The sequence below is a fragment of the Triticum dicoccoides genome, chromosome 4B, assembly GCF_002162155.2.
Source record: "Triticum dicoccoides isolate Atlit2015 ecotype Zavitan chromosome 4B, WEW_v2.0, whole genome shotgun sequence".
NCBI classification, from domain to species: Eukaryota; Viridiplantae; Streptophyta; class Magnoliopsida; order Poales; family Poaceae; genus Triticum; species Triticum dicoccoides.
Genome location: NC_041387.1, coordinates 254868771 through 255012949, shown reverse-complemented (window position 1 = coordinate 255012949; position 144179 = coordinate 254868771).

Below are 144179 nucleotides of genomic sequence, written 5' to 3'. Positions count from 1 at the left end.
ATGAACTCCTGAGTGCATGGCGCCTCGCACCTTGCGCCTCGCTCACGGAAGCGCTCATTGAAGCACACCTCCATGAGGTGCCCGAACACCTCCCTCGTGATGCTGGCTAGGTCAGAGGCCTTTCAAACGAGAGCCCCCGAGCTCGTCCGAAGAGGGACGCTGGGCATGCCTTCCTATGCGAGAGAGGAAGGAACGCCAGGAGTGGGCGCATGGCCTGAGGCATGATCGTCGGACACCCCAGCCTCCTGACGGCCCTTGAGGAGAGCTGCTTCTTCTTCCTCGGAATGACCTCATGAGGGTGGATGGCACCCTCGTCATTTGAGTTCTCCACTACTGCGGCCTGGTAGGCGCGCTCGAGGGAGCACACCGCATCCTTCTAGTTGCAGGCGGCCGTGATGATGTTGCCCCTTCCTGGCTTCTTGAGGACATTGTATCTATGGTGAGTTGCTTCCATGAACTTGGCAAGGGCTGGATACCCGAGGATGGCATTGTACGGGAGGCGAATATGGGTGACGTCAAAGTGGATGAGCTTGGTGTGGTAGTTGTCGTGCTTGCTGAAGGTGATGGGAAGGAGAATCTGCCCTATGGGGATGGTGGAGCCATCGGCCACTCCTGAGAAAGGCTTGGTAGGCAGAAGCTGGTCATATGGCACCTGGAGCGTGTCAAACGTGTCGGCGAAGAGGATGTTAATCCCTTCGCCACCATTGATGAGTGTCTTGGTGTCGAGGACTTTGCTGATGGTCGGCAAGCCGAGCATCGGGAGCACACTAGTGGTAGCTGAACAGTTGAGCTGGTCTGTAGAGCCAAAAGTGATCGCGTACTTGGACCACCTGCAGGGACGCGATGCCTCGAGCTTGGGGAGTTCTGCATTCACCTCATGAGCGAACTTCTTGAAGATGCGATGAGAGGTGGGAGCCTGAGCACCACCGAGGATGCAGGCAATGGCGCGAGGCTCTTGGAAGCCCCCTGCCCCATCGTCTTGGCGGTTGTTATCGTTCCTCCTTGGCGGCGACAGCGGAGGGAGGCCGGCCTTGCCCTGAGGACGGTCCTCATGAGGCTGGTCTCTCCGAGGGCCATCGCGAGGTGGGCCCTGCCAGCGGTCCTCATGAGGCTGATCGCGCCAATCCTGCCAAGGATCGTGGTTGTCCCAGCGGCCACCACTGCGGCCTCCTCCGCGGCCATAGCCATGGTCGTTATGCTCGGTATGGTGGCCGAAGCGCCCATCACGGATCGCCCTAAGCTCTTGGCAGTCGTCGGTGTTGTGGCTGTGGACGTTGTGGAAGACGCAGAATGGGAGGCTGCCCCCGGAGGACTCGGGGTGGCATTGTTGTGCTTCATCTCAGGTTCAGCCACGAGCACAGCTGGATCCTTACGCTTTAAGTCCTTAGGTTTGGCCTTCTTGTCTTCAGGATTGACCTCCAGAAGATCCAGGAGGGAGAGGCGACCTTCCTCTGCCCTCGCGTATCTGGTGCCCATGTTAAACATCTCCAGAGTTGAGCACAAGTCCTCGTGCATCATGAGCTCTTCCTTCATCTTGACATCCTGGACGCCCTCAGAGAATGCCGTAATGATGGCCTCTTCTGAGACCTCCGGGATTTTGAGGCAAACGTTGGTGAAGCGTTGTATGTACTTGTGGAAGGTTTCTCCTTGCTGCTGCTTGATGCGTCACAAATCACCTGCCCCAGGAGCGCGGTCGCGAGTGCCCTAGAAGTTGACGATGAAGCACTCGCGGAGCTCATCCCAAGAGGAGATCGACCCCACCGGAAGGTTCAGGAGCCAGGAGTGTGTGCCGTCCTTAAAGGCCATGGGGAACTAGTTCGCCATGACTTTGTCATTTCCGTTCACCACCTCGATACTCAGCTCTTAGAGCTGCAGAAACTCAGCGGGGCCGGGGGTGCCGTCGTGGCGCTGGGCCAGGTCCGTCTTGAACTTGCTGGGCTAGACGACGCTGCGCAGCTCCGGGGTGAAAGCACGGCAACCTGCCGCACTCATTGGAGCCAGCCGCAGGGGAGGAGCCTGATCTTGACGCACGCGCGCCGCCACCTCCAGCACCAAGTGATCTTGATGCACGTGCATCGCTGCCTCCGGTGACACATGATCTTGACGCGGAGGTGCTGGAAGTGCACGCGCTTCTCCTTGGAGTCGCTGCACCGCGTGGCAGCTTGCTTCATCACGCGCTGGTGCCCTGCACGGTGGGTCGCGCTGGGGTGCTTCATGTTGGGGCTCGCGGATGATGTCACGCCGAGGAGGCAGAGGAGGCGCGTCGTGGGCCACCTCGCCCGCCTAGGATGGGTTAGGCAGTGAGCGATAGGATGCCAGGGCCTCTCTAGCGGCGATAACGAGCTCAACACTGCGGTCGAGCCAATCCTTGTAGAGGTCGTCGGCTGGGCGATAGTGCAGAAGATCACGCACCATGTGCAACGCAGCCTGCGCGTTCGCCGGTTTGCGGTGAGCATGAGAAGACGATGCAACGGCTAGGGTGAGTGACGGGGTTGCGGTGCAACCATCACGCTGCACGGAAGGTGGCATGGACGATTCCTACTGCTCATGGGCCACGGGACCGGTGGCGGCGTTGGCCGTAGGAGAAGGGGAGCGGCGAGGGGCGCCATTGCCCGCGGGCGCCGACTGAGCGATGCGAGCGGCAAGAGCTACCCGGTGCTCGTCACGAACACCGCGAGCATTGGCCATCGGGATGACGAACCAGGAGCGGAGCAAATGGTGGAGAAGAGGCTTCGACACGCCCCTACCTGGCACGCCAAATGTCGGATTCAGGACTCCGCAGACCCAAGAAAGGTTTGACCTCTAGGGCGTGTGAGAAGAACTCAACCTCCCCAGCCAACCGTTTCGTCCTCCGACGGCCTATCTCGGTGAACGAACAAGAAGATGGACACGACAATTTACCCAGGTTTGGGCCACCTTGCGGTCTAAAACCCTACTCCTGCTTTGTGGTGGATTAGCCTCGCCAGGGGCTGAGGATGAACTAGTACAAGGGAAGAACAACCTCAGGAGGTCTGCTCTAGTGTGGTTGTGAGCTGAGGGGATTCGATTGGTCGTCCCCTACTAAGGTGATGGCTAGACTCTATTTATAGTGGCCTTGGTCCTCTTCCTCCAAAATTTAGGTAGGAAGGGATCCCACAGTGGCTAAAGACAAGTAGTACATCCTATCCTGACAAAAGATGATCTTCTCCTGCAAAGCCTCTGGTTGTGACACTATGGTGGGCTCAGCGATGACATCCATCCTGCTGCCCTTGAGATCTTGGTCTTGTTGCACGGGAACGGAAACCTTTGGGTGATTCACCGGGACCCCGCTCCTGTGCTTGCCTCCTTAGCACCAAAGAGGAAACCAGCTACTTTACGTCTGCTGGTGCCCGCCTGGCGTTGGTCGTCATGGCTTGCGTCATCGCAACCTATTGAGGTCGAGCATCTACATAGAAATCTCCGCTCCTCAGGAGGCAGCCTGGGAATCCGATCCCTCCGGAGGTCTTGATGTCGCCCGCCTTGTGAGGCTTGGGCCCTCGCGAGGGTCTTGTCTTGCTGGTGTTGTAGATGGGTCATACCAGGCCATTGATGGAGCCACGCCGTGGGCTGCAGGTAGGCAAGTCTGGGTACCTTGATTCCTAGAACGCCCACACTTCCACCGGAGGAAGTGTCGTCGCTGCTGGAGGCACCATCACCGTCGCCAAGGGCAAGTTCACCATCAAAGATGTCACCGCTGCTGCAGCGGCTATCGTCATCGGAGGAGGGGTGATCACTGCCACTGCTATCGCTCTCTGGGCAGCATCGCAGGAGACCGCCGGCCTCCCCTTGAGACTGCGGGCGCGGGTAAACGACTTCTATCCCCGAGTCAGGTAAATGTAGCTGGAAGGTGTGACCTCGACTTCCGCCCATGAGGACCTGTTGTAGTAGTCGTTAGGCTGCAGCCACAGCCCAATGAGTCCATCTGCCGTCAGCTCCTCCACAAAGGTGTTCGGGACCTGGAGCCATGTGCGGGGTGGACTCTCCATCCACACTACGAACTCGCGGGCCGAGTCGGTAGAATGGGCCAGCGATCGAGGTGGCCGAGTGGCCACCACATGCCTCCCTCCTTGGCCACGACCGCCTTGGCCCCCGCGGACACTTCTGTTAGTGTTCTTCCCACGGCTTGCCAGTGCGAAAAACCAACGGAGGGCGCCCACATCCCCGAGGAAGTGCCTGAGGCGTAGCGGTGGACATTTGGGGGCGGCTGCACCTCCTCTTGGGTTGTGGCAGCTCCGGCCCCTCCTGTTGTGCCTTGCCCTTCTTGGCAGCGGTGAACCTCCTCATGGGCGTTATGGCTGCTGTGATAATGGTTTGACACGAAGACAGAGTTGGTCCAAGGGCTTCGCCCCTTCGCCCTCTTATAAGCAGTCTGATAAAACCAACCAGCATCCCTTCACCTTTGGAGCCAGGCTTTATGTTAGCCTGGGCAGTTGCCGAGGCGTCGTGGGGAAGTGGAGGCTTCCGTTCCCCGTCTTGCGCCATGCATCAAGCCTGGCCCGCAGGATGTTGGGGCCCACATAGGTTCTCCCTCCCCTCTTCGCCTTGGCTCAAAAGCAAGGCCGAGCGCATTGTGGGCCCAGGGGCTACTGTCGGGGTTCTGGGATCGGGGGTACCTAGACCCATCTGCCTACTGCCCAACGCATGGCTCCACCGACGGCCCGGTGTGGTCCACCACCAAGACTTCGCGAGCAAGACCCTCGCGAGCGCCACCGCCTCGCCAGGCGAATGACATCCAGGCCTCTCGATGAGTGGCCCCCTGAGGCTGCCTCCTGAGGAGCGGGTATCTCTAGGCTTGCACCCACCTCGCAAAGCGCGCGATGACGTGACCCATGACGACCAGGACTAGGAGGGCGCCAGCGGGCGCAGGCAAGGACAGTATCCTTTGTGGTGCTAGAAGGACAAAGCTTACCTCTTTAGTGCAACAAGACCAAGACCGATGGCTCGACAGGATGAAGGTCATCACCGAGCCCACCAGCGCGTCACGACCAGATGCTTTGCACGTGCAGACCACCTTTAGTCAAGATAGGGTCCTCTTGTTCCCCTTTGAATTTGGCTGCTACGGTATCGCTTCCCGCCTAAAGCATGAGGCAATAGGACCAGGGCCAGTATATATATGGTCTAGACTCCACCATAGAGAGGGATCAAATCCATTTACCCTCCAGAGCCCTTTCGTGGCAGCTCACCCCTTGTAGTAGTTCATCTTCATCCTCCTCGCGAGGCAATCCAGTAGAAAGCAGGAGTTGGGTTTTACAGCGCAAAGTGGCCCGGAGCAGCATAAATCTCTGTGTCCCATTCCTCTCCCTTCTCGCATGAGCACGACAAAGCATCGCCGTGAGATAGTGAGCAGCAAGCAACAGTGTAGCAAGGTTCTTTGTATGCAGCCCAGAGTTCGAACCTTTCTTCGGTCCGTGGAGCCCAGATTCCAACAGTACCATTATTGTTCGACTTCCCAAAGAGGCGAAGAGCGAAGCACAAAGTTTACTAGTACTCCGAGTATATTGCATACTAGTAGTACTACTATACAGGTACTACTAGGAACCGCATGGTGGAGCGTCTGTACTCTTATTTTATTGTAATCTGTGTTAAAGCAATCTTCAACACATTTGCTTATCTTCTTGGGTTCTGGCATGTGATAATGGAAGTTTATTGCATGGAACACTCATCATAATTCTCACTTAATTCTGTCTCCTGTCCTATTATAAATAGGAGGGCTTAGTAATAATTTCTCTTTTTTGTTATTCAGCATGTAAACAGGTCAGCAAAATTTTCGGCGCATCTTTGTGCGAAGCGTGGTTGTTGCACTTTGAATGTGACCGAGAGCTGGCTTCATGAAACACCTCGCTTCCTTTTCTTGTGGGGTACCGCACTTCGTACTGACCAGTTTCTTGGCCGATGTCCTAAGAATGCTTATATATGAATAAAGCTCTCTCATTTACCGGCAAAACAAATTAAGCCATATTAACTAGAAAGGAGGAAGTAATGACTAGCACTACTTTCGTGTGTCCCATCAACTCACTGAACGAGGTGAAGCTTGCAGGACAAGGTGAAGCTTGCATACGCCCTCTCTAACTACCTCAAGCGCGGTGGCTCAGGACGAGGAGTATCTTTTAACCATTGCAGCCTATCCTCTCCCAGACGATGGACGTGCAACAGTTCATTCAGTGTCAGATTGCCAGAAGCATACACTATAGTACCATCATTGTTCGACTTCCCAAAATGGCGAAGAGCCAAGCGCAAGGTTTAGTAGTACGAGTAGAACTACTAGTATACAGGTACTAGGAACCACATGGTGGAGCGTCTGCACTCGTATTTTGTTTTAATATGATAAATTACACATTTATTTGGGAGCAATGCGGAAAAAGGCAGCCCAATAGTACTACTAAAAAATCAAACATGTAATGATGACATCTATCAACCATGCTCTAATATTTCCTGGCATCCGTGCGACACCTATCCCGTTTGTGTTCTCGCTCCTTGTCTCTCTCAAGGAGTGGGGGGTTGGCCATTTTGCCATCAATTGAGATCGGTTTGCTCACATTCTGGTCCCACATGTCAACGATATGCCAAGAGGAAGCATGTTGACCGACAGGCCATACACACACTTGGTTTTGCACCTTCATAGTGTACTAGTATGAGAGGATTCAAATAAGAATGTATTGATGATTGCTTCATCCGAGCAACTTACAGTGGGAAAGGTGGGGCTTATGATTTGACTACTCATTCCTCACTATTAGTGCGACATAACAACCGGACTGAGTCTCCCATGTGGTTGTGCACTCTAATTTGGTGCATGGCACATGGACCCAGATGCTAAATGGCTTCTCGAAATGCTATCATGCTTCCAGCATTTGTTAACATAATTGACATACAAATAATGTTCCAGTGACATGAAATTGTACAATGCTCTGAAGGTTTCAACTTTTGTTTCGTGTGTTGTGCCAGCTGGAAGGTTGTATCGTTACAACATCAATCAAATACTAGAAAGGAAACTAACATCCATGCTCTTTCTGAAAAATAAAAAACTAACTTCCTTGCTAATGCATCTCAATGATTAGCATATTAGAGCTAATATTTACATCACAACCTAAGACATAGTTGTAAGAAGGTGTTAAATTAAAATTGATCCATGCTTTCATTGGCAGCAACTCCCCCCCAGCTTTGTCTAAATCAACAAGGCATGTTGGGAAAAAGTAGATGTCAAGAGCATGCAACATTCCGATCATTTTATGTTGTTCCACTAAAATAGAGTTGATCGTTACTGTTCCAAAGATATTGAGTAAGTGTTACAATAATAGAGTACTGCTGATGAAACAATAAACAAATAAATAGAAGCCGGTCATCTTTGTAGTCTCTCTTAAGACTATCTAGTTGTAGAAGGTTAAGCAAATTGTTGGAGAAGATTAGGCTCGGAGTTGGATGAGGAGGATAGAACAAACCCAATATCACTTTGTGCAGTCCCAGTGAGATGTAGAAACATTGCCCATGTGACATTTCAGCAAAACTGGACAAAACACTCTTAAGAAAAAAGTGATTTGTGCAGTTCACCAAAAACTCGCAATAGCGACGAGGTGAAATGGATAGCTCTATGTGCAAAAAGAGGTAGAAAGGAAACAATTACTGGCCAATAATAGTTTATGACACATACGCCGACAAAAAAGAAGCATATTCCTTGTCCTAAGGGAAGATATCAGCATGGTTGTTCATCTAAAATGGTGTGAGGACGAGATTGCAACAAGGAAAGTATGTCGGCCAAGCTATGTTTTGGGGAAAGAACTAGGGAAGATCCCCATGTAGGATTTCATGCAGAAACGTGGCAAGACGGGCAGTTGAGCAAGGCCGGAAGAAGCTGTACCTAAGGGTCGTCAGGATGTAACTAGGAGGGCGCCGGCAGCAAGGATCTGCCCATACTGCACCAGCAAGCAAGTGGAGAAGGCCCTACCATGCCGGAGCTAGGTCAAAGAGAATGGCGGGTACCGCAGATCGGGACATATTGCCTCGACACCGTCAAACCGAGAAACGATGCACATCCTCCCTTTCCGCTGGCGGACGGGATGCTGCCGGATCAGTGACCAACAGTGAGAGAGAGAGAGGCCACCGCCACCTTGTGTGAGATAGTGTGACAAGAGGCAAACCCCGGTAGGCAGGATCCATTGTATATAGTGGAGCGGATTTCTTTTTTCTCGATAACAATCGTTTTATATTATGTACGTGCCATTGAGGAATATAACTTTATTTAAAACTAACGCCTCAAGTTGAACTTTCTTCTGTGGACGCGTGGTACACGACCCTCCTTCAAGTAAACAATCGCTACATGCGTCAAATTATCACGTGGGCTTCCTTTTCATACAGAAATGAGATCCATCATGTACCCGTGCGGGTGTGCCCGGGAACGAGACGTGAGTATGCGCATCATGCGTGCACCTCTTCTCTACGTGCAGGTACGTATGTGGGCGTGTGTGTGTGAGAGAGATGGTTTGTGCAAAACACAGGGAATGTGTCGATGATATCTCAAACAAAAAATGTAACATATGTAATGTGTGTGAAATAGAATCCTGGATATATCATATATAGAGGGAGCGATCCACAAGAAGAGAGTGGAGGGATCATCGGCATGAGATATCGATAGAATCCAAGAGAGGGGTGAAGTGTGTGGGTGGGCGATCGATAAAGAGTGCCATCGAATTTGTGTTTGCCCATGTCAAAGATGCAAGGCGGTTGGCCTACTGGAATGTGAGAGGGGAGAGGTGTAGTTTGTCTCTGTGGCATGGATACCTAGCTACAACATTCAACTATCGGTTTGTTGGGGGCAGAGACCTAACTATAGAGAGGTGGATCAACTGGTATATGTGTGGAGAAGGAGAGAGACCTAGCTATGTATTGAAGGAGATCGATCGTCATCCATGCATATGTGTAGCAGAGGAATAAGGTTGGGAGAGAGACAAAGCTAGAGTGCCAGAGGGTTGGTGGTGGAGTTGCTCCTCACAAATGGTGGGAGAGGCCTGCTTGACAAACGGAGTGTACGACTGCAATATCAATAAGAGTGGGGATGCCTGAGAGACGGGTCCGGAGGCATGCAAGGATGATGAGGGGGACAATATGGTTGTGGTAGGTAGACGTAACTACATAGGATGATCAATCATCGTGTGTTGGAGATAGGGAGAGACATAGCTAATGAGGTACGTCGATCGGTGCATGGGGGAAAACACTTATCGTTGACCCAGCTATATGTAGGGAGATCGGTAGGTACACATGCATGCATGTGTTAGAAGCCAATAAGGTCTCAAGAGACGGATAGGGAGAGAGGGATGCAGCTAGGATGCAGTGCGAGAGGCCTACTATATTGAGGGGGAAGGGGTGTGCGAGTATGAGATAGATGAAAAGAGGGGCGGGAGTGTGCACGTGCGTGGAACCGTATTAGATAGATGGGGGCATGGATGGTGAAGAGAGAAGAGGGAAAGCATGTGTTTGTGTTAGGCACACTTGGCTGGCAAGCTATATCGACCGGTGGGTGCCGAAAAAAAGGAGTCAGGGATGACCTCAATAGAAATAAAGAATGTGAGCGATGGAGGAGACGCTGAGGGAGGGTGAGAGGGGGCGGGCATGTGCATGTATGAGAGAAAGTTAGCGTTAGCTACAAAGATAAGAGGATTGCGTAGGTGTAAAACATGAACATAGATCATAATTAATTATAAAAAAAAGTGGATTCAAATATTTGAAGAAGAGATCATAGTGTTTTAAACCAACGCATGCATGAATATAATGGTGATACACATGGTGTGCTTATGAACATGTTATACTACATATAATATATATAACATTTTATTTGAATTTGTGATAATGTATGGCTTTTGCAGCTCAGGGCTAAATACTTGTCATAATGTAGGGGCGGAGTGATAACCCACAAGCGTAGGGGATCGCAACAGTTTTCGATAAGTAAGAGTGTCGAACCCAACGAGGAGCTAAAGGTAGAATAAATATTCCCTCAAGTTCTATCAACCACCGATACAACTCTACGCACGCTTGACGTTCGCTTTACCTAGAACAAGTATGAAACTAGAAGTACTTTGTAGGTGTTGTTGGATAGCTTTGCAAGATAATAAAGAACATGTAAATAAAAAGTAGGGGCTATTTATATAAAGATGCAATAAGGTAAATATAGAGAGTGTGGAAAAGTGGTGGTAGGAGTTGCGGAATTGTCCCAAAGCAATTGACTACTTTACTAGACTGATAGCAAGTTTTATGTGGGAGAGGCCACTGCTAGCATGTCATCCCTGACTTGGAATTCTATGCACTTATGATTGAAACTATTAGCAAGCATCCGCAACTACTAACGTTCATGAAAGTAAAACCCAACCATAGCATTAAGATATATTGGTCCCCCTTCAATCCCGTATGCATCAATTTCTATTCTAGGTTGAAGCTTCTGTCACTCTAGCCCTCCAATACATAGACCTATCAACATACAACTAACCCTAAGGTGTGATCCACGCGCGCGCTCAGATAATGGGCACCAAAGGACAGCAACATAACCACAAGCAAATTAAATCAATCATAGCAATTCATCAACCACCAATAGGACAACAAAAATCTACTCAGACATCATAGGATGGCAACACATCATTGGATAATAATATGAAGCATAAAGCACCATGTTCAAGTAGAGGGTACAGCGGGTTGCGGGAGAGTGGACTGCTGTAGATAGAGGGGGGAAGGTGATGGAGATTTTCGTGAAGATGGCGTAGGTGTTGGTGAAGATCGCGGTGATGATGATGGCCCCCGGCGGCATTCCGACGCCACCGGATGCAAGGGGGAGAGAGCCCCCCTTCTTCTTCTTCTTCCTTGACCTTCTCCCTAGATGGGAGAAGGGTTTCCCCTCTGGTCCTTGGCTCCCATTGCTTGGGAGGGGCGAGAGACCCTCCGAGATTGGATCTATCTCTCTGTTTCTGCGTTCCCAGATCCTTCCCCTTCACTGTTTCCTTTATATTCGGAGATCCATAACTCCGATTGGGGCGAATCTTACGCCCAGATTTTTCTCATAAAATTAGCTTTCTTGCGGCAAAAGAAGAGTGTCAACCGAATTATGGGTGGCCCAGGAGAGTGCTAGGCGCGTCCAGGGGGGAGGGCGCACCCCCCTATCTCCTGGCCACCTCGGGCACTGTTTCACGTTGACTCTTCCTCCAGAAAATCCCAAATATTCCAAAATAATTCTCCATCCGTTTTTATCTTGTTTGGATTCCGTTTGATATTGGGTTTCTGCGAAACATAAAACATGCAACAAACAAGAACATGCACTGGGCACTGGATCAATGTGTTAGTCCCAAAAATAATATAAAAAGTTGCCAAAAGTATATGAAAGTTGAAGAATATTGGCATGGAACAATCAAAAATTATAGATACGACGGAGACGTATCAGCATCCCTAAGCTTAATTGCTGCTCGTCCTCGAGTAGGTAAATGATAAAAAAGATAATTCCTGCTCATCCCCAAGCTTAATACCTAGCATAATCTTGATCATATGTCTAATCATGGCATGAATATTAAGATACGAGTGATTCAAGGCAATAGTCTATCATTTGACATAAAAAACGATAATACTTCGAGCGTACTAATAAAGCAATCATGTCTTTTCAAAACAACAAGGCCAAAGCAAGCTTATCCCTACAAAATCATACTTTGGCCATGCTTCATTTTCGTCACACAAAATGCTCCCATCATGCACAACCCCGATGACAAGCCAAGCAATTGGTTCATAATTTTTAACGCGCTTCAGCTTTTTCAACCCTCACGCTATACATGAGTGCAAGCCATGGATATAGCACTATTGGTGGAATAGAATATGATGGTGGAGGTTATGTGGAGAAGAGAAAAAGGGAGAAAGTCTCACATTGACGCGGCTGATCAACGGGCTATGGAGATACCCATCAATTGATGTCAATGCGAGGAGTAGGGATTTCCATGTAATGGATGCACTAAGAGCTATAAGTGTATGAAAGCTCAACAAAATAAACTAAGTGGGTGTGCATCCAACTTGCTTGCTCATGAAGACCTAGGGCATTTCAGGAAGCCCATCGTTGGAATATACAAGCCAAGTTCTATAATGAAAATTCCCACTAGTATATGAAAGTGATAACATAGGAGACTCTCTATATGAAGAACATGGTGCTACTCTGAAGCACAAGTCTGGTAAAAGGATAGTAACATTGCCCCTTTTCTTTTTCTCTTTTTCTCTTTCTTTTTTCTTTTTCTTGGGTGGGCTTCTTTGGCCCCCTTTTTTTACTTAGGCTTCTTTGGCCTTTCCTTTTTTTTCTTTTTTTTTCTTTTCCTTTTTTTCATGGGGCAATGCTCTATAATGATGATCATCACACTTTTATTTACTTACAACTCAATATTACAATATTATAATAATGATGCTCTATATGAATGCTTCCGGCGGTGTACCGGGATGTGCAATGATCTAGCATAGCAATGACATCAAAAAACGGACAAGCCATAAAAACAACATGATAGCTATCTTACGATCATGCAAAGCAATATGATAATAAATGCTCAAGTCATGTATATGATGATGATGGAAGTTGCATTGCAATACATCTCAAAATGGCTATGGAAATGCCATGATAGGTAGGTATGGTGGCTGTTTTGAGGAAGATATAAGGAGGCTTATGTGTGATAGAGCATATCGTATCATGGGGTTTGGATGCACCAGCGAAGTTTGCACCAACTCTCAAGGTGAGAAAGGGCAATGCGCGGTACCGAAGAGGCTAGCAATGATGGAAAGGTAAAAGTGCGTATAATCCATGGACTCACATTTGTCATAAGGAACTCATATACTTATTGCAAAAATTTATTAGCCCTCGAAGCAAAGTACTACTACGCATGCCCCTAGGGGGATAGATTGGTAGGAAAAGACCACCGCTCGTCCCCGACCGCCAATCATAAGGAAGACAATCAAATAAACACCCCATGCTTCAAATTTGTCACACAACGGTTACCATACGTGCATTCTACAGGACTTGCAAACCTCAACACAAGTGTCTCTACAATCCACAACCACCCACTAGCATGACTCTAATATCACCATCTTTATATCGCAAAACTATTGCAAGGAATCAAACATATCATATTCAGCGATCTTACAAATTTATGTAGGATTTTATGACTAACCATGTGAATGACCAATTCCTGTCATCTCTCTAAATTGATATAAGTGAAGCAAGAGAGTTTAATTCTTTCTACAAAAGATATGCCCACACTCTAATAAATATAAGTAAAGCAAAAGAGCATTCTATAAATGGCGGTTTTCTATGTGAAGAGAAACAGACAATCCAAACTTCAAATGATATAAGTGAAGCACATGAAGCATTCTATAAAGCCATACTCAAAAGATTTAAGTGAAGTGCAATGAGCATTCTATAAATCAACCAAGGACTATCTCATACCAGCGCGGTGCATAAAAGAAAAGTGAAAACTAAATGCAAAAGACGCTCCAAGACTTGCACATATCGCATGAACGAAACGAATTCGAAAACATATTGATACTTGTTGAAGAAAGAGGGGATGCCTTCCAGGGCATCCCCAAGCTTACACGCTTGAGTCTCCTTGAATATTTACTTGGGGTGCCTCGGGCATCCCCAAGCTTGAGCTCTTGCCTCTCTTCCTTTTCCTCATATCGAGACATCCTCGATTAGACACTTCATCCACACAAAACTTTAGCAGAAAACTCGGTAAGATCCGTTAGTATAATAAAGCAAATCACTACTCTAAGTACTGTTTCAAACCAATTCATATTTTGTTTTTGCATTGTGTCTACTGTAATATAGCTTTTACATGGCTTAATCCACTGATATAAATTGATAGATTCATCAAAACAAGCAAACTATGCATTAAAAACAGAATCTGTCAAAAACAGAACAGTCACCATACTTCTGTTACTCCAGAAATTCTACCAAAATTAGTAAAAATAAACAAGTTGTACAGAAAGACATTTAAGGAGGAATCAGAACCGTTTGACTTTCCAATTAAAAATGTAAAATCGCGCACTACAGTGAAAGTTTTTGTCCTGCACCGTACAAACCATATTGTTAACATCCTAAAGGCAAACCTTGGCACACTATTTTTGTAATACAATGGAATTGTACAAGGGGATAATTATTTTTGATGAAAAGTTTCTGTAATTAAGATTCACAAAGTTTCCGTGAGCATGAACAAAGTTCAAGGAGCTCTCCCACTTCAACAATGCTTGTCTTTCTCACTTTCACTTTCCTTTTTGAAAAGTTTTAGGTTCCCCTCTTTATTTTTTTTTGTTTTTAAACTATGTAAAACCACTCAACAGAAATAAATGACTCTCTAAAACTTCTGGGTTGTCTCCCTGGCAGCGCTTTCTTTAAAGCCATTAAGCTAGGCATATAGTACTCAAGTAATGAATCCACCCCGATCCCAAGGTATATCAAAGCCAATTTTAATTAACAATGATTTGTAATTTAGTAGTGAGCATAAAGTAACATATATCATGCAACAATGAAGTCTAACTCTCTTCCTATGCATAGGCATGTCATAAAAGAACAATTCATCCACACAAAGTAAAGGCCAATGCATAGTATAAACAGTTTCTTGCAATTTTATCATATTGGAAACATAGAGAGGTGGAGATATAGTTCCTCTCTCATAATAATTGCAAGTAGGAGAAGCAAGCACATGCATATTATATCTATCAAAATCATCACGTGCAATGGTAAAAGGCAACCCATCAATATAATCCTTAATAAGCACAAACTTCTTTGACATAGTGTAGTCGGGAGAATTCAGAAAGATAGTAGGACTATCATGCGTGGGTGCAATAGCAACAATTTCATGTTTAACATAAGGAACTATAGAAAGTTCATCTCCATAAGCATAATTCATATTGGCATCTTGGCCACAAGCATAGCAAGCATCATCAAAAACGGATATTTCAAGAGAATCAACGGGATCATAGGAAACATCATAGCAATCATCCTTCGGTAAGCACAAAGGGGAATTAAACAATGTATGAGTTGAAGAGTTACTCTCATTAGAAGGTGGGAACGGGTAGCTAATCCGCTCTTCCTCCTTTTGTTCTTCGCTCTCCTCATCATCTTTTTCATCCAATGAGCTCACAGTTTCATCAATTTCTTCTTCCATAGCTTCCTGCAAAATATTAGTCTCTTCTTGGACAGGGGAGACTTTCTCAATAAATGCATTAATATTGTAATTGTATTCATAATTTTCATAGCAATATCTAAGTATAGCAAAATTTTCTGGTCTATAAACCGAATAATCAAAATCGTCAAATGCTTTAAACATAGATTCAATCTCATAAGCACACATAAAAGCAACAAATTCTTCTATTTGTTCCACATCATAGTAATCATAGATACCATTAGCATAAGAAGCTAAGGTTTCATTATCATTAAATTTGCATGAAAAGGGAAGGTGTGGAGCCTTCATCCTAGAGTAGCAAGTATAATCATGCATCAAGCATAGTTGCCTAGCATACCACTTCAACATTTGAATTTGATCCCATAATAGTTTCCCTTTTTGTGTCAAGCGATAATCCCTAAAGTATTCACGTTGATCCAACGTTACTCCCATAACATAATTGAATGGGGTTTTCTCTGGATTATTAAAGTAGTATGTAATTTCTTTCACATAACGAGCATCGAGGGTATTAGGAGGTTCCCCATCTCCATGAGTAGCAAGTACACCTAATTTTTTTAGTATTTCGTGTTCCATATCCATAGCTAAAGATAGAGAACAACTAAGAACAGCAAATAAAAATTACTTAGTGATAATGCAAACAAGCACACACAAGAATATTCACCCCACGCTATGACTCCCCGGCAACGGCGCTAGAAAAAGGTCTTGATAACCCACAAGTGTAGGGGATCGCAACAGTTTTCGATAAGTAAGAGTGTCGAACCCAACAAGGATCTAAAGGTAGAATAAATATTCCCTCGAGTTCTATCGACCACCGATACAACTCTACGCATGCTTGACGTTCGCTTTACCTAGAACAAGTATGAAACTAGAAGTACTTTGTAGGTGTTGTTGGATAGCTTTGGAAGATAATAAAGAACACGTAAATAAAAAGTAGGGGCTGTTTAGATAAAGATGCAATAAAGTAAATATAGCGAGTGTGCAAAAGTGGTGGTAGGAGTTGCGGAATTATCCCTAAGCAATTGACTACTTTACTAGATCGATAGCAAGTTTTATGTGGGAAAGGCCATTGCTAGCATGTCATCCCTGACTTGGAATTCTATGCACTTATGATTGGAACTATTAGCAAGCATCCGCAACTACTAACGTTCATTAAGGTAAAACCCAACCATAGCATTAAGATATATTGATCCCCCTTCAATCCCGTATGCATCAATTTCTATGCTAGGTTGAAGCTTCTGTCACTCTAGCCCTCCAATACATAATCCTATCAACATACAACTAACCCCAATGTGTGATCCACGCGCGCTCATATGATGGGCACCAAAGGACAACAACATAACCACAAGCAAATTAAATCAATCATAGCAATTCATCAACCACCAATAGGACAACGAAAATCTACTCAGACATCATAGGATGGCAACACATCATGGGATAATAATATGAAGCATAAAGCACCATGTTCAAGTAGACGGTACAGCAGGTTGCGGGAGAGTGGACTGCTGTAGATAGAGGGGGGAAGGTGATGGAGATGTTGGTGAAGATGGCGGAGGTGTTGGTGAAGATCGCGGTGATGATGATGGCCCCCGGCGGCGTTCCGACGCCACCGGAAGCAAGGGGGAGAGAGCCCCCCTTCTTCTTCTTCTTCCTTGACCTTCTCCCTAGATGGGAGAAGGGTTTCCCCTCTGGTCCTTGGCTCCCATTGCTTGGGAGGGGCGAGAGACCTTCCGAGATTGTTTCTATCTCTCTGTTTCTGCGTTCCCAGATCCTTCCCCTTCACTGTTTCCTTTATATCCGGAGATCCATAACTCCGATTGGGGCGAATCTTACGCCCAGATTTTTCTCATAAAATTAGCTTTCTTGCGGCAAAAGAAGAGCGTCAACCGCATTATGGGTGGCCCAGGAGAGTGCTAGGCGCGTCCAGGGGGGAGGGCGCACCCCCCTATCTCCTGGCCACCTCGGGCACTGTTTCACGTTGACTCTTCCTCTAGAAAATCCCAAATATTCCAAAATAATTCTCCATCCGTTTTTATCTCGTTTGGATCCCGTTTGATATTGGGTTTCAGCGAAACATAAAACATGCAACAAACAGGAACTGGCACTGGGCACTGGATCAATATGTTAGTCCTAAAAATAGTATAAAAAGTTGCCAAAAGTATATGAAAGTTGAAGAATATTGGCATGGAACAATGAAAAATTATAGATACGACGGAGACGTATCACGGAGTACTATACTTTGTGTGATAAACACAATGTACATATGAAACATGGTTTAGATTATGAAGATCTAGCTAGTACTTCATATGTACTGTCACTACTGCAGGTTGCTGCTAACGCGACACTACGATCAGAGACCCTTGACGAAATTGTGTGCGATGCATTAATCACAAACGATGATGTAAAATAACCGTCAAAAAAGGTGTAAAATGTTTGCGATGGCAGGTACATCAAACACGGTTTATATTTTACTTGCGTGTGCGGTGATGGGCATACAGTTGATCCAGACGAACTTCTTGCAATTAGATAGAAGAACAGAAATGAGCAGACAGATCAATGTGTGTGCGATATATGTCATACAGTTTGCTCCAATGAACTATTTGCTATTAGGGAAAGCAACAGAAATGGTTAGCCAAATCAACGTGTGAGTGATATACGGCACACAGTTCACTCGAATGAACTGTTTGGATTAGGGAAGACAACATCAATGGTTCAACTTAACAAGATATGTGTGATATGCGGCAAACAGGCCTGGAGGTTAATTTGAGAACAAGTACACAGAGGTTAATTTGACAAACATGACTTATAAGTTTCACAACAATCATATCACTTTTTTGAAAAACATTTAATTGCGTTGAATGTATATAGTGCTCCATTCTATTAGTTGAATTAACCACGACATCCATGTTTTGGAAACATGTTGTAAAGTAACGAGATAGACCATCATTCAAGCCAATCAACATGTGTTCAAAAAACAAAAAATATCAAAAAGTAACAAGACAGACCTTCTTCAAGTCAATCAACATGTGTTCAAAAAACAAAAAATGTCAAAAATTACAAAACAAAGACCTCGATATTAACTAGAAGGATGGGTCACGACAAAGGTTTATAATAAATCTTTGAAGTGACCCATACATATATAACTGAAATAAACATCCAATTACATAAGTGACTATATAGATCATTCACACACAACTCAATAAACAATTGCATGCATTCTAAAGTAGGAGAAACGATCATCAAGTCATCTACTTCTTGTGACGCTCCTGCCACTACTCTGTGGCTCGATCCCTCGTCTGGGGCATGAAGAAGACACTTCCTCATGTCAACAATCTTCCTGTACATCTCGTACCTTGTGTACACGTCCTTGGCCGCGTATTTGACGTGTTGTTTATCCAGTCTCTCATGCCAAACACTTGCCAAGCGTTCTTGTCCTTCTTGCTCTCATCCTTCACCTTCGTGTAGTAGGGGTCGATGATGGCCCAGGCAAGGTCAGCCAGGGAGTTCAGTAAAATTGAGCAACATCAAGGTTGGTTGTGAAGTTCATGGAATGTACAACTATAATTTGGATATCATTTGTGCAGTTCACCTAAGATCAAGCGTGAAATGTATATCTCTGTTTGCACAAAAAGGTGGAAAGGAGGGTGACTAACAAGTGGTGAAACATACATCAAATAAAAAAAAGCATGTCCCTTATCTGAATGGCGATCCTACAAGGACAGTAGAAATTTCTAAAGCAGCAGCATTGCTAGATATTAGTGTGGGCATTAGGATTAACTATGACAACCGTTAAATACGACATTACTTTAATGGTGCCATTGCTTCATTTTACCAGCAACATTACATTAACAGCTGCTAAAGAGTTGGTATTTGTGCACGGGAGAGTTGGTGGACCAGGATAGTTACATTTCTAACGAAAAGAAGCAACTTATCTTAATGGGAATTTAGCAGGACATGAAAAACAATGCCATTGATTCATATTACTTGAGGCATTACATTTAAAACAACATTTTTTTAACGTGTCCTTACTTTTAACAGTGCGAATGCTACATTTTACCAGTGGCATTACATAAGAGGGGCTTGACATACTCTGTTGACTTGACCCCCAGTCCCACTTTCTTTCCCTTTTCAACCAATAGATTGGTTTATATTGAGTTTGTACAATGTTTCTCTTTATTTCCCTATTAGACCGGCAGACCAGTTGGATAGCCAGTCTCTGCTACTTTTTGCCTCTATTATTTCCTCTTTCGACCAAGTCCTAGATTTAGGTAACAAATCTTCCCCCACCCCCACCCCCTTTCTTCCCTGTTTGAACCAACTAGTATTAGATTCGACTGCATGAACTAGTTTTACCTCTTAACAGTAAAAATTTAGGTGGCTTTCGAGAAGGTGATCGATCCTATCTACGAGGGGGCCTGAGAAATAGTAAAAGATACAAATGCAGCGTCGTCAGGAGCTGGGAAAGTAGAGCAAGGACGGTATTGAAGGAAGTTATACCTGAGGGTCACCGGGATGTCACTAGGTGGGCGGCGCGAGGCCGTATCTGGAAACGCTACGACAACAAGGAAGAAGGGGTCGGAGGCTCTCCCTAGCCGGCGCTGTGTGGGAGAGAACGACAAGGCATGCTGATTGGGACGCATCGGCAGTGGGTAAGAGCCATCGCCAAGGAAGACCGCGTGAACATTGCACCTTCTCACCTTCCCTGTCAGAGAGGATCCGGCTACATCTGTGACCAGCGGTGAGGAGAGAGAGAGTGTGGCCACTGTTGTCATGCTTAGATCTGGAGAGGGCGAGACGGTGTGAAGAGAGCAACACTAGCAAGCAAGCGTGAGGCTCCTTCCTAGATAGTCGAGTAGTTTTCTTTTATCTACCGGAGCCGACCTTACCTCGTGAATGACTGTCAAGAAGTATTCATGCATGTGCCCCAGAGGCGCAATTGTCGTCACTTTGATCTGAAGCACCAGATTAACATATAACACGAAAAAATGTTACATGACAAGAAACCATAATCTCACTGCCCCAAGGAGACAACATGAATCCCGACGGACAAACTAGACAAGGATCAAAGCTCAAATTAAAGATAAACTCATAGAAAAGGGGTCCATAGATAGATGTCCTAATTAACATAGCCGGCTTGACCTAGATGGCAGCCGAGTAGTATTCGTGCATGTTCCCCCAATGACCAGTGCCTTGGAGGAACTCAGTTGTTGTTGTTTAACCCTCGCAGTGATCCGAAGAACATGACACCTAATATTGTGAGATGACAAGAAACCTGTTTTTAAATTTCTCATCGGAACTACAGCCCTGTACAAACATAGCCTGCATGATATGTAGACGATAGACAATCCAACTATCTGCTGGAGTCTGGTCTGCATGGACGAACTGATCTTCAGTGTCATGCAGGGATCGTCCAGGCAGTGATGTCTGTACAACACTGCTCCAGTGCTATCGTTCGTTTCTCTCTTCTATTAACTCAGCCAAGTTGTGGGGTCGGGGAGTGTGCCTATGGTCGGTTCACAATTGCGGTCCCACATGTGTGTGCAAATGCAATATGACGCGCATTCCATTCTAAGAGCAGCGTGCCAGACCGACCAACCGTATAGGGTGCAACGCGAACGCGACGGGCATGTTTTATACATGTGTACCGCTGTTTTCTTGAGGCTTTGCTCCATGGAGCAATCCATGGATACAAAATTATATTATAAGTCGAGAGCGGAGCTTTTCCCGCACGGTAGGCGAAGCAGTTCCGCCTAGTCGGTTCGACACAGTGGCGAGAAGATGAGGGAGTAGGTTGCTGCAAACGTAGGGTTGTGTGATTTGACGACAAGTTACTACTGGACAGGTGGGGCCCTGTGATTTCACTTGTCATTATCATTTTAACTGCGGCGTTACGACCGGCGTGAGTCTCCCGATTCCTCACCACCTCCATGGTATACAGGTGCCAAGTAATGTAATCCTTACTCCTTTTGGCAAATGCAATAAATACTACTACGAAGAAAGAGATAGAGAGAAGTAAAAAAAAATTACTCTTATAGCCAACCTTACAGCTAACCTTGTTGTATGAGTGACTAAGTGATGACTATGTATGACATGCCAACATCAGATAGCCTAACACACCTGGACGGAGGAAGTAGTTTCATACATTCATGCATGCAAAGTAGGCAAAAAAAGCTCAATTATAGTCATCTGAAATCTCCAAGGGCGCGACCGCGCGAGCGAGGCGACGGTCGTTGTAGGCGTGACCATGATACGGGTTGCTGACAGGCCATGGATCTGAGACTGAACGGTCGCATGCTAAGTTGCTGAATTTTTTTAGAATAACCCTCCAAGTTAGGATATTCACCTATAGGTCTAGAATCACGCCATGCAACCGTTCGATCTCAGATCCAGGGCTCTCGGAAGCCCGTATCATGGGAACATGGAAAGCTTCGTATCACCTGTAATTTTCCTGATGCTTGACGTGCAGACACGCAGATGCATGAAGCCATTTAATTAGGCATCTAGTAGACATGACATCTAATTGGGCCCCCATAGTACTGTGTGATGAATCCATTTTTATCCACTGGGCAAGCCACTGCCCTACCGTTCGTACGCCCCACTCAACATTTTTTAAGTGAAACCACTCAACATTTCTACAATCAGAAAACCACTAGCAGTTCGCTCCTGCTCGTCCTCGTCCTTACTTTAACATTACGGCAGTTCGCTCCTAGTCGTCCCGTCCTTTCACATTGCAGCAACTCCACTAATCCTAACCCTCCTCCCAAATCCATGGCGTCCCAAATCTCCATGATCGTTGGTGAGAACAAGGTTAGAACCATCACCGGCGATGAGTTCGACACCATCTACACCCGTTCTTCTGCGACAGTGAGAGGATGCCTTGATTGCTTCAGACACATGTTTGAAAAGTCAAATGATGAGTGGGTCGCTGGGTTAGATGTTGAGTACACCACAGTCCTATACAAAGATAAGAATCTAAAGGAGGAAGAGAAGATGAAGCCCGCCGTGATCCAGGTTTGCGTACATAACTTGTGCTTGCTCTACCACATATTCTATGCCGACGTTGAGTGCAAGAAATTTAAGAACTTCCTCGCGGATGGCATAGTCAAATTCTTTATTGTATACTTTACGAACGACAGAACAGTCCTGGGTCAGATAGGCCTCATTGTAGGCAAGCCCTTCGACATCTAGAGGAATATGCTGATGTCCTCCCGTCAGCTTTCAATGCTGACCCTGGCAGGAGCCATGGTCCATCCTTCATATGGTAAACTGAAGAAACCTCCGCCCAAGTTTCATCGTCATGGATGGCAGTGGAATGTACTACATATAGACCACATCCACTATGCTGCAATGGATGCCTACCTTTGTTTCAATATCTACAAGGGTTGGATGAAGAGCGAGAGCGAAGTGTGCGGTTCAAGCAAAGAAGTATCGGCCAAGAGGAAGAGGGACAAGGAAGAAGTCGAGCACGTGGACAAGGAGTCCGAGTAAGGTGGCAGTGTCGTTGATCATGGTAGTTGTAATGCAGTGTCTACCGGATAAGTTGCTTAGATTAATTTCAAGGTGCTTCGTTTTATTTCAGGGGTGTGTTGTGTTGAGCCCCCAGCAAAACTATGGTATGTTCCTTCTCGTTACTTTAACTCTTCAGTACGTACATACTAGTATTTCTTATAGTTCATCTTGTAGTTGGTAGTACTACCACTCGTTTCTTCACATTTTGTACAATATATATGGCCAACATCATATAGCCAGTAGTTTAGTTGTCAAAGAGTTTCAGGGTGCTTAGTTTTATTTGAGGGGTGTGTTGTGCTGGACACCATTATTGTGACTCAAATCTCTCTTGCCATGTTATAATGACATAAATACATCTGAACCAACATGCCAACTCTCCCTCTATCTCACTACAGTACAATAAAGTGTGGGGCCTACTTGATCCCAATAGCGTTCTTATTTTCCTGTAAAACTATTAGCTTGGTTACTCCCAACAAGTGGGGCCACACTTATCATTGTGAGACAGAGAGAATCGACATGTGGGTCTAGGCTTATTTTTGTCATATAACCTAGTCAACGGGTTTGACATGAAAATAACAATGTCTAGTGGCATTTTTTAGCAATAAAGGAACGATGGAATTTTTGAGATATCTAATTGCATTTTTTGAGAAAGCATCTCATGGGTCGATGGCATTTTTGAGTAGTTGTAACTTCTACTGGCAAAACTGAGTAGTGAGACACTACTAGTGGCATAAATAATAAAAACCAAGAATTAAATAGGTATGCTAATTTCTTTAATGGAATTTAGCACCCCATCTAAGCACGTACTAGCTTTTTTAATAGTACTATATGCATAATTTGGTGACGAGCGCTCTCTATATGAACCACCCTTTTTGTTTAATTTCATCTTGTTAGTTTTGCTCCATGGCGCAATCCATCAATACTACTACTATACAAAAGTATACATTTAAAAGGCTAGAGGGCAGGGCAGCCTCACTTGGTCAGTTTCACAAGAGGCGAGGGCCTTTCTGATTTGACGTCTGTCGGCATTCTGGATACGGGAATACCCTGACTTGCCTGCCTGCGGCCCACTGCATGGCTCCATCAATGGTCTGGTATGGCCCAGCTTCAGCATCAACAGCTCAAAACCCTCGCGAGGGGCCAAGCCTCGCGAGGTGGGTGACGCCAAGACCTCCAAGGGGATCAGCCTCCATTCCACCCTCTCCACCACATCAGCTCATCCGAGATCAAGAACATACCTCCTGAGGCTGTTCACCACTGTACTAGTTCTTCCTCAGCCCCTCGAGGCAAATCCACCACAAAGCAGGAGTAGGGTTTTACACCGCAAGGTGGCCCGAACCTGGGTAAACTATCGTGTCTCTCTTTCCCTTCGAGCTCGTCGCGCTAGGCTGTGAAGTTTGCAAGTAGGTAGGCTGGGTAGGTTGAGATCTCCGCACGTACCATAGAGTTCGAACCTCTCAAGGGTTTGCGGAACCCGAAATCCAACATTTGGCGCGCAAGGTAGGGGTGCGTCGGAACATCTCTTCCGTCGATCACCGCTACTTCAACACTTCCATGGCTGACGCACGTCTGGCTCCAGCTGAGCGCCGGGCCACGGTCGCAGCCCGCATTGCTCAGACGGCACCGGCAGGCAACGGCTGTCCTCGCCGTCCCTCGTCACCAGTGGCAAACGCCCCCATGGGTCCTGCTAGCCATGAGCAGCAAGCTTCATCGCTGCATCCCTTCGTGCACCGCGATGGGCGCACCGCCACTCCATCGCTGACTCCGGGCGCTTCATCCTCCCACGTGTGTCGTGGCCCGGCGAACACGCAAGCTGCTCTGCTCATGGCATGGGAGCTCCTGTGCTACCGCCCTGTCCACAACTTGTACAAGGAATGGCTCGAACGCATCGCTGAGCTTGTCAGTGCCGCGGGAGACTCTGCTATGGCGGCCCACTCACTGCCTCAGCAGCTACCTGCTGCGAACGATGTGGCTCATGGGGCAGCTCCTCCGCCTCCAGTGCAGGGCGCCATCTTCGAGCGAGAGGCAGGCAGCACCGCGGCATGACCTGCAGTGTCAGGCACCACGCATGAAGAAGCAAGCTGTCAAGTGGTGCAGCGGCCCCAAGAAGATGCACGTGCGCTTCCAGCACCTCCATGTCAAGACCGTGCGCCGCCTATGGTGGTGGCGTGCGAGCACCAAGACCAGGCTCCACCACCTCGACGAGCTTCGATGACCACAGTAGGGTGTCGTGCGTTCACCCCAGAGCTGCGCGACATCATCTGGCCAGACAAGTTCAAGCCTGACCTGCCCCCACGCTAAGACGGCACCGCCGACCCCGTCGAGTTCCTACAGCTCTACGAACTGAGCATCGAGGCAGCCAGCGGTGATGAGAAGATCATGGTGAACTGGTTCCCCGTGGCCCTCAAGGACGGCGCACACTCTTGGCTCCGGAACCTCCCTGTGGGATCGGTCTCCTCCTAGGACGAGATGCACGACCGCTTCAAAGCCAACTTGTAGGGTACATGCGACCGCCCGCCGGCCGTGGGTGACCTACGACGCATCAAGAAGCAGCCAGGAGAGACACTGTAAAAGTACATCCAATGCTTCAACAATGTTCGCCTCAAGATCCCCAAGGTGTCGGATGAGGCCATCATCTCAGCATTCACTAATGGCGTCCGCGATGTCAAGATGAAGGAGGAGCTCACCATACATGAAGACCTTTGCACAACCCTGGAGATGTTCAACATGGCGAACAAGTGCGTGAGGGCTGAGGAGGGACACCTATCCCTCCTTGAGCTCCCTGATGCAGACCCAGAAGACAAGAAGGTCAAGGCCAAGGACGTGAAGCGCAAGGGACTGACTGTACTCACAACTGAACCAGAGATGAAGCATGGCCGCGATCACCTAGGGATATCCAAGGACAGTCATCCGTACTGAGTCTTCCACGGTGTGCACAACCTCAACACCAACGACTGTCAGGAGCTCAGGGCCCTCCATGACGGGCACCTCAGTCGTCGCCCTGAGCACAATGATCGAGGCTACGTCCGTGGAGGTGGCCGACGTTGAGGACTCTAGGACGGGCGGGACCATCGCCAGGCGTGGCGCGACCAACCTCGGGAGGACCGCTGGCAAGGCCAGCCTCGCGAGGGCGCCTGGAGGGACTAGCCTCACAAAGATCGGCCTCAGGGCAATGCTGGTCTTCCTCCATTGCCTCCGCCGCCAAGAAGGAACGAAAACCACCATCGGGACGAGGGGGTTGGGGGCTTCCAAGAGCCTCCTGCCATCGCCTGCATCTTGGGCGGCTCCCAGGCCACAGACCATCATCACACCTCCAAGCAGTTTGCGCGTGAGGTCAACGCAGTCCTGCCCAAGCTCAAGGCGACACGCCCACTCAGGTGGTCCAAGTACGCCATCACCTTCAGCTCCTTCGAGCAGCCCAAGTGCGTGGCTACAGCTGGCGCGCTCCCAATGCTCTACTCACCCATCATCAGCAATGTGCTCGTCACCAAGGCGCTCATCGACGACGGGGGAGAGGTCAACAGGCTCCAGGTTCCATACAACTAGCTCCAGCCTACCAAGCCCTTCTCAGAAGTGACCGATGGCTCCACGCATCCAATTGGGCAAGTCCGCCTCCTTGTCACCTTCGGCAAGCGCGACAACTACCACACCGAGCTCATTGACTTCGACATTTGCCTGCCGTACAACACCATCCTCGGGGACCCAGCTCTGGCCAAGTTCATGGCGGTGACACACCACGGCTACAACATCCTCAAGATGACAGGGAGCAACGGCACCATCACGGTCGCCTTTGAGGAGAAGGACACGGTGTGCTCTCTTGAGCGTGCCTACCAAGCTGTAGCGATCCAGAACCCTCAAGACGAGGGTGATGTCCTCCCTCCAGAGGTCGCCCCAGGACAAAGAAGCAGCTGCTGGGCCAGGGATCTCAGGAGGAGGCATAGCCTGAAGGTGCGGCATTGAGCCTCGCGTCCTTGGATGGGGCGCCATCACCTATCGCATAGGAAGGCGCGCCCGACGCCCCTCTCAGGTTGGGGGAGGGGCCTCTCCTTTGGAGGGCCTCTGACCTAGCCAATGTCACGAGGGAGGCGCTCGGGCACCATGTGGAGGCAAGCTTCAATGCACGCTTCCGAGGAGAGAGCACAGGGCGTGGGGCACCAAGCGCTCAAGAATTCATCTGCAAGGCAGTCAAGGAGATTCAGGAGGCAAGGGCTCTGTAGGGCGATCGCCGCCCACCACCAGGCGCGGCTCCTTCCCCTGGTGAGGGCGAGGAGCTGCGCGTCTGCATTAACATCCCAGGGCTCAACAGGGCCACGTCTCAGGAGCTGTTTTGGCCGTCCTGTGTCGGCTGATGCGAGGGACCGCCTCGCAGCTAAGTTCGCATGCCCTTCGGTTTTTCAAGCATGATTGTTGCATTTCTGCACCACATGTGGAACGCCTTAGTGGCTCGGGAGGCTAGGCGCCAGCTGATCCAGGCAGAGCTGAAGATGGATCCTCATGAGCCCACCGGTCCCAGAGCCTCCCGAGGTTCAGGGCCAGGGTGGCTCATGAGGAGTGACTTCAGCAACGCTCACCTCCTACCACCCCGACATTTCTTCCACAACGGTGCCAGGTGACATCATTTAGTTCATTGGGTTTGGGGGCGCCCCTCGGGCTGCACTATCCCCAAGTCGCATGGGTCCGTCCCTGCGACATGCATCCTACTTGCATCCGTCAGAACTTGCTAACCATCTCTCATGAGCCAATTTATGATCATCACCTACTTGCTTCGAGCCCTATCTACCTCACGGTCTCCCTACATTGCTGACTCATCCTTTGCTCATCCCGCAATGGGGGCTACTCACGCTGGCACGACTCTTGTGCTCGGGTCCATCCCAGCAATGCTGATAAATCCGAGGAGCGAGTTGTGGCTCGCGACCCGCCTCGCGTACGCCACCTCACCAGGTCCCCCGTGCCTTCGTCTTCCCGCGAAAGGATCAAGGGTAGGCAGACAACACCGTTGGGGGTCATATTCTCTTCCATAGGCTAACACGCAGATACACCTGACGCCTAGCTACGGGTTGGCCCCGGCGGTCGCCACTTTACCCCGCTAGTCACTTGCACGTTAAAGGGGGGCACCTAAGCATCATGCCTCAGGAGCTCCTACTTGCTCTCCAGCCCTCACCCCCTGGCCTTGACCACGGCATCGCGACCTGGCATACCAGCGGCGGCTGAGCCTGCTCAAAGGCCGAGACCTAAGCACATAGAGCACCTAGACGAGCAAGGAAAGGAGTGAGCGGAGCGGGACCTACCTAGGGGCGCTACTGCGAAGGCATGAATGGGCATCACCCGGGAGAATCGCCACGGGTTCACAAAAAGATAAGTCGCTCACATGACAACATAAGTCTCACGACCCAATCACTCGACTCTCGCAGTCCCACTCGGGCAGTATCACTTCCCTTTCCGTTTCTTGGGCAACTGCTTGCACGCCAAGGGGGACCTCGTGAGCATCGCTGTAACACCCCAGATGTAAAACTTCCATATTTGGCAATATATCTATGTTGGTCTCCATCCAATTCCATTCGGGGTCCTATCTTTTGGTCTCTTTTTGTTTTGTTATGTTGTTCTACTTATTTCATTACCATGCTTACCTTGTCATAATGCGTTTGCAATTCTTGTCATATTCCTTTTGCCATCATATGTTTGCATCATGTGCATATTAATGTTGTGTTGTGCTTATGTCAACTTGCATTTCCATGATATGCATGCATGATATGTTGTTGCATGTTCTATGTGTGATCCATGCATCACCACCTCGATGCATCACCATCTCTCCTTCTCTTTCTTTCTTATTTTGCAAGTGCACCTTTTACCTTCTCCTTTAATGTTCATCTTCTACCTATAAATCTTGCACCATGCCTACATCCTCTCTGCCAATTTTCAACTCATTTGAATATGTTTTGGTTAGGTTAAAAATTGACTCAAGTTTGAATTTAATTCAAACTTGATTTAATTTTCTTCTTTTAAAAATCCCCAATGCAATTTATTCAAATAGATCACAATTCCAGGAGCTTGAGCATATATTTTTTTATTCTCAAACTCCTATCCTTTTACCCTGTGCTTTTCTGTTTCTATTCCTGTTTGAGCAAATAGGAATAGAAGAGCAGCAGCCAGCAGTCTCAGCCCAGCCGAGGCCTTTTTCCACCCGCCAGCCCAACCAATGCATCCAGCCAGGCCGCGGCCGCGCTCACCTGCTCCCGCTTGCGCGCTCGCCATTTCTCACCCAGCCGCCCCGCTACCCAGGAGCCCGTACGCCCACGTGTCCCTCGCGACCCCACCAGCCAGCCTCTGGCTACAGCTCACCCGCCCCTCACCTTTTTGTCAAGCTCGTGTCGGGCTCGCACATGGTCACGGCCGCATCGACGCCGTGCTACACCCATCGCTCTAGCCTCCCTTTTAACCCCTCTCCTTGTCCATGCACCCTTAGGGTTTCCCTCTTCCTCTCACCGCCACTGCCAGGTACGAAGAACCACTAGATCCACCGCTACAGCTCCGTCCAGAGCACACCTGAGAGCGCAACCAAGGCCAAGGCAACCAAGGGAATCAAGGTCAAGGGCAGTTCAATCATCAGCCTCAATTTCCTACCCTCAACCAATTCCTTGCAAATCAACCGAAGTCTTTCAACTACTGTGTCGAGGCCACAGACGCTGATGATTGGCTCGTGGATATCAACAAGCATTTTGAATGCAGCAATGTCAGGCCTGAGGACTACGTCAAGTTCGCTTCTTTTCAGCTCAAGGACCAAGCAGCTGATTGGTTCCAGCAATACAAGGATTGCAGAGGAGGTCGAGTGATTACTTGGACTAACTCTTGTCGAGACTTTAAAGCTCACCACATTCCTACCAGTGTTGTTGAGAGCAAGCATGAGGAGTTTCGCAATCTCAAGCAAGGCAACATGTCAGTGTATGAATACAACAAGCAGTTTTAGAAACTTGCTCGCTTCGCTAAACAAGACATTCCTGACGAAAAGAGTATGATCTATCAATTCAGAGGTGGCCTTAGAGAGGATCTGCAGTTAGATCTCGTTCTTGTTGAACCTACTCAGTTTGATCAATTCTACAATATGGCACTCAAGCAAGAAGGTGCTCAGCTCAAGTGTGAGGCTTCTAAGAAGAGAATCAGGGATGCAGTGCAGTTTTCTTCTGCCTCACAAGTGGCAGCTAAGCAGTAGAAGTTCTACCTTCCTCCTCCTCCGTTTCGTCAGCCTTACCAACAGAAGAACTCAGGTGGTCGTGGCTCTCCCCACCCACCCAACCCAGGCTATCAGAACAAGTCTCAGCCTCAAGCTCCAAGGTCAAATGCTCCTTATCATCGTCCGCTCTCATAAGTGACTTGCAACAAGTGGCAGCAGAAAGGTCACTACGCGAACAAATGCTTCTATCAAAGGCGCCTTCCTCCTCCTCCTCCTGTGAGATCTTCAAGCAATGCAGTGGTCAAGCATAATCCAAAGTCTGCAAAGGTGAACATGATGAATGCAGCGCAAGCAGAGGATTCTTCTGATGTGATAATTAGTAATCTTCCAGTCAATGATATTCCTGCAAAAGTTTTATTTGATAACGGTGCTTCGCATTGTTTCATGTCTAGATCATTTGTTGCAAAGCATGATTTCATTTTGGAAATGTTGGAAAAACCCATGGGAGTTATTTCTCCGGGCTCTTCTATGAGGGCTACCACAATGATTCCGGATGTTTCTATCAAGATGGGCGACTATAAATTTCTTTCTAAACCATTTGTTCTTGGCGACTCTGATATTGATCTAATTCTCGGGATGGACTGGCTTTCTAAGCACAAGGCCCAGCTTGATTGTGCTGCCAGGCAAATTCAATTGACACACCCTTCTGAGGATGTTATCATCTATGCCGCTCGTGATGAAACCATTCGGTTGTTTTCTCTCAATGAGAAGGGCGAGTTGGATGCTATTTCTCAAATTCCAGTCGTTTGTGAGTACCAAGATGTCTTTCCAGAAGAGCTTCCGGGTATGCCTCCTCATTGGCCAGTCGAATTCATTATTGATCTTGAGCCTGGAACTGAACCCGTTTGCAAGCGTCCATACAAGCTTGGACCCAAGGAGCTGAAGGAATTTAAGAAGCAGCTCGATGAACAAGAGCGTCTGGGTTTGATCAGACCGAGTTCATCTCCATGGGGTTGTGGAGTTCCTTTTGTCCAGAAGAAGGATGGCACGGACCGACTTTGCGTCGATTACCGTCCATTAAACAAGAAGACAATCAAGAACAAGTATCCACTTCCCAACATCAATGAGCTTTTCGAGCAACTCAAAGGTGCTAAAGTATTCTCCAAGCTTGACCTCCGTATGGGTTATCATCAGATTTGCATTCGTGACCAAGATATTCCCAAGACAGCATTCAGAACAAGTTATGGTTCTTATGAATATACTGTCATGTCTTTCGGCCTTGTCAATGCTCCTCCAACGTTCTCTCGCATGATGAACTTTATCTTCAACCCCTACACCAATGAATTCGTTCTGGTGTATCTCGAAGATATCTTGGTCTTCTCCAAGAATAAGTCGGATCATGCCAAACATTTGTGATTGGTGCTCGACAAGCTCAGAGAGCATCAATTCTATGCGAGGTTTTCCAAATGTGAGTTCTGGCTTGATGAAGTTCTTTACCTTGGTCATATCATCTCCGCCAAGGGCATTGCTGTTAATCCTGCGAAGGTGTCTGCAGTTGTGAATTGGGAACCTCCTCAGAATGTCAAGGAGCTCCGCAGTTTTCTTGGTCTTGCAAGCTATTGTCGAAGATTCGTTGAGAACTTTTCTAAGATTGCGAAGCCTCTTTCCAACCTCCTACAGAAGCATGTAAAGTATGTCTGGACGCCTGAGTGTGACGTTGCTTTCAACACCCTCAAACAGAAGCTAGTCACAGCTCCTGTCTTGACTCCTCCTGATGAATCCAAGCCATTCGAAGTATTCTGTGAAGCTTCCGTTCAAGGTCTCGGTGCTGTGTTAATGCAAGAGAAAAAAGTTGTGGCCTATACCTCTCGTCAGTTGAAGCCCAACGAAAAGAACTACCCCACTCACGATCTTGAGTTGGCGGCAGTTGTCCATGCATTGATAACATGGAGACATCTCTTATTGGGAAGGCAAGTGGACATTTTCACAGATCACAAGAGCCTCAAGTATATCTTCACTCAACCCAACCTTAACCTCAGGCAAACTCGATGGGTCGAAATGATTCAAGAGTACAATCCGAGTATTGAATATACTCCTGGCAAGGCGAATGTGATTGCAGATGCTCTGAGCAGAAAGGCTTATTGCAACAGTCTAATTCTCAAGCCATTTCAACCGGATCTTTGTGAAGCCTTCCGTAAGCTGAATCTTCAAGTTGTTCCTCAAGGCTTTCTTGACAACCTCATAGTCTCTCCTACTTTAGAAGATCAAATCCGTGAGGCACAACTCCTGGATACCATGGTGAAGAAGGTGAAACATGGTATTGACAAGAGCATTCCCAAATACAAGTGCTATCGCTTGGATGACAAAGATACTCTTTTCTTCGAGGATTGAATTGTGGTTCCTAAAGGTGATCTGAGGAAAGTCATCATGAACGAGGCACACAATTCCCTCCTATCCATTCATCCTAGAAGTACAAAGATGTACCATGACCTCAAGCAGTCGTATTGGTGGACTCGAATGAAGCGAGAGATTTCTCAATTCGTGAATGAATGTGATGTTTGCAGAAGGGTGAAAGCAGAACACCAATGACCAGCTGGTCTCCTCCAACCTCTTGCTATTCCGGAATGGAAGTTTGACCATATCGGGATGGACTTCGTGATTGGTTTTCCTAAGTCCAAGCGTGGAAATGATGCTATCTTCGTTGTCATTGACAAGCTTACAAAAGTGGCTCATTTTCTTCCTATCAAAGAATCTATCACAACAGCTCAGTTGGAAGAGCTATACACCTCCAGAATTGCCTCCTTGCACGGCATCCCACAATTGATATCTTCAGATCGTGGAAGCATCTTCACTTCTAAGTTCTGGGACTCCTTTCAGAAGGCCATGGGCACCAACATTCGTTTCAGCAAAGCTTTCCATCCTTAAACAAGTGACCAAGTCGAGCGAGTCAATCAAATCCTTGAAGATATGCTGAGCGCTTGTGTCATCTCTTTCGGTATGAAGTGGGAAGATTGTCTTCCATATGCCGAGTTCTCCTACAACAACAGCTTCCAAGCGAGTTCGGGCAAGGCCCCATTCAAAATTCTCTATGGCAGAAAGTGTCGTACTCCTCTCAATTGGTCCGAGACAGGTGAACGCCAACTTCTTGGCAACGACTTGATCACAGAAGCCGAAGAAATGTGAAAAGTCATTCGTGAGAATCTCAAAGCCGCGTAATCGCGACAGAAGAGCTATTATGATAGCAAGCACCATGACTTGGCTTTTGAAATCGGAGACCATGTCTACCTCCGCGTCTCTCCAATGAAAGGCACTCGTCTCTTCGGTATCAAAGGGAAGCTTGCCCCTAGATATGTGGGTCCTTTCAAGATCATTGGCGAAAGAGGCGACCTCGCCTATCAACTTGAGCTTCCGTCCAACTTCATGAACGTGCACGATGTGTTTCATGTGTCACAGCTTCGCAACTGCTTCAAGACTCCTGAGCGCACTATCAACTTCGAAGAGATTGACCTCCAAGAAGATCTCTCTTATCATGAGCACCCCGTTGCTATTCTTGAAGAAACCGAGTGCAAGACTCGCAACAAGTCAATCAAATTCCTGAAAGTGAAGTGGTCACATCATTCTGACCGAGAAGCCACCTGGGAGCGCGAGGATCACCTCCGTTCCGAATATCCGGAGTTCTTTCAGTCCTAGATCTCGGGATGAGATCCTCTTGTAGTGGTGGAGTGTTGTAACACCCCAGATGTAAAACTTCCATATTTGGCAATATATCTATGTTGGTCTCCATCCAATTCCATTCGGGGTCCTATCTTTTGGTCTCTTTTTGTTTTGTTATGTTGTTCTAATCATTTCATTACCATGCTTACCTTGTCATAATGTGTTTGCAATTCTTTTCATATTCCTTTTGCCATCATATGTTTGCATCATGTGCATATCAATGTTGTGTTGTGCTTATGTCAACTTGCATTTCCATGATATGCATGCATGATATGTTGTTGCATGTTCTATGTGTGATCCATGCATCACCACCTCCATGCATCACCATCTCTCCTTATCTTTCTTTCTTATTTTGCAAGTGCACCTTTTACCTTCTCCTTTAATGTTCATCTTCTACCTATAAATCTTGCACCATGCCTGCATCCTCTCTACCAATTTTCAACTCATTTGAATATGTTTTGGTTAGGTTAAAAATTGACTCAAGTTTGAATTTAATTCAAACTTGATTTAATTTTCTTCTTTTAAAAATCCCCAATGCAATTTATTCAAATAGATGACAATTCCAGGAGCTTGAGCATATATTTTTTTATTCTCAAACTCCTCTCCTTTTACCCTGTCCTTTTCTGTTTCTATTCCTGTTTGAGCAAATAGGAATAGAAGAGCAGCAGCCAGCAGCCTCAGCCCAGCCGAGGCCTTTTTCCACCCGCCAGCCCAACCAGCGCAGCCAGCCAGGCCGCGGCCGCGCTCACCTGCTCCCGCTTGTGCGCTCGCCGTTTCTCACCCAGCCGCCTCGCTACCAAGGAGCCCGTACGCCCACGTGTCCCTCGCGACCCCACCAGCCAGCCTCTGGCTACAGCTCACCCGCCCCTCATCTTTTCGTCAAGCTCGTGTCGGGCTCGCACATGGTCACGGCCGCGTCGACGCCGTGCTACACCCATCGCTCTGGCCTCCCTCTTAACCCCTCTCCTTGTCCATGCACCCTTAGGGTTTCCCTCTTCCTCTCACCGTCGCCGCCAGATATGAAGAACCACCAGATACACCGCTACAGCTCCATCCAGAGCGCACCTAAGAGCGCGACCTCGTCGCCGTTGTGCTCTCCGGCCACCTCCACCCCGGAGATCATGTTTTTATTCTTCCTCGTCGTCGTCTTCATCCACGACGTCGACTACGGTGCCCCGGACGACAAGTTCCTCGACGTCCTCTGCTTCCATCTTCCTCTCGGTCAGGACCGTGCCAAGGTTCAGAGCTCCACTTCGTCGCCGCCGGCTCGTCTCCGTCGACCCCATCATGTCCTTGGGTGAGCTTGGTAACGCACCTCCCTCTCTCATCCATCCCATGGCATGTAGGCACCCGTAGGACTCGCCTGGTCCGTGTCTTTGCCGCGCCCGTAGTGCTCCGGTGAAGCCTGAAGTTTATTGTTGTGTGTATCTTTGCTGTAGCGCACCCGCACGTCCCAGCGCTCTTGTTCTAGCCTAGCCGCATTTCTCCTCACTGCGCTTGCCTCACGCGCTCGCTCGCGCTGGAAAGCAAGGAGCAGCGGCCTCGTCCAGTTTTGCCGCTGTCATACCCGAGGCGAGATCGAGCTCGTGCTCGAGTCCCGCACGCACACGCCTTCCATAGCCGCTCCGTTGCACACCCCGGCCCCGGCTCCCAATCCCGCACGCCCGCCATGTCCTCTCAGGCCTGCCATCGCCGCGGCTGCCCTCGCCGGCGCCGTCGTCTTCTCTATTAGTACCAGAGGAGCTCGAACTGGGGTATCTCTAAAGGAGCCGAACCCTTCTTTTACCAGTAGTGCCTAGCTAGCCCAGTGGTTGCCCAGGCACGTCCACAGCAGGGAGACTCGGGTTCGAGTCCCAGGCTCTGCATATTTTGCTGGGCATTTTCTTTTCTCCGTGACACTGACGCCTGGGTCCCACCGATCATACACACACCCAGCCATGTGGCCCACGGCCCTACCAGTCAGCCTAACATCTGGGTATAGATTGAGTGCACCTAGCTTTCCCCGCAGGATTTCTGTTTTATTCCAATTCGGAACATGCCAGTTTTGGCATATGCTGAGGTTTCCATTTAGGGCAGGTTTTAACTTATTGCACTTATGATGATTTTTCTACAGCAACCCCAACATATTATATATGTTTTTGGGGTAGAAAAATCCCACCAATCCAGTGGTGGCATTAGTTTCTGAATTTGAGCAAGTTCATTAACATGTCTTTTTACTTCATGTTGCTGTTTTGTCTTTTATGTGTTTGTTCATGCAAATATGCTATGTGGTTGTTTTGCACAGGGATATCTTCATTTTCATGTATACTTCCTGCTAGAACTTGTTACATGCCATGACATTCCTTGTAGTGAGTTAATCAAGCTTGTAAAGATGCCTTGTTGAATCTGTTTTTGCCATGTCCTGGAACTTCACTAAGTCTGGAACTGTTAATAAAACTTGCTATGTTTGCATGGGTGCCATCATATCTTCTGATCCTTTTTGGCTCATGGTCAGTAAGGGACTTTTGTTCTATGCTTTGAGTACAATCATGCCATGTCTTGTTTTGCTATTATAAGTTCCTGTAGCATGTTGATAACTTGCTCTGAACATTGCTTCGTGATGTTGTTTATGCCATGTCCAGCCTGATATTTTTTGCTCTTATGCCATGCTTGTTTGAACCTGTTATGGTGTGATTTAGCCGTAGCTCAGTGTTCCTCTTTTGTTAAGCATATCCTGTAGATCACTGCCATATGCTTTGATTTTATGTTGGGGTACTGTAGCATAGTTTCTTGTTGCATTCTAAGTAGCATCGTGCTGTTAATCGCAGCTTTGTGCCATTCTTGTTTGGCTTGCCATTTCCAAACCGTGCATCCGTTCCCGGTGATCCTTATATCGATTTCAACCGAAATCATCTCATCCTTCCAGCGGCATACTTGGTTTGCCAAGTTGATGCCTTGGTCATCCTTTTTCCACTCGGAGCACGCATACGCATTGCATATCACATCTTGCATATCATGACATGTATTGCATCATGTTGCTTCTGCATTGCACCGTGATTTATTGTGTTCCATTGCTTGTGTTATTGCTTTGGGTAGAGCCAGAAGACAAGTACGTGCACGAGGAACCTGTTGAGTACACTAACGAGGATCAAGCCTTCGATAACTCTGAGAACCTTGCAGGCAAGATGACCATACCTTCGATATCACTTCTATCTTTGCTTTGCTAGATGCTCGCTCTATCGCTATGTTAGCTCTACCTACCACTATTTATCATGCCTCCCTATAACCTCTAACCATCCTGTCCTAGCAAACCGTTGTTTGTCTATGTCACCGCTTTTGCTCAGCCCCTCTTATAGCATTGTTAGTTGCAGGTGAAGATGAAGTTTGTTCCTGGTCGGAACATGGATATTTTGGGATATCACAATATCTCTTGTTTAATTAATGCACCTTATATACTTGGTAAAGGTGGAAGGCTCGGCCTTATGCCTGGTGACTTGTTCCACTCTTGCCGCCCTAGTTTCCGTCATACTAGTGTTATGTTCCTTGATTTTGCGTTCCTTACACGGTTGGGTGATTTATGGGACCCCCTTGACAGTTCGCTTTGAATAAAACTCCTCCAGCAAGGCCCAACCTTGGTTTTACCATTTGCCACCTAAGCCTTTTTCCCTTGGGTTTTCGCAAGCCCAAGGGTCATCTTTATTTACCCCCCCCCCCCGGGCCAGTGCTCCTCCGAGTGTTGGTCCAAACTAGAGCACCGTGCGGGACCATTCCTTGGCAACTTGGATTACGTCGGTACCTGTACGCTTAGCTTATCCGGTGGGCCCTGAGAACGAGATATGTGCAGCTCCTATCGGGATTTGTCGGCACAGCGGGTGGTCTTGCTGGTCTTGTTTTACCATTGTCGAAATGTCTTGCGAACCGGGATTCCGACACTGATCGGGTCTTCCAGGGAGAAGGTGTATCCTTCATTGACCGTGAGAGCTTGTGATGGGCTAAGTTGGGACACCCTGCAGGGTATATTATCTTTCGAAAGCCGTGCCCGCAGTTATGAGGCAGATGGGAATTTGTTAATGTTCGGTTGTAGATAACTTGACACTTGACTTCATTAAAATGCATCAACCGTGTGTGTAGCCATGATGGTCTCTTCTCGGCGGAGTCCGGGAAGTGAACACGGTTTGAGTTATGCTTGACGTAAGTAGTTTCAGGATCACTTCTTGATCACTTCTAGCTTCTCGACCGATGCGTTGCTTCTCTTCTTGCTCTCACTTGCGTATGTTAGCCACCATATATGCTTAGTGCTTGCTGCAGCTCCATCATATTACCCGTTTTTCCTACCTATGAGCTTAAATAGTCTTGATCTCGCGGGTGTGAGATTGCTGAGTCCTCGTGACTCACAGATTCTACCAAAACAGATGCAGGTGCCGAGGATACCGGCGCAGATGGCGCAACCGAGCTCAAGTGGGAGTTTGATGAGGACCTTGGTCGTTACTATGTATCGTTTCCAGATGATCAGTAGTGGAGCCCAGTCGGGACGATCGGGGATCTAGCATTTGGGGTTGTCTTCTTTTCATTTGGATTTGACCGTAGCCGGTCTATGAGTGTATTTTGAATGATGTATGATCTTAATTATGTATTGTGTGAACTGGCGATTGTAAGCCAACTCTCTTTATCCCATTCTTGTTCATTACATGGGATTGTGTGAAGATGACCCTTCTTGCGACAAAACCACCATGCGGTTATGCCTATAAGTCGTGCTTCGACACGTGGGAGATATAGCCGCATCGTGGGTGTTACAATCGCGCCTCAGGAGCTCTCACCGGACCTCAGGCCGCTCACCTCCTGCCTTGACCACGGCATCGCGACCTGGCATACCAGCAACGGCTGAAGCCATCCTGGGGACTAGCACCATCGGCGTAGATCTATATGCTACCTACCGGGTGAAAAGGGGGAACCGTGCTAGAGCGGGATACGTGATTTCAACGCAGCAGTAAAAGGAGTAGCACTTGAATTAAAATATAACAGTTCTTACATGCCCCCACGGGGCTAGTCATAATTCTGCGCAGGGAAACAAAAGAAGAAGGGCTTCCAAGGACCAGGCAAATGCGTGTCACCTGCGACACCGAGCGGCCGCCACTGCCATGCTCCGGGCATGGCGGGAACTTGGCATCACGTAGCTGTCGATGCTAGATTCCGGAGATTCGCTGGGCTTAGGAGAGTCGCTGGATTCCCAGGAGTCGTCACTGCTGCTGGAGGAGGCGCCGATGGGGACGGAGGTGGACCCAGTGCCCACGACTGCATTTCGCGGGCTGCTTCCTCCGGGGCAGCACTCTAGCCGACGGCCCTACTCATCGAAGACCTTGAAGAACAGAGTGGAAGCGCCGTCGTACTCTAAGTGGATTGCAAGAGCCCCTCCCGCGCGGTAGGCTGCCGGATCAATGCTGTTTTCGCCAGAGTCAAAACACGACCCGAAGGAAACAATGCTGCCTGCCGGATCAATGGATCTTACTTTCTTAATCAGTGACGTGATGCATAGGTTAACCCGAATAGGAGTTGGACTTGGTCTGTACGGGTACCAGCCAATTGATTGATCAGTCAATTACTAATCAACATAAAAATCCATCAGAGGGGTGTCTCCCTAGAATAGTAGTACTTGTAGACTACCGGATAAAACAAATCATGAACCGGCACACTGGACTCGCTCCCTCCGTCGCCGATGCGGCCATAGCTGCGCCTCTCTGTTGCACTAAACCGGCCAGGTTTCAACACATCTGCTGGACTCCGGGCGGGTCACCATCACAAGGCGCGCCTCCGACCGCCGCCACTATGGCCTTGCCTTTTCTACACCGTGTTTCGCCGCTGCTGAGTTACCCCGACCTGGAGCCGTTTCCGAGTCGCCAGGGCTTGCGGCCCAGGGCACCCTTGCATCGACCGGCTGACAGCCCTGAGTCACCGAAGAGCTGTTTAAGTATGACCCTCGTGCTCGTCCGCCTCCGTGGCTCCTCCTTCGCCCCGCGTGCTCGCCTGCCGGATCCTGCGTCCGCCGTCGCGGACCTTCAAACCGCCGCCGTTGCCTCGTTGACCTCGTGTCAAATTGCCAATCCATGGACTCGCCTCCGCTGGACGTGCCACCGAGCGGCCCCTGCTGCCTCAAACTACTGCTGCTACAATCGTAGCATCCGCCACTGCGAGTCGCCAAAGCCGCTGTGAGTCGTCGGCCGCTTCATCTCTGTTCTGAGCCGCCAGGAGCCTTCGCTTCCAGCGCGTTGAACCGCCCGCTAGCAGGCTCACACCCATGGTCGTGCAGAGCCACCGGAGCTGAGCCGCCACAAAGCGCCGGGATTCAGAACAAGTCACGGCCTGGACTCAAATACCGGATTATGCTTCACATATTGTCTGAAATCACTGCCGCACCTTGTTTCCGTCCGAGTCACCTCCACCGGAGAGCCGCTGTTCTCTGCCGCCATGGGGTCAACCCACCCGGCTAGTCAAACACCATTCGAGGGCCGCCGCTGGCTCGCTCCCCTGATTCAAACCGCCGCTGGTTTGTCCCTCCACTTCGCCATGCCATCCGCCAAGGCCCTACCCGTGAATCGCCGTTGCCGAGTCGTTGTTGCTGCCTCCGCTGCACGGCCCTGTTTTGGTTCACATCAAGCCACCGATTAAGAAAAGTCAGGGTGGACAGCACATGTGTTGAAAAAAAAATTATTATTGTGCATGGACGATGTATATACAGACCCTCGGTCGTCCGAAGAAATCAGGTCATATCCATCTGAGTCTATTTTTAACATATATTGTTTTTCATCAGGGAACAATTACTTGGTCTTGTAATATTTTCGTAGGACCATTACAAAAAGGTGTCGCCTAAAGGGGCGCGTCAACATCACTATTGCACTGGTATTTGTCCGTGTTATGATACTCAACGCATACACGTGCAAGTCGTCGCCCCGATGTTCGGATTACATCCGTCCGCACCTGCGGCGGTTCATGCGTCCGCATCGGTTCACACATCCGCACTGGCTTACAATGCTACGGTCGACTCATCTCTTGTCTGGGCGAATCAGGTGATATCCCTTTAAGTATAATTTTAGCATATATTGTTTTTGTTAGAGAGCAATTACTTTGGTCTTTGCATTTTATATACAGGACAATTGGTCATTGCAAAACCGGTGGCCGGATCATGGATATATAAATCACGTAATTACTGTCATGTGCTAGCATATGATCGTGCCACAATGATAAAAGAATGTGTGTGCAAGAAGCCGCCCCTGCGGCCCGGACTACTTTGACTCACCGGGACCGTGCCTGCAATTGCCTCGCCTGTCCGTACTGGCTTACAACGCCTGGCTTACAACACCGTGGCCGACTCATCTATCTATATCACCTCCGATGTCGCGGTCGTCTTTTTCGTTCATCTCTCGCGGCCTGGTCTACCTCAGCATACCAGGTCGTATCTGTCTGCATGAGCTATTTATTGAGTATGGGCAAGTCACTTCTTGGGTAGCCCGATTTTCTTTCAACAAAATGAAGGCAAGCTATCATATACTATCAACCACCGTCTACACTGGGTGGCCCACTAGGCAGGTGCACAAGTCGCCACCACTACGGTTTGGTTAACTTCAAATAGCCTTGGAAGGAACCATTGGCCGAGTTGGTGACACGGCTCATACGGGATCATTTATAACCCGCTGCAGTCACCTCAACCTTCTGTGGATTTACATCGTGCTATCAACACCAATGATATGCAACTTATGCCGGTTTATATCACGGTCTAATATGGAGAATCTCAAGCCAACTCCTCGAGTCACCCTGAGACTCGGAGGCTGCGATGACATGATTCAGCAAATCTTGCCAGTTTCAGCAAGTTTAAGAACCCCAGGACGATGGAGGTAAAGATAACCCGGTCCCGGAGGCTATTGTTATATTTATAAAAGTTTAAAGGCCGTCAGAAAATTCCCGGCTTAGGAAGGATATAACAGTTACAAAATCCCGGTTTAAGGAAGAAATTCCGGGTCATCAGGAAGGATTCCGGTTTAAAATCCGGTTCAAGGGAAATCTGTTCTCCCACAAAGCAATGATGCTCTTAAATCCGGTTTAAGAATGTCCAGTTCCGAAAGAATTAACTTCTCACAAGTTCGAGTTTAAAGGTCGTCAGAAAAATTCTGGCTCAAAATAAAGATTCCGGTTTAAGGTCCGGTTCAAGGGAAAGATGTCTCCCATAAATCTCTGAAGCTGTCAATATCCGGTTCAAAATCCCGGTTCAAGAACAATTTATCTCTTGCAAAAAGTTAAAGGTTGCCGAAGAGGACCAGTTGCCATGATGCACGGTTCAAACATGGGTATCCCGCCTTATTGGCTTATCATATTATTGGTTACATGGGGGCTTCAGCTGACAAAGCGGAGTACTGCCTGTTAAACCAGCTATCATGCCACAACATAGCTTGGGAGCTTCACACCCAAGGGGCCAAAGAGAGTCTGGATGTTATGCACATCTCAAACATAGGCACCCAATGAGCACATCTCATCACGTTACTTGGGGGCTCCTTGTGTCAAATACCAAGGAGTTTGAAAGGACCCTTGTAGCTGGGTATCGACCCATGGCTTGGAAGCCTGGTATATTTACCTAAAACCCCGGGTTAACCTGCCTTCATCAAGTAAGACACTCCTATCCAGGTAATCCTGGCATGACACTCCGAATGTTTGACAGTTACTCTCATTGAGACCCTGAACTTGTCAAAGTTAAAATAGTGATTGGTTAGTTGGAGGTCCATCTTAAAAGGCTTTGTTAAATGGTTTAACTCAGCGGCCTGGCAGCCCATGAAAGGCCTCAAATTTGGGCCTGGCAGCCCTTGAAAAGCCTCGACTACACAGTTTTATTTGCCTTTGTCAAGATTTTTCTCTTTTGATAAATGTTATGTTGAACCGGCGTCTATCAACCCGGCAGGACTATCAGTCATCAAATTAACCCGGTGTTCATTAACCCGGCTCGACTTTCAACTACAAGTTGTCAGTACATAATCACTTACAATTCGGTGTTTATTGACCCGGCCTGGATTTGGACTATAAGTCGCAAGTATATATTTGGATTGCGCCATTGGAATTATGCGCTTATAAATCATTGGGTATATTATTCAAATAGACAACATGGCTAGATTTTTATTATGGTTATCAATAACCAGTATTATGATTAAGGTTTCCAAAGTTGCTTTTGCGCAATGGCTATCATATTATCAATAGATATGATTTATTCTACCATTGAAGGAATAGTCCCGAGTTGCTGCAGGCTTACGACCCGGCACTTGGGGGCTACATTATTTCAGTTGAAATTACATCAAATAACACAAGTCTCATGTCGCTGCAAGCATGCACCATGACACTTGGGGGCTAATGCAAAGTCATTTTTTGCTCATCTTATTGAAGACCCGACTCATCACATTGTGATGAGCCGGCCCTTGGGGGCTACATATTGCCTCTATCAACAATTCAAGGTACAAAGCTTTTTATTCATTATATTGAAAGGTCCACTGCTCAGTTGGTAAAGCACAAGGCTCTTAACCGTGTGGACGTGGATTCAAGCCCAATGATGGGGTTACGTCATATGATGTTATTTTTCATTGAAGTATATATCAAAGTCCCAGATCAATATTATCTTACTGAGCTGGCCCTTCGGGGCTACACCGTTGTTGTTCAAAGTTTACATGATTATATTTACAAAGTCCCTGCTCATTATTGCATAATGACCCGACCCTTGGGGGCTACACTAGTTGAAGTTTTTATGAACATTAGTAAATTACAAGTCCCAGGTTGCTGCAAGCATGACAACCCGGCACTTGGGGGCTACATATGTGGAATATTCAATTCTGACTAGTGATTGAGATGAACAACCTGGATTTCTTCAAGATTGTGATATTTATATTGAAGCAAGTCTTAAGCTGTTGCTATGCTACCTTCTTAAGACTTGGGGGCTACAAGTGATAGGCATATAAGAGGTATATTTTCAAGCTGGATGTTAACTACAAGTATGACCCGGTGCTACCAATATTTATAAGCCGGCAAGTTCTACATTCTTAAACCGGCTGAAGATCAGATGAGGATTTCAAGGACCATTATTTTTGTTAAGCATTGGGAGCTGAATCAAAGGAGTTATTCTTCACAATATATTTTCTATGAGAACCTAATGTCAGCAAGTTGATTATGAAGCTGGCCAATTAATCCGTATTTTCTAGAAGAAGGAAGTGACAAGGACTTAAGGATGATCAGGATCAGTTTAACATGGATAAATCCAAATTAAAATGGGGGCTAATGTCGGGGATATACCCCGCGGTATGACCCGGCCGGAGTCGTAACCCGGCTAGGACTCAGTAAACCGGCTGGTGGTAAACCGGCAGATAGTTAAGACAGATGGCTAAGACAGACGGTAAACCGGCGAGTGTTAACCGACAGACAATGTTAAACCGGAAGACAATGTTAAACCGGCAGACAATGTTAAATCGACAGACAATATTAAACCGGCAGACTTTAAGAAGCCCAAGAAGGGAAGTCAAAATAGTTTAAGTTAAAGTCCGAGTTGGACTCCACATGTAACCCGCCCCTTCAACATATATAAGGAGAGGCAGGGCTCCTCAAAGGGCAGAGAAGAAAGAAACAATCTCTAGGGCTAGACACAACTAAAGGAGAGCTGGTTTATGGTGACTGCCTCGTGATGATAATGAGATCTAGCCTCAAACAACATGTAGGGTTTTTACCGGATGATGTTTCCCGGGGCCCGAAGCTGTCTAAACCCTTGTCTTGTGTTGCGTCTTTCGATTCTTCTCAACCCCTCTCAAGCTACCACATATATGTGTTGGCCTCGCGACTAAGTCCTCACACTAAGGACATCTGACGTGTTAATTCCACGACAAACACCACGTTGGAGATAGAACTGCACACAAGGTACTACAATCTGGTTTTTATTGGCCTACTCTCTTTAAAGATGCTCGTAAGTTTGTCTTATCTTGTGATGAATGCCAAAGAGTAGGTAACATTAGTAGACGTCAAGAAATGCCTATGAATTATTCTCTTGTTATTGAACCGTTTGATGTTTGGGGCTTTGATTATATGGGACCTTTTCCTTCCTGTAATGGTTATACACACATATTTTAGTTGATGTTGATTACGTCACTAAGTGGGTAGAAGCTATTCCAAATAGTAGTGCTGATCATAACACTTCTATTAAAATGCTTAAAGAAGTTATTTTTCCGAGGTTTGGAGTCCCTAGATATCTTATGACTGATGGTGGTTCACATTTTATTCATGGTGCTTTCCGTAAGATGGTTGCTAAGTATGATGTTAATCATAGAATTGCATCTCCTTATCATCCGCAGTTTAGTGGTCAAGTAGAGTTGAGCAATAGAGAGCTCAAATTAATTTTGCAAAAGACTGTGAATAGATCTAGAAAGAATTGGTCCAAAAAACTTGATGATGCATTATGGGCCTATAGAACTGCATACAAAAATCCTATGGGTATGTCTCCATATAAGATGGTTTATGGAAAAGTGTGTCATTTACCTCTTCAACTTGAACATAAGGCATATTGGGCTATTAAAGAGCTCAACTATGACTTAAAACTTGTCGGTGAGAAGAGGTTGTTTGATATTAGCTCACTTGATTAATGGAGAACCCAAGCTTATGAGAATGCCAAGTTATTCAAAGAAAAAGTCAAACGCTGGCATGACAAAAGGATACAAAAGCATGAGTTTAACGTAGGAGATTATGTGTTATTATTCAACTCTCATTTAAGATTTTTTGCAGGAAAACTTCTCTCTAAATGGGAAGCTCCCTACGTTATCGAGAAGGTCTATCGTTCTGGTGCCATAAAAATCAACAACTTCGAAGGCACAAGTCCGAGGGTGGTAAACGGTCAAAGAATTAAACATTATATTTCAGGTAACCCTATCAATGTTGAAACTAATATTATTGAAACCGTAACCCTTGAGATATATATAAGGGACACTTTCCAGAATGTTCCAGACTCCGAAAAGGAATAAGTATGTGGTACGGTAAGTAAACCGACTCCAAAACGACTCCAATGGCAATTTTTATCAGTTTTGGAATATTTAAGAATTTTAGGAAGAAAGCAGTAGTCCGAAAGGGACACGAGGCCCCCACGAGAGTGGAGGGCGCGCCCCCTCCTACTGGGCATGCCCCCCTGTCTCGTGGGCACCTCGTGTGCCTCCCGGACTCCGTTTTTTTGCACGTTACGTATTTTGGTCGGTAAAAAATCATTATATATAATCTCGAAGGTTTTGATCACCGTATCACACAAATATCCTCTGTTTTCGTTTTGAGCTGTTTCTGTTGCAGATCTAGAGCATCATGACATCACCCTCCTCCAACAATGAAGACAAGGATGCTTGGCTATTGAAGATAGAGCTAAAAAGAGAAGAACCGGAAGAGATCAACAAGGATGAAGGGATCGAGAAGGCCATGGAGGTTCAAGCTCCAGCGGTGAAAGAGGAAGACATCCCTCAACCTTTACCTAACCTCTTTACTCCAACAGAGATGGAAGCTTTCAAGATGATTGAGTTAGCTCGCATACAGAACAAGTATCTCACACAGGAGAATATTCTGTTGAATGATCATATTGCCGGACTGAAGGGCATTATCCACAAGTTGGAGGAGCTTTTACGCTCAATGTGCGATTATCCACCGTCATCATCACCTCCTCCATCACCTCCGAGAACATAATCACATGGGTATGGGCACTCCCCTTGGCAACTGCCAAGCTTGGGGGAAGTGCCCCGGTATCGTATCACCATCACACTCCTATCTTTACCGTTTTATTTAGTTTGATCCTTTTTTGTAGTATCTTGATCTAGTAGATTGAAGTTTCGATATCAAGTAGTTTTGAATTTTGCTTTATGATCTCTTTATGTAATCGAGTCCGTGAGCTATCTATAATAAAGATTAGTGTTGAGTCAAGGGCTTTGCTATGTCGCTATGATCTTGAGGAAGTAGAAAGAATAATGGAGTTCATATTGATCTTATGGTTAGTGATGACTTCACACATAGAAAGTATGAGGCATAAAAGTTGTTGAGAGTTGATAAACGTAGTTTTGGTCATCATTGCAATTAATAGGAAGTGATAAGGAAAGAGGGGTTCACATATAAATATATTATCTTGGACACCTTTTATAGTTGGGAGCACTCATTAAGTATGACATGCTAAAAGAGTTGACGCTAGACAAGGAAGACAACGTAATGGTTTATGTTTTCTCACATCTCAGTTAAAGTATATTGTCATTGACCTTCCAAACATGTTGAGCTTGCCTTTCCCCCTCATGCTAGCCAAATTCCTTGCACCAAGTAGAGATACTACTTGTGCTTCCAAACATCCTTAAACCCAGTTTTGCCATGAGAGTCCACCATACCTACCTATGGATTGAGTAAGATCCTTCAAGTAAGTTGTCATGTTGCAGGCAATAAAAATTACTATCTAAATATGTATGACTTATTAGTGTAGAGAAAATAAGCTTTGTACCATCTTGTTGTGGAAGTAATAAAAGTGACGGACTGCATAATAAAGGTCCACATACAAGGGGCAATATAAAGTGACGTTCTTTTGCATTAAGATTTTGTGCATCCAACCCTAAACGCACATGACAACCTCTGCTTCCCTCTGCGAAGGGCCTATCTTTTACTTTATGCCTTTACTTTATGCTTGAGTAAAGGTGATCCTCACCTTTCCCTTTTTCATTTTATCCTTTGGCAAGCTCCTCGTGTTTGAAAGATCATGATATATATATATCCAATTGGATGTAAGTTAGCATGGGCTATTATTGTTGACATCACCTAGAGGTGAATACGTTGGGAGGCAACACAATAAGCCCCTATCTTTCTCAGTGTCCGGCTGAAACTCCATAACCACAAGTATTGCGTGAGTGTTAGCAATTGTTGAAGGCTACAGGATAGTTGAGTATGTGAACTTGCCGAAAAGCTCTATTGTTGACTCTTTCTGATGTTATGATAAATTGCAATTGCTTCAATGAGCGAGATTATAGTTTGTTAGTTCCCAGTGAAGTCTTTGAACCATACTTGACATTGTGAATTCATTGTCACTTGAGCATAGGAAATCATATGATAAAATCTATATATGTTGTTGTTATAGGAATGATCATGATGCCCTCATGTACGTATTTTATTTTTATCGACACCTCTTTCTCTAAACATGTGGACATATTTTTCGATATCGGCTTCCTCTTGAGGACAAGCGAGGTCTAAGCTCGGGGGAGTTGATATGTCCATTTTGCATCATGCTTTTATATCAATACTTATGCATTATGGGTTGTTATTACACATTATATCTCAATACTTATGGCTATTCTCTCTTATTTTACAAGGTTTACCATGAAGAGGGGGAATGCCGGCAGCTGGAATTCTGGCTGGAAAAGGAGCAAACATTGGAAACCTATTCTGCACTGCTCCAAAAATCCTGAAACTCCACAAAACATGTTTTTGGAATTAATAAGAACTATTGAGCGAAAGAAATACATCAGGGGGGGGCACACTTTGGCCATGAGAGTGGGGGGCGCCCCGCCCCCTACTGGGCATGCCCCCCTGTCTCCTGGGCCCCCTGGTGGGCCTCCGGTGTCCATCTTCTGCTATATGAGAGCTTTTACCCTGGAAAAAATCGTGGGAAGCTTACGGGACGAAACTCCGCCGCCACGAGGCGGAACCTTGGCGGAACCAATCTAGGGCTCTGGCGGAGCTATTCTGCCGGGGACACTTCCCTCCGGGAGGAGGAAATCATCACCAACGTCATTGATAACCCACAAGTATAGGGGATCGCAACAGTTTTCGAGGGTAGAGTATTCAACCCAAATTTATTGATTCGACACAAGCGGAGCCAAAGAATATTCTCAAGTATTAGCAGCTGAGTTGTCAATTCAACCACACCTGGAAACTTAGTATGTGCAGCAAAGTTTTTAGTAGCAAAGTAATATGATAGTGGTGGTAATGGTAACAAAAGTAAAGACAGCAAAAGTAATGTTTTTGGTATTTTGTAGTGATTGTAACAGTAGCGATGGAAAAGTAAATAAGCGAGAACCAGTATATGGAAAACTCGTAGGCACCGGATTAGTGATGGATAATTATGCCGGATGCGGTTCGTCATGTAACAGTCATAACATAGGGTGACACAGAACTAGCTCCAATTCATCAATGTAATGTAGGCATGTATTTCGTATATAGTCATACGTGCTTATGGAAAAGAACTTGCATGACATCTTTTGTCCTACCCTCCCGTGGCAGGGGGTCCTATTGGAAACTAAGGGATATTGAGGTATCCTTTTAATAGAGAACCGGAACAAAGCATTAGCACATAGTGAATACATGAACTCCTCAAACTATGGTCATCACCGGGAGTGGTCCCGATTGTTGTCACTTCGGGGTTGCCGGATCATAACACATAGTAGGTGACTATAGACTTGCAAGATAGGATCAAGAACTCACATATATTCATGAAAACATAATAGGTTCAGATTTGAAATCATGGCACTCGGGCCCTAGTGACAAGCATTAAGCATAGCAAAGTCATAGCAACATCAATCTCAGAACATAGTGGATACTGGGGATCAAACCCTAACAAAACTAACTCGATTACATGATAAATCTCATCCAACCCATCACCGTCCAGCAAGCCTACGATGGAATTACTCACGCACGGCGGTGAGCATCATGAAATTGGTGATGGAGGATGGTTGATGATGACGACAGCGATAAATCCCCCTCTCCGGAGCCCCGAACGGACTCCAGATCATCCCTCCCGAGAGAGATTAGGGCTTGGCTGCGGCTCCGTATCGTAAAACGCGATGATTTCTTCTGTATGATTTTTTTCTCCCCGAAAGCCAATATATGGAGTTGGAGTTGGCGTCGGAGGGCCACCAAGGGGCCCACGAGGTAGGGGGGCGCGCCCTAGGGGGGGCGCACCCCACCCTCGTGGACAGGGTGTGGGCCCCCTGGTCTTCATCTTTGGCGAGGATTTTTTATTATTTTTTCTAAGATGTTCCCTGGAGTTTCAGGTCATTCCGAGAACTTTTATTTTCTGCACAAAAACCAATATCATGGCAATTCTGCTGAAAGCAGCGTCGGTCCGGGTTAGTTCCATTCAAATCATCAAGTTAGAGTCCAAAACAAGGGCAAAAGTGTTTGGAAAAGTAGATACGACGGAGACGTATCAACTCCCCCAAGCTTAAACCCTTGCTTGTCCTCAAGCAATTCAGTTGACAGACTGAAAGAGAAAAAGAAAAACTTTTACAAACTCTATTTGCTCTTGTTGTTGTAACATGAAAAGCGAGCATTAAAGTTTCAGCAAATATTATGAACTAACCATACTCACAATAACACATAGGTCTCACAATTACTCATATCAATAGCATAATCAGCTAGTGGGCCATAATAACGAAACTCGGATGACAACACTTTCTCAAAATAATCATAACATGATATAACAAAATGGTATCTCGCTAGCCCTTTCTGAGACCGCAAAACATAAATGCAGAGCACCTTTAAAGATCAAGGACTGACTAAACATTGTAATTCATGGTAAAAGAGATCCAGTCAAGTCATACCCAATATAAACCAATAATAATGAATGCAAACAACAGTGTGCTCTCCAGCTGGTGCTTTTAATAAGAAGAATGACGACTCAACATAAAAGTAAATGGATAGGCCCTTCGCAGAGGCAAGCGGGGATTTTTAGAGGTGCCAGAGCTCGATTTTAAAATAGAGATAAATTATATTTTGAGCGGCATACTTTCATTGTCAACATAACAACTAAGAGACGATGATATCTTCCATGCTAAACAAATTATAGGCGGTTCCCAAACAGAATGATAAAGTTTATACTCCCCCTCCTCCACAAGCATCAATCCGTGGCTTGCTCGAAACAACGAGTGCCTCCAACATTCAACGGTTCCCAGGGGGAGTTTTGTTTGCAATTATTTTGATTTAGTTTGCATAAAGCATGGGACTGGGCATCCCAGCGACCAGCCATTTTATCGTGAATCAGGAGCGGAGTCCACTCCTCTTGAGAATAACCCGCCTAACACGGAAGATAAGGGCAGCCCTAGTTGATATATGAGCTATTCGAGCATGCAAGAAAGAATGTTTATTTGAAGGTTTAGAGTTTGGCACATACAAATTTACTTGGAACAGAAGGTAAATACTGCATATAGGTAGGTATAGTGGACTCATATGGAACAACTTTGGGGTTTAAGGAGTTTGGATGCACAAGCAGTATTCCTGCTTAGTACCGGTGAAGGCTAGCAAAAGACTCGGAAGCGACCAATTGAGAGAGCGACAACAGTCGTAAACATGCATTAAAATTAATTTACACCGAATACAAGCATGAGTAGGATATAATCTACCATGAACGTAAATATCATGAAGGCTATGTTGATTTTATTCAACTACATGTGTGAACATGTGCCAAGTCTAGTCACCCAATTCATTTAAAGGAGGATACCATCCCATCATACCACATCATAATCATTCTAATAGCATGTTGGCACGCAAGGTAAACCATTATAACTCATAGCTAATCAAGCATGGCACAAGCAACTATAATTTCTAAATGTCGTTGCAAATATGTTTGTTTCATAATAGCTGACTCAGGAACGATGAATCAACATATTTACAAAAACAAGAGAGGTCGAGTTCATACCAACTTTTCTCATCCCAATAACTCCATCATATATCATCATTATTGCCTTTCACTTGCACGACCGAACGATGTGTACAATAATAAGAGTGCACGTGCGTTGGACTAAGCTGGAATCTGCAAGCATTCAACTCAAGAGAGAAGACGAGTAATATGGGCTCTAGGTTAAATAAACAATCATGCATATAGGAGCCACTAAGCATTTTCAATATAGTCTTCTCGATCCCCAAAAGAAAGAAAAGAAAATAAAACTATTTACACGGGAAAGCTCCCAACAAGCAAAAGAAGAACGGGAAATCTTTTTGTGTTTAGCTTTTTAATTACTACAACAAAGAAATAAACTAATACTAATTTTTTGGTTTTTTCTTAAAGTTTATCAAACACACAAGAAGAAAGCAGGAAAAAGAAAATAAACTAGCATGGATATTACAGTGAAAGAGTATGAGCACTGACATCTAGCAATGAGTGTGTGTGAACATGAATGTAATGTCGGTGGGAAATACGTACTCCCTCAAGCTTAGGCTTTTGGCCTAAGTTGGTCATTGCCAGAGATAGCCTGGCGGATACCTGTAGGTGAAGCTAGGGTCATACTGCGATGAAGAAGACTCTGACTGCCACTGGCTGGCAACCACCTCTGGATCCCAAGAATAAACAGACTATCGTGGAGGCTCATCTTGTGGCTCCGGTTCCGGGGCTGGTGTAGGATTCCGATAGGCTTGAACGCCCACAGAACGATGTGAGGACCTGCAGACAAGTTAGACAAAGAAGGAGCAGGCAAAGTAATAGTCTCAGGGTGATTTTTATCAAAGTATAATTTATATTTGAGCTCCCCTTCACGACTCTTAACAAGAAAGTCATGCGCTAGCATACTCTTATAATCTAAATAAGCAAGGGGCAACGATGTTTCTTCCTTCTCCTCATGTCTAATAGGTATTTCAAAATATTCAGCTAGGTGCGAAGCATAAATGCCTCCAAAGATGGGGCATAACACTGACACCGGCTCCAAGATCACATAAAGCAATTTTAACATAATTTCTCTTAATGGAGCATGGTATAGTAGGTACTCCTGGATCTCCAAGTTTCTTTGGTATTCCACCCTTAAAAGTATAATTAGCAAGCATGGTGGAAATTTCAGCTTCCGATATCTTTCTTTTATTAGTAATGATATCCTTCATATACTTAGCATAAGGATTTGTTCTGGCACATCAGTTAATCGCATACGCAAAAAGATGGGTCTAATCATTTCAGCAAAGCGCTCAAAATCCTCATCATCCTTTTTCTTGGATGGTTTCGGAGGAAAAGGCATGGGTTTCTGAACCCATGGTTCCCTTTCTTTACCATGTTTCCTAGCGACGAAGTCTCTTTTATCATAACGTTGATTCCTTGATTGTAGGTTATCAAGATCAAGAGCAGGTTCAACTTCTACATCATTATCATTACTAGGTTGAGCATCATCATGAACATTATCATTAATATTTTCACTAGGTTCATGTTCATACCAGATTGTGTTTCAGCATCAGACATAGAGATATCATTTGGATTCTCAGGTGGTTCAGCAATAGGTTCACTAGAAGTTTGCAAAGTCCTATCATTTTTCTTTTTCTTCCTTTTAGAAGAACTAGGTACATCAATATTATTTCTCTGAGAATCTTGATCGATTCTCTTAGGGTGGCCTTCAGGATACAAAGGTTCCTGAGTCATTCTACCAGTTGTAGTAGCCATTCTAACAGCATAATCATTTTTCTTACTATTCATTTCATCAAGCACTTCTTTTCGAGCTTTAAGTACTTGTTCTACTTGAGTGGTAACCATAGAAGCATGTTTGCTAACAAGTTTAAGTTCACCTCTAATATTAGACATATAATCACCCAAGCGTTTAATCATAAAGGTATTCTGTTTTAATTGTCTACCAAAATAAGCATTAAAGTCATCTTGCTTAAACATAAAGTCATCAAACTCATCCAAGCACTGACTAGCAATTTTAGTAGGAGGGACTTCAGCTTTATCATATATATAGAGAGAATTTACCTTTACTACCTGTGTTGGGATATCGGGATCAGGAGGTTCTTCAGTGAATAAGGAATTGAGATCATATACTTCTTCAATAGGCGGTAAATTAAGACCGTGTATTTCTTCAATGGGAGGTAAATTCTTAACATCTTCAACTTTAATACCTTTTTCTTTCATAGATTACTTTGCCTCTTGCATATCTTCGGGACTGAGAAATAGAACTCCTCTCTTCTTCGGAGTTGGTTTAGGAATAGGCTCAGTAATTGGCTCTGGAGCCGGCTCAGGAGGTGGCTCGGGAGGTGCCCAATTATTTTCATTTGACAACATATTATTCAATAGAATTTCAGCTTCATCCGGTGTTCTTTCCCTGAAAAGAGAACCAGCACAACTATCTAGGTAATCTCTGGAAGCATCAGTTAGTCCATTATAAAAGATATCAAGTATTTCAGGTTTCTTAAGAGGATGATCAGGCCAAGCATTAAGTAACTTGAGAAGCCTCCCCCAAGCTTGTGGGAGACTCTCTTCTTCAATTTGCACGAAATTGTATATTTCCCTTAAAGCAGCTTGTTTCTTATGAGCAGGGAAATATTTAGCAGAGAAGTAATAAACCATATCCTGGGGACTACGCACACAACCAGGATCAAGATAATTAAACCATATCTTAGCATCACCCTTTAATGAGAACGGAAATATTTTGAGTAAATAAAGGTAGCGCGATCTCTCATTATTAGTAAATAGGGCGACTATATCATTTAACTTAGTTAGATGTGCCACAACAGTTTCAGATTCATAGCCATAGAAAGGATCAGATTCAACCAAAGTAATTATCTTTGGATCAACAGAAAATTCATAATAATCCTTATCGGGGACACAGATAGGTGAATTAGCAAAAGCAGGGTCGGGTCTCATTCTATCTCTAAGAGATTCTTTACTCCGTTTAACTAGCAGCCTCTAAAGTTCATATCTATCCTGGCAGGCAAAAATAGCTGCAGAAGATTCCGCATCAAAAAGAGAACCCTCAAGAATAGTAGGCATATTTTCATCATCACTCTCATCATAATATTCAGATTCAATAATTTCTCTTTCTCTAGATCTAGCAATTTGTTCATCAAGAAATTCACCAAGGGGCAAAGTAGGATCAAGCATAGAAGTAGTTTCATCATAAGTATCATGCATAGCAGAAGTGGCATCATCAATAACATGCGACATATCAGAATTCATAGCAGCAGCAGGTTTAGGTGTCGCAAGCTTACTTATAACAGAAGGTGAATCAAGTGCAGAGCTAGATGGCAGTTCCTTACCTCCCCTCGTAGTTGAGGGCAAAATAGTAGTTCGATCGTCTTTCAAGGTCTTCATAGTGTCCAGCAGATATAAATCCCATGTGACTCAAAGAATAGAGCTATGCTCCCCGACAACGGCGCTAGAAAAAGGTCTTGATAACCCACAAGTATAGGGGATCGCAACAGTTTTCGAGGGTAGAGTATTCAACCCAAATTTATTGATTCGACACAAGCGGAGCCAAAGAATATTCTCATGTATTAGCAGCTGAGTTGTCAATTCAACCACACCTGGAAACTTAGTATCTGCAGCAAAGTTTTTAGTAGCAGAGTAATATGATAGTGGTGGTAGCGGTAACAAAAGTAAAGACAGCAAAAGTAATGTTTTTGGTATTTTGTAGTGATTGTAACAGTAGCAATGGAAAAGTAAATAAGCAAGAACCAGTATATGGAAAACTCGTAGGCACCGGATTAGTGATGGATAATTATGCCGGATGCGGTTCGTCATGTAACAGTCATAACATAGGGTGACACAGAACTAGCTCCAATTCATCAATGTAATGTAGGCATGTATTTCGTATATAGTCATACGTGCTTATGGAAAAGAACTTGCATGACATCCTACCCTCCCGTGGCAGGGGGTCCTATAGGAAACTAAGGGATATTAAGGTATCCTTTTAATAGAGAACCGGAACAAAGCATTAGCACATAGTGAATACATGAACTCCTCAAACTATGGTCATCACCGGGAGTGGTCCCGATTGTTGTCACTTCGGGGTTGCCGGATCATAACACATAGTAGGTGACTATAGACTTGCAAGATAGGATCAAGAACTCACATATATTCATGAAAACATAATAGGTTCAGATTTGAAATCATGGCACTCGGGCCCTAGTGACAAGCATTAAGCATAGCAAAGTCATAGCAACATCAATCTCAGAACATAGTGGATACTAGGGATCAAACCCTAACAAAACTAACTCGATTACATGATAAATCTCATCCAACCCATCACCGTCCAGCAAGCCTACGATGGAATTACTCACGCACGGCGGCGAGCATCATGAAATTGGTGATGGAGGATGGTTGATGATGACGACGGCGACGAATCCCCCTCTCCGGAGCCTCAAACGGACTCCAGATCAGCCCTCCCGAGAAAGATTAGGGCTTGGCGGCGGCTCTGTATTGTAAAACGCGATGATTTCTTCTCTCTGATTTTTCTCTCCCCGAAAGCCAATATATGGAGTTGGAGTTGGCGTTGGAGGGCCACTAGGAGGCCCACGAGGTAGGGGGCGCGCCCTAGGGGGGGGGCCCACCCTCGTGGACAGGGTGTGGGCCCCCTGGTCTTCATCTTTGGCGAGGATTTTTTATTATTTTTTCTAAGATGTTCCGTGGAGTTTCAGGTCATTCCGAGAACTTTTATCTTCTGAACAAAAAACAACATCATGACAATTGTGCTGAAAACAGCGTCAGCGTCAGTCCATGACAATTCTGCTGAAATCATCAAGTTAGAGTCGAAAACAAGGGCAAAAGTGTTTGGAAAAGTAGATACGACGGAGACGTATCAGTCATCACCAACGATCCTCTCATCGGGAGGGGGTCAATCTCCATCAACATCTTCACCAGCACCATCTCCTCTTAAAACCCTAGTTCATCTCTTGTATCCAATCTTGTATCGAAACCACAAATTGGTACCTGTGGGTTGCTAGTACTGTTGATTACTCCTTGTAGTTGATGCTAATTGGTTTACTTGGTGGAAGATCATATGTTCAGATCCTTAATGCATATTATTACTCCTCTGATTATGAACATGAATATGCTTTGTGAGTAGTCATGTTTGTTCCTGAGGACATGGGTGAAGTCTTGCTATTAGTAGTCATGTGAATTTGGTATTCGTTCGATATTTTGATGAGATGTATGTTCTATTTTCCTCTAGTGGTGTTATGTGAATATCGAGTACATGACACTTCACCATTATTTGGGCCTAGAGGAAGGCATAGGGAAGTAATAAGTAGATGATGGGTTGCTAGCGTGACAGGAGCTTAAACTCTAGTTTATGCGTTGCTTCGTTAGGGGCTGATTGGGATCCATATGTTTAATGTTATGGTTAGGTTTACCTTAATACTTCTTTTGTAGTTGCGGACGCTTGCAATAGGGGTTAATCATAAGTGGGATGCTTGTCCAAGTAAGGGCAGTACCCAAGCACCGGTCCACCCACATATCAAATTAACAAAGTACCGAACGCGAATCATATGAACGTGATGAAAACTAGCTTGACGATAATTCCCATGTGTCCTCGGGAGCTCCTTACTCATTATTAGAAATTGTCCAGGATTATCCTTTGCTACATAAAGGATTGGGCCACCTTGCTGCACTTTATTTACTTGTTACTCGTTACTATTTATCTTATATCAAAACTATCTATCACCTACAATTTCAGTGCTTGCAAAGAAAACCTTACCGAAAACCGCTTATCATTTCCTTCTGCTCCTAGTTGGGTTCGACACTCTTACTTATCGAAAGGACTACGATAGATCCCCTACACTTGTGGGTCATCAGGGCATCCCCACACTTAGGCTCTTGGTTGTCCTTTAATATTACCTTGGGGTGCCTTCAGCATCCCCAAGCTTAGGCTCTTCCTGCTCCTTATTCCATAGTACATCGAATCTTTACCCAAAACATGAAAACTTCACAACACAAAACTCAACAGAAAACTCATAAGCTCCGTTAGTATAAGAAAATAAATCACCACTTTTGGTACTGTTATGAACTCATTCTAAATTCATCTTGGTGTAATATCTACTGTATTCCAACTTTCTAAGGTTCATACCCTCCGATACTACACATAGATTCATCAAAATAAGCAAACAACTCATAGAAAAAAGAATCTGTCAAAAACAGAACAGTCTGTAGTAATCTGTAACTCTCGAGTACTTCTTTCACTCCAAAAATTCTAAAATAAATTGGATGACGTGAGGAATTTTTCTATTAATATTCTGCAAAAATAATCTACTTAAAAGCACTCTTATGTTAAAATTGAAAATTATTCACGTGAGCACAAAGTTTCTGTTTTTTACACCAAGATCGCAATAACTTTCACCCAAGTCTTCCCAAAGGTTCTACTTGGCACTTTATTGAAACAAAAGCTATATAACATGATTACTATAGTAGCTTAATCATGTGGACACACAAAAACAGTAGGGGTAAATGTTGGGTTGTCTCCCAACAAGCGCTTTTCTTTAACGGCTTTTTAGCTAGGCATGATGATTTCAATGATGCTCACATAAAGATAAGAACTGAAACATAAAGATAGCATCATGAAGTATATGACTAACACATTTAAGTCTAACCCACTTCCTATGCATAGGGATTTTGTGGCCAAATAACTTATGGGAACAAGAATCAACTAGCATGGGGAAGCAAAACAAGCATAGCTTCAAGATTTTCAACACATAGAGAGGAAACTTGATATTTTTGCAATTCCTACAAGCATATATTCCTCCTTCCTAATAATTTTCAGTAGCATCATGAATGAATTCAATAGTATAACCATCACATAAAGCATATTTTCATGATCCCCAAGCGTATAAATTTTATTACTCTCCGCATAAGCAAACTCAACAAAATAACTATCATGTGAGGCATGATCCAATTGAAAATTAAAATCAAGATGACAAGTTTCATGGTTATCATTATTCTTTATAGCATACATGTCATCACAATAATCATCATAGATAGCAACTTTGTTCTCATAATCAATTGGAGGTTACCTCTTCCGAAATAGTGGATTCATCACTAAATAAAGTCATTACCTCTACAAATCCACTTTGATCATTATTAAAATAAGAATCAACACCTTCCAAAATAGTGGGATCAATAGTACCTAAAGTTGACACTCTTGCAAACCCACTTTCATCAGTATAATCATCATAAATAGGAGGCATGCTATCATCATAATAAATTTTCTCATCAAAACTTGGCGGACAAAAAACATCATCTTCATCAAACGTAGCATCCCAAAGCTTGTGGTTTTGCATACCATTAGCATCATGGATATTCAAGGAATTCATACTAATGTAGCGATCCCGACTTCAGATGGTCAAATCTCTCTGCCTACGTGTCATCCCTGGATCAGTAATGCTGACACACACAGTACTTGAGGGATTTATGAGAGAGTGCAATCACACATTTATTACATCGAATGTCTCAAAAGACAAATAATTACAACAATATGGCTTAAGGCCATCTATGTCACACCCTAGCTAGTTCATGCATTAGAGTGTTGCATCATGTCTATTCCATTCAAAAGAAACTTGAAATGGGGATGACAAAACCCCCAGCCCCCTCTGAACCCAACTAGGGTTTACTAAAAATATTTTCAATGAACCTGAAATGCCCTTCTAAAATGTCCATCATTTTTGTCTTGGTTCAGAACCTCTGCCAAAAGTGATGCACAATTTTCTAGGTCATCCTAACTTCTTTGAATTAAATCATAAGTATTCGAATTTGGACATTTAAAATCTATAAAATATTTTAAATGTCCAAATAATCCTAAACTGAAATGTTCCATGTTGTTTATATTCTAAACAGTGGGCATGAGCAGTTTGGGGATTTTTGGAGTTGCCTAGGTATTTTTAGAAAGTCCACAAAGTTATAGAAAAAAATAGAAAACAGAAAATAAAAAGAGACAGAGGGAAACTAACCTGGCAGCCCACCAGCTGGCCCACCTAGCCGGCCAAGCCCAGCAGCCGCTCCAGCAAGCTGCTTGACTTGGCTAGGCAGGCAGGCAGGTGCTCGACGGCGACTCCAGCGCGCGCCACGCAGCTGCTCGCTGCCCTGCTTCCTCCCCTCGCTGCCCTGCTGGCCTGGACGACCTCCACGTCACGCCCCGACCCCTCTGGACATGCCCATTCTCCCCCTGCCTCTCTCCCTCGCTCTCCACCGCCATGGCCGACGCTGCCGCGCCCGCACCACCGTGAAGCTCACGCTCCCCGTCGTCCCTGCGCCGCGCCATCGTGTCCAGGAGCTTCGCCGCCCTCCTCTCCTTCGAGCTAGCCGAGCCTCGAGCGCTCGCTTGCCCCGAGGCCTCTGCACCAACCTCGCCCGACCCCGCCACCGCCGGAGATCCCTTTCTCCGTCGCCGCCGCACCAGCTCGTCCCCGATCGCGCCATCTGCTCCTACGTGACCGTCGTGAGCCCAGCTACCTTCTCCCCCTTCCCTTTCTCGCTCTCGTGCACCACAGTGAGCACACGAAGCTTCACCGCACGCGCCGCCGCCGAGCTCATCGCCGACATGACTCCGGCCACCCACCGGCCACACCACCATGTCCAACACACTCACCGCACTCGTAGGCGCCCAACGCGCCACTCCACGCGCCTCGCCGTGCCCTGTAGCCTCAGCTACGAGCTCGCCCGAACTCCGGCTACCACCAAGGTCGTCACCGACAATGTTCCCGGCCACCCCGAGCTCCACCACTGCCACCAAACGACGCGGCTCGCTCCCCGCGTCCTGTAGATGCCCTCCGCCGCCCTTTTGGTCGCCGGAGCACGAAAACACACTTCCACCGCCGCGTCTGGCCTCGCTGGCGGCTAAACGCCGGCGGGTTTGACCCCATTAACCTTTGACTGGGTGGGCCCAGGTTGACTTCCCCCCTGAGTCTATGACAAGTGGGGCCCGCTCTGCTAATTAACCTAGATTAACACTAACTAAATTTAGTTAGTTTAACTAACTACTAACACACGGGACCCACTGGTCAGTTTGACGTGGACCAGCTCCGTTGACCACTGACATCATCCTGACGTAATGCTGACGCAATAAATTATTTACTGGAATTATTTTTACATAGGAAATTCCAGAAAATACCACAAACTTCAAAAAATCATAGAAATTAATTTGTAGCTCCAAATGCAAAGTGTTATATATGAAAAATGATCAGAAAAATCCAATCTATCCATTTGTAAAGGTTTCATGCATGTTCAAGCAAGCTAACCTGCTGTTTAGCATAGAACAAGATAAAGCACTTAAAAGGGCCACTTATGAGTTTGAAACTTGATCTTTGGTTCAAAATAGTTCAAACCCATCTGGTCTTAGTTGCATTAGCCCAATACACTCATTTTGCCATGTCTCATGCATGCATCATATTGTTGCATATTGTTTGGTGATGATTGTGTACCGGTGCTCTCTGCGGCAGGTTCTGCCCCCGAGGAGTACCGTGATTACCCCAACGAAGAACAATACCAGTGCACCGACCCATCAGGCAAGCAACCAACCATTTGATCATATCGATACAATCCCATGTTCTCACTTCTACTCTCTTTTACTGCATTAAGACAACACGATTCAAACTGCTATGTGCTACGATAGTTGAACCCATTTCCTCCGCATGACGTGTCATTGCCACAGTAACTAGATGAAACCCACCAGCATGTGTAGGAGTTGATTGAGCCATATGAATGTGTTGTTCCTACCTTGCTATGCCTGCTATGCTTAGAGTCGTGTCAGGTCTGGTTCATCCGGGTGATGGGCTAGAGTGAAATGATCATGTGGGTATGAGAGTAATGTGTTGAACACGATTTGGTAAAGGTATCGATGAGAGGCCATGTAGGAGTACATGGTGGATTGTTTCATTGAAGCCGTCCCTAAGCACTGTGATCTGTATGCGTGATTTAAGATTTAGCTACTACCATACATTGGGATCCTTAATTGACTCGCTCGACTTCTTACTCACCCTAGCCCTCTATCCAAGAGTTGGAAGTAGTTTCTGGTGTTTGTAGCTTACTGGAGGCCGTGGACAGCGCTGACCACGGGGAGGGCTGTGATGCGGTAGTTACGTGGCCGTGTACACCGGGCACCCGTTAGGTGTCTCGGAACCCTATACACATCGTTCGGGGCCGTATGTGGAAACCTTGGCCAGACTCCCTACGGATGGAACCTGAATAGGCGATAAACCTGGACTAGAGACTTAGGTGTTTAGGTAGGTCGTGGTCTACACCCACGTCGACTTTCGCTTGAAGTCTGCCGAGCACATGTCGTGTGCAGACGCTAAGTGGTGGAAACATGTATGAGGAAGTACACCCCTGCAGGGTTAACATCATCTATTCGAATAGCCGCGTCCGTGGTAAAGGAGTATTTGGTTGCCTATACAGTTCATAGACAAGTAAATGGAAACTACTAAAAGCCTCAAGATAAGCGTGAGTGCCGAGGATGGCTCTTTCGTAGGAAGGCGGAGGTGGGTCCTCGGTAGTGTATTGAAGTGGTGAGTAGTGGACTCGAGTGCGCAAAACCATTTCAAGTTGGAGTCTCGTAGGATAGCTTAGCCAAGAGTCAAAGCTGGCTTGCTGCAATAACCCCACCAACCCTTCTTGATAATGTGCATGTATGTAGGATCTGATGTAAGTCTTGCTGAGTACCTTTGTACTCACGTTGCTTTAATTTACGTTTTACAGAAGATGCTACAACCCCTTCTGACGGGTTCTTCGTAGACGTTGATATCGATGAATAGGCTGAAGCCCAGGTGGTGATCCTGAGCTCATGAAGGACCATGTAGTATAGTCAGGCTTTATTTTACTAGTTGTCTGTACTCAGACAAGTTACTTCTGCTGTTGGCTTGTATGCTTGTATGACTTGAATGTGGGTCGTGTGACCCGTACTTGTGTGTATGATATGTATGGCTCTCTGAGCCTTTAAATAAAGTACTTGTGTTGTAGAGTCATGTTGTGATGCCTTGTTGTATTTGCACATATCGAGCATATTGTGTGTAGGATTGTAATGCTTGGTATGTGTGGGTTCTAACTATCTAGTTGTTTATCCTTAGTAGCCTCTCTTACCGGGAAATGTCTCCTAGTGCTTCCATTGAGCCATGGTAGCTTGCTACGGCTCTGGAACACTTAGGCTGGCTGGCATGTGTCCTTCTTCGTTCCTGTGTCTGTCCCTTCGGGGAAATGTCACGCGATGAATACCGGAGTCCTGTTAGCCCGCTACAACCCGGTTTACCGGAGTCCTGCTAGCCCAGTGCTACAGCCCGGATTCACTCGCTGATGATCGACACGTTCGATGCTGGGTCATGGATGCCTGTCCCTGTAAGTCTGTGCCACTTAGGGTTTATGACTAGCCATGTTAGCCCGGGCCCCTTATCATATGGAGGCTAGTGATACTATCATATACGTGTGCCAAAAGGCGCAAACGGTCCCGGGTAATGTAAGGCGACACCCGTTGGAATGTCGTGCGTGAGGCCGCAAAGTGATATGAGGTGTTACATGCTAGATGGATGTGGCATTGAAGTCGGGGTCCTGACAGCGTTGGCATCAGAGCCGGACTTCCTTTAGGTTCTCCAAGCCAAACTGGTCGATGTTGAGTCTAGAAATGCTTTAGTTATATGTAGGGGAATTGATTGTGGGATGGAATGTAAGGCTCTTTTTACTCCTTTACCTCTTGGCATTCTGATCTGAGTCAGTCCATTCTTCCACCGGGGGTCAAGGAGTAGGATCTCTTTTCTCTATCAGGTTCACGTGTTACTAATCAGTAGTACCTTATAGGTTTGATGGTTACAAGCCTAGTTCAGTTCTACTACCCCATTATGTTGCTAAGTTGGACCCAGAATCTTGATATGATATTGTTGAGTGTCTATGCAACTCTTTGCAAAATGTCTCAAAATCTTTTTTGAGCATTTATAGCCGTTATGCTGTCCAAATTCTGCTAGAAATTCTAATGCCTTGGTATTATATCATGTTTCAGATGGCTTCTCAGAATCAAGTGGTCCGTCTGACTCGATGCCTCGATGTACCTATCCATACAGCCATGTTGGTCCGGGTAATGACCAAGGCTGGATACCGTTGGTATCCCGAGTACACCATCGAGGAGCAATATAGGGACTTCAATCAAAGTCAATACCTCTGCACTGTCCGGATATTTCCAAGCTATCCTGGATCCACCGAACCCCTCCATTGCTCATATGGACTTGGGGTTACTATCGAGATGGCTGTGCAAGACGCTGCATATTCGATGATGACTATCATATGGTCCAGAACCTCCTTGCTCCGGAACACTGAGCTCTGCTATATGCCGATGTCACTTCCTGGGCCAGAAGGTTACTTCACCGCTATCTACACCAACTCTTCTAATGAGGATTCTCTGCTTCGCACTACCACACAGTTGCGTGAGGACAAGGACCGTGAAAACCGTGCCTTGCGACTGGAGCTGTTTAACTCCCGTTCTGATCACTGGGCCACCTTGACCCGGTTTGTACCTTCTGTGCAGGCAGGGTATATGGATATGCGGGATCTCTACCCCGTGCGGTCTACTCCGCTAGACCGTATGGATTGGCGAGATGTAGGGGGCATCACTCCTCCCCGTGGACCTCTTTTGCCACCGTTTGATGGTCCCAGGCCACACCCGAGTCCTTATGAACCGCAGGCTCCACGGGATCAGCTGTTTCTGGATGATCAAGTTCAGCTTCCAGGACATGGGGGTAACTTCTATGAGGATTACTACGGAAATGTCTGAGCTGCTAGTAGCACCACTAGTATTGTAACAGTTATATCGTCCACCGTCCTGCGTGACTTGTGGGATATGACTTAGCGTGTACCACCTTCTGGAGGTGTAGAAAAATAATGTATAGGAGCTTGGGATGCCTCCGATGAGATGTAATCTTCCTTTCACCGTAGTAGTACTTCATTTGGTCTTGTACTAAACCTTGTATGGTGTGTATGACGATGGAATAAAAGAAGCAGTTTCTGTATTTACCATGTCATATGGATGATCATCTTGCATTACGAGTTATCCATTACATTCTACATTTCTATGTCAGAATCTTATCATTCTGGACTAAACCATTGTCTTGTTTTCCTAGGATGGTTAACACCCGCAACAACCCTGCTCCCCCGGAGCAAGCCGAAGGCAGTGGAGTCAGGGATGCAAACCTGCCTCACCCTCCTTCTCTGGCCGAGGTTATGCTGGAGGCTGAGAGAAACAAGCGGGAGACCAACCGTTTGTTGGAGCGCATCGAACAGAACACAACACAGCCTCAGAGGAATAACTTGGTGTCGCTCAGCGACTTCATCAAGTTACATCCACCCACCTTCCACCACTCCGTCGAGCCTCTCGACGCCGATGACTAGCTTCGCAGCATTACTCACAAGCTACGTTCTGCACTCGTAGCTGAGGCTGATAAGGTCACCTTTGCTGCATATCATCTCGAAGGCCCCGCCAGTCTCTAGTGGGAGAACTATGAAGCCATGCACCCAGCTGGCCATGTCACTACTTGGGTAGAATTTAGTGAGGCTTTCCGTGAACATCACATTCCGGAGGGTCTTATGGACCGTAAACGTGAGGAGTTCTGCAGTTTCACCCAAGGTCGACTCTCTGTGGACGCTTACAGCAGGGAGTTCGGTAACTTAGCACGCTATGCCACTAAAGAAGTCTCCACCGATGCCAAGAAGCAAGCAAGGTTCCGCAAGGGACTTAGCCCCAAGCTTCGCCGAGATCTTCGTCTGCATGAGTGCACCTCCTTTCAGAAGCTTCTGAACAAAGCCATCAGTGTTGAGACGGGTCAGACCGATTTCGAAGCAACACGCAAGCATGGCTGTGACTTGGGTTCCTCATCCGGTGTTTGACCACAGAAGCGCCGGGTGTGGGTGCCTAACACTGCCCTGCCACCCAGGTTCACACCGAGACCATCCTATCAGGTGCCTCATCCAGCTCAGCAGTATGCACCAGCTAAGCCCTATGGTGGGCCAACCAACAATGCTCCTCCATGCACCAGCTCTGTGACGTGCTTCAAGTGTGAGGAATCGGGCCACTACATGCATGAGTGTCCCCAGACCAACCCCAACCAGTCTGGAATGGCTGTTGGCCGTGGCAAGCCAGGAAGGAAGGTGTACTACGCCAAGCCGGCCACCACTGCATGTGGCCATGTGAATTGTGTCTCAGCTGAAGAGGCTCAAGAGGATTCCGATGTCGTTCTCGGTATGCTCCTTGTTAATTGCCACCCGGCATCTGTTCTTTTCGATACTGGAGCATCTCATTCATTCATATCCGAAAACTATGCTCGCTTGCATAACACCGCATTCTGTGACCTGCCTTCCACCATGGAGATTTCTACTCCTGGTTCTAGATGGAAAACCTCTAGAGTAAGCCATTGGAATGAAATCCAAGTTGACAGACTTGTTTTCCTTGCATCATTGATAGCCCTCAAATCCTCGGATATTAATATCATCTTGGGTATGTACTGGATGTCAGCCCATCATGCCAAGATTGATTGCTTCTCTAGGACTGTTCAACTTACGCATCCTTCGAGAAAGATAGTCAATGTCTTGACCCGAATAGCCAAGCGACAGCTATATTCCCTTAATGCCAGTCCCTTGCCAGACCTCAAAGATGTTCTGATAGTCTGTGATTTTCCGGATGTCTTTCCAGAAGAATTGCCAGGTATCCCACCTGACAGAGATGTTGAGTTTGTGATAGATCTCATTCCAGGAACTGTCCCAATTTCTAGAAGACCCTATAAGATGGCACCACTAGAACTAGCCGAGCTTAAGAAACAACTCGATGAGTCCTTGAAAAAGGGTTTCATCCGTCCTAGTTCATCCCCATGGGCTTGCCCCATCCTCTTCATCAAGAAGAAGGATGGTACAGACCGGATGGTTGTAGATTATCGACCCGTTAACTTGGTCACAATAAAGAACAAGTATCCGCTCCCCAGGATCAATGACCTGTATGATCAGCTCGCTGGATCCTCAGTCTTCTCTAAGATGGATTTGAGGTTGGGCTACTATCAAATCAAAATCAGGAACGGGGACATTCCCAAAACAGCCTTTGTTACTCGTTACGGCCAATACGAGTACACCGTCATGTCCTTCGGGTTAACCAACGCTCCAGCCACCTTCTCGCGGTTAATGAACTCAATGTTCATGGAGTATTTGGATAAATTCGTCGTGGTTTACCTCGATGATATACTCATCTACTCCAAGAACGAGGAAGAACATGCCAAGCATCTAAGACTAGTGTTGATGAAACTTCGAGAGCATCGCCTTTATGCCAAGTTCTCTAAATGCGAATTTTAGTTGCCAGAAGTGACCTATCTAGGACATGTAATTTCTGGTAAGGGTATTGCTGTCAATCCCGAGCAAGTTCAAGCCGTCCTTAATTGGACTGCACCTGAATCGGTCAAGCAAATTCGGAGTTTCCTTGGCTTAGCGAGCTATTGTCGTCGCTTTGTCGAGAATTTCTCCAAAATTGCTAAACCACTAACTGAACTCCTCAAGAAGATACAAAGTTCAAGTGGACTCCACAATGTGAGCACAGTTTTCAGGAACTGAAAAGATGCCTAACTTCTGCTCCCGTACTGGTTCCACTAGACTTCTCCAAGGACTTTGTTATCTATTGAGACGCCTCGCGACAAGGACTAGGTTGTATTCTCATGCAAGATCGTCATGTAATTGCTTATGCTTCACTACAATTGTACCCACATGAGGAAAATTATCCTACTCATGATCTAGAGCTTGCAGCTGTAGTCCATGCACTCAAAACCTGCCGACATTACCTCCTCGGTAATCGTTGCGCAATCTTCACTGATCACAAAAGTCTGGAGTACATATTCACCCAACCATATTTGAATCTCAGGCAAAGACGTTGGGTCGAGTTGATCACAGATTTCGACTTAGGGACAACTCACACCCCGGGAAAAGCCAACGTCATGGCTGATGCACTAAGTCATAAATCTTATTGTAACAACCTGATGTTACAACAAAGTCAACCACTTCTCCACGAGGAATTTTGGAAGCTTAACCTTCACATCGTTCCTCAAGGATTCCTTTCCACCTTAGTGGCGAAACCTACCCTTACGGATCATATCATAACCGTCCAGCGGTATGACAAGGGGATATCTCGGATCAAGGAGAACATGGCTAGCGGAGTTGCTACATATTTCTCCGTGAATGATCAAGGTGTTGTGTACTTCGGAAACCACTTAGTGGTTCCCAAGAAGCGGCAACTACAACATTTGATCCTTAAGGAGGCTCATGAATCTCCTCTAACCATTCATCCCGGTAGCACTAAAATGTATCAGGACCTACGCCAGAGGTTCTGGTGGACTAGGATGAAGAGGGACATTGCTCAGTTTGTTGCTATGTGTGACGTCTGTGGTCGTGTAAAAGTAGAGCATCAACGGCCTGCTGGCACCCTTCAACCTCTAGCTATTCCTGAATGGAAATAGGATAAAATTGGTATGGACTTCATCACCGGGTTTCCCAGGACCAAGAGAGGGAATAATGCTATCTTCGTCGTTACCGATCGTCTTTCCAAAGTGGCCCATTTCATGTTCGCGAGAGTATAACCGCTAGTCAGTTAGGAGACTTGTACATCTCCCGAATAGTGTCCCTCCATGGTGTTCCACTGGAAATTAACTCGAATCAAGGAAGTCTCTTCACCTCTCGATTTTGGGAAACTTTCCAAAATGCTATGGGAACCCGCCTATCCTTTAGCACCGCCTTTCACCCTCAATCAAGTGGTCAAATAGAACGTGTCAACCAGATTCTAGAATACATGCTTCGAGCTTCTGTTATCTCATTCGGAATGGATTGGGAGAAATGCCTTCCATTTGCCGAATTTGCTTATAACAACAGCTATCAATCTAGCTTGGGTAAATCCCCTTTTGAAGTTCTCTATGGACGAAGGTGTCAAACGCCTCTTAACTGGTCAGAAACTGGGGAAAGACAATTCTTTGGCTCGGATATGATCCACGAAGCAGAAGAGCAAGTTCGCATCATTCGTGAAAAGTTGAAAACAGCTCAATCTCGTCAAAAGAGTCACTATGACCGAAAACATAAGGCCATGACTTTTGAGGTTGACGAGAAGGCTTACCTTTGGGTTACTCCTCTGAAGGGAACCCATCATTTCGGTATCAAAGGCAAATTGGCTGCTCGTTACATTGGACCCTTTCGCATTCTTGCCAAACGAGGAGAAGTTGCCTACTAGTTGGAACTACCTCCGCATCTCTCCAGACTCCACGATGTCTTCCACGTCTCTCAACTCAGGCGTTGTTTCTCGGATCCTATCCATGGAGTGGACCACGAAACGCCTGATCTTCAAGACAACCTCACGTATTGAGAGTACCCCGTTCATATCCTCGATCAAGCCGAGCGTACCACTCGACGTCATAATATCAACTTTCTCAAGGTTCAATGGTCGCACCATTCTCAGAAAGAAGCAACTTGGGAAAGGGAGGACCGTCTTCGACTTGAGTATCCAGCCTTCTTCCCGGAGGATCCTAAATCTCAGGACGAGATTCTTTTGAGTGGGGGTGAGTTGTCACACCCTAGCTAGTTCATGCATTAGAGTGTTGCATCATGTCTATTCCATTCAACAGAAACTTGAAATGGGGATGACAAAACCCCCAGCCCCCTCTGAACCCAAGTAGGGTTTACTAAAAATATTTTCAATGAACCTGAAATGCCCTTATAAAATGTCCATCATTTTTGTCTTGGTTCAGAACCTCTGCCAAAAGTGATGCACAATTTTCTAGGTCATCCTAAGTTCTTTGAATTAAATCATAAGTATTTGAATTTGGATATTTAAAATCAATAAAATATTTTATATGTCCAAATAATCCTAAACTGAAATGTTCCATGTTGTTTATATTCTAAACAATGGGCATGAGCAGTTTGGGGTTTTTTGGAGTTGCCTAGGTATTTTTAGAAAGTCCACAAAGTTACAGAAAAAAATAGAAATCAGAAATAAAAAGAGAGAGAGGGAAACTAACCTGGCATCCCACCAGCCGGCCCACCTAGCCGGCCCAGCCCAACAGCCGCTCCAGCGAGCTGCTTGAGTTGGCCAGGCAGGCAGGCAAGTGCTCGACGGCGACTCCAGCGCGCGCCACGCAGCTGCTCGCCGCCCTGCTTCCTCCCCTCGCCGCCCTGCTGGCCTGGACGACCTCCACGTCGAGCCCCGACCCCTCTAGACACGCCCATTCTCCCCCTGCCTCTCTCCCTCGCTCTCCACCGCGGTGGCCGATGCTTTCGTGCCCGCACCACTGTGAAGCTCGCGCTCTCCATCGTCCCTACGCCGCGCCATCGTGTCCAGGAGCTTCACCGCCCTCCTCTCCTTCGAGCTAGCCGAGCCCCGAGTGCTCGCTTGCCCCGATGCCTCTGCACCAACCTCTCCCGACCCCGCCACCGCCAGAGATCCCTTTCGCCGTCGCCGCCGCACCAGCTCGTCCCCGACCGCGCTGTCTGCTCCTACGTGACCGTCGTGAGCCCAGCTACCTTCTCCCCTTCCCTTTCTCGCTCTCGTGCACCACAGCAAGCACACGAAGCTTCACCACACGCGCCGCCGCTGAGGTCATCGCCGACGTGACTCCGGCCACCCACCGGCCACACCATCGTGTCCAACACACTCACCGCACTCGCAGGCGCCCAATGCGCCACTCCACGCGCCTCGCCGTGCCCCGTAGCCTCGGGTACGAGCTCGCCCGAACTCCGGCAACCGCCAAGGTCGTCGCTGGCAATGTTCCCGGCCACCCCGAGCTCCACCACTGCCACCAAAAGACGCGGCTCGCTCCCCGCGTCCTGTAGATGCCCTCCGCCGCCCTTTTGGTCGCCGGAGCACGAAAACGCACTTCCACCGCCGCGTGTGGTCTCGCCGGCGGCTAAACGCCAGAGGGTTTGACCCCGTTGACCTTTGATTAGGCGGGCCCAGGTTGACTTCCCCCCTGAGTCTATGACAAGTGGGGCCCGCTCTGCTAATTAACCTAGATTAGCACTAACTAAATTTAGTTAGTTTAACTAACTACTGACAGGCGGGACCCACTGGTCAGTTTGACCTGGACTAGCTCCGTTGACCACTGACGTCATCCTGACGTAATCCTGACGCGGTAAATTATTTACTGGAATTATTTTTACATAGGAAATTCCAGAAAATACCAGAAACTTCAACAAAATCATAGAAATTAATCTGTAGCTCCAAATGCAAAGTGTTATATATGAAAAATGATCAGAAAAATCCAATCTATCCATCTGTACTGGTTTCATGCATGTTTAAGCAAGCTAACCTGCTGTTTAGCATAGAACAAGGTAAATCACTTAAAAGGGACACTTATGAGTTTGAAACTTGAATCTTTTGTTCAAAATAGTTCAAACCCATCTGGTCTTAGTTGCATTAGCCCAATACACTCATTTTGCCATGTCTCATGCATGCATCATATTTTTGCATATTGTTTGGTGATGATTGTGTATCGGTGCTCTCTACGGCAGGTTCTGCCCCTGAGGAGTACCGTGATTACCCCAACGAAGAACAATACCAGTGCACCGACCCATTAGGCAAGCAACCAACCATTTGATCATACCGATACAATCCCATGTTCTCGCTTCTGCTCTCTTTACTACATTAAGACAATGCGATTCAAACTGCTGTGTGCTATGGTAGTTGAACCCATTTCCCTGTCATTGCCACAGTAACTAGATGAAACCCACTAGCATGTGTAGGAGTTGATTGAGCCATATGTATGTGTTGTTCCTACCTTGCTATGCCTGCTATGCTTAGAGTTGTGTCAGGTCTGGTTCATCTGGGTGATGGGCTAGAGTGAAATGATCATGTGGGTATGAGAGTAGTGTGTTGAACAGGATTTGGTAAAGGTAACGACGAGAGGCCATGTAGGAGTACATGGTGGGTTGTTTCATTGAAGCCGTCCCTAAGCACTGAGATCTGTATGTGTGATTTAAGATTCAGCTACTACCATACATTGGGATCCTTAATTGACTCGCTCGACTTCTTACTCACCCTAGCCCTCTGTCCCGGAGTTGCAAGTAGTTTCTGGTGTTTGTAGCTTACTGGAGGCCGTGGACAGTGCTAACCGCGGGGTGGGCTGTGATGCGGTAGGTACGTGGCCGGGTACACCGGGCACCCGTTAGGTGTCTCGGAACCCTGTACACATTGTTCGGGGCCGTATGTGGAAACCTCGGTCGGACTCCCTGCGGATGGAACCTGAATAGGCAATAAACCTGGACTAGAGACTTAGGTGTTTAGGTAGGTCGTGGTCTACACCCACGTCAGCTTTCGCTTGAAGTCTGCCGAGCACATGTCGTGTGCAGACGCTAAGTGGTGGAAACATGTATGAGGAAGTACACCCCTGCAGGGTGAACATCATCTATTCGAATAGCCGCATCCGCGGTAAAGTACTACTTGGTTGCCTATACAGTTCATAGACAAGTAAATGGAAACTACTAAAAGCCTCAAGATAAGCGTGAGTGTCGAGGATGGCTCTTCGGTAGGAAGGCGTAGGTGGGTCCTCGGTAGTGTATTGAAGTGGTGAGTAGTGGACTCGAGTGTGCAAAACCATTTCAAGTTGGAGTCTCGTAGGATAGCTTATCCAAGAGTCAAAGCTGGCTTGCTGCAATAACCCCACCAACCCTTCTTGATAATGTGCATGTATGTAGGATATAATGTAAGTCTTGCTGAGTACCTTTGTACTCATGTTGCTTTAATTTACATTTTACAGAAGATGCTGCAACCCCTTCTGACGGGTTCTTCGTAGACGTTGATATCGATGAGTAGGCTGAAGCCCAGGTGGTGATCCTGAGCTCATGAAGGACCATGTAGTATAGTTAGGCTTACCCAAGCCTCTTTTATTTTACTAGTTGTCTGTACTCAGACAAGTTACTTCCATTGTTGGCTTGTATGCTTGTATGACTTGAATGTGGGTCGTGTGACCCGTACTTGTGTGTATGGTATGTATGGCTCTCTGAGCCTTTAAATAAAGTACTTGTGTTGTAGAGTCATGTTGTGATGCCTTGTTGTATTTGCACATATCGAGCATATTGTGTGTAGGATTGAAATGCTTGGTATGTGTGGGTTCTAACTATCTAGTTGTTTATCCTTAGTAGCCTCTCTTACCGGGAAATGTCTCCTAGTGCTTCCACTGAGCCATGGTAGCTTGCTACGGCTCTGGAACACTTAGGCTGGCCGGCATGTGTCCTTCTTCGTTCCTGTGTCTGTCCCTTCGGGGAAATATCACGCGATGAATACCGAAGTCCTGTTAGCCCGCTACAACCCGGTTTACCGGAGTCCTGCTAGCCCAGTGCTACAGCCCGGATTCACTCGCTGATGACCGACACGTTCGATGTTGGGTCATGGATGTCTGTCCCTGTAAGTGTGTGCCACTTTGGGTTTACGACTAGCCATGTCAGCCCGAGCTCCTTATCATATGGATGCTAGTGACACTATCATATACGTTTCCAAAAGGCGCAAACGGTCCTGGGCAAAGGTAAGGTGACACCCGTGGGAATACCGTGCGTGAGGTCGCAAAGTGATATGAGGTGTTACATGCTAGATCGATGTGGCATTGAGTCAGGGTCCTGACAATCTAAATAAAATAATAGAGGAAGGCTTGGAAGGTAAAGTGAGTCCATCAACTCCAACGACATAGCTGAGTGAATGACAACGACCTAGCGCACCTTACTCTTCATCTGAAAAGTCTGCAACATGATATGTTGCAGCCCGAAACGGGTCAGCACATGGAATAGGCTGGCAAGATAACACAATAGTGCAATGATATAATAAATACTATCACTACATGCATATATGGCTAGTGGAGGCTCTAGGTTTATTTTTGCATAAAGCCAATTTTATCCTACAACAAACGAATATATTTTGTTTAACTATCATGGTGATTGTTAAACATTGAGAAGGTTCATCCAACTCAATTCCAATTAAATAGTATTAACAACCCAACAAACTAATTTAGAGTGATGAGATCAACATGATAATCCATGAACCAGATACTCAAGATGTCCTTAACCGGGGACAAGGCTAACCATGATTAGTTTGTATACTCTGCAGAGGTTTGCGCACTTTTCCCCACAAGACTCGATCTCCTCCGTTGGATTTCACGCACTACATGGTGTTTGAGAAACGGATGACCAAGACATAGTCTTTCAGAAGCATTAACTCTTTACTCTGGGTGGACAGTTACACCTACTTTCCCCTACATCTGCTAGCCCACCGCTGAAAGAGGTCATGCAACATACTCAACTATGCTAGAGCCCATAATAGCTTGTGGCTGCACACGGAAGTTTCTAGCATGAATAATCTTATGATCCCTTTGAGCCTGGGTGGCGAACCGTAGGATGATCACGCAGGTACTCCGGTATATCCTAGGACAACACTGGATTCTCCAGGTGCCCGCAACCAATCCACCCAGATGTGTATTAAGTAGACACCTTAAGTTAACCATTAATTAACAACTCTCACATCTGTCATGGATACACTCAACCAAACCACGTCTACGAGCATAGCATGGCAACCTAAGCATAATGTAGAAGTAACTCCCGAGGGTTTAATAATAAAAGGACAAGAGGTTCTACCTCATCATCTACTTCCCAAACCCACATGTTAATCAAATCCTAATCATGCAATGTTTGAGGATTGGAACTAATGCATAAAAACTGGTTAATAAAAGATATATGATCAAAGTGTTACTTGCCTTGCTAACGATCTGCAAACCCTAGAGACTCGTAGTAGCATGCTTCGCACTCGGGAATTCTATCACAAACAAACAATAGCATACATAAGCACTCAGCAAAGATGCACGGGTAAAACTCAAATAATAAGACCCAATCTGAAAGTTCAACTGAAGAACTTCAATTTGCAAAAAGAATCAATCAAATCGGAGCTACAAAACTCAAACTACGCTCAAAAGAAGTTTGAAATCAAATCTGCTTGAAACCAACTTTTAATTTGTCAAAATCCTGTTCAAGTTGATTAACTGGAAAGAGGGGCTCGAGACGAACATTTTGGCGTTGGTTTCACTAGATTTGGATGAACGGTTAAAAAGTTACGAGGGTTTGAGGATCAAGGGCTGATCTGCAATTAAAATAATCATGGATAGGTCCCTGGCAAAAATAAAACAGAAAAAGAAAAATCTATCAGACGAACGTTCGCTAGCAGAGTCAAACGAACGAATTCGTTCATTATAATAACTAAACAAACAAACATTCTCGGAGTAGATTGAACCGGGAAAAAAACAAAAAATCGATCTAAACCGGCAAATCCGAGAAAAACCGAACCGATCTACTTGAAAAAAAAACGGATCTAGGGTTTACCGGGAAACCAGAAAATAAACCGGCGGTGGCGCGGTATTTCCGGTGAACTCCGGCGGACGGGCTGCGGCGGCGGCACGGGGCTTCGGGCGACAGAGGCGGCAGCGTCGGCGGCGGCGCGCAACGCAAGCGGCGGTGGCAGCAGCTGTAGGAGGCAGCCGAAAGAGCGGGCGGCGGCTGCGGGCTTGTGGCGGTGGGGCAAAGTGGGGAGCGAGGGGGCTCCGGCGGCGGCTCCTAAAGGTGGTGGGGCGGCTGCTTGCTTGGGAGGGGGCCGACCTGGGGAAGAGTCTGACTCAGACTCCCCCCGGCGTCCGTGCGCGGCATGGCGGCCGGGAAGGCGGCGTTGCGCGGGAGTGGGCCGGCTAGGCTTCGGCCCAATGGGTCCGGGAAGTTTTTTAAATAAATCCCAACGAATAAAATTCCTAAAAAAATAAAGAAAATTCTAAAAATGCCAAAAACAATTTTCACCGTCTAAATAAAATATTTAGAACACGATGGACATTTTTCTGGCCTAAAAATGCAATTTTGAAAAATGCATATTTTTCTAATTCAAATAAAATAGCAATAAAATCCAAATAAAATATTTATTTGATTTTTAACATTTTTCTTCCAATATTTCTTTTATTTTGGAGAAGTCATTTTATCTCCTCTCATTATTTTTTAATATTGGAAATATTTTGGGAGAGAAAAATATTAAACCAAAATGATCCTCTTTTCAAATTTGAGAAAATTCAAATATGAAAATAAATGAAATCCCCAACTCTCCCCGTGGGTCATTGAGTTGCTTAGAGTTTCTAGGATCAAAACCAAATGCAAATGAAATATGATATGCATATGATGACCTATGTATAACATTCCAAATTGAAAATTTGGGATGTTACAACTAACAACATTGCAGTCATGCTCATCATACAAAGATTTATGGGCCAAACATTCTAATGCATTCTTCTTCTAATACTTTGGCACAATTTTCCTTTCCATCATTTTCACGAAAGACATTAAAAAGATGAAGCATATGAGGCAACCTCAATTCCATTTTTTGTAGTTTTCTTTTATAAATTAAACTAGTGATAAAATACGAACTAAAAGATTCAATTGCAAGACGTAAAGATATACCTTCAAGCACTAACCTCCCCGGCTAGAGTGCCAGAAAAGAGCTTGATGTCTACTACGCAACCTTCGTCTTGTAGACGTTGTTGGGGCCTCCAAGTGCAGTGGTTTGTAGGACAGTAGAAAATTTCCCTCGAGTGGATGACCTAAGCTTTATCAATCTGTGGGAGGCGTAGGATGAAGATGGTCTCTCTCAAACAACCCTGCAACCAAAGAACAAAGAGTCTCTTGTGTCCCCAACACACTCAATACAATGGTAAATTGTATAGGTGCACTAGTTCGGCGAAGATATGGTGATACAAGTGCAATATGGATGGTAGATATAGGTTTTTATAATCTGAAAATATAAAAACAACAAGGTAACTAATGATAAAAGTGAGCACAAACGGTATTGCAATGCTTCGAAACAAGGCCTAGGGTTCATACTTTTACTAGTGCAAGTTCTCTCAACAATGATAACATAATTAGATCATATAACAATCCCTCAACGTGCAATAAAGAGTCACTCCAAAGTCACTAATAGCAGAGAACAAACGAAGAGATTATTGTAGGGTACGAAACCACCTCAAAGTGTTTCTTTCCGATCAATCCGTTGGGCTATTCCTATAAGTGTCACAAACAGCCCTAGAGTTCGTAGTAAAATAACACCTTAAGACACACATCAACCAAAACCCTAATGTCACCTAGATACTCCAATGTCACCTCAAGTATCCGTGGGTATGATTATTTGATATGCATCACACAATCTCAGATTCATCTATTCAACCAACACAAAGAACCTCAAAGAGTGCCCCAAAGTTTCTACCGGAGAGTCAAGACGAAAACATGTGCCAACCCCTATGCATAGGTTCCCAAGGTCACGCAACCCGCAAGTTGATCACCAAAACATACATCAAGTGAATCAATGGAATACCCCATTGTCACCATGGATATCCCACGCAAGACATACATCAAGTGTTCTCAAATCCTTAAAGACTCAATCCGATAAGATAACTTCAAAGGGAAAACTCAATCCATTAAAAGAAAGTAGAGGCGGAGAAACATCATATGATCCAACTATAATAGCAAACCTCGCGCTACATCAAGATCATGCCAAATCAAGAACACAAGAGAGAGATCAAACACATAGCTACTGGTACATAACCTCAGCCCTGAGGTTAAACTACTATCTCCTCATCATGGAGAGCGCCGGGATGATGAAGATGGCCACTGATGATGGATCCCCCCTCCGGAAGGGTGCCAGAACAGGGTCCAGATTGGTTTTTGGTGGCTATAGAGGCTTGTGGCAGCGGAACTCCCAATTTAGGTTTCTTTTCGAGGGTTTCTGTATTTATAGGAATTTTTGGCGTCGGTCTCATGTCAGGGGTGCCTCTGAGTCATCCACGAGGCAGGGGGGCGTGCACAAGGGGTAGGGCATGCCCTCCACCCTCGTAGATGGCTCGGGACACTTCTGGCCCAACTCTTTTAATTCGGGGGCTTCTTTTGGTCCATAGAAAATCATCAAAAATTGGCATGTCAATTGGACTCCGTTTGGTATTCCTTTTTGGGAAAACTCAAAACCAAGGAAAAAACAGAAACTGGCACTGGACTCTAGGTTAATAGGTTGGTCACAAAAATCATATAAAATAACATATAAATGCATATAAAACATCCAATATGGATAATATAATAGCATGGAACAATCAAAACTATAGATACATTGGAGACGTACTAGTGGCCAGGTTGCAGCACCGTCGTGTTGCCGCCATAGCTCGAGCGGCCTCCTCACCGACAGCTCATCGGTGAAAAACCTCGGGAGCTGGATCCACGAGTGGGCGGCATCGCTGCCCACACCACAAACTCACGCGAGCTACCTTCAACCTGCGTCTGCGACCCTGCTGGCAGCACGGGTTCGGCTCGCCCACTGCCACCTGGGATTGCTTGATGGCGTGCATTGCCGTCCTGTGCACGGGCGTACAGGGGAAGGAGGAAGTCGAGCGGGGGCCTTGTTTGCCAAGTCCTGATCACCTCCTGCCTCCCGCCATCGTCGCAGGGATGGCAGAACCGTTTCTTCAGGGGAAGTGATCACGCCCCTCCTGAGGGGCTTTTCCCTTTTCTGCCGCCGAAAACCTCCTAATCGGCGCCATGGATGCAATGGCAAGGAGGATGAGAAGAAGGGACGAGCAGCAAGAAGATGGAGGAAGAGATGAGCAAGGGGTGTCCGCCCCTCCCCTCATTTATAGCCGGAGGGAGGCCAACTGTTGGCCTCCATGATCTCGTGTAATGATGTTTTCCTGCATGCAGCATCGACTCGTCAAGTCGAACGGTTGCCAACACAGCATGGGGAAGTGGAGATGCCCACGTCTCATCAATTGTCATGCGTCGTCCAAGGTCGCAGGCGGTTAGGGCCTGCGGTGTGCCACACTTGCCCTTTGGCTTCTCCTAGAAGCCAAGTCCGAGCGCGCCTTGGGCCCTGGTGCCAGTGTCGGCGTTCTGGATACGGGGGTACCCAGACTTGCCTGCCAGCGGCCCACTATGTGGCTCTATCGACGGCCTCGTACGTCCCAGCTTCAGCATCAACTGCTCAAGACCCTCGTGAGGGGCCAAGCCTCGCGAGGCGCGTGATGCCAAGACCTCCAAGGGGACCAGCCTCCCCAGGCTGGATTGTGAGGAGCAGAGATTTCTATGCAAGGTGCACCTCGCGAGGCTCAGCTGATGTGAGCCATGACGAACAAGGCCAGGCAGGTGCCAGTGGGTGCAGAGTACCAGTTTCCTCTTCAGTGCAAAGGAGGCAAGCAGCAGGCGCGGAGTCCCGAGGAATTAACCAAAGGTTTCCATTCTGGTGCAACAAGACCAAGAACGCCAGGACAGCAGGACGTAGGTCATCGTTGAGCCCACCATAGTGTCACGACCAGAGGATTTTGCAGGCGAAGAAAACTTAAGTCAGGATAGGGTGTACTTGTTGTCTCCCTGCAAATTTGGCTGTTGTGGGATTCCTTCCGGCCTACATTTGGGAAGAGGACCCAAAGCCACTATAAATAGGACCTAGCCACCACAGAATGGAGGGATCGAATCCGTTCCACCCTCTGCACCTCACCAACTCATCCTATCTCAAAAACACGCCTCCTGAGGCTGTTCACCACTGTACTAGTTCTTCCTCAGCCACTCGAGGTAAATCCAGCACAAAGCTAGGAGTAGGGTAAATCCAGCACAAAGCAAGGTGGCCTGAACCTGGGTAAACTGCCATGTCTCTCTTTCCCTTCGAGCTCGTCGCGCTAGGTTGTGAAGTTTGCGAGTAGGCAGGCTGGGTAGGTTGAGAGCTCCGCACGCACCCCAGAGTTTGAACCTCTCAACGGTTTGCAGAACCCGAAATTCGACAACGGCTCATTACTACTGGAAGGTGGGGCCTTATGATTTCACTGCTCATATAAATGTTGCCGACAACCTGAGGAGCAGCAAAGAACCGTGCGGCATACTCATGTTTTCCGCAGGAGTACTAGTACGACAGAAGAGCACGAACACACGGCAACCCAGTGCGATATGGCGATAAAAAATGATCTAATTTGCTAGTCATCGATCCCACGGCGCCAGTCATCGTTAGCATTGATCTATTCATGCCTTGCGGAGAACATGACACGTGCAGCAAAACACCCGAAACAAAAGAAGAAACACACGAGCAAAAGAAGAAGGAAGATTACCCCCCCCCCCCAAAAAGAAGGAAGACACACACACAACGTCTGGGGCAATGCTCTCTACTACATGAAGGGTTGCTGGTGAAGGAGTCATAAATGCTTATTCATCGCCTCCATGACCTCCATCTGTGCATGCATCTCTTGTGCCATCTTGTTCATTTTGTCCATGACGCAGGATTTCTCGATGTGATCCTTCATCATCTCTTCCAGGACCGCATTACGTACCTTGACAGTTGTCGGGTGCTCGATGCGGAGCTTCACCAACTCCTCCTTCTATTCCATGACGAGGGCGTGCATCATCTTCAGCGAAGAACTAATCTTCTAATGCAGCTTCTTCCAGCCAGCGTTCTCCTCCTTCACCAGGTCGAGCTCATGGCGGAGCTTTGCATTGTCCTCCTGAAGTTGTAGGCTTTTGCCGGTCGCCTTCTTATCTAAGGCAATGCTCTTCTTCAGTAGGATGACCAAGCCGGTGGTCAAACCCCCCTGCTCATTGAGCTCAGCGGGCATGTCGTCGAGGCTCTCCTTCAGCAGCTCCACCAAGCCGTCGATGAACTCCTTCTGCTTATTAAGCCAATCAGGCATGTCATCAAGGTATAATGGCTCCAGTGCCGCCAGCTCGGCATGTTCCCCTCCACAGCTAGGGTGCTCCTGGGAGCCCTCATTAGTGCATGACCTCACTCGCTGACGACCAGTACGACAACACTACACGTCCTTCTCTTCCTCGGCACATCTGTAACCACCGGTGAGGAGGGAGAGAGAGGTCGTCTTATTTAGATCTAGAGAGAGGGTGATAGTGTGATAAGCAAGTGGGCAGCCTTTAGCAAGCAAGCGCTAAAGCTCCAGCCTATATATCTTTTTTGATACTAGTACTATAGAGGTGGAGTAGTGGTAGAGTAGTTTATATTTTCCCTGCATATCGTACTAGTTTGTTGTGCTTCAAAGCTGAATGGCACGCCATTAAAAAATAAAGTCGAGAAATAATGCGGCACCTCGGGCCAACGCGGCCAGATCGCATTTTGCACGAGAAATGACACACCATGTTTTGTTGACACATGGTCCCGTTCCAACATGTCAGTGAGACAATGGCAAGTCCTTTTGTAAAATTTCCGAATGGACGTCTATGTAGGCCGGGGCACCTCTTCGTGTACCGTGGCAACCATCCACCGCATCTTCGCCTTTCCGTCTCGATTTGGAACTTTTGTCGCACGCGCTTCCTTACCCCTCCATTTGCCTTCACCCTTCCTTCTGCCATTGTTCGATCATCATCTCCATGGAGGGAACAAATCGGAAACAACCCCGTTATTCTTGCCTTGATCTGAAAGAAGAGCGGTTTGCCATGACCCTGTTCTCTGGCGCGCGGACGAGGAAGCCCTTCCTTGTGCAAGTCTATGTAGCTTGATAATGATACGTGTGATGTTAAGATCCATCGCTTAAGGGTATGTCCTGGGCAGGCGTAGATGGAGATTGGGTTGTTTATATTGGGTATAACTGCGAGTGGGAAATTGTCAATGTGTACACTCGTCAGCAGATTCCACTTCTAAAAATCTCAGAGTGCCCTGAGGTTGAGCACACAGATAAGCTATGTACATTCAAATACGATCATTGTGACTGTCGTCTATGGAAGATAGAAATTTGTCGAGTTCCCAACGTCTATTGGGATTACACGAACTATGAAGTTATTGCTATCTTCGACAAGCTTGTTGTCATCGTTACTTCCACGGCTCGTCCATGGATATTGCTCAAAAATGAATTTCTGTACACGGAGGAGTACTGTGATGCAATTGCATACGAGCGTCTCGTGTTTGCTGCCACCACTCATGGCACTATTTTTGCATGGAATCCTTATGGTTTCGGTATGTTTGTCTTCCACCGTAATTATAATTGTTTCATCCACATGCATGTGGGTTAGCAAGTTTCTCTTTACTAATTAACCTTATCATGTTTCCATGGTCCTGTGTACATTCCACCACCTATACTTGAAAAAATTTATAACTAAGGGAGAGATGACGATGGAGATGATCACGAGCATGAGGACGAGCAAGGCCTATATACTCAGTGGCGCCTGGCAACTTATTTCGATGGATCACCCCTCCTTGTCCGTATATAGTGCACTGATGATGTTACTACTAAGGAAGCAGGTGTTGTCTCCCATGGTCGCACTCGCCAAGCCTATTCCAACACACGTTGAAGGGTATTCAGGATGGATACTAGTGTGCTAGCGCCAACACCTTCTCCCTGGTACAATATTGATAGTCTTGGAGAAAACTCGCTCTTCCTTGGACAAAACTATCCAATGATGGTGAAAGGAGATCCAGCTGGTGTTGACACAATGTTACTACCATCTATGAGAAGCAATTGTATTTATACCTCAGACATTTTGGTGGTTCCCTACCCTGGTCATGATATAGTAGGCCGCTTTAGTCTGGATGATCAGTCCTGCGTTGGTCTTGATATTGACAATAGCTGGCCCTTCCCAGAGGCTTACCTATGGTTCAAATCAAGTGTTTCCAACACCGAGGATTGGTTGAGCTGAAGTTCATTTCATTGTTTGTTATTTGTTGTGTGACGAAAACTTTAGTATTTACTAGAATGTTTTGTTGGATATAATATATAATCCAACATGTATCCTCTTTGCTGTTGTGTGTTGATGACTTGTTGTAGTATGTAACGATTGGCACATTTTCAAATGCATGTCATAACTCAATTTCTATACTATACTATCTTCTATCTATATATAGTGTAGGCGTTTTTCAATTTTGAATCCTAAGCCTAAGAAGCAATTTTTGCCGTTGATGACGTCAATCCTATGGTCTAAAGTGAAAGGATTTGCATCTACAGTGCTAACTACACAAACACACTTCACTCTAGAGAATCTCGACATTGCGAAATTGTTTGTTGTTAGATACTTCGACATTTTATGTACGTGCAGCAAAACTTCATAGCCACTCCAATGTCTTGTGCTCTCATCTCTGACTTTCTCTTTTTTGGCATCATAGGATTTTCTGTGGCCACACACGATTTGTAGGGGATGGTGCAAGTTTGGCCAGTTATTGATTTTCATGTGTGCACAATGCATCACAGGATTTTTGGCGTGTACGTATTATGATGTAGGCACGGGGCTTGCCATGTTTCCTACTCCTCCGGTCTAAATGTGGAGAAGATTTGGTCGAGTTCTTCCTCCTTTTGCTGACACGTGGGACATCCAGCCTCCAGGTTGTGTCATGCAAGAAAATGGAGTGCTAGTTGAAGCCACGTGATGTGCATCTTGGGTTAAACAGTAAATAGAATGTTACTCTTGAGTAACTCCAAAAGCGGCCACCGAAGATCTTTATTGGATTCATCACCAGCACGTCGAGGTGAAAGATGTGCAGGGTCAGTGGGTCGTCTTGCTTATTCACTGACATGTGGGACCGCATGTGAGCAAACAGACGACGGGCTCCACGCGTGTGCTGGTTGGCTGAGAAGAGAGAGAGAGGAGGGCTGAGCATGGACTCCAGGAAATTTCACGACAATGCGAGTACTTCCTCCGTCCAGGTGCATAGGGCGCTTAAGAGAATCCTAAAGTTCCAAAAGTGTTAGACGTAATTCAATTAAATGCTCCTTGTTTATCTAAATCATCTCTTTTTTCCGTTCGCTCCACCATGATACGCTCCTTCTCCTATTCTCTCACTGGTCCACCTCCTAGTAATCTCCTGTGTGAAAGCAAATAGCATGCATGGCGATCCGTGAGAGAAGGAAAGATCCAATGCATGCACGGCAGCCAGGCGCTCATTAGACGAGTGAATTCTACGGGTGGGCCATGCAATGAGGGAGTTTTCCTTTGCATGGATTAGCCGAAACGGCCAGCACTAATGACATGATTAATTTCCAAATCCAGTTTCGATTTTGAGGGAAACCTGGGCGCGCTCTCGTCCAATCTCAACACACATAAATCGCAAATCTTTTTCTTACGCGCCCTATGCACCTGGACGGAGGGAGTAGTACTAGTGGTGTACCGTACTCCTGTAGAGATAATGTGTTCGCTCTATGTTACCAGCACCTCGATATAGTGGGGTGGCATGGGCCATAACTAGCATTCATGTCTAGTAGTATGGCACCCGCCACCCAAACGAGTCCCATACGACACCAATTTTCTTGGAGTCCATGCTACAACCATCTCATCCCCCTCCTGTTTTCTTAGCCATCGCGCGGTGGGCGGGGTGGGGTTTTTCCGATAGTCGGTTTGCTCAACTGTGATTCCACTTGTAAGTGAAAATGCAACACAACACTCAGGCACCGCGTGTTGACATGAGGCGGAGCACGAAGGACGTCAGAGAACGGCATCGTCCAGCTTCAAACCTGAGCTCCTCTAGCTGATCTATGGCAGGGGATAAGAACCACTCGTCGAACTTGGCTTGGACCTTGCAGTTGGTACTGAACATGCGGATGTCAAGGCGTCTGGCTAGCCCAGGGTGCGATGAAAGGATGTTGGAGACTGCGTCCATGCGTTTGCAATCCCTGTCACTGAGGCAGCTGTCGATGGTGATGTTGAGGGGGATGCGACGCCAGAGGGGGGCACCAACGTCGTGAGAGCAGGGTGGTCCGCACGATAGTTTTGGTGGGGAGGAGGGCGATGATGATGAGCAACATGTCATCGTGGAGGCTGCTGATGAAATCCAGGCTCGCCAGATGCAGCTTTGGCTCATGACGCCTCCGCTTGTTGGCCGCCTCGCCATCCATCTCAGCTGGCGACGACGCCGGTGTACATGTGTGTTGGTGTGTATTGTGTGCTGGGTGTGCATGCGTGTGTCCTTCTATGCTTGCTGCCGCGCAGTGGTGAAGTGTGCGCGAGTGTGTCCTTCACGTGGAAGAAGTGTGCCCTCAATTTACTAGTGTGTGGGGTGCTACCCCGAGTGGTTTCAACTTTGTTTACTTCACCACGTGTCAGATGGGCCTCTAGGTTACTTATTTTCACCCATTGCCACATGGGCCAACAACGAAGATTGAGAATACGAGCTGACAAGGCAGCATGTGGACTGGTTGACCCGTCAACTAAACAATATACGGAGCTATACGCTGACACACTGACCGTATAATCCCTCGGTATAGAGAGTTCGAGTGAGAGGGGAGGCCCATGAGAGATAGTAGAGAGAGAGAAAGACCTACTCCCTCCGTTCGATAATGTAGTGCCTATATTTTTTTGAAGTCAAACTTTTGAAACTTTGACTAAGTTTATAAAGAAATTACTTATATCAACAATACCAAAGATAAATGATATTATGAAGTAAGTACATGTTGTGATGAATCTAATGATCGTTCCAGATGTAAATGTTTTTCTCCACATATACCTGGTCAAACTTTTCTGAGGTTTGACTTTTCAAAACATCCATATGCTTATGGACATGAAAGAGTCCCTAACTAGAGAGAGAGAGAGAGAGAGAGTGTGTGAAATAGAAAGATTGAGTGAAAAAAGTGTGTGTGCGTGTGTGAAAGAGACATGGAAAACAGAGGATAAAGTAGAGAAAAAGCATGTGTGTCTTATGCAATCATATCACACGTGCATCTTCGACAGCGGAAGCGAGGTGAGGAGATAGTGTGTGGTTGTTTGCAACCGGGATAGAAAGACCCCTAGCACGTGGCCAAGAGAGGTCTCACAAACAAGGGAGAGGGGTCGAGAGAGACGTTTGGAGAAAATGCAGACATGGGGAGGAGAAAGTGTATGTTTGTGACAGAGAGATCCCCTGGAGATCGTTTTGGGACTACATGGGTGGGAGATCGAGTGACAAGGTGTGTCACGATAGAAGATACCCCGAGAAATATTGAGATAGACGTATGGATGGAAGGAGACAATACATGTGTTCCTTATGGCTAGTGAGAGATAGTCATACTTAGGGGGGAGTGTGCGCGCCTATGATGGGTCTATGTAGTGCAGGTGAGATATGTGTATGTGTGAACCAGGGAGATATAAAGTTTGAGAGAGATAGAGGAGCTCAGATACGGCTGAGTGGTGCTTCAGACAGTTGAGAGGGGGAAAGAGATATTCCATCCGCTCGATAATGTAGTGCATATAAATTTTGTAGAAGTCGAACTTTGGAAATTTTGACCAGGTTTATGCAAATATTATTTATATCTACAATACCAAAGGTACATCATACGAAACTACATCTCATGATGAATCTAATGATATATGTTTCCCTTTCTAGATATAAATGTTTTTCTCCACGTAAATGGTCAAACTTTGTGATGTTTGAATTTTCAATAAATCTATATGCTATGGACCAAAGAGACTACCTAAGTCGAGAGAGATCAAGTGCGTGTGAAGGAGAATGATTGAGTGTGCAAAAAGAGTGTGGGTGTGAAAGAGAAAGGGACAACAAATGATAAATTAGAGAGAGAGTGTGTTTGTTTCTTATGCAAACATATCACGCATGCATCTCCAAGATAGAAAAGCTAGGTGAGGAGATACACGAAGATAGCTAGTGCGTGATTATTTGCAACGGAGAGAGACACCCCTATAGCACATGTCTAGTAGAGGTATGGCCAACAAGGGACAAGGGTCGAGAGGGACGCATGGAGAAGATGGACGCAAGGGGAGGTAGAGAGGGTGTGTTTGTGATAGAGAGATCCCTCAAGATCGTGAGGGGACTATCTGGGTGGGAGATCGAGGGATGAGGTGCGTGTGCGATAGAAAGATGCCCCGAGAGAAATCGAGATAGACCATGCATATGTTTGTGATTGAGACTAGGAATTCGCTAGGCATATAAATATAGGGGGGACTGCGTGAGATTTTGTGTGTGTGCGTGTGAGATGGAGAGAGAATGAGGGAGAGAGAGAGTTTTCGATGGGTCAATCGAGTTCGAGTGAGATATGCATGTAGATGTGTGACCTAGGGAGATGGAGAGTTTGAGAGAGAGGGAAGAGCTCCGAGACGGAAGAGTGGTGCATGAGAGAGTTACGGGCAACGAGCCAGGGAATTTGTGTGCGTGCGATGAGTGTACCCAAGATATTTAGCTCGGACTAGAGTCATACATAGTGTGTGAGAGAGATCTATACATGGAGTGTGCATGCAAACTAAACCTCCCCCCAACACACACACAAAGAGATAGAGAGATAAAGAGAGAGAGGGAGAGGGACCAACAAGGTTTGTGTGGAGGATATATCTACTGAGTATAAACTGTCCAGGAGGGTCCGGTTCACCCTTGATTATGTTAAAGCCCATGAAGATCCAGAAGATGGCACTTTACTAAAAGAACATAGAAGCCCAAAGCCAAAGGCAGATTAGGGCCCATAGTGGTAAACTGCCATGATTATGTAAACTTGTAGTATAAGTTAGGAAAGGAGAGACCGAGCCAGACACTTTGTATGAGTCGGCCTCGGGGCTCTGTAAACCGGCTGGGCGTCAACCTGTGTATATAAAGGGATGACCCAGCGGCGATTTGAGGACAATAGACAACAACTCGAGACTCAGGCAAGCGTATTCCGCTCCCTGGTCATCGAAACCCAATCAATCCCATCACAAACTAGACGTAGGCTTTTACCTTCATCGAAGGGGCCGAACTAGTATAACTCCCGTGTCCCTTGTCCGGTTTAACCCCTTCAAGCTAACCTGTTGCGATGGCTCCACGACTAAGTCCTTTCACAAGGACATCTGATGTGATAATTCCACGACATTTGGCGCCCACCGTGGGGCTATCGCACGATGGTGTCGAGTTCTTGAAGGGCTGCTCCGAAGGACTTAAGGGGTACGTGATCGGCCAGATGACCAAAAGTCGTCGCGGCAAGCTTTACATCGACGACAAAGGATCGGGCCCTGAGGCCGGCTCAATTGAGTACGGGTACCGGGTCCCCTTCGGCGGAATTCATGTCTTCATTGGCAAGATCGGCGAACCGGGCCCTGAGCCAGACATCTACACCGACCTCGTCGAGACGGCTCAGCGTGCGAGTCCAGCCTGGGTTACGCCCGCTGTGAAGCGTGCGTTCGTAGGATGCGTCCATGGGATCGGATCTGAACCGGTGTCTGAGGGCGACATGGCGGTATATTCCAACGGCGACTCATCCACTGGTGAAACCGAGTCCTTGTACCAGATTCATGACGGTATGCTCGAGGGATATTCCGATGGCAACAGTATTCCGGACCTCCCTGAACCGCCGAGCCGGGTTGCTATTTACATGGCCGGCACGCAACCTGTGTTACAGTCTTCATCAACCCCAGCAATGACTACCGGATCAGCAGCCGCGGCAGGTACCTCGGCGCGCCGGCTGGCGCAGGTTCTCTCCGGCTTAATGGACGCTTGGGTGACCTTGCTAACCGCGACACTCACCCCGGATACGCAGGATTGGCACAATGCGGAAGTTGCGAGGCTGAAGGAGCAGATTACGCAGGCTAAGGCAGACCTGGTGGCTGAGGATAATAGGATGGCTGAGGAACAGGCCACTTTGAATACTCAAGCACAGCAGATACAAGCACAGAATTACTGGCTCATGCTGGACCGGACCGCGTCAGAGGAGGTGTTACGGAGGAAGTATCGGTCGCGCCTCCCGCTGGTTTATGAAGGGTTAAATCTCTTTCAGACCCCAGGCGCTGGGCCGAGCAACCCGGAAGCCGCAGACCGAGCTGAAGAGCCGAGGATCGCCCCGGATCAGCCACGGGCAACGGAGCTACCCCGACGGACAGTTAACCTGCCACAGTATGTGCCTGCACCACCGGGTCACTTTTTGAGCCCCCTGGATAACATGATTGCTGCGGCCTCATGCTTGGCAGCCATTCCAATGGAAGGAGATTCAATAGAGGCAGTTGAGACACGGCGGGCGAGAGATCTTCTTCAAACCGCCGTAGTGCAGCAACAGGCTTATTCATATAGCCGGGACAGGATCCATTCAACCCCCCGTCCGAGCCCAAGTTATAGCAGGCGGATGGATGAACCAAAGGTGTCTAGGAGCGCGCGGCATCGCAATGCTCAGGAGGTAGTGGACCATGGCAGGGCTCGAAGGGATGGCGCTTTGGACCATTATCAACCCGCCCCGGTACAGCCAACAGTGTCGGTTGACAGAGGCACCGGGCTTGCTTTCAGTTCCTGAGGAGTACCGTGCCTTATTCCGGCTCTCCGTAACGTGCGTTTGCCCAAGGATTTCAAGGGACCGCGCAAGGTGCCTAACTATACGGCGGATCAGCCACCTGAGGCGTGGGTCGAGACTTATGAGATGGCAATGGAGATGCTGCATGTGGATGAAGCAGCTTGTGCAAAGTACTTCACAATGATGTTGGAAGGACCAGCCCGCACGTGGTTGAAAAATCTGCCAGCTAATTCCATCGAGTCATGGGATCAATTGAAGGCCTGGTTTATAGCCAATTTTAAAGATACGTGCAAACATCCCATGTCCATTATAGATCTAGATGCTTGTGTTCAGGGTGAGAACGAGTCCACAACTCATTGGGTGCGTCGGGTCTCAGAAGTTTTGCACTCGTCCGACCGAATTAACGCTGGCCAAGCGATTATCATGCTGGAGCATAATTGCGGGTTTAAGTCACTGAAGGAGAAGTTGGGACGGCTCAAGCGCCACTGCAACGACTTGGGAACCCTCATGGCAGCCTTGGTAAAATACGCTGATTCTGATAATACCAAGGATCCCGATTCTGATAATGAGAAACCGGAGAAGGGAAAGAGGAATGGTGGTGCGAAGGGACAGCAGCACAACCAGGGAGGCCATGGGAATAACGTAAGCGTAAAGCGGATTCCGATTTTGTGGCTAATGCTAATGTGCAGCGTCGTAGGGGTAAACCGCCCCAGCATGGTGGGACGATGAATCTGGAGCGCTTGTTGAATCAGCGCTGTCCAAAGCATGGAACCAAAGAAGTCCCTGCAACACATCTCTGGAAGGATTGTAACATCATGAAGGAGTTCAAAAATTCTGATCTTTTTCGATATGATCAGGGCCCGTCGGGCGGTTCAGGTCCTGGTTTTCATGGTGGCGGCGGTTCAAGCTCTGGGTTTCAGAATAATCATAGTAACCAGAACAACCAAGGTGGCAATAACCAACAGAGTGGTCAAGGGAATCAGCAACAGTCGGGTTACCAGAGTCACCCGAAGCAGCTGAATGGTGGACAATATCATGTATTCACCACTAGTCTGTGCAAGCGTGATCTGAAGCTGCATAAGAGGGCAGTCAATGCGGTTGAACCGGCAGTTCCACGCTATCTGCGGTGGTCGGAACAACCTATCGTGTGGAGTAGGGAGGATCATCCGCCCCGGGTTGAAAATCCGGGTCAGCTAGCTCTGGTGGTGGCACCTCAGGTGGGAGGTTACAAGTTCACCAAAGTACTCATGGATGGAGGAAGCAGTATTAATATTCTGTATTATGAGACATTCCGTCGAATGGGGTTGACAGATAAGAATCTTAAACCGTCCAATACTGTGTTCCATGGCGTGGTACCAGACAAGTCAACATATCCGGTGGGCAAGATTGCCTTGGAGGTTGTGTTTGGGGATGAACACGATTCCCGGTCTGAGATATTGACTTTTGAGGTGCTGAGAATCCAGAGCCCGTATCACGCACTCTTCGGACGACCGGCTTATGTAAAATTCATGGCCAGGCCTTGTTATATTTACTTGCAGCTCAAGATGCCGAGTCACAAAGGAACCATCACGGTTCATGGAAGTCGGAAAATCGCTTTGGATTGCGAAGAGAGTGATGCGGCTTACGCTGAGTCGGTTTGTGCTATAGAGGAGTTAAAGTTTTACAAGGAGAATGTTGATCCGGCAGATATGACCCCTCTGAAGAAGCCCACCACTGAGCATGATCCAACCCTACACTTCAAACGGGCTGACGAGACGAAGCTTGTTGACTTTGTACCTTGTGATTCATCCAAGCAGTTCAGCATCAGCACCAATCTGGATCCAAAATAGGAAAGCGCTCTCATCAAGTTCATCCGTGAGAACCAGGACATCTTTGCATGGAAGCCTTCTGACATGCCAGGTTTACCGAGGGAACTCGCTGAGCACACTCTTAATATTGATCCGAAGTTTAAACCGGTCAAGCAATTTCTTCATCGCTTTAATGAAGAGAGACGCAAGGCAATTGGGGAGGAGGTAGCCCGGCTGTTGGCTGCTGGGTTAATCGTTGAAGTATTTCATCCTGAATGGTTGGCTAATCCGGAGCTGGTTCTTAAGAAAAATGGGACTTGGCGTATGTGTGTGGACTACACAGACTTAAATAAGGCTTGCCCGGCCGATCCTTTTGCCCTCCCGCGTATTGATCAGATCATTGATGCGACGACGGGTTGTGAGCACCTGGGTTTTTTGGATGCTTATTCAGGGTACCATCAGATCAAAATGGCAGTGAAGGACCAGGAGAAGATAGCTTTCATCGCTCCCTTTGGAGCCTTTTGCTATGTTTCTATGCCCTTTGGGCTCAAGAGTGCTCAGGCAACGGATTAGCGTTGTGTGCAAAATTGTCTTCACACACAGATTGGGTGTAATGTTCATGCCTATGTGGATGACATTGTGGTGAAATTCAGGGAAAAGGAGACATTGATAGCTGATCTCAAGGAGACGTTTGACAACCTCCGGGTTTACAAGATGATGCTTAACCCGGATAAATGTGTCTTTGGTGTTCCGGCAGGCAAGCTACTTGGTTTTCTTGTGTCTAATAGGGGCATTGAGGCTAATCCGGAAAAGATCAAGGCAATTACATCCTTGGCTAAACCGACATGTATCAATGATGTTCAGCGTCTCGCAGGCCGGATTGCAGCCCTCAGCTGGTTTATCAGTCATCTGGGTGAGAAGGCCATTCCCTTGTATCAGATGCTGAAGAAGACGGATGATTTCGTCTGGAGTGATGTGGCCAATGCGGCCTTTGAGGAGCTAAAACGGCAGTTGATTGAACCGCCAGTTCTCGCAGCCCAAGTTGATCGTGAGCCTTTACTATTATATGTGGCTGCTAATGCCCAAGCGGTCAGTGTGGCAATTGTGGTAGAGCATAAAGAGGCTGGGAAGGAGTATCCGGTTCAATGACCAGTATACTACATCAGTGAAGTTCTGATCGAATCAAAGCAACGCTATCCGCATTGGCAGAAGTTGGTGTATGGGGTTTTTATGGCCAGCCGAAAGCTCAAGCAATATTTTCAAGGTCACCCCATCACAGTGGTTAGTTCTGCTCCCTTGGGCGATATCATCCAAAACAGAGAAGCAACTGGCCGGGTTGCAAAGGGGGCAATTGAGCTTGGTCCACATGGTTTGAAATATGTGCCTCGCACAGCCATCAAGTCTCAGGCTCTTGTGGACTTTATCAATGACTGGACCGAGTTACAAGCACCGGAAGAGAAGCCGGATAATACGTACTGGACTATTCATTTCGATGGATCAAGGTAGTTGGAAGGCTCGGGGGCTGGAGTTGTCCTTACTTCCCCCCGAGGTGATAAAATTTGCTATGTCCTCCGCTTGATGTTTCCTTGTACTAACAATGCAGCTGAGTATGAAGCTCTACTTCATGGTCTCCGTGTGGCTAAAGAGATGAACTTAACTCGAGTTTGTTGTTTCGGAGATTCTGATCTGGTAGCTCAACAAGTTTCTAGTACTTGGGATTCTGTGGATCCACTCATGGCGGCTTACAGGCGTGAGGTAGATATTGTGGCAGGTCACTTCAAAGGTTACCAGGTTGAGCATATTGATCGGCACAAAAGCGAAGCGGCAGACGCTTTGAGCTGACTTGGATCTCAGTGTAAACCGGTACCTCCTAACACCTTTTTAGATATCTTGCATAATCCATCTGTTAAATTGCCAACAGAAGAGGATCTGGCTGTTCCTAATCCAGAGGCGCAGCTGGTAGCCGCTTTGCACGTCGTGCCGGATTGGACGGTTCCATATCTGGCATATATGAGCCGGGGTGAGCTACCAAATTGTCAAGTCCTGGCCCGACAGATAGTCCGGCGCTCTAAGTCCATGGTTATTCACAATGGCGAGTTGCACCGCTGTAGCGTTTTAGGCGTTTTTCAGCATTGTGTTTCTCCGGAGGAAGGCCAAGTGAAAGTGCGTTATGTCAACTAGAGGGGGGGGGGGTGAATAGGCGATTTTTATGAATTCTTCACTGAGGAATTTGCCGGAGAGGGAATTCCCTGGCGAAGAACTATTAGCAGCGGAATAAGTACTCAGAAGTAAGCATAACAGAATACACGCATGGTCATCATGATGAAATGAAGACTAGCATAGTGTACAGAAAGCATAATCACAGGATAACACAAGATGAAGACAAACAGACTGAAGAAATTGAACTGAGGAAATTGAGAAAGTCTTCAGTCAAAGTCTTCAAACACAGATATGAACAAACACTCAACACAGTAATGAGGAAATGAAAGGGTTGAGGAAATAGAACCAGTAGGTTGGTGAAGACAATGATTTGGTAGACCAGTTCCAACTGTTGTCTCAGTTGTACGTCTGGTTGGAGCGGCTGAGTATTTAAACTCGAGGACACACAGTCCCGGACACCCAGTCGCTGAGCACGCAGCTCAGGACACCCAGTCCTCACCGTATTCTCCTTGAACTAAGGTCACGCAGACCTCGTCCAATCACTCGTGGTAAGTCTTCAGGCGACTTCCAAACCTTCACACACTTGGTCACTCGGTGATCCACAATTCCTCTTGGATGCTCTAGACCTTGACGCCTAACCGTCTGGAAGAAGCACAGTCTTCAAAGGTAACAAGCGTCGGATCCACACAGGATCAATTTCTTTAGTGATGCTCAATCACTTTGGGTTTGTAGGGGTTTGGTTTTGGGTTTTCCTCACTCGATGATTTTTGCTCAAAGTCCTCGGAGGATGGGTTGCTCTCAAATGACAAGTGTCAAGTTCTCTCGGAGCAGCCAACCAGCTAGTGGTTGTAGGGGGCGGCTATTTATAGCCTAGGGAGCAGCCCGACATGATAAGACATAAATGCCCCTCAATGATATGACCGTTAGGTGGATAAGATATTTTGGGACAGCTGGCGCGCAGCACAGCAACGGTCGGAAATTTGACTCTCAAATTCCTTAGGGCTATCATGTTCCTCACTGTGTAGATAATTCGCACTGGCGAATTCCTAACTCCTCAGTCAGAACAAATTCATCAGCGACCAGAAGAACTTCGTCTCTGTCACTGAAGAAAGTGACTGAACTGTATGAGATTTCCAAAGGTTTCACTCGAAGGGATTGGTAGGTGTAGGATTTTGAGTTGAGCATCACATGGAAATTTTTCCTTAGTATTTCCTCGACCCCCTTTAACAGTACGGTGTTTCCTATGACTCAAGAAAGAGAAAATGAAACTACAAAAACAAAAGTCTTCATGCTTCATGTTCCACAAATGAATACCAAGTCTTCAAGGTCACACCAATTTCTTCACTTTCAAAGTCTTCAGAAAGTCTTCAGAATATCAAAGTCTTCAGTTGAAGAACTTCATTTTTAGGGGTCGACTTTCTCTGTAAATATCAAACTCCTCATAGACTTATAGACCTGTGTACACTCACAAATGCATTAGTCCCTTAACCTATAAGTCTTCAATACACCAAAATCACTAAGGGGCACTAGATGCACTTACAATCTCCCCCTTTTTGGTGATTGATGACAACATAGGTTAAGTTTTCAACGGGGATAAACATATGAAGTGTATACACTGATATTGAGGAATTTGATTACAAGATATAGTAGAACTCCCCCTGAAGATGTGCATAGTGAGGAATTTGCTTTTGAGGCAATGCACATTTGAAGAGTTGACATGCATTTGATATATAATATGAACTCCCCCTATATCTTGTAATTCATACACGCATTTGATATATAATATGAAGAATTTGACATGCATGATGAAATATGGTGCCTGATGTGATTCAGCATGCATGCAATGTCATTAACAAGGAATAAGCATGCAAAGCACAATGCAACAAAAGTATCAGCGCACCATCGGGTTTAAGATTACAACTCGATCCAAATAGAAGTTTCAGAAGAACGAGAGTTGTAACTTAAAAAATTGCCCTTAATATAGACCCGCTTGAATACTAACTCAGATTTCTCCCCCTTTATCATCAAATGACCAAAAGGATTGAAACTGAGGACTAACGCCCCTGAAGAATATCAAGTTGATGGAGGAGCGCCAGCGTTGTTGGGGTCGGTTGTTGTAGTAGGGCCTGCCGCAGTGTCGTCCAAATCTTCATACTCATCAGTGTCACGCGATGAAGAATAAGAGCTGGCCACCAAGGAAGGAACTTTGACCTTCTTGAATTTCTTCGGTGGAGGTGCAGACCAGTCAAATTCTTCCTTGAGACCCATATTCTTTAGATCTGCAGCGCTGTAGACATGAGAGAGAACAGCCCAGGTACGGTTGAAAGTTTCATGGAGGTAGTATTGGTTTTTCTTCACTGCATTGTGTGTTGAGGTCATGTTGTGAAGAATTGAACCAAACTGACGCTTGACCCATTTATGATTGCGATCAACCTTCTGATGAAGACTGAGGTGTAACTCATAGTCAGTCATCACCCTGGGTGCTGTGGCTTGAGGATTTTGCTTGGCTGAGGTATTTGTGGCAGAGTCATGTGTGGCGGAATCGTCATTGGTAGAGTAAGATGTAGCCTTGCGAAATTGATCATCCAATGGACGAATGCCTTCATCGATCACAGCAGCGGCCTTGCCTTTATCATCAGCTGATGAAACTGTCCGTTTGAGGACTTCAATGGGAGGCAAGTAGCTACCGTGGTTCAGAGTGTCAGCTTTGTAATTCAGTGAAGATCTTGCCCTGATGAATCTCATAATCCAAGGAGCATAGGGCTTCAGCTCGAATGGTGACATAGCAATATTGGCTAGAGTCCTCATGAAGACATCATGGAAGTTGACGGGAACGCCATGAATGATGTTGAAAAGCATATTCTTCATGATGCCAACGACTTCTTCATCATTTGAGTCACGGCCTTTCATGGGACTCATTGTCTTCGTCAGAATTCGATATACAGTCTGAGGCACATACAATAATTCCTTGACGAGGAATTTGGTTCGTGGGGCCTGCCTTGGCTTCAAAGGCTTCATCAGCACTTGCATATAGTGATTTGAAAGTTCTGGTTCGTTGTAGATACAACGAGCATCATCAAGTGGAGGACTGAGTGGTAGAGCACGAAGCAATTCAGTTGCTGGTGCCTTGTAGTGAGTATTTTTAGACATCCAGTCTAATACCCAGGAGTTCACGTCTTCAGCGTCTCCGGTGATGTGCAGAGTTGCATAGAATTGAAGAATGAGTTCTTCATTCCAGTCACAGATATCAATGCAGAAATTCAGAAGTCCTGCATCGTGAAGAACACTGAGGACTGGCTCAAAGCCGGGCAGAGACTCCATGTCCACATGAGGAATATGTGCATGATCGAAGACTTTGTCTTTGTTGAAGAGCACCGAGGAATAGAAATTGGCTTGGCTGGCAGTCCAGAAACGCCTCTTCCTTATGTGAGCAGAATCATATGGATTATAATCAGTGAAGAATACATGCTCAGCAAACAAATCTTCAGCCTTGAACTTCTGTTTGCTTGAGAACGGATTCTTTTGCTTTGGCAGAGGGGTGTCAATGAGTTGCATCACCACCTCAGGAATCGCGAGCTCAGGTTCTTCAGGCTAAGGAATTGCTTGTTCCTCAACAGGTGCAGTCTGAGGATCAATAACAGCAGGTTCATCAGCACTAGTGGCTGGAATTTCTTCATGCATAGAGAGAGTGGGTTGAGTTTCTTCAGAGCCCATTTGCACTGTTGGTGCAGGGGACTGAGGAATCTGTTGGATCGGGGTGAAGAGAGGAGTATTGGGATGATGACTTTCCCAAAAGTCATCATTCATCACAGGTGTAGTGCACCCTATATCCACATCTTCATCTTCAATTTCCTCAACATCAGCCTCTGCAGCTGTGAACTGAGGCATAGGTGAGGAAATGACTGGCGTTGAAGGGATTGCATCCACTTCAATTTCTTCATCAATCTGCTCTGACGAAGCAGCAGAATGATGTTCTTCATCAGATCCGATTGGGATCTCATAGTCTTCTCCAAAAGGGACAAGGTCCTTTGAAGGCATGGAGGAAATTGGAACAACATCAATTGGATTTTCGAGTGAGCTAGTCATTGGCTTCATTTTCTTCGCAGCCGAAGAATTTGACACAACTGATGCCTTCCTTTTCTTCACTGCAGCTCGCTCTGCAGCCTTGGTCTTCTTCACATCAAAGGCAGATGAAAGAATTGGTGTTGGTGTAGGTGCAGATGGAGCTGAGGAATTTGGTTGATTTTCTTCAGGCGCAACTGATGCAGTTGCCCTGACTTCTTCAGTGGCTGGAATGGGAATTTCTTCAGTGGCTGGAATGGGATCATCAGCCCTGGAACTGGCATTTTCATCAGCAGCCTGAACTTCATCAGTGGTGCTAGCATGTTCTTCAGTCGGCTGAGCTGAGACTTCAGCCTGAGGAATTTCATGTTGCGTTGGGGCAGCAACATTGGTGAATTTCTTCGTTAGGTTGACGAATCTGACTTTGGCTCCTTGCCAATCAGCATAGTAGGCATCAAAGTCATTGCTGAGGGCTTGAATTTCAGACTGAGCCTGGAGAAGTTCCTCAGGTGTCATTCTGACAACGTTTTTCTTCAGGAGCTTCTCCTTTCTGTATTGAGCTTTCTTAATCTCTCTTGCCTTTTCAAACTTCCATTTCTCTTCAGAGATGAAATGGGTCAACATATGACTTTGTCCAGGGGTCATATGAAAATCAGGCATTGGGGTGTTTGGATCCTTGTGCCGGAGATCAATATAATCGAGGATTTTCCTCGGATCCAACAGCAGTGGCATAGATGTGCCTTTGGCTCTAGCGGCCTTCACCTGTCTGTCTCTGATGATTTCTGCAAGTTCATCATCAGAAGCTTCATCATCAGAAGGCACATGGAATGCGACATGTTTCTTCTTTGGACTTGGCCGAGGACCTCGTCCAGCTGTTGCTTTGGTCTTCAGCAGAGTCGGGCCAGATGATGACTTTGGTGCAGCTGAGGAACTTGCTGAAACACCAGAGGCAATCGAGAAACCAGCAGTCCTTTGACATGTAGCCAGATGCACAGGAGCTGAGGACTTTGATGGAGCAGTGGCAGTGTGAGGAAGTTGCCGTGAGGGCGCTGCTGAGGAACTTGGCTGTGAGGGCGCTGCTGAGGAACTTGGCCGTGAGGGCGCTGTTGGTGAAGCACTTGGCTTACGAGCAGGCTTCTTTGGCATGGATTTCCTCAATTTGACCGAGGCCTCAGTAGCAGTAGCAGTGGCAGAATCCTCATTGAATTTCTTCACTGCCTCCTTGGCTTGTCTTGCCAATTTAGCTTGGCGCTTAGCCCATTCTTCAGGAAAGTCCTCACCACGTTTGATGCTTGTGGGGTCAGCTACTTGGCAAGGTGCCAATGGAGCTCTTGGGCATGGAGGATTGAGGGCGAATTTCTTCATGTACTTTGGAGTCACATATCTGTATTCCCTCCATTCCCTTGCCCATCTCCGTTCAATCTTCTGAATGCACACCTTGTGCTGATTTTTGTTTTCTTTGCCAAATTTTGCTTCATCAGCTGTGCAATAGTCAGCATAAATTTCCTCAGGGATTTCAAACGCAGTCATAACCTCAGGTTTCTTTCCTCCTTTCTGCAGCTTCTTACTGTCTGCCATATTCTTCAGTTGAGGAATTTGAACAATTGAGTTCTCTGAAGAAGTATGCAGTTTTTCTTCGAGGAACGCTGCAAATGAGTTAAGTTGATGAGAACCTAGTGATTCAGCAGCAGACATGAGTACCTGTGAACAGAGTACAAGTGCGAGGAATTCGGAGAGGTCATATGCGTTCTGAGAAGGTTTTTCGAAAAGAACAAGTTTTGAGGAATTTGACCAGATGAACCTTGAGGAATTTCACTAAGCGTTCTTGTCTTAGGTTCCAGAGTTTTACAGATCGAAGATCCACACAATTAGGGAATCTTGAAGAAAATGATTGCTTAGAAAAACAGTTCAAGATCATATGATGTGTGTGGTGTTCATATGTGTGAAGATTTGAAGAATAAGCACCTTTGAAGATTTTCAGGAAAGCTTGAGAATCAAAGCGAGTAATAAAAGTAACTTTTAATTACCCGAAGTGAAGAACACGACGAACTGAGAAGAACAGATGGGAAGTTCGTCAGTTTAGATCTTCCTTGCCCTAACTCGGCGGAGGAAGACAGCTACGGCGGCGGCGGAGTGAAGATTTCCGCGGTCGGCGTGAGTACGACGGCGACGAGGTCGAGGCAGCAAAGCTCTTCCTCACCGGCGACGATGGAGTAGCGGCGGCGCTAGGGTTTGAGGAGCTCGAGCGGGAGAGAGAGGTCGAGTGGAGTAAATGAAGTGAGGAAGGGGAGAGGGGTATTTATAGACATTGTGAAAAACTGTTCGCCCGAAGATTTTGGGACGAACATGCCCCTGCCCTTTCTCCTTCACGCGACATGTGTCACCCACGTACTTTGTAGTGGAGATCGTGTATGATCGTGGATGAATAGAATAATGCATAATGGGATGCGGAACAATTTGAGCGGCAAAACCGAAAAATTGGATAAGATTTATTTTAAAGTTTTGTTCGCAATTTCTTCAGCTGACCAAGACACAGTGAAGATTTTGAAAGAGTTTCAAATAGAATGCACATGAAGAATTTGTGAATAGATTGGGTTGAGTATAGCATAGAGGGGGAAGGGTCCGATCACATTCACTTAGCAGAAAAAGCAACTTGAAAAAATAGCTATAAGTGAATGCTGTAGAGGACGTAAACTCATATATATATATATATATATATATATATATATATATATATATATATATATATCCAAAAAAATGAAGGAACCAGTGAAGATTTTGAAAATTTGAAGAATTTGAAAAACTGAAGAATTTCAAAACTGAGGAAAAACTCAAATTGAAGATTTTCAACTTTTTTGTGGTGGCGTGACCCACCGTATAAGAATGATGATTTCAGACACCGTGTACAATTGTCGTAGGGCTCTGAGAATCAAATTCTTCATTAATTTCTTCACACTTAGAGTGTTATTCTTCATTGATTGAAGAAAAACGTTTCTTCATGTGTTGCACATCTAAGTCATCAATTTTGCATAAGTGTTAGGATGTGTGTCCTTTTCAAAGAACATTCGAAGATTCTAAGATATTTAGCTCACACCACAACTTGCTAAATCTCTTCTCATCGAAGGGCTTAGTGAAGATATCAGCTAGCTGTTCTTCAGTCTTCACGTGCTCGATGGAGATGTCGCCCTTCAACACATGATCACGAAGAAAATGATGACGAATCTGAATGTGCTTTGTCTTCAAGTGCTGAACTGGGTTGTGAGCAATCTTGATGTCACTCTCATTGTCGCAGAGGAGAGGCACATTCTTCACGTTGACGCCATAGTCCTTGAGTGTTTGCTTCATCCAAAGCAGTTGAGCACAGCAAGAGCCAGCAGAAATGTATTCAGCTTCCGCGGTAGACAGTGATATGCAGTTCTGTTTCTTCGAGGACCAACAGACCAAAGATCGTTCGAGGAAATGACAAGTGCCAGAAGTTGACTTGCGGTCCACACGATCACCAGCATAGTCAGAGTCAGAATATCCAATGAGATCAAAAACAGAGCCCTTGGGGTACCATAATCCTAGTGTTGGTGTGTGAGCTAGATATCGAAGAATATGCTTCACAGCCTTATGGTGTGATTCCTTTGGTGCAGCTTGAAATTGGGCACACATGCAAACACTAAGCATTATATCTGGCCTAGATGCACATAAGTACAATAAAGAACCAATCATGGAGCGGTATACCTTATGATCGAAGTCAATACCATTTTCATCAGTGCATAGATGGCCTTTTGTGGGCATAGGAATTTTGACGCCTTTGCAATCTTGCATGCCGAATTTCCTCAGAACATCTTTGAGGTATTTCTCCTGAGATATGAATATGCCATTGCGCTGTTTGCGAATTTGAAGACCTAAGAAGAATTTCAACTCTCCCATCATAGACATTTGATATTCTTCACTCATCATATAGGAAAATTCATCACTATAACGTTGGTCAGTACAGCCAAAGATAATATCATCAACATATATTTGGCACACAAATAGTTCACCATCATAAGATTTAGTAAAGAGAGTAGGGTCGAGTGAATCGGGTGTGAAGCCATTCTTCACGAAGAATTCCTTCAATGTATCATACCACGCCCGAGGGGCTTGCTTGAGGCCATAGAGGGCCTTATTAAGTCTGAAGACTTTGTCAGGATTCTTTGGATCTTCAAAACCTGGGGGTTGAGCAACATATACTTCTTCCTCAAGCTTACCATTGAGGAATGCACTTTTCACATCCATTTGATATAAGATGATATCATGATGATTAGCATAAGCAAGTAATATGCGAATAGCCTCAAGTCTAGCAACAGGTGCAAAAGTTTCATCGAAATCAATTCCTTCAACCTGTGTGTAGCCTTGAGCTACCAGTCGTGCCTTATTACTTACCACAAGGCCATTTTCATCTTGCTTGTTGCGGTAGATCCACTTTGTGCCAATGATATTATGCTTGCGAGGATCTGGACGTTTGACCAGTTCCCAGACATTGTTGAGCTCGAACTGATGTAATTCATCTACCTTAGTGGGCTCTGTGATAGAGACAAAAGCATAGTGCCCACAAAAGTTAGATAAATGTGAAGCTTTTGAGCATGTGAGAGGACCTGACGCTTCAATGTCATCGATGATCTTGTCAACTTGTACTTCTTTTGCAACGTGAGGATGAGCTGGTTGTCGTCGAGGTATTTGATCATTTTCCTCAGTACCATTGTCTTCAGCATTATCTTCAGGTGCATCAGCTCGACGTTCTTCGCGTACTGGAATGAATTCTTTAGCAAATTCTTCAGTAGGAATGACATCCTCAGTTGCCTTGAACTTGATGGAATCCTCAGGTGCTGGTTCATCTAACACAGAAGGTAGGTGCTCTCTTTGTGAGCCATTAGTTTCATCGAACCGCACATCTACAGTTTCAACAATCTTGTGAAGAGGGATGTTGAAGACTCTGTAGGTGTGCGAGTCCTTTCCGTAACCAAGCATAAAACCTTCATGTGCTTTCGGTGCAAATTTAGAATTGTGGTGAGGATCTCTAATCCAACATTTAGCACCGAAGACTTTGAAATAACTCACATTGGGTTTCTTGTCAGTGAGGAGTTCATAGGCCGTCTTTTTGAAGAATTTGTGAAGATATACTCTGTTGATGATGTGGCACGCAGTATCAATTGCATCAATCCAAAAACGATGAGGCGTTTTGTATTCATCAAGCATAGTGCGAGCCATCTCAACAAGAGTTCTGTTCTTGCGCTCCACGACGCCATTTTGCTGAGGAGTATAAGGAGCAGATAACTCATGAGTAATACCAAGTTCATTAAGATAGTCATCAAGACCGGAATTCTTGAACTCAGTTCCATTGTCACTTCTGATGTGCTTGATCTTCACACCAAAGTTGGTTTGAAGCCCTCGAGGAAAATCGTTGGAAGACTTCCTGCACTTCATGTTTGTAAGTAACAATGTGTACCCATGTATATCGTGAATAATCATCAACAATGACAAAACCATATAGAGATGCAGCATTAGAGACTGCCGAGTAATGATTAGGTCCGAAGAGGTCCATGTGAATCAATTTGAATGGACGAGTAGTGGTCATGATAGTCTTCGCTGGATGCTTGGCCTTGGTCATTTTTCCAGCTTCACAGGCTCCGCATAAGTGATCCTTGAGGAATTTAACATTCTCAATGCCAATGAGATGCTTCTTCTTCGCAAGCATGTGCAAATTCCTCATGCCTGTGTGACCAAGTCACCAATGCCATAGCCAGCCCTCTGAAGCTTTTGCAAGTAGACACACGGCTGGTTGTGTTCCTGTAGAGAAATCAACAATATACAAATCTCCTCTCCTAAAGCCTTCGAAGACTTTGGAATTGTCAGCTTCCATAATCACAACACAGCGATACTTGCCAAAGACAACAACCATATCAAGATCACAAAGCATTGAGATTGACATGAGGTTGTATCCTAAGGACTCAACAAGCATGACTTTGTCCATGTGTTTATCCTTAGAGATCGCAACCTTACCAAGACCCAATACCTGGCTTTTGCCTTTGTCAGCAAAGATGATATGCTTCAGATGTGACGGTGATAAGCGAGCATCCATCAAAAGATTCTTGTCACCAGTCATGTGATTTGTACATCCACTATCGAGGACCCATTCAGTTGTTTTGGGTTGATCATCCTGCAGATGAAGTAGTGTAACTTACAATCTCATATGCTTCATCAGTGAAGAATATGATATTAAGTTCATCAGATGAATTTCATCAAGCGGTAAACAGATATAGCAGTATGAGGACGTGTGAAATGAAAGTTCATTTCATCATGGTTAGCCTGCGTCCTTTCAGGCAATTTTGTCAGGTCCCTAGCAAATTCTTCAGACGTTAAGGCACATCTGGAGACCTGACCCTGCATAAGAGATTAGTTCTTTTTCTTCACCACCCACATCTGAAGGGGTGGCAAGGAGTTCATCACTCTGCGAGCACCATACGAGAATGGTGGCATAGAAGCCAAACCATTTCGTTTCACATAAGAGGGGTTAGGGTAAGCATATGAATAAGCAGAGAAATTCTTCGAGGACTTATGAACATAATGATTTGAAGAATAATGTGCATATTCGTAGCCCTTAGCTCTACCCTGCAAAACAGAGTTGTTAGCACGATGATAGTCATATGAGGACTTTGATCCATTTGAGGAATTTGATCCACGTGAGGAATTTGGTCCATATGAGGACTTGGATCCATATGAAGAATTAGGTCCATATGAAGAGTTTGTTCTGGGGTTCCTATTCTTCACAGGTGGTGTCATCAGGACATTCACCTGAAGACTTTCAACATAACTTTTGGGAACCCAGATTTTCTTCATAGGGGAACCGTTCCTGCGGTTAGTCCCAACATATCTAGCAAATACTTCACCATTCTAATTTTTGAACAGTTTATAGTTGGAGTCAAATGACTCATCAGAAGAATGAGGAGATTCACATGTAAACCCAGATAACTTGGATGGATCAACTGGAGGTCCCTTTGCAGCAAACCATGAGGTTTTGGGGTACTGCTCAGGCTTCCAATATGTTCCATCAGCATTGAGTTTCCTCTCAAAGGCAATACCCTCTTTCCTAGGGTTTCTGTTGAGGATCTGCTTTTTGAGCACATCACAAAGAATCTGATGCCCTTTGAGGCTTTTGTACATGCCTGTCATGTACAAGTCCTTCAGCCCTGCATCGTCAGTGATACTAGCAATGTCCTCAGATGAGGAATTAGTGATAGCAGAGGCAGGTGAAGAATTTGTAACAGTTGAAGCATTTGAACATTCAAGTGAAGAATTAGCAGATTCACGTTCAATGCACTTTAAGCATGGAGGAACAAATTCTTCCTAAGAGGTGCTGATTTGTTGAGCAAGTAATGAATCGCGCTCCTTTTGAAGATCTTCATAACTCACTCTTAGCTTCTCAAGATCTTGCTTTCTTTGAAGAAATTCATAAGAAAGTTTCTCATGATCAGATAAGAGAGTGTTATGATGACTTTGAAGGTTATTAAACCTAGACTGAAGTCTCTGAAGATTTTCAGTCAGGGCTTTAGTGCGATCCATTTCTTCACCCAACATATCATCACTTTTGTCTAGCATGTTTTGAACCTTTTCCAAGGCATGTTGTTGTTTGGTGGCAATGCAAACAAGTTTGGTATAGCTAGGTTCAATATCATCATCAGATTCACAGTCACTAAATTTAGATGAGGAACATTCGGTTACCTCGACACCCTTTGCCATGAGACATGATGCAGAAGATGATGATTCTGGTTCGAAAGTCATCGTTTTGAGAGATTCCTTGAAGTCCTCAAACCAAGGATCATGACGGGTTCGATGACCTTCATAGACATCGGAGATTCGGTCCCAGATAAGCTTTGCATTGCAAAGATGCATAATATGCCTGAATTGATCTCTGGATAGGCAGGAACAGATGATATCCTTCGCCATGAAGTCAAGTCGAGTGTATTTGCGAATATCATCTGCGTTCGCCGACTTGCATAGATCAATAAGACCAATCTCAGTGACGGTCCACAGCTCGCTGTCCCTTGCCATGAGGCGCTTCCTCATCATGGCCTTCCACTTGGGATAATCATGACCGTGAAAGATAGGGCATGTCACTTTCTTCATACCTGCGGTCGACATAACTAAAACTCCAGGCGGTTAAACCAAAATCACACAGAACAAGGGAGTAACTTGCTCTGATACCAATTGAAAGTGCGTTATGTCGACTAGAGGGGGGGTGAATAGGCGATTTTTATGAATTCTTCACTGAGGAATTTTCCGGTGAGGGAATTCCTTAGCGAAGAACTATTAGCAGCGGAATAAGTACTCAGAAGTAACCATAACAGAATACAAGCATGGTCATCTTGATGAAATGAAGACTAGCACAGAGTACAGAAAGCGTAATCACAGGATAACACAAGATGAAGACAAACAGACTGAAGAAATTGAACTGAGGAAATTGAGAAAGTCTTCAGTCAAAGTCTTCAAACACAGATATGAAAAAACACTCAACACAGTAATGAGTAAATGAAAGGATTGAGGAAATAGAACCAGTAGGTTGGTGAAGACAATGATTTGGTAGACCAGTTCCAACTGCTATCTCAGTTGTACGTCTGGTTGGAGCGGCTGAGTATTTAATCTCGAGGACACACAGTCCCGGACACCCAGTCGCTGAGCACGCAGCTCAGGACACCCAGTCCTCACCGTATTCTCCTTGAACTAAGGTCACGCAGACCTCGTCCAATCACTCGTGGTAAGTCTTCAGGCGACTTCCAAACCTTCACAGACTTGGTCACTCAGCGATCCACAATTCCTCTTGGATGCTCTACACCATGACGCCTAACCGTCTGGAAGAAGCACAGTCTTCAAAGGTAACAAGCCTCGGATCCACGCAGGATCAATTTCTTCAGTGATGCTCAATCACTTTGGGTTTGTAGGGGTTTGGTTTTGGGTTTTCCTCACTCGATGATTTTCGCTCAAAGTCCTCGGAGGATGGGTTGCTCCCAAATGACAAGTGTCAAGTTCTCTCGGAGCAGCCAACCAGCTAGTGGTTGTAGGGGCGGCTTTTATAGCCTAGGGAGCAGCCCGACATGATAAGACATAAATGCCCCTCAATGATATGACCGTTAGGTGGATAAGATATTTTGGGACAGCTGGCGCGCAGCACAGCAACGGTCGGAAATTTGACTCTCAAATTCCTTAGGGCTATCATGTTCCTCACTGTGTAGATAATTCGCACTGGCGAATTCCTAACTCCTCAGTCAGAACAAATTCATCAGCGACCAGAAGAACTTCATCTCTGTCACTGAAGAAAGTGACTGAACTGTATGAGATTTCCAAAGGCTTCACTCGAAGGGATTGGTAGGTGCAGGATTTTGAGTTGAGCATCACATGGAAATTTTTCCTTAGTATTTCCTCGACCCCCTTTAACAGTATGGTGTTTCCTATGACTCAAGAAAGAGAAAATGAAACTACGAAAACAAAATTCTTCACGCTTCATGTTCCACAAATGAATACCAAGTCTTCAAGGTCACACCAATTTCTTTACTTTCAAAGTCTTCAGAAAGTCTTCAAAATATCAAAGCCTTCAGTTGAAGAACTTCATTTTTAGGGGTCGACTTTCTCTGTAAATATCAAACTCCTCATAGACTTATAGACCTGTGTACACTCACAAACGCATTAGTCCCTTAACCTATAAGTCTTTAGTACACCAAAATCACTAAGGGGCACTAGATGCACTTACACCAAGCGATCCTCCTGGAAATTCATGAAGGGGATTGTGGTCATCATGCCGGTTCAAAGTCCTTGGTTGCAAAAGCTTTTCATCACGGGTTTTAGTGGTTGACAGCTCATGCTGATGCGGAGGATCTGGTAAAGCGATGTGATGCTTGTCAAAAAATTTCATGCAGAGCTCATGTTCCGGCTCAGGAGCTACGGATGATTCCCATCACTTGGCCTTTTGCTACTTGGGGGCTTGATATGGTGGGACCCTTTAAACGTTCCCGGGACAAGAAGATCCACCTGTTGGTGGCAGTTGATAAATTCACCAAGTGGGTTGAAGCGGAGCCTGTTAGCAACTGTGATGCAGCTACGGCGGTTCAATTTCTCAAAAACATTATTTTCCGTTTTGGCTACCCACACAGCATTATCACGGATAATGGTACTAACCTCTCCAAAGGTGAGATGGAGGATTTCTGTCAGAGAGAGCACATCCGGCTTGACCTAGAATCTGTGGCGCACCCTCAATCCAACGGTTAAGCAGAGCGAGCTAATCAAGAAATCTTAAAGGGTCTTAAACCCCGGCTCATGATTCCCTTGAAGCGGACGCCGGGTTGTTGGGTGGAAGAATTACCTTCTGTGTTGTGGAGCATCAACACCACCCCCAATCGATCAACAGGATACACGCCTTTCTTTATGGTCTACGGGGCAGAGGCGGTTCTCCAAGTGATATATGTCATGATTCGCCCCGGGTTGCTAATTACGTTGAAGCAGACAACGAGCAAGCCCGCCAAGAGGCACTGGATTGGCTAGATGAGAAGCGGGATATGGCTTTGGCACGCTCGACGGTTTATCAACAAGACCTGCGGCGTTATCACAGCCGCCGGGTTAGGACAAGAGCCTTTCAAGAAGGTAACTTGGTGCTCCGGCTTATCCAGGATCAGACCGGCATACACAAATTATCCCCGCCTTGGGAAGGACCCTTTTTGGTCAGCAAGAATCTGCACAACGAATCATACTACCTCATTGACGTTCGAGATGACTCACGCAAATCTGAGGAGGAGACCCGGCGGCCCTGGAACATAGCTCTCCTCTGGCCTTAGTACACTTGAGCCACAGGCTCTTTTTTATGTACATATTTTGACAATGTATATATTATCATCAATAAATAAATCAGCATCCTTGCTTTAAAGCGGGGCCTCTGCTGTTTTTTCTCAAATATTCTTTGAGCTACATGGGGGCTTCAGCTGACAAAGCAGAAGTACTACCCGGCTATCACACCACCAAGCTTGGAAGCTTCACACCCAAAGGGCCAAAGAGAGTTTTGATGCTACGCACAACTCAAACATAGGCACCTAATGAGCACAGCTCATCACATTACTTGGGGGCTCCTTGGTCCAATACCAAGAAGTTTGAATGGACCCTTGTAGCTGGGTATCGACCCATGGCTTGGAAGCCTGGTACCTTTACCTAAAACCCTGGGTTAACCTGCCTTCATCAAGTAAGACACTCCTATCCAGGTCATCCTGGCACGGCCCTCCGAATGTTTGACAGTTACTCTCCTTGAGACCCTGCACTTGTCAAAGTTAAAACGGTGATTGGTTAGTTGGAGGTCCATCTTAAAAGGCTTTGTTAAATGGTTCAACTCAGTGGCCTGGCAGCCCACAAAAAGCCTCGCATTTGGGCCTGGCAGCCCCCAAAAAGCCTCGACTACACGGTTTTCATTTGAGTTTTGGTTGCATTTTATGTTAAACCGATTTTTCTTGGCTTGTTTAGTCATCTTCTTCGCCCGGTATTCCTTAAACCGGCTTGGTTTGCAACTACACGTTGACAGACCTTCATTTTAAACCGGAGTTTCTTAACCCGGCTTGGCATTGACTTCCTGTCAACAGCCCGGATCATCTAGCGTGAATCATCACCCGGTATGACTTAATCTACGACATCAGAAAATGATGGAGATACAAATAATTCAGATTTGGGTTTTTTCACCCTTATCGCAATTTAAGTTGGCCAGCCAACTAACCAGGGAAATTATATTACCGGTATGTATAATTTCATATTTTTATGATTTGATTATCAATCCGGCCTATTTTGGGCATTATGACCCGTCCGGCGGTAAACCGCCAGGGCCCTTTGTCTTTTTATGAATAAAGGAATTGCATATTATGACTTGGAACAAAATTGACATTGATATGGCGGATCCATGCAAAATATCTCTTGCACGATGGTAGCAGAACATACGTTTTTTGCTATCCTATTACACGGCACTCCAAGGCCCAAAATATGGAATTATTCATGGATCGTTCCTGATATATCAACCGCCTAGATGGATTAAGCTTCATCACCGGGTTGACGTGAGGTAGATGGGTCATCTGGCGTCGGTTCAGCCTCCTCCTCATCCAATGAATGGAAGTCATTGGCGGTACAATCAATCCGGGTCAAGGCCTGAAAGACAGCCTCTTCACTTATAAGCTCAGCCAGATCAACGTCAGGGGCGTAAGTGTGCTTACGGATTGGTGGAATGAGGTTCTGCACTTCAGGAATCACAGCTTCAACCCGTTTGTTGTTTGCATCATAGAAAGATCGGTGCACCGCAGGTTTGCCTCTTCTGCTAGTTGACTCGCCAACGGACGCATCTCCCTTGTTATCCGTTTGAGGGCGTCATTGTCTAATTCTTCGCCATTTTCTTGTGCACTGGGGAAGCCTTTGGATATATCAGCCGGATCAAGATCAGCTATCCATGCCTTGGCTCGAGTCAGCGCCAGCAAAGCGCCTGCCCAAGCAGCGGATCGCTTCAGCTCTTCTATTTGCGCTAGCGTCATTGAGAGACGATCCAGCGTATCTTTGATAAGTGTTGGTGCTGCATTATCATATGAAGTTGCGCATATAACCCGTTGAGCGCCGATATACAGTTGTTCAATCAGTGTATATGCCGCTTTAAGCTTCTTCCGCATGTCAGAACCTAGGTGAGCGATGCGACTCCCTATATCGGTTCAGGAAATACATGTTAAACCGATGAAATTTCAAAGGGATACAACTTTCGGCAACCACTACTTACCAAATATGGCAGAGGTCATGGCATTGATTTGGCGCTGCAGTCCAGACAATTCTTCTGCCACCGCTTCAAGAGCCACTTCAGCAGTCTCCGCCCGCTTCACCAGTCCAGCCTTCTCGGTGTCCCAGTTGGCCCGTTCAGACTTAAACCATTCTTTAAGCTGCTCCATGGTGGTCAAGGCGGTTTTTAGCTCCTCCTTGGCCTTGGTGGATTCTGTTTGTTGGGTTTCAAGATTTGCTCGAAGATCAGCAATTTGCGAGATTTGTTGATTTATTTCACTCTGCAACAGTAAGAGAGCATGTTAATATCTTTTCAAAGTCCCAAGCATATAACCAGTTATACACTCGGCACTTGGGGGCTAATGCGGATCATTTTTTATGTGGGTATTTGAAGTCCCAAGGATTAATACAAGTTTTAATCCTGGCACTTGGGGGCTAATGTGTGTGTGATCAGACATAAAGAAAATTTCACAAGTTACCGCATGAAGTATATGAAGTCCCGGTTTGACTTTTTCAAGACAAACCGGCCCTTGGGGGCTACAATGCACTGAATGTACATAACAAGAAGCAATAATGTTTACCTCATAGCGCTCCTTCATCAGATTTACTAAACCGGCTTCAAAGTCATGGCTTGTGTTCTGCCGGTTCAGAAAGCCGGAATGAAGATCTTGAGCAGTGAGATCGGTATAAGCAGACAAATCAGTCTTCCCTTTCCCCTTGTTCATGGGAGCAAATTCATCCTTAGCAGCGTGCTTTGACACAACAATCGGATTACCAGGGGCGTTATATGCAGTGCCTGTAACGACAACGTCATCATCCTTGGTCGGGCTGGAAGAATCAATATTCTGAACTGGACTTGGTACTTTCGTGGAAGGGCTTGGCGGTTTGATAATTGGACTTGGCGGATCAGCACTTGAGTCCCGTTGTTCCATTGCTGGGCTTGGCGGAGCATGAGGATGTGAAGTGTCAGCTTCTGCAGTCGGTTCAACTTCTGGCGGATTAGCATTACCATCTTGATTCGGCCCAGCCGAGCTGTCCATGGCAACTTCTGGGTGTTCGTCCTGATGCTCGGGCGTCTTTTCTGGATCAACTTCAACAGTAGGGTCGCTGGTCTTGGCCTTCTTGCTTAATCGAGCTTTGGCGCTACAACATCAAAGGTTAGAGTGGTAAACCAACAAATAAAGTTATAAATTAGGTAACACTTACCCAGCGACAACTTTGAGAGGATGCAATTAGGTGGTTGACGAACCGCCAGATGAGCTGGAAGAAGCCTGGTAATTCGGGTCAGACGGATTGAGAGGGCATCAGAAGAAACCTTTTAAAGGATATTGTTTTTCAGGAGAACAAATCACCTCTGGACGGCGTTTCCGGGAGGGTGTATCAGCTAAACCAGACGAAGTGATTTGTTGACCACTATGCAGGCTTGTGCAACGTTCTTCCGCTTGCCGTTTCTTCAAAGAAAATTTTGGATCCAAATGAGCAAGGGGGTGAGATTGTTTTACTTTCCGGACTGTACGGCGAATTCTTTGAACCGGCACAGGATCTGAGTCGGAAGAAAGAAGAATTACCTCAACATGATTTGCATGGCTGGCCTCAGCGTCATCCTGAAGAGGGTCATTGTCAATAAGATATACGAAAAAGGAGCCAAGTGAGTCAAGTTCTACCTCAGCATCTGATTCTTCCTCCTCCGGCGGATCAGAAGATTCGGCAGTTTTCTTCTTTCCAGGCTTCTTGGTGGCTTTGGTTTTTACACGAGGAGCACGGGCCGGTTTAGTCCATTTCCAGAAAGAGCTGTTGGCCTGAGATTAAGGCAGAGAAAGGTTAGTATACAGTCAATACGGAAGTAAATCAGTGAAGTATGTACTTGAACTTACCCACGGCGGTTTATTGGAGACGTAAAACGGAGCCAAACCGGTTTGGCTACATGCAGAGACCGGTTCATCAAGCATCTTCTTTACACATTCGGTGATTTCAAGGTCGGTCACTACTACTTCATGATATCGTTGAGGGTCTTTTACATTGCCGGTATACTCATGCATCAATCCGGGGTGGCGGCTCAAAGGCAGAATGCCCCAAGAAACCCAGCAGCGGACAAGATCAATGCCAGTTAAACCGTTGGCCATCAGAGCCCGGAGCTTGGCGAGTTCAGGAGCAAAATTCTTCCGTTCTGCTGTGGTTAAACGCGGAGGCAGTGGGTGGCCATTGCTAAGCCGATGAGGGCGCTAGCCCGGCAAGGGATTTGCTCCAACAGGAGTAGTGTTCCGGCAGTAAAACCAGGTCTGGTTCCAATCTTTAGGATGGCTATGATGTTTGGCATGAGGGAAATCAACTTCTTTCCTTTTTTGAATTGACACGCCACCAAGCTCTGTGTTGGGGCCATCTGAGAATTCTGTGCGGCGGTTCAGATGAAAGAAATCCCGGAATAACTCCACGGTTGGCTCTTCTTGAAGATAGACTTCACAGAATACTTGAAAGTTGCATACATTTGATACGGAGTTCGGACCGATATCTTGCGGATGGAGTTGGAAGCTTGCGAGGACATCCCGGAAATTTTTTGATCCGGGCGGACTGAATCCCCGGCCTAAGTGTTGCATAAAAACAATCACCTCTCCTTCTTGAGGTTCAGGTGGACATTCCGATTCCGGAACTCGCCAGTGGAGATCCCTTTTTGAGGCTAAGGCACCAGTGGTGACATAACCATTGATCTGGGTCTCTCTAATCCGGGATGGAACCCAGTTGCAAGCAGAAAATTGCTTCGACATTTCGGAAAGAGAAACTGAAAATAAAAGTGCCGGTTTAAGGTATCTAATTCAGTGTTAAACCGGAGAAGAATATTGTGGAAGTTCAGCTGGCGGTTTAAGAGAGGGCTAATGCTACATGGCGGATTGACTATTAAGGAGTTAAACCGCGTGTAGGCAGAATGGCCAGAATTCAAAATTTCTGCTAAGTATTGACAGAAACAGGTTTCACACAATGGTCAAGTTTATTTGGATCTACCAACATCTATAAAGCAGTTTTTATCTGAGTTCTAAAGGAGCTAAATAGGGCAGGGAAGGCCATGTACTCTACAGAGGTAAAAGAACGATCTGCTAGCATTAAAAATGCACGAAGGGTACCTCCCGCATGAGATCTACACTATTACTGGGTCAAAAATTGTCGCGGCACGTGGAAGAACAAAGAAGGATGAAGAACCGTGCGGAAGAACTCGGGAACCCTAGAAACAGATCTAAAGACGAAGGAGAAAGGAAGTTTACCACTGCAGATCTACTGCGGAAGAAGGATGATGAAAGTCTGGTCTGTTTCAGGTTGATCCAACGGCCTTTGTTGATTCAGATCTCGAAGGTCGCGGACGGTGGCGGAGCTCCAGAGCTTGGGCGTCGCGAGGAAGAAGAAGGCAAAAGGGGAAAAGAGAGAAGGGCCCTCGGACCTTATTTATAGAGGAGAGAGTAAAACGGCAGGCGCGGGAATCAAGGAGCCTGAAACGGCAGGATAAGTGCGCCTATCGCCTCGATTTTCGAGATAACCATTAAGTGAAGGGAATCTTTTTTAATTATTTTTTACAGAGATGATGTCATGATGGACTGTTGCTGCGTTCAGAGGATGACGTCACGGTGGTTTACAAAGTTTCAGGAGAAGACAATATGGCGGTTTACGAAAGTACAAGAAGATGCCTGCAAGGGATATTTGAAGTATTGAAGATTGACATGAACAAATTCAAATCAATCTGGGGCCTAATGTGGAGGATATAGCTACTGAGTATAAACCGGCCAGGAGGGTCCGGTTCACCCTTGATTATGTTAAAGCCCATGAAGATCCAGAAGATGGCGCTTTAGTAAAAGAAGCATAGAAGCCCAAAGCCCAAAGGCAGATTAGGGCCCATAGTGGTAAACCACCATGATTATGTAAACTTGTAGTATAAGTTAGGAAAGGAGAGACCGAGCCAGACACTTTTTATGAGTCGGCCTCGGGGCTCTGTAAACCGGCCGGGCGTCAATTTGTGTATATAAAGGGATGACCCAGCGGCGGTTTGAGGACAACAGACAACAACTCGAGACTCAGGCAAGCATATTCCGCTCCCTGGTCATCGAAACCCAATCAATCCCATCACAAACTAGACGTAGGCTTTTACCTTCATCAAAGGGGCCGAACTAGTATAACTCCCGTGTGCCTTGTCCGGTTTAACCCCTTCAAGCTAACCCGTTGCGATGGCTCCACGACTAAGTCCTTTCACAAGGACATCTGACGTGATAATTCCACGACAGTTTGTGTTTGGATGCGTGCGATAGAATTGAAGATTTTCAGTAAGAGAGAGCAAGAGAGAGAGAGAGAGAGAGAGAGAGCAGGCGTCCGGGAGAGAGGGAGGTAGTATTTTATGCATCAAAGACTGATATAAACCATGTTTCGATATAAACTTGCATTCGAATATTTAAATTGGAGAACATGTTGTGTGCAATCCACACATGAATGGAGATATGTGTATCAAACAAGTTAATTAATTTGACTTTCAACATGTTCATGGAGTACTATAATAATGTACAACATGTTACTCGATTGAGGTGTTCATTTTTGGATTTAGTTCACTATTTTGACCTGCTGAATTAGGTACTTCATTGAATCGAGATATTTCATTTTGGGTTTGATTCCAGTTTTTGAGTGGGTCAACTATTTGTCATATAGTAAATCGTTAGCAACGAGCATGTAAAAACATATTAGTCCCGAGCATCATCTCTCCATCTAAAAAAAAATTACAAGCTAATACTTCAAAATATGATTGGAACCGACTTTGTAAGGTAGATGTGGATGCTCGTTCTCCCAAAATTTGAACGAGCCGCTAAACACCCTCTGCTCAGTGGAATTTGCCTGAGCAAATAACTAGGAGACGCGAAATTATCGGCCTATGTGGGACACGCATCAATTGGCCCGTTGTACATCGAGGGTAGGTTCTTAACTTCGTCCAAGCACGCCTTCTCCTCGGCCAAAATGACATGTGTCAAATAGTTCATAAACCATGGGTGGCAAAATACCCTTTCGTCGCCCGAAATCTCTCGCGCCGACTATTTCAAAACATGCCATCCTCGCCCGAAATCGGTCGCACCCACTATTTCAAAACACGCCCTCCTCGCCCGAAATCGCTCGCGCCCACTATTTCAAAACACATTCTCCTTGCTCGAAATCACTCGCGTCCACTATTTCAAAACACGCCCTCCTCAATCGAAATCGCTCGCGCCCACTATTTGGGAGAAGCAAAGTTACTCTACTATCCATGACCTTAGTACACAGACCCAAGCCTAGAAGCCTAAAGGCAGGGGTCGAACCGCAACTCCCCCCACATTTCAGACAAATGCGTCCATAAGACATGGTTCCCCATCCCAACTCCCCATTCATACCTTGTGGGCGCAAATCACCTTCACCCCAGAAGCTTCCTTTGTCCCCAGCCGCGAAACCTCAGCCCCTCCTCCATGGCGTCTGATACGTCTCCAACGTATCTACAATTTTTTATTGTTCCATGCTAGTATATTATCCATCTTGGATGTTTTATATGCATTTATATGCTATTTTAAATGAATTTTGGGACTAACCTATTAGCCTAGAGCCCAGTGCCAGTTTCTATTTTTTCCTTGTTTTTGAGTATCGCAGAAAAGGAATATCAAACGGAGTCCAATTTACCTGAAAATGTATGGAGATTATTTTTGGACCAGAAGAAGCCCACGGAGCATCGAAGATGGACCAGAAAAGTCCTGAAGCCACCACGAGGGTGGAGGGCACGCCCTACCCCACTAGGCGCGCCCCCTACCTTGTGGCTACCTCACGGATCCCCCCTGACTTGTTCCCGATGCCAACACCTCTTATATATGCCCAAACTTCCAGAACAGAACCTAGATCGGGAGTTCCACCGTCCCAAGCCTCTGTAGCTACCAAAAACCAATTGGGGCCCTCTTCCGGCACCCAGTCAGAGGGGGGATCCATCACCGGTGGCCATCTTCATCATCCCGACGCTCTCCATGACGAGGAGGGAGTAGTTCACCTTCGGGGCCGAGGGTATGTACTAGTAGCTATGTGTTTGATCTCTCTCTCCCTCTCTCTCTCTCTCGTGTTCTTGATATGGCACGATCTTGATGTACCGCGAGCTTTGCTATTATAGTTGGATCTTATGACGTGTCTTCCCCTCTACGTTCTTGTAATGGAATGAGTTTTCCCTTTGAAGTTATCTTATCGGATTGAGTCTTTAAGGATTTGAGAACACTTGATGTATGTCTTGCATGTGCTTATCTGTGGTGATAATGGGATATTCACGTGATCCACTTGATGTATGTTTTAGTGATCAAGTTGCAGGTTCTGTGACCTTGTGAACTTATGCATAGGGGTTGGCACACGTTTTCATCTTGACTCTCCGGTAGAAACTTTGGGGCACTCTTTGAAGTTCTTTATGTTGGTTTGAATAGATGAATATGAGTTTGCGTGATGCATATCGTATAATCAAACCCACAGATACTTGAGGTGACATTGGAGTATCTAGGTGACATTAGGCTTTTTGTTGATGTGTGTTTTAAGGTGTTATTTTACTACGAACTCTAGGGCTGTTTGTGACACTAATAGGAATAGCCCAATGGATTGATCAGAATGAATAGCTTTGAGGTGGTTTAGTACCCTATATTAATCTCTTCGTTTGTTCTCCTCTATTAGTGACTTTGGGGTGACTCTTTGTTACACGTTGATGGATTGTTATATGATCCAATTATGTTATCATTATTGAGAGAACATGCACTAGTGAAAGTATGAACCCTAGGCCTTGTTTCGAAGCATTGCAATACCGTTTTCGCTCACTTTTGTTACTTGCTACCCTACTGTTTTTATAATTTCAGGTTACAAAAACCTATATCTTCCATCCATATTGCAGTTGTATCACCATCTCTTCACCGAACTAGTGCACTTATACAATTTACCATTGTATTGGGTGTGTTGGGGACACAAGAAACTCTTTGTTATTTGGTTGCAGGGTTGTTTCAGAGAGACCATCTTCATCCTACGCCTCCCACGGATTGATAAACCTTAGGTCATCCACTTAAGGGAAATTTGCTATTGTCCTACAAAACTCTGTGTTTGGAGGCCCAACACGAGTCTACAAGAAGAAGGTTGCGTAGTAGACATCAAGCTCTTTTCTGGCGCCGTCGCCGGGGAGGTTAGTGCTTGAAGGTATATCTTTAGATCTTGTAATCGAATCTTTTAGTTTCTTCTTTTATCACTAGTTTAGTCTATAAAAGAAAACTACAAAAAATGGAATTGAGGTTGACTCATATGCTTCATGTTTTTTATGTCTTTCATGAAAATGATGGAATGGAAAATTGTTCTCAAGTGTTAGAAGAAGAAGTCTATAAAATGTTTGGCACTAAATCTTTTAATGATAAGCATGATTGCAATGTTGTCAGTATGAACTCTTTGAATATCCATAATACTAAAGATGATTGCACGAGTCATGATAAAAATGTTTCTTATAAGCATGTCAATTTTTGTTGAGTGCATAGAGTTTGCAAGTACACACCAAATAGGGAAGATAGATTTTGCAAGAGGCATAAGTATTTAGAAACTAAATGGTTGCAAGAGAGGCTAGATGCTTGTGCTGAAAATTAAAATTTCTTTGCCATCCTTGTGAACTTTGCAATGAACGTGATCATTTAAATCTACAACGCAAATTGTTTCATGATCAAATCGTGTCCAAAAGTTGTGATGACTTGATTTCCCTTGCACATCATCATGAACTTAGTTTGCTTTTGGGTTATGAAGAAATGAAACGTATAACTAAGGATATTCCATAATTTGTCCTTGATAAAGTTCTTGATTTCGATCTAGAGGAAATTTATATGTATTGTGAAGTGAATTGCATTGAAAATCCTTATATTGCCAATTATATAAAGATAAGAATACGAATAGAAGATGAAGAGAATACTAATGAAAGGGAAGAGGTTTCCCAATATCCTCCTATTTTTCTTATGATGAATCGGGTAACGAGGAGGAGCTTTCTATTCAACCAATCTCATTAATAAGGAGCTCCAGAAAGAGGATTAAACCCACACATGATGTGAAAAAAAAAGAAAAGACGGAGAAGCAAAGGTAAAAGGTATCCCTCCCAAATGGTGTTGCTCCTATTACTGTTATGCCTATTACTCATTATGATGATTATGATTGGGAAAGTAATGATACTCGTTATAATCTTGAGAATATTTTTGGCATCAACTTAGAAAATTGTGAAGATAATAATTGATATACTATTGGTGCTATCCATACTATTAATGATGAGAGTGATTATGCTTATGATATGCAAAGGCCTAAGCTTGGGGATGCTATGCTAGAGTTCCAATCATAAGTACATATGATCCAAGAAGAGAAAGTATGTTAGCTTATGCCTCTCCCTCATATAAAGATGATTACCGGTCTAGTTATCGATTGCCTAGGGACAAATAACTTTCTTGTGACAAAAAGCTCTCTACTAAAACTAATTTAGTTGTGTCTTTATCTAAACAGCCCCTAGTTTTTATTTATGCGCTCTTTATTATCTTGCAAACCTATCCAGCAACACCTACAAAGTACTTCTAGTTTCATACTTGTTCTAGGTAAAGCGAACATTAAGCGTGCGTAGAGTTGTATCGATGGTCGATAGAACTTGAGGGAATATTTGTTCCACCTTTAGCTCCTCGTTGGGTTTGACACTCTTACTTATCGAAAGAGGCTACAACTGATCCTCTATACTTGTGGGTTATCAAGACATTTTTCTGGCGCTGTTACCGGGGAGCAATAGCATGGGGTGAATATTCTCATGTGTGCTTGTTTGCTTTATCACTAAGTAGTTTTTATTTTCTGTTCTTAGTTGTTCTCTATCTTTAGTAATGGATATGGAACATGAAATACCAAAAAAATAGGTGTACTTGCTGCTCATGGAGATGGGGAACCTCCTAAAACCCTCGATGCTCATTATGTGAAAGATATTATGCACTACTTTAATAATCCTCAGAAAACCCCATTCAATTATATAATGGGAGACACGTTGGATCAACGTGAATACTTTAGGGATTATTGCTTGACTCAAAAAGGGAAACTATTATGGGATCAAATTCATATGTTGCATTGGTATGCTCGGCAACTATGCTTGAGATATGATTATACTTGTTGCTCTAGGACGAAGGCTCCACACCTTCCCTTTTCATGTATATTTAGTGATAATGAAACCTTTTCTTCTTATACTAATGGTATATATGATTACTATAATGTGGAATGAATAGAAGAATTTGTTGCTTTTAAGGGTGCTTATGAAATTGAATCTTTGTTTGAAAAATATGAAGCTTTTGATGATGATATTTATAGGACTGAAATTTTTGCTATACTTAAATATTGCTATGAGAATTACGAATACAATGCTGATAGTGATGCATTTATTGACAAAGTCTCCGCTGTCCAAGAAGAGACTAATATTTTGTAGGAATCTAAGGAAGAAGAAATTGCCAAAACTGTGAGCTCAATTGATGAAAAAGATGATGAGGAGAGCGAAGAACAAAAGGAGGAAGAGCGGATTAGATACATTATAGTAATGAGAGTAACCCTCCAACTCATACATTGTATAATCCCTTCGTTCTTATCGATGGATGAATGCCATGATAATTGCTATGATCCCATTAATTCATTTGAAATATCCCTTTTTGATGAACTTGATAATTGCTATGCTTGTGGCCAAGATGCCAATATGAATTATTCTTATGGAGATGAACTTGCTATAGTTCCTTATGTTAAGAATGAAATTGTTGCTATTGCACCCATGCATGATAATCCTATTATCTTTTTTGAATTCTCCCAACTACACTATATCGGAGAAGTTTGTGCTTATTAAGGATTATATTGCTAGGTAGCATTCCACATCAATAATTATCTTTTTTATCATTTACCTACTCATACGTCTCCAATCTCCAACGTATCTATAATTTATGAAGTATTCATGCCATGTTTGCAATAGTTTTATATGATTTTGGTATGATTTGATTAGACCTACCCTGGACTGACGCTGTTTTCAGCAGAACTACCATGGTGTTGTTTTTGTGCAGAAATAAAAGTTCTAGGAATGCGTTGAATATCAATGGAGATTTTTTTGGGAAAATATAAAAAATACTGGAACAAAAATCTATCGGAGGGGAGTCCCGTGGGCTCCACAAGGCTGGGGGGCGCGCCAATATGCCTGGTGGACTCCCTGTGGGGCCCCTTGACTTGTCCTCGACGCCAACCTCTTCTATAAATACCCAAACCTTCAGAAAATAACCTAGATCGGAAGTTCCGCCGCTGCAAGCCTCTGTAGCCACGAGAAATCAATCGAGGCCCTCTCTGGCACCCTGTCGGAGGGGGCCATCATCACCGGAGGCCATGGGGAAGGATCTCGGAGGCGTTATCATCACCATGAAGGCCAAGGACCAGAGGGGGAACCTCTCCCCATCCAGGGGGAGGCCATGGAGGAGGAAGCAGAAGGGGGAGAACTTCTTCTCCTCTCTCTCTCTCGGTGGTGCCAGAGTGCCATCGGGAGGGGAATTATCGCCGCGATGATCGTCTTCATCAACATCACCGTCATCATCACCATCCTCATCTCTTTTACGAAGTCCACTCTCCTGCACCCCGCTGTAACCCCTACTTGAACATAGTGCTTTATGCCACAAATTATGATCCAATGATGTGTTGCCATCTTATGATGTTTTGAGTAGATATCCTTTGTCTTTGGGTTGATTGATGATCTAGATTGGAATGAGTTGTATGATTTATTTTGGTGCTGTCGTATTGTGCCCTCCATGTCGTGCAAGCGTGAGGGATTCCCGATGTAGGATGTTGCAATATATCAATGGTTTACTTATTGGCTGTGTTGCTTGAGTGACAGAAGCATAACCACGGATAAGTGGATCACGGCGTATGGGAATAAAGGGAGCTTGATATGTTAATGCTACGGTTGAGTTTTACCTTAATGATCTTTAATAGTTGCGGACGCTTGCTAGAGTTCCAATCATAAATGCATATGATCCAAGAAGAAAACGTATGTTAGCTTATGCCTCTCCTTCATATGAAATTGCAATAGTGATTACCGGTCTTGTTAACAATTGCCTAGGATAATTCCGCACACTGACCCATCATTATTCCACACTCGCTATTTATCATATTTAGTAATATATTCTAAGTTTATGATAACAGCACCTACTTTTATATTTTAGCTCTTCGATATCATATAAAGTTATCCTCTTCATACCCACAACGTAGTTTTATTTCTCGTTTCTAGTTGGAAGCAAACATTCGGTGTACGTAGAGTCGTATCAGTGGTAGATAGGACTTGAGAGAATGTTGATATTGCCTTTAGATCCTTGTGGGTTTGACACTTCATGCTTATCACTTCCACCATTGGAAATTGCTATGATGATTCCCTGCACTTGGGGATTATCAAGCTCTCTTCTGGCGCCATTGCCGGGGAGCAATAGTGTGGGGTTGATATTCTCGTGTGTGCTTGTTTGCTTTCTTCACTAAGTAATTTTTTTCCTTTTTGATTTTCTTAGTTGTGGGTGAAACATACAAAAAATCAAAAAAATGAAAATACAAAAAGATGCACTTGCCTCATATGCCTAAAAAGTTTTTCAACAAGAGAAGTGATTGGAAAGTTGTGCACTGTAGAAGTGAGGGTCGACCTTGAGCCCTTGTGTTCATGCTCATGGAAACAATGTAGAATTTTTCATGGAAGTTTCTCTGTAAATAATTGTAACCTTGTATATATCCTTTCTATTATAAAAATAATGTGCCAAACATTGGTTTTAGGATGATTAGATTCCTTGTTTACTATGTGCAGTACAAAAACAGAAACTCTGGCTGTAGCGCGTGAATTTACATTTTTTACTGGAAAGTAAAATGGGTCTGAAACGTTTTACACACTACTTAAGTACTAATTTTTTAAATTTTCGTATTTTATTTAGAATTTTTGGAGTTACAGAAGTTTACTAAATTTCCAGATTACTACAGACTGTCCTGTTTTTGACAGATTCTTTTTTCTATGTGTTGTTCGCTTATTTTGATGAATCCATGGGTAGTATCGGGGGTTATGAACCATCGTGAAGTTGGAATACAGTAGATAAAGTGTTAATATTAAATTGAAATGAGTTTGCAATAGTACCTAAAGGTAGTGATTTGCTTTATTATACTAACGGATCTCACAAAGTTTTTGTTAAGTTTTGTGTAGATGAAGTATTCGAAGAACTAGGAGTTACCGATGTGAGAAGAATAAAGAGAGTTAAGAGTTCAAGCTTGGGGATGCCCAAGGCACCCCAAGTAAATACTTCAAGGATAATCAAGCATCTAAGCTTGGGGATGCCCTGGTTGGCATCCCATCTTTCTTCTTCAACAATTATTGGTATACCTCGGTTTTTGTTTTGTTCACATGCTTTGTGTCCCTTGTGTTTTTCTTTTTCTTTAGCAACCATGCTAGTATGATATAGCTAGTATACGTCGGTTTTTGTTTTGTTCACATGATTTGTGTCCCTTGTGTTTTTCTTTTTCTTTAGCAACCATGCTAGTATGATATAGCTCTTCATTTATTTATAGAATGCTTCATGTTCTTCACTTATATCTTTTGAGTATGGTTTTACAGAATGCTTCGTGTGCTTCACTTATATATTTTGAGCTTGGATATTGGTTAGTCTATATTAATTGTAGAATGCTCCATGATCTTTACATATGTCTTTTGGAGTATGAATAATACTATCCTCTAAAGTGGGTTTGGAAGAGTGTCAACATTAGGAATTAGTGATCCCACTATTATGGACGGTGTTGAATCTTAGTTTGATATTTATGAAAGTGGATTTGGAAGAGTGTCAACTTAAGTTAGTAATGATTCCACTATTTTGGAAGAGGTTCCAATTGATTATGAAAACAAAGTTGCTATCTATGATGATAATGTGATGACATGTATGCTATAAAGAATAATGTTAACCATGAAACTTGTCATCATGATTTTAATTTTCAATTGGATTATGCCTCACATGATGGTTATTTTGTTGAGTTTGCTCCCGCTATTCTGAATGAGAAGAATTTTTGCTTATGTGGAGAGTAGTAAAATGTCTATGCTTGTAGATCATGAAAAGAATGATTTATGTGATGGTTTTATTGTTAAACTCATTCATGATTCTACTGGAAATTATTATGAGGGAGGAATATATGCTTGTAGGAGTTGCAATAATATCAAGTTTCCTCTCTATGTGCTTAAAGTTTCGAAGTTATACTTGTTTTGCCTTCCTATGTTAGTTGATTCTTGTTCCCTTAAGTTGTATGCTCCCAAAATCCCTAGTCATAGGAAGTGGGTTAGATTTAAATTTTCTAGTCATATTCTTCATGATGCTCCCTTTATGTTTCAATTCTTATCTTTTATGTGAGCATCATTGAAATCATCATGCCTAGCTAAAACGCATTAAAGAAAAGCGCTTGTTGGGAGACAACCCAATATTTACCCTTACTGTTTTTGTGTGTTCACATGATTAAGCTACTGTAGTAATAATGTTTTATAGCTTTTGTTTCAATAAAGTGCCAAGTAAGACCTTTGGGAAGATTTGGGTGAAAGTTAATGTGATCTTGCTGTAAAAAATAGAAACTTTGCGCTCACGAGATTAGTTGTCATTTTTTACAGAAGAGTGCTTTTGAGTTGATTCTTTTTGCAGAAGATTAATAGACAAATTCCTCACGTCGACCAACTTATTTCAGAAATTTTGGAGTAGGATAAGTATGGTTGTTGTTCAGATCATTATAGACTATTCTATTTCTGGCAAATTCTTTTTAATGCATAGTTTGTATGTTTTCTAGTTTCTATGGCTTATATTGCTCAATATAAATTCTAGAAATGATATTTTACAGTACGCATTGTGTGATAAAAATTATGAATCTTGTCTTTGAAAGTACCAAACTGAACGATTTACTCTTTATCATACTAACCCATCTCACGAAGTTCTGTTAAGTTTTGTGTGATTGAAGTTTTCAAGTTTTGAGTGAGATATCGATATGAGGAGAATAAGGAGTGGAAAGAATCTAAGCTTGGGGATTCCCAAGGCACCCCAAGGTAATATTCAAGGAAGACTCAAGCGCCTATGCTTGGGGATGCCCCGGAAGGCATCCCCTTTTTTGTTTTCAAAACCATCAGTATACCTTACCGGGAGCTATATTTTTATTCGTCACATGTTATGTGTTTTGCTTGGAGTGTATTTTCATTTTACTTGCTATTTAAATAAAATCATTGGATCTGAAATCTTGAGTGAAAAATAATCCTCCCATGGCTAGTTAATTATTGGACTACTCGGTGTTCTTCACTTATATCTTCTGGAGTAGTTTGTCATTTACTCACGTGCTTCACGTATATCTTATGAGTAAATTGTTGGATGAATTGAATATCATAAATCTGAATTTATATATATTTCATATGCTTATAACATGGGGAGTAATGACTTCACACATAGTGGGTATAGATAGTAAACTTATTGGAAGTTAGCAAACGCAGAATTGGTCACTTAAACAATTCATGAAAGAATATTAAAGGAAGAGAGATTTCACATATAAATATACTATCTTGGACATCTTTTGTAATTGTGAGCACTCATTAAAATATGACATGCTCAAAGGTTGATGTTGGACAAGGAAGACAACTTATTGGGTTTGTTTTCCTATATCCTAAATGTTATATTGTCTTGGATCATCCCACATGTTGAGCTTGCCTTTCCCTCTCATGCTAGCCAAATTCTTTGCATCAAGTAGAGATACTACTTGTGCTTCCAAACATCCCTTAAACCAGTTTTGCCATGAGTGTCCACCATACCTACCTATGGATCTATTAGTGCGAAGAAAATAAGCTTTATACGAACTTGTGATAGGGAAGAAATAAAAGTGACAGACTGCATAATGAAGGTCTTTATCACAAGCGGCAATGTAAAGTGATGTTCTTTTGCATTAAGATTTTGTGCATCCAACCATAGAAGCGCATGACAACCTCTGCTTCCCTCTGTGAAGGGCCTGTCTCTTACTTTTATCTTCTACCCTTATACAAGAGTCATGGTGATCATCACCTTTCCTTTTTACACTTTTTTCTTTGGCAAGCACTTTGTGTTGGAGCGATCCGGATATATATAGGGTGGGTCTATTCTAATAACACCCCTTAAGACCTTATTCTGCGCACCGAAACGTCTTATTCTGCTAACACAAAACAACCGCAGCAAAAACCCACCCGAACCACATGCACACACACGCAGCCCACCTTATCCTTTCATCAGATCAACACCCACCCCACGCTCTTGTCTTCTACCTCGCACCACAAGCCATCCCACGACCTTCTCTCTCCCCCGAACAACTCCCCCACCTACGTCCTTCCACCGCCGCCCCGCCCAGCGCCCCCAGTAGCCCAGAAGTGCAGCATCGCTGGCCGCCCCTACTTCTCCCTCGCACCTCCGGGCCTCCAGCTCCTACCTCCCATTGCGCCCCCCACCTACCTTCTTCCACCACTGCCACGCCCAGCGCCACCACGGCTCCTCTCTCTCGACCTCCGTGCCACCTTTGACCTCGCCCGGTGCTCCTCCTACCCCCACTCCATCCCCAGCAGCCCGCTGCCCCCACCTCCTTCCCTAGTGCACCACCAACCCCCTCCCCGATCCAAGAACCTTCTCGCTGCCAGATCCATGGCCGCCGCGCAGCCCCGACCGACTACCACCCGCGCCGCCACGCCCAGCATCGTCGAAGCTCCCGTGCGGCCCCCTTGCAACACCCCGCCGCCGCGATCCAATCCCCATATGCCCCACCGCCACGCAAGCAAATTACATCTTCTAATGGCAGAGGATCTCCACCACCATGAGCTCGCCTCTTCTCCCAGCGAGGCTCCGATGGCTCTTTGTCCCGCTCCTCCCCTTCTCACCCACAATTAGGGAGCACCTTCTTCCAACGGAGTGCGCCAGTAGACCCCATCAGGAAGGCCACCTCTTTCGGGTGCCATGGCTGGCCACGCAGCCAACACGGATGCGACCTCGATCTGGGGTACCTCCACCGCCCCCTATCACGGCCTCGAGTAGCTCCGACCGGGTGGATTTGGCACTGCAGTTCACATCACCCAGAGGCGTGCACCACTTCCTCTTCTCCGTGCAGTCCTCCTAGCCGTCCCGGAGGGCGTCAGGGGCGGCTGGCTTCAAAGATTGGAGGGGGGTCCGAGGGATCCGCTGCAGCCATCGCGCCGCCAGCCCCGTGCAGCTCAGTTGTCGGGCACATGCAGCTCGCTTGCCACGGCCGGCCTCCAAAGCCTCCTCCCCAACCCCGACATTGGAAGACCCCGCCCCGCCATCCCTCCACCGCGATGCACGCGAGATACACCGCCTCAGGGCCGTCTCAATGGTCGCGGCAGTGCACTCCTCCCTCTCTTCGACTGGAGTTTGCTATGCATTGTTCTTCCGGTTGAATTTGCAGGCTTTTCCCAGTTAATCTTTTAAAAGGAAATCAATTCCTTTTCCTGAGGTGTGCAGTTTACTTGTGCATATTTCCATATAATTTTGCACTTAGTCCTGCAGTGCACTCGATGCGGTCCGCTCTGGCCGTGCCCACGGTTTAGATGGGAACTTGATGAGGTTCACATTCAAATGCACTACTCGACAGCGATTCAGCAGCTCATCCCGTACAGCTCGGTTTGCACAGGCGTGCGGTTTGGTATATGGCCCCATGCAGCTCGGGTGTGGTGGAGTACAGTTTGTGCATGTTTTCTTTACTCCAAGTTATGCATCCTGCGGTTTGACGTGTATAGGCGTTGACCATGTAGTACTCGGATAAACGCATGTCTTGTGCAGTTCGATAGACGTGTGAGTGCAGCTCGGCATGTAATTTTGGTGGGGGTTGCATTTTTCTTTTGAATTTGTTGTGGCAAGCGATGTGTGGTTGCTGGATGTACTTCTTTTCGAAGTACTATTGGGTGCATCTAGAGGTTCATTTCATCTTTCTCAAGCGGTTCATTTTGATGAAAGAAAAAAAAGTTAGAAAAAGAAACTAATGCAGTGCACTAGCCGCTACTCTCGAGTCCGGACACGTTAACACAAAGAAGAAAAAAAGGACAAAATAGAAGAATGCAATGCACTTGGCTCTTCACTGCAGTCCCAAAAACATGTTAATGAAGAAAACTGTCAGCAGTAACTCATGCGATTCGCAGAGTAAAAAATTTAATAAGTATAAAAAAGACAACAAGTACTCATGAGGTTCACTTTTGGTAGTGTTACGGTTCACTTTCGGAAGTGTTGTGGTGCACTCTCGTTCGGAAAAAAGTTGAAAAAAAGATAACAAAAACTTGTGCAAGAAAGTTTATGTTCGACAAAAAGAAATCATGAAGTTCACTTGACTGTCTGTTGCAGTGCGGTTTTCAGTTTGAAGCAGTGCGTTCTTCTGTCCGACGACGATTTTGGTGTCACGAAAAAACAGAGTGTCCGCTTTTTGCTAATTTTAAAACTGCTCTTAAACTATAAGGAATTAGAGAGTGTGTTCTACATGAAAAAGTTGCGTCTCGTCGATATCTTTCCAACGGCATATCATTTGAATCATTTCGACAAACGGTTTGTAAAAATTTCAAAAAAAAAAACGGTCGCTGCCATTCGTTCTCCGCCGAACGATTTTCAAAATTAACTTAAAACCATAAGGAATCTCAAAACTATTCCTACATATGAAAGTTGCGCCTTGTCCATAGCTTTCCAAAGACGTATCATATGCCTCGTTTAGACAAACGGTTCAAAAACTAGAGCGAAAAAAGTACCGAAAATTTGAATTTTTTTGACAAACAGAATTCTGCGATTTAGTAAATTTGAAACTGCTCTTAAACGGTAACGAATTAGAGAAAGATTTATATATGGAAAAGATGCGCCTCGACGATATCTATCCAACGGCGTATCATTTGCTTCATTCCGACAAGTGGTTTAGAAAAAACGCGAAAAAAGCTCGCTGCCACTCGTCATCCGCCGCACCATTTTCAAAACTGCTCTTAAACCGTGTGGAATCTCGAAAAGTGTTCAACATGTCGAAGTTGCGCCTAATCCATAGCTTTTCAACAGTGTATTACACGCCTCATTCCGATAAATGGCTAAAAAACTAGAGCGAAAACAGTACCAAAAAAACACCGCGTGCAGTTTTTTTCGACGCGAAGTTCACTAGTCTATATTGTAGTGCTCGTCGTCAAGAAGATGCAGTACACTTGTGTTCAGCGTGCAGTGCGGAAGTGGTGTGCAGAATAGTTATTCTGCTAATATTAGCAGAATAGACCGTCTGTATATATATATATATATATATATATATATATATATATATATATATATATATATATATATATATATATATCCACTTGGATGTAGGTTTTCATAAATTATTATTGTTGACATTACCCTTGAGGTAAAAGGTTGAGAGACGAAACTATAAGCCCCTATCTTTCTCTATGTCCGATTGAAACTTTGAAACCATAAATATCACATGAATGTTAGCAATTGTCAATGATTAAATGATAGCTGAGTATGTGGAGTTGCTGAACCAAAGCTCTTACTTAGACCCTTCCCAAAAATAAGATGAATTGGAATTGTTTGATGACTAAGAGCATGGTTTGTTAGTTTTCAAGAAAGTTTATGATCTATACTTTAACTTGTGAATAGCTTGTTACTTGATCATGAAAACTTTTATGAGTTGAGCTACTGTTATGATATATAATGATGCTGGAAAAAGTGATAGAAACTATCATTGATCAAACTTAAGCACTTGCTAGCATTCACACTTCATAAATTATTTCTTTTATCATTTACCTACTCGAGGACGAGCAGGAATAAATCCTGGGGATGCTGATATGTCTCCAACGTATCTATAATTTATGAAGTATGCATGCCATGTTTACAATAGTTTTATATGATTTTGGTATTATTTGATTAGAACTAACCCGGACTGACACTGTTTTCAGCAGAACTACCGTGGTGTTGTTTTTGTGCAGAAATAAAAGTACTCGGAATGCGCTGAAAATCAACAGAGATTTTTTTGGGAAAATATAAAAAGTACTGGAACAAAAAACTACTGGAGGGGAGTCCTGTGAGCTCCATGAGGGTGGGGGCACGCCCACCAACCTGGGGAATGCCCCTGTGCCTCGTGGACTCCCTGTGGGGCCCCTTAACTTGTCCTCGACGCCAACCTCTTCTACAAATACCCAAACCTCCAGAAAATAACCTAGATCAGAAGTTCTGCCGCTGCAATCTTCTGTAGCCACAAGAAATCAATCTAGGCCCTCTTTGGCACCCTGCCGGAGGGGGCCATCATCACCGGAGGCCATGGGGAAGGATCTCGGAGGGGCCATCATCGCCATGAAGGCCAAGGACCTGAGGGGGAACCTCTCCCCATCCGGGGGGTAGGCCATGGAGGAGGAAGCACAAGGGGGAGAACTTCTCCTCCTCTCTCTCGGTGGCGCCGGAGTGCCATCGGGAGGGGAATCATTGCCGCGGTGATCGTCTTCATCAACATCACCATCATCATGACCATCCTCATCTCTTTTACGTGGTCCACTCTCCCGTACCCCGCTGTAATCCCTACTTGAACATAGCGCTTTATGCCACAAATTATGATCCAATGATGTGTTGCCATCTTATGATGTTTTGAGTAGATATCCTTTGTCTTTGGGTTGATTGATGATCTAGATTGGTATGAGTTGTATGATTTATTTTGGTGCTATCCTATTGTGCCCTCCGTGTCGCGCAAGCGTGAGTGATTCCTGCTGTAGGGTGTTGCAATATTTCCATGGTTTACTTATTTTCTGCGTTGCTTGAGTGACAGAAGCATAAACACGAATAAGTGGGTCATGGCATATGGGAATAAAGGGGAATTGATATGTTAATGCTATGGTTGGGTTTTACCTTAGTGATCTTTAGTAGTTGCGGATGCTTGCTAGAGTTCCAATCATAAGTGCATATGACCCAAGAGGAGAAAGAATGTTGTCTTATGCCTCTCCCTCATATGAAATTGCAATAGTGATTACACGTCTTGTTAACAATTGCCTAGGATAATTCCGCACACCGACCCATCATTATTCCACACTCGCTATTTATAATATTTAGTAATATATTCTAAATTTATGATAACAGCACCTACTTTTATATTTTAGCTCTTCGATATCATAGAAAGTTATCCTCTTCATACCCACAACGTCCGGTGTATGTAGAGTCGTATCAGTGGCAGATAGGACTTGAGAGAATATTGATTTTGCCTTTAGCTCCTTGTGGGTTGGACACTCCATGCTTATCACTTCCACCATTGGAAATTGCTATGATGATTCCCTGCACTTGGGGATTATCACCTACTCGAGGATGAGCGGGAATTAAGCTTGGGGATGCTGATACGTGTCCGCCCTATCTATATGTTTTGATTGTTCCATGCCAATATTCTATTTTTGGTACTAACATATTGATCCAGTGACCAGTGTCAGTTCCTGGTTGTTGCATGTTTTTTGTTTCGCAGAAAATCCATATCAAACAGAGTCCAAACGCGATAAAAACTCACGAAGAATTTTTTGGAATATATGTGATTTTTGGGAAAAAGAATCAATGCGAGACGATGCCCGAGGAGTCCACGAGGTAGCGGCGCCCCCCAGGAGGTAGGGAGCGCCATGGGCCCTCGTGGCCACTCCTTAAGGCAGTTGGTGCCCTTCTTTCGCCACAAGAAAGCCAATATCTAGATAAAAATCATGTCCAAATTTCAGCCCAATCGGAGTTACGGATCTCCTGAAATTTAAGAAACAGTAAAAGGGCAGAATCGGGGAGCGTAGAAACAGAAGGAAACACACACACACACACACAGAGATTCAATCTCGGAGGGGCTCTTGCCCCTCCACCTCCATGGAGGCCATGGACCATAGGGGAAACCCTTCTCCCATCTAGGGGGAAGGTCAAGGAAGAAGAAGAAGAATGGGGGCTCTCTCTCCCGGTGGCGCCGGAACGCCGCCAGGGCAAACGACTTCACCGACGTCACCACCAACTCTCTCCCCCTCTATGCAGCGGTGTAAAACCTATTCTCATTCGCTGTAATCTCTACTTGAACATGGTGCTCAACACTATATATTATTTCCCAATGATGTATGGCTATCCTATAATGTTTGAGTAGATCCGTTTTGTCCTATGGGTTAATTGATGATCGTAATTGGTTTGAGTTGCATGTTTTATTATTGGTGTTGTCCTATGGTGTTCTCCGTGTCGGGAAAGTGTGAGGGATCCCCGCTGTAGGGTTTGCAATATGTTCATGATTGGGTGGCGTGAGTGACAGAAGCACAGACCCGAGTAACCAGGTTGTTTGCGTACGGAAGTAAAGAGGACTTTATGCCTTATAATGCTATGGTTGGGGTTTATCTTAATGATCTTTAGTAGTTGCGGATGCTTGCTAGAGTTCCAATCATAAGTGCATATGATCCAAGAAGAAAAAGTTGTTAGCTTATGCCTCTCCCTCATATAAAATTGCAATAGTGATTACCTTTCTAGCTATTGATTGCCTAGGGACAAATAAATTTGTTGTGACAAAAAGCTCTCTACTAAAACTAATTTAGTTGTATCTTTATCTAAACAGCCCCTAGTTTTTATTTACGCGCTCTTTATTATCATGCGAACCTATCCAGCAACACATACAAAGTACTTCTAGTTTCATACTTGTTCTAGGTAAAGCGAATGTAAAGTGTGCGTAGAGTTGTATCGATGGTCAATAGAACTTGAGGGAATATTTGTTCTACATTTAGCTCCTCGTTGGGTTCGACACTCTTACTTATCAAAAGAGGCTACAACCGATCCCCTATACTTGTGGGTTATCAGTTGCCTCTCCATGTACATGAGCCCTGGCCGCACGTATGCACGAGTATGCATTCAAGACCCCGCTCATATGTACGTCTGTAGCCGTATTTAATTTCTTGCAGCATGGATGTACGTACATGTACACGATATATAGACGGGGCTGCATGGCATGCCACGTCCGCACCTCTACTACGACACATGAATCTCCTTACTCGAACACGATTCATCGCCGCAGAGAGACCGATCGACCCGTATGTACATACAAACAAAGAACACGATGTATGGTTCGACCCGATGGGTCCCAGCTGTCAGGGAGGATAAGGATGCATTTCCTTCCATGCAAAGGTATATCTAGTGGGTCCCAGTTGTCAGGGAGGATATGGAGGCACTTCGTTCCGTGCGAAGATATAGCTGGTGGGCCCCAACTGTCAGGGGGAAGAATCATGTTTTCCCCATAATACGCACGCACTTCCTTGCGTATGAAGATGTAGTTGGTGGGTCCCAGCTATCAGGGGGGAACTTTTTTTTGAGGCCCTTCCGGCAGGTCTCGCTGTCAGGTGGAGGAATCATTATTTTGCGCGTAGGCACTTCCTTGCTGCGGCCGTGGACCCAGCTGTCAGCCTCTCCACGTACATTCCTCTTCCGATGGAAGGCGTTCCTTGACCACATTGACCACGCCAGGCCGACAGCACCAAGGAGGTGGAAGACGGTGATGCCTATGATGGGAATGATCTGGAGTCATGGAACAAGGGGCACTGGAGTCCCTGGCAGAGGGGAGTACGAGGGACTGGTTCGGCTACCAGGTGAAGCTACCTTCGTCGGAGAAAAACAGAAGGCATGGGTCAGTACAGGTATGACCTATCCACCATTGGGAGTAGAGTGGGGTGGCGAGGCCTGCGCGGCAGCATAGCCGGCTATGGGAGGCAGATGCAGGCGCTCCAGCTAGCGATGGTTTTGGCGGCTGGAGCAAGAGCAACTAGATCAGAGATTGAAGAAGCAGGATCGCCGTTGGATGTTAATCCAACGACTATAGATGTCAGAATAATTTGTTGACTCTTTTTTTAGACCATTAAATCATTTTTTTCACTAAATGGACAACACCTTGCGCATGCTTTGTCTAGTGGGCCAACAAAGTCAGCTTCGAAAGCTGGGCCAGAATGCAGCCCATTTATTTAGGTTTTACAACCAATTTCATTTTGTTTGCCAATACATCTATTTCATGGGCTATGACTCAAAAAATTATCTATTTCTAGGGCTGGATAAAAATAATAATAATAACCGATTTACTATTTATGATAATTGTTTCTCAAAAAAACTATTTATGATAGTTTACAACTGAAAGGATCGAGAAGAGCTATCTAGAGGGGGGGGGGGTGAATAGACACTCAACAAAGAAAAGTAGCAATTTTTAAGTTCTTCAATTTGAGGTGGAGTTTATGCAAAAGTTTAAACATTCAAAATACATATCAAGCATGCATGCCAAGAGTATATGCGCAGCGGAAAGGAAAGCATGAAAATTGCAAGAATGTAAAGGGATGGGATTGGAGTGTGCAAACGCAATTGGAGACACGGAGATTTTTGGCGTGGTTCCAATAGGTGGTGCTATCGTACATCCACGTTGATGGAGACTTCAACCCACATAGGGTAACGGCTGCGCGAGTCCACGGAGGGCTCCACCCACGAAGGGTCCACAAAGAAGCAACCTTGTCTATCCCACCATGGCCATCGCCCACGAAGGACTTGCCTCACTAGGGTAGATCTTCACGAAGTAGGCGATCTCCTTGCCTGTACAAACTCCTTGGTTCAACTCCACAATCTTGACGGAGGCTCCCAAGTGACACCTAAGCAATCTAGGAGACACCACTCTCCAAAAGCTAATAGATGGTGTGTTGATGATGAACTCCTTGCTCTTGTGCTTCAAATGACAGTCTCCCTAACACTCAACTCTCTCTCACAGGATTGGATTTGGTGGAAAGATGATTTGAGTGGAAAGCAACTTGGGGAAGGCTAGAGATCAAGATTTATGTGGTTGGAATGGAATATCTTGGTCTCAACACAATAGTAGGTGGTTCTCTCTCATAAAATCAATGCTGGAAGTGTAGGCACGTTCTGATGGATTTCTCCATGAATGAAGAGAGGGTGGAGGGGTATATGTAGCCACCACACAAAATCTAACCGTTACACACAATTTACCAAACTCGGTGAGACTGAATCAAAAAACTCGGTTAGATCGATTTAGTTCATAATGCGACTGTTAGGCATTTTGGTGGGACCGATATGATCAACTCGGTAGGACCGATGTGCTAGGGTTAGGGTAAAACCTCATCTCAGTTTGACCAATTACACAAACTCGGTGGGAACCAATTTTGGTGATAAGCGAAACAGAGAGTTGGTCAGGCAAACTCGGTGGGACCGATTGCATATCTCGGTGAGACCAAAATTATTGCAATAGGCAACAGAGAGTTTGCAAGCCATCTCGGTGAGACCGAGATCCCATCGGTGAGACCGAATTGACTAGTGTTTCTGCCAGTGGCTATGTCAAATGAACTCGGTGGCGCCAGATAGATCAAATCGGTGGGGCCAAGTTTGACTTTTGGTTTGGGACATATGTGGATATGAGAAAGTGGTTGAGGGCTTTGGAGCATATCACTAAGCACTTTGAGCAAGCAAGCCATTAAGCAACACCTCATCCCCTTCTAATAGTATTTGCTTTCCTATGGACTCAATGTGATCTTTGATCACTGAAATAGAAAATGTAGAGTCCTGAGCTTTGATCTTGAGCCAATCCTTTGTCCATAGCACCTTGAAGGGGTTCCACATCCTCTTGTCCATGCCACTCCACTATTGGACTTATCTGAAATATACTAGATAAAAGTATTAGTCCAACAAAAGATATGTTGACATTAATTACCAAAATCACCCAGGGAGAACTTGTGCTTTCGATCTCCCCCTTTTTGGTAATTGATGACAACATGCATCAAGGCTTTAGATAAAGATTTAGAGAAAGGCAGGTAAAGCTTTGGAAGGACATGTAACATGCATAGCCCCTACATGTATGCAATCATGTAAATATGGAACATAAGAGCATGTGAGTGCATAATCATGAAAAAATAAGCAATGAGTTATATGTATCTTGGCTATATGCATCAGAGCAAATGGTGTGAATATAGGAAATGTACCTTCATGCTCGTGAGTCCTTCTTGCAAACAATATGTACATCAGCAAGAGTTCCTCATGCACATGAGTGCGATGCATATACTTACCTTGTGGTCTTGAGCTAGCTTTGGAAGAGATGAACCTTATTAAACAAGGTTAGACAACACAGAAATATCTACTAAATAGAGCAAGAGCAGCAAATGACAAGAGTACCAAGATTGGGATGACATGTAGAGAGTGAGTACTAGATACTCTATTTGAGTGTAGACATGTCCCCAAACGTAAAGATATGTAATGAATTCAAAGATTTCCTTCCCTTAGATGTCTTGCTCCCCCTGAATCTTATATGGGATACTGGGAGAAGATAAGGAATAGAAAATTAGAGCAAAGCAAACACACAAACAACATGAACATGTCTTTCCCTCTAAAGACATGTGACTTCTCTCCTCTTTGAATATCAGGCATCTAGGGTCTCTCTTTGATGTGATTATTTATCTCTCTTTCCCCCTTTTTGTATGATTAGGCTTTGATGTGAGTTCTCTCTCCCCCTTTGACATCAATTTCCAAGAAGGGGTCTTCTAGAGTGTGAGTCAAAATAGGTTTGGTCCTTGAGTCACATAGCAAAGTAGCAGGGAAAAATAAGGTGCTGGTAGAGGATAAGAATCATCGAGTGGAGATGGAACAAAATGTGCAGGATGCAAATGACAGAGTGTTCCCTCAACATTCGAAATTGGTAACACCGAGTTGTTGTCTTCGGTGGCACCGGGGTGACTCGGTTTGACCGAAGTGACAAATCGGTGTGTCTGAATTCATTACTATGATAAAGCACTTGTCACCACAGCTCACTAAGCAAATAAGATCTCACAAGGTTTTGCAGGGAATTAACTAAAGGATTTGCAATGAATAGGATGCAGGGAATGCAGAACAAAAATTAAAATGAAAGAGATCTAGATTAAGTAAGAAGGGAAACAAATATGCAAGAGACAAATGCAAGAACAAGGAGAAACACTAGAGAACTTCATCTAGAATTCGTCGGCGACAAACTCACCTATGTTAGAGTATATTGACTTAGGAGTCAAGTGGAGACACTTGATCATAGGTCATACTCATCGTTTAAGCTCAAAATGGGGTTGCCATTTTTTGTTTAAGCATTTTGATGTATTCACATCTGTCCATGACTTAGGGTAAAGCTTCTCTAGGATGGATAACATACCTTGGGTGGTGGTGTTGATCTTGATCATGTAGTTGAACTTGTGTGGAATGCTCAAGGTTGATGTAGTTCATTGGGAGCACCACTTGTAATTGGAGTTCATCTACCTACATGAGTTAGTTTTGCAAGGAGGAGAAATTGTGTATCCAAAGTGTCAATCATGAAACATGATACCAAAAGAAATTTGATATATATAAATTGTCAAAGGATATGTTTGAAGGGTTTCATGCTTCCTTGTCTTCAACCACCATAATTTAGAGACTTGGTGATGTACAGATTGCTCAAGATGTGAGTGAGTTGCAATCTCATAGATTTAGATTCATCCAAGTACCTACAAGGTTCGATAACATGCAAGGGTGCAAATATATCCAAGACATATGATTATCATCATAAGAGAAATATCAAGGATTAGTTAAAGACTCATGCCTTGCATGTATACAAATGGAGTTCCTGCTCCAAGTTTGAAGCATCAATGATGTTCAATTCACCTCTCAACCGGCAAAATATTTTCTTATCAAGCGGTTTGGTGAATATATCCCCCAATTGCTTATCGGTACGAACATGCTTAAGGTTAATGTCTCCATTAGCAACATGATCTCGAATGAAATGATGACGAACCTCAATATGCTTAGTTCGAGAATGTTGCACGGGATTGTGAGCAATCTTAATAGCACGTTCATTGTCACAAAGCAATGGAACATGTTTCACGTATATCCCATAATCTTTAAGAGTTTGGGTCATCCAAAGTAATTGAGAACAACATGAACTGTCGGCAATGTATTCTGCTTCGGGGGTGGATAAGGATACAAAGTTTTGTTTCTTGGAGGACCAAGACACAAGATATCTCCCAAGAAATTGACAAGTACCCGAAGTGGACTTTCTATCGACCTTGTCTCTAGCATAGTCCGAATCGGAGTAGCCAACAAGATCAAAAGAAGACCTCTTTGGATACCGAATGCCAAAGTTTGGTGTATGTATTAAGTATCTCACTATCCTTTTCACAGCCTTAAGATGACATTCTTTAGGGGCCGCTTGATATCGTGTGCACATAAACACACTTAGCATAATATCGAGACGGGAGGCACATAGACATAACAATGAACCAATCATAGAGCGGTAAACTTTTTTATCAACGGGTTCAGCATCTTTAGTCAAGTCAAGATGTCCACTAGTAGGCATGGGCGTATGCATACCTTTGCATTCTTGCATATTGATCTTCTTTAATAAGTCCATGGTATACTTTGTTTGAGATACAAAGGTACCTTCCTTAGTTTGCTTGATTTGCAAACCAAGAAAGAATTTGAGTTCACTCATCATAGACATCTCAAACTTCTCCGACATTAGCTTTATAAACTAGTCACTACAATGAGTGTTAGTTGAACCAAATATAATATCATCAACATAAATTTGGCACACAAATAATTCTCCATTAACCATTTTAGTGAAGAGAGTAGAATCAAAGCCTTTTTCAATAAGGAACTTGGTCAAGCATTTATACCACACTCTAGGAGCTTGTTTAAGACCATAAAGAGCTTTGCAAAGTTTGAACACATGATCGGGTTTCTTAGGATTAATAAAGCCAAGAGGTTGTTTAACATAAACTTCCTCCTCAATTTCACCATTTGGAAAAGCACTTTTAATGTCCATTTGGTACAAGGTGATATCATGGTGATTAGCATAGGCAAGTAATGTCCGAATGGACTCAACTCTAGCAACGGGGGCATATGTCTCACCATAGTCCATACCTTCGACTTGAGTGTAGCCTTGGGCGACGAGACGCGCTTTGTTGCAAACTACTTGTACATATTCATCTTGCTTGTTGTGAAACACCCATTTGGTACCGATGATGTTGTGATTGTTGTTGGGATTCTCGACCAATGTACACACTTGGTTTCTCTCAAAGTTGTGCAGCTCTTCATGGATGGCATTTATTCAATCCGGATCTTCCAATTCTTCTTCAACCTTCATGGGTTCAATGCTAGAGATGAATGAATAATGTTCACAAAAATTAGCCAAATGAGTTTTAGAGCGAGTGATTCTCCCGGTTTGGATATCATTGTAGATTTTATTAATGGGATGGTCTCTGGCGACTCTTTCTCAAACTCGTGAGAGCTTTTGTTTTGGTCGGGGTGGAACATCTTCTTCATCATCTTGTTCTTCTTCTTGGCCTTCTTCATTGTTGACGTTGTTGTTCTCTTGTCGTGGTGGAGAGGGAGGTTGATGAGGTTCATCTTGGTGTACTTCCTCGTTTTCTTTATCTTGGTGTGTCCCACTTGTGGATGCTTCTGTAAGTGCATCTAGTGCCCCTTAGTGATTTTGGTGTATTGAAGACTTATAGGTTAAGGGACTAATATGTTTATGTGTGTACACATATCTATAAGTCTATGGGGAGTTTGATATTTACAGAGAAAGTCGACCCCTAAGAATGAATATCTTCGACTGAAGATTTTGGTATTCCTGAAGACTTTCATGAAGACTTTGAAAGTGAAGAAATTGGTGTGTCCGTGAAGACTTAGTATTCATGCAAGGAATACGAAGCTTGAAGACTTACGTTTTCATAGTTTTGTTTTTCTATTTCTTGAGTCATAGGAAACACCGTACTGTTAAAGGGGGTCGAGGAAATACTAAGGAAAAATTTCCATGTGATGTCAACTCAAAATCCTCCACCTACCAATCCCTTCGAGTGAAGCCATTGGAAATCTCATACAGTTCAGTCAATTTCTTCAGTGACAGAGACGAAGTTCTTCTGGTCATTGAGGAATTTGTTCTGACTGAGGAGTTAAGAATTCTCCAGTGCGGATTGCCTACACAGTGAGGAACATGATAGCCCTGAGGAATTTGAGAGTCAAATTTCCGACCGTTGCTGTGCTGCGCGCCAGCTGTCCCAAAATATCTTATACACCTAACGGTCATATCATTGAAGGGCATTTATGTCTTATCATGTAGGGCTGCTCCCTAGGCTATAAATAGCCGCCCCCTACAACCACTAGCTGGTTGGCTGCTCTGAGAGAAACTAACACCCTTAATTTGAGAGCATCCCATCCTCCGAGGACTTTGAGAGAAAATTATCGAGTGAGGAAAAACCCAAACCCAAACACCCACAAACCCAAAGTGATTGAGCATCACTAAAGAGATTGATCCTGCGTGGATCCGACGCTTGTTACCTTTGAGGATTGTGCTTCTTCCAGCGGTTAGGCATCATGGTCTAGAGCATCCAAGAGGAATTATGGATCGCCGAGTGACCAAAGTCTGTGAAGGTTTGGAAGTCGCCTGAAGACATATCACGAGTGATTGGACGAGGTCTGTGTCACCTTAGTTCAAGGAGAATATTGCGAGGACTTGGTGTCCTGAGCTGCGTGCTCAGCGACTGGGTGTCCGGGACTGTGTGTCCTCGAGTTTAAATACTCAGCCGCTCCAACCAGACGTACAACTGAGACATCAGTTGGAACTGGTCTACCAAATCATTGTCTTCACCAACCTTACTGGTTCTATTTCCTCAACTCTTTCATTTCCTCATTACTGTGTTGAGTGATTGTTCATATCTGTGTTTGAAGACATTGACTGAAGACTTTCTCAATTTCATCAGTTCAATTTCTTCGTCTGTTTGTCTTCATCTTGTGTTATCCTGTGTTTACGCTTTCTGTACTCTGTGTTTGTCTTCAATTCATTATGATGACTATGTGTGTATTCTGTCATGCTTACTTCTGAGTACTTATTCCGCTGCAAGTAGTTCTTCGCTAAGGAATTTCCTCACCGGCAAATTCCTCAGTGAAGAATTCAAAAAAATCGCCTATTCACCCCCCCTCTAGTCGATATAACGCACTTTCCATTGGTATCAGAGCAAGGTAATCCCTTGTTCTGTGTGATTTTGGTTTAACCACCTGGAGTTCTAGTTATGTCGACCGCAGGTATGATCAAGGTCTCTGCTGGGTGTCCTACCTTCGATGGCACGGACTACCCCTACTGGAGGAATAATATGCGAATGCATCTTGAAGCAATTGACAATGATCTCTAGTATGTTGTGGAAAATGGTGTTCCCTCAGTCACACCTTCCCTGAATGCTGTTGATGTGAAGAGATTCAAGCAACTCGATTCTCAAGCAAAGAATATCATATGCGGCCATCTAATTAAAGGGCAGTATGGTAGAGTGAGTGCTTTGGAAACTGCTAAGCTTATCTGGGATAGGCTCTCCAAAGTAAACGAAGGAGTATCAACTCAACGTGACTCTCGTGTTGACGTTCTTCGCAATCTCTTCAATCGCTTCAAAAGACTCGACAATGAAAATGTTCAGCAAACCTTCGATTGCCTCACTGATATTTCAAATGAGCTTCAAGCGCTCGGTGCCACTGATATCACCGACCATGAGGTGGTGAAGAAATTGCTGAGATCACTCGATTCGTCATTTGACACTCTAGCACTGATGATTCAAGAGCGTGCTGATTACAAGTCAATAGATCCCGTTGATATCCTCGAGAGGCTAAATACTCATGAGTTCTAGCTTGCTGAAAAGAGAGATCTCTATGGTTCAAGCTATGGCAAAACACGTGCCCTGAAGGCCAAGGCTATGTCTGAATCTGAATGTGAAGATTCTGGTAGCAGCCTTGGTGATCCTGAGGAATTGAGCCAGGAGCTAGCACTGCTCGTGAAGAAGTTCCAGAAATTCTCAAGACGTGGTCGCTTTGGAAAATCTTCAAGGAGCAGTGATTCCTCATCAAGTGACTATAAGAGAAGGCTATACCACAAATGCAAGAAGCCTGGTCACTACATTCAAGATTGTCCTCAGTGGGACAAGGAATTAAAGAAGAAGAAATACAAGGATTAAAGTTCTGATGATGCCAAAAAGAAGAAGAAATCTTCAAAGTCTTCATCATCAAAATCCTCCAAGTCTTCATCCCACAAGAAGAGCAGCTCCAAGAAGGCTCGGGCATTCATTGGAAAGGAAATGGATTCTGAGGCTGAATCTGAGGATCATGAGGAAGAGGAGGCATCTGAGGATTCTGAGTCAGGTGTGGCAAGTCTAGCTCTTGCTACCGCATTTTTCAGCAAGTCTATCTTCAACTCTGAAGAAAATGGCAACACCAACAACGCTGATGAAGGCAATGAGGACTACGCTCCCACCGATTGCTTCATGGCAAAGGCTGCTAAGGTAACTAAATACCCCTCCTCTGAATCAAGTGAGGATGAATCTGATGAAAATCTTAAGCCTAGCTACTCTAAACTTGCTAAGATTGCTATGAAACAACAAAAGGCTATTGAAAAGCTTCAAAACATGCTAGACAAAAGTGATGATATGTTGGGTGATGAAATGGACCGCACTAAAGACTTAACTGAAAATCTTCAGAGACTTCAGTATAAGTTTGACAACCTTCAAAGTCATCATAAAACTCTCTTATCTGATCACGAGAAGCTTTCTTATGAATTTCTTCAGAGAAAGCAAGATCTTGAGAAGCTAAGAGTGAGTTATGAAGATCTTCAGAAGGAGCGCGATTCATTACTTGCTCAACAAATCAGCGTTACTCGGGAAGAATTTGATCCTCCATGCTTAAAGTGCATTGAACGTGAATCTGCTAATTCTTCGCCTGAATGTTCAAATGCTTCAAATGTTACAAATTCTTCACCTACATATGCTATCACTAATTCCTCATCTGAGGACATTGCTAGTATCACTGGCGGTGCAGGGCTGAAGGAATTGTATATGACAGGCATGTACAAAAGCCTCAAAGGGCATCAGACTCTTTGTGATGTGCTTAAAAAGAAGATCCTCAACAGAAACCCTAGGAAAGAGGGTATTGCCTTTGAGAGGAAACTCAATGCTGATGGAACATATTGGAAGCCTGAGCAGTACCCCAAAACCTCATGGGTTGCTGCAAAGGGACCTCCAGTTGATCCATCTAACTTATCTGGCTTTACATGTGAATCTCCTCATTCTTCTGATGAGTCATTTGACTCCAACTATAAACTGTTCAAAAATCAGAATGGTGAAGTATTTGCTAGATATGTTGGCACTAACTGCAGGAACGGTTCCCCTATGAAGAAAATATGGGTTCCCAAAAGTCATGTTGAAAGTCTTCAGGTGAATGTCCTCATGACACCACCAGTGAAGAATAACCCCAGCTCAAACTCTTCATATGGACCAAATTCTTCATATGGATCCAAGTCCTCATACGGACCAAATTCCTCACTTGGATCAAATTCCTCAAAAGGATCAAAGTCTCATATGAACATCATCGTGCTAACAACTCTGTTTCGTAGGGTAGAGCTAAGGGCTATGAATATGTGCATTATTCTTCAAATCATTATGTTCATAAGTCCTGGAAAAATTTCTCTGCTTATTCATATGCTTACCCTAACCCCTCTTATGTGAAACGAAGTGGACTGGCGTCCATGTCACCTCTCTCATATGGTGCTCGCAGAGTGAAGAAAAAGAACTAATCTCTTATGCAGGGTCAGGTCTCCAGTCGTGCTCAAAACGACTGAAGAATTTGCTGGAGACCTGAACAATGCCTGAAAGGACGCAGGCGAATCATGATGAAATGAACTTTCATTTCACACGTCCTCACACTGCTTATCTGTGCTATTGCTTGATGAAATTGAACTGATGATACTGATGTCATATTCTTCACTGATGAAGTATATGAGTTTGTAAGATGCACTAATTCATCTGCAGGATGATCAACCCAAAGCAAACGAGTGGGTCCTTGATAGTGGATGTACAAATAACATGACTGGTGACAAGAATCTCTTGATGGATGCTCCCTTAACACCATCACATCTGAAGCATATCATCTTCGCTGACAAAGGCAAAAGTCAGGTATTGGGTCTAGGTAAGGTTGCGATCTCTAAGGACATGCACATGGACAAAGTCATGCTTTTCGAGTCCTTAGGATACAACCTCATGTCTGTCTCAATGCTTTGTGATCTTGATATGGTTGTTGTCTTTGGCAAGTATCGTTGTGTTGTGATCATGGAAGCTGACAATTCCAAAGTCTTCGAAGGCTTTAGGAGAGGAGACTTGTACATTGTTGATTTCTCTACAGGACCACAACCTGCCGTGTGCTTACTTGCAAAAGCTTCAGTAGGCTGGCTATGGCATCGACGACTTGGTCATGCTGGTATGAGGAATCTGCACACGCTCGCAAAGAAGAAGCATGTCATTGGCATTGAGAATGTCAAATTCCTCAAGGATCACTTATGCGGAGCCTATGAAGCTGGGAAGATGACTAAGGCCAAGCATCCAGCAAAGACTATCATGACCACCACTCGACCATTTGAATTGCTTCACATGGATCTCTTTGGTCCTAATCATTATTCTGCTGTGACTAATGATGCATCTCTATATGGCTTTGTTATTGTTGATGATTACTCTCGTTACACATGGGTACACATTGTTACTTACAAACATGAAGTGCAGGAAGTCTTCAAACGATTTTCCTCGAGGGCTTCAACCAACTTTGGTGTGAAGATCAAGCACATCAGGAGTGACAATGCAATTGAGTTCAAGAATTCCGGTCTTAATGACTATCTTGATGAACTTGGTATTACTCATGAGTTATCTGCTCCTTATACTCCTTAGCAAAATGCATCGTGGAGCGCAAGAACAGAACTCTTGTTGAGATGGCTCGTACTATGCTTGATGAATACAAAATGCCTCATCATTTTTGGATTGATGCAATTGATACCGCGTGCCACATCATCAACAAAGTATATCTTCACAAATTCTTCAAGAAGACTGCCTATGAACTCCTCACTGACAAGAAACCCAATGTGAGTTATTTCAAAGTCTTCGGTGCTAAATGTTGGATTACGGATCCTTGTCACAATGCTAAATTCGCACCGAAAGCACATGAAGGTTTTATGCTTGGTTACGGAAAGGACTCGCGCACCTACAGAGTCTTCAACATCGCTCTTCACAAGATTGTTGAAACTGTAGATGTGCGGTTCGATGAAACTAATGGCTCGCAAATAGAGCACCTACCTTCTGTGATAAATGAACCAGCACCTGAGGATTCTATCAAGTTGAAGGCTACTGAGGATGTCATTCCTACGGAAGAATCTACTAAAGAATTCATTCTAGAACGCGAAGATCGATGAGCTAATGTACCTGAGGAAAATGCTGAAGAAAATGGTGCTGAAGAAAATGCTGATCAAATTCCTCGACGACAACCAGCTCATCCTCGCGTTGCAAAAGAAGTGCAAGTTGAAAAGATCATCAATGACATTGAAGCACCAGGTCCTCTCACTTTCTCAAAAGCTTCACATTTATCTAACTTTTGTGGGCACTATGCTTTTGTCTCTATCACAGAGCCCACTAAGGTAGATGAAGCATTTCTGGAGCCTGAGTGGATTCAGGCCATGCAAGAAGAATTACATCAGTTCGAGCTCAACAATGTCTGGGAACTGGTCAAACGTCCAGATCCTCGCAAGCATAATATCATTGGCACAAAGTGGATCTACCGCAACAAGCAAGATGAAAATGGCCTTGTTGTGAGGAATAAGGCATGACTTGTAGCTCAAGGATACACACAGGTTGAAGGAATTGATTTCGATGAAACTTTTGCACCTGTTGCTAGACTTGAGGCTATTCGCATATTACTCGCTTATGCTAACCATCATAATATCACTATATATCAAATGGATGTGAAAAGTGCATTCCTGAATGGTAAGCTTGAGGAAGAAGTATATGTTTCT